General features: G+C 50.9%; 5 protein-coding genes across 15 annotated transcripts; 3 read left to right on the top strand and 2 right to left on the bottom strand.

Annotated features, from left to right (window-relative positions):
* The first annotated feature begins 3,671 nt into the window (after nt 1–3,671).
* On the top strand, nt 3,672–30,216 carry ANKRD35 (ankyrin repeat domain 35). 5 transcript variants are annotated; one of them, XM_024106981.3, is made up of 14 exons: nt 3,672–3,959; nt 8,506–8,636; nt 10,076–10,164; nt 11,728–11,792; nt 13,902–13,959; nt 15,111–15,181; nt 15,390–15,496; nt 16,178–16,362; nt 17,765–17,802; nt 18,562–20,940; nt 23,269–23,358; nt 23,846–23,911; nt 24,918–25,026; nt 28,502–30,216. In XM_024106981.3, exons 1-13 carry the CDS (start codon nt 3,921–3,923, stop codon nt 24,978–24,980), a joined length of 3,381 nt encoding a protein of 1,126 aa, XP_023962749.2. In that variant the 5' UTR covers nt 3,672–3,920; the 3' UTR covers nt 24,981–25,026; nt 28,502–30,216. The 5 variants fall into 5 exon arrangements, with proteins under 5 accessions (XP_023962749.2, XP_042699232.2, XP_065429701.1 ...); XM_042843298.2 differs by having other exon boundaries at nt 3,701–3,959; nt 28,541–30,216; XM_065573629.1 differs by having other exon boundaries at nt 3,701–3,959; nt 8,506–8,640; nt 28,541–30,216.
* A 4,670-nt stretch (nt 30,217–34,886) lies between these two features.
* Nucleotides 34,887–73,989, top strand: PIAS3 (protein inhibitor of activated STAT 3). Of its 6 annotated transcripts, XM_008170305.4 has the most exons (16): nt 38,624–38,707; nt 40,930–40,985; nt 43,498–43,587; nt 46,840–47,308; nt 54,238–54,322; nt 55,409–55,459; nt 58,163–58,253; nt 59,909–60,043; nt 62,598–62,703; nt 63,339–63,412; nt 63,910–64,070; nt 64,428–64,564; nt 65,008–65,179; nt 67,286–67,419; nt 69,412–69,449; nt 70,420–73,989. In XM_008170305.4, the coding sequence occupies exons 4-16, from the start codon at nt 46,843–46,845 to the stop codon at nt 70,681–70,683; spliced, it is 1,914 nt and encodes a 637-aa protein (XP_008168527.1). In that variant the 5' UTR covers nt 38,624–38,707; nt 40,930–40,985; nt 43,498–43,587; nt 46,840–46,842; the 3' UTR covers nt 70,684–73,989. The 6 variants fall into 6 exon arrangements, with proteins under 6 accessions (XP_008168528.1, XP_008168523.1, XP_023962751.2 ...); XM_008170302.3 differs by lacking the exon at nt 43,498–43,587 and having other exon boundaries at nt 38,589–38,707; XM_008170306.4 differs by lacking the exons at nt 38,624–38,707; nt 40,930–40,985; nt 43,498–43,587 and adding an exon at nt 34,887–35,020.
* NUDT17 (nudix hydrolase 17) lies at nt 73,863–82,775 on the bottom strand. Of its 2 annotated transcripts, none has more exons than XR_010593996.1 (8): nt 81,209–82,775; nt 79,548–79,670; nt 78,621–78,804; nt 77,765–77,825; nt 77,168–77,260; nt 76,209–76,420; nt 75,580–75,716; nt 73,863–74,794 (listed from the first exon to the last, which is right to left on the bottom strand). XR_010593996.1 is itself a non-coding variant. In XM_005293623.5 (8 exons), exons 1-8 carry the CDS (start codon nt 81,281–81,283, stop codon nt 74,632–74,634), a joined length of 900 nt encoding a protein of 299 aa, XP_005293680.2. In that variant the 5' UTR covers nt 81,284–81,368; the 3' UTR covers nt 73,863–74,631. The 2 variants fall into 2 exon arrangements, 1 of the variants encoding a protein (XP_005293680.2); XM_005293623.5 differs by having other exon boundaries at nt 76,209–76,307; nt 77,800–77,825; nt 81,209–81,368.
* Nucleotides 82,714–95,916, bottom strand: POLR3C (RNA polymerase III subunit C). The gene is made up of 15 exons (XM_005293627.5): nt 95,777–95,916; nt 94,430–94,596; nt 93,153–93,408; nt 90,801–90,986; nt 90,541–90,629; nt 89,998–90,102; nt 89,340–89,432; nt 87,935–88,015; nt 87,401–87,452; nt 87,228–87,288; nt 86,280–86,430; nt 85,359–85,460; nt 84,262–84,311; nt 83,247–83,396; nt 82,714–82,935 (listed from the first exon to the last, which is right to left on the bottom strand). Exons 2-15 carry the CDS (start codon nt 94,574–94,576, stop codon nt 82,854–82,856), a joined length of 1,605 nt encoding a protein of 534 aa, XP_005293684.2. The 5' UTR covers nt 94,577–94,596; nt 95,777–95,916; the 3' UTR covers nt 82,714–82,853.
* Nucleotides 95,917–96,178: 262 nt separating this feature from the next.
* RNF115 (ring finger protein 115) lies at nt 96,179–138,546 on the top strand. Its single transcript, XM_005293625.5, has 9 exons — nt 96,179–96,454; nt 114,411–114,469; nt 117,896–117,953; nt 124,318–124,529; nt 126,067–126,138; nt 126,427–126,499; nt 129,937–130,030; nt 132,664–132,779; nt 137,106–138,546. The coding sequence occupies exons 1-9, from the start codon at nt 96,368–96,370 to the stop codon at nt 137,235–137,237; spliced, it is 903 nt and encodes a 300-aa protein (XP_005293682.1). The 5' UTR covers nt 96,179–96,367; the 3' UTR covers nt 137,238–138,546.
* The last annotated feature ends 224 nt before the right edge of the window (nt 138,547–138,770 follow it).

Below are 138,770 nucleotides of genomic sequence, written 5' to 3'. Positions count from 1 at the left end.
ATTCTCCATTGGCCCTGCCGTGGCTAGCACCCCCTTTGTGCTGGTCTAAGTCACTGCACCAGGTGACTAATCTAGTTACCCTGGAGGTAGGGAGATCAGAATCAGGCCCAGCGTGTGTGTGTGGGGGTGGGGAGGGGGTATTTTAAAGGGCCAGTGTCAGGACAGCTGGCGTTTGGGTCCCACAGGTTTTTTGTCGAAACAAAATTCTAATGTCAGTACCAATGTTGCCCTGAATTTAAATTCCAATGGAAACAAATCAAACTTCCCTCAGCCTGGGGGGGTTGCAACGTAACCATTGCGCGGCTGTTGTGTTAGGGCAGGAGACTGAACGATGACCTGGGCACTTTGCAAGCAGCGCTCCTTCCCTGCAGCCAGGGAACGGGCACAGAGAAGGGTCTTGACTTGCTCAAGGTCACCCAGCAAGCCGGTGCCTGGTGAGTCGGCGTGCCCTGCTCCATCCACTAGACACTGCTGCCTCGCTGGGCGGTTGTGGCCCACTCCTGGCTCTGACCCTAGAAGGCCTGGGGTGGGGAGGGGCCTCTTTCTGTGCCTCAGTTTCCCCATCTGTCAAATGCTTTATAATCTCTGGTTTAAAAAAGTGCTAGAAGTGGAGAGGAGAAACTGACTGTATGGAAACTGACCAGTGCAGTGTCTCTGCCCCCCGAGACACACCATGCTTGTCAACGGCAAACTCCTGCTGATTTCTGCCAGGTTAGGACCCCCAGGTCTGACCCGTGATTTCTAATCAGGCACTGTCCCTTTAAGTGTATCTCCAACGTCCAGGTGATTGTGCTCCGGGCAGCTGATCAAAGCCTGGGAGTGCCCTAGCTCGCTTTTTTCCCTGGGAAATCCTGGATTTAAGGGTGCTGAGGGGCGAGCGCCCCTTGCAGCCCCTATCTTCCGCCAACGGGCCGTGCCTAGAGCCCGGCAACCCAACAGGACTACGAGTGCCGGCTGGGAAAAGAACCAGATCCCCTCCCGCTCTGCAGCCCCCACAGCATAGCAGAGGCAGTGGCCGGCAGGGGCATGCAGTGACCCCAGGGGCAGGAGGAAGTTGCGCTGCTCAGGGGGTAGGGCTGGGTTTGGGTGGGGCCTAAAAACTAGGCCGGGGAGGCCTTTCCTGGGGGGACCCCCTGGCCTAGCTATTTTGGGTATTGGGATGGCTCCCATTACGGCACCAGCTGAACGCCTCACTGTCTTTGACGTATCACAGCCCCCCGGGAGGCAGGGCAGTGCTGCTCTCTCCATTATCCAGATGGGAAACTGAGGCACCACGCCACCTAGCGACTCTCCCACAGGGAGTCTGTGGCAGAACTGGGCCTTGGACCCGAGTTGCAGGCTAGTGTCCTAACCCCTGGCCCATCCTCCCTCCAGCCAGTCCTTGATCTCTGCCGAGGCTGTAAACAAGGGAGCCAGTTTTGTGCTGGTGACAGCTGAGGCCTGGCCTTTCGTCTCGCCACCGGGTGCCATCTTGAGAGTTTTGGGATCCCAACCTCCTGAGAGCCTGGCGCCGAGAGTGTCCCCGGACAGCTGAGCCCTCCTGTCCCCCGCACCTGTCTCTCCGCCGGACACCTTAACAGGACGATAGCAACCAGCTTCAGGGCAGTTTCTTCTGCCCTTGCCAGTGATTTAACATGCGGTGATTGCCTGGTTTGTTTGAGTTGGCAGCAATAAAGTACCTGGCAATCCCGGGTGACGAAGGAGGCCTGCAATCCGTTTGAGCACACAAAGCCCCAGGTTTATGAGGGCTAAGGCCGAGCAGAGCACCTCAGACCCGATCCCAAGCGTCTCAGCTCCCTGCAAACCCTGGACGTGACAGAGCACCTAGAGCCCAGAGGTTTGCAGTGGCGTAGGAGTCATGTTGGTTGCAGGATACGAGAGACATACTGAGGGTGACGTGACACCTTTTATTGGACCAACTTCTGGTGGGGGAAGGGACCAGCTTCCGAGCATCACGGAGCTCTTTCTCAGGGCTGGAGCAAGTAACGTGGGGCTCCACGCTAAGTTCAAGGAGGGAGCAATTGTTGGGTGACAGGTGTTGTAGGAGACCACTTAAAAGCGAGCAATTAACACCTCTGCAGTCCTAGGACAATGGAAGGTTAGTAGCAGAACTTAATTTGTGCCGGCTTTGCCGGGCTCACCGGTGCAGCTCCGGCACCAGCGGTGTTGTCCTAAATCCGAAAGTACCGGAGGCCACGCCATGCGGAGGACACCAGCTTGTCCTCCGCACAGCATCGCCGTACGTGAGCCCCGGCCCCTCGTTCTTTACAAGTGGTTAGCAGGCTGTAGGGCGTGCTATAAATGGTTGTAATGGGCCACAGTGTCTCAGATCAGTCCCTGGTTTTGAGCCTCCGGCAGAATTGACATTCTCAGGCTCGTGGGTGGAAGGGGCTGTGCGGGTTTCCTTTGTCATGGGCATGCCCATGCTGAGACCCACCAACCGGCATGGCCCCGTGGCTAGGGGCTAGAATGGGAGTTAGGACTCTAGCCTCTCAGTGACTTGGATGCGTCGCTTCTCTCCACTCCCCCTGGGTAACGAGTGAATGACGATGCTTGCGCTCCTTTCCCACGTGCTAGCTGGCTGGACGGTGCCAATGAGAGCTTGATGCTGTTACTAAACCCTATTATCTTATTGCAGTCTGGTTCCCCAGATCTATCCTGCAGAGGGAGGGGTGCATCTCACCTCAGCTGCCCTGGGGTCATGCTGCCCTCTGGGACTGGTTGGGATTCATCAGGAAAATGGCCCTCACTGCATGCATGTCCGTCTCTCCCCATCCCGTGGAGCACAGGAAGGATGGCGCATTGGTGAGGGGGCCAGGAGCGCTGGATTCCCGGCGCAGCTCTGCCACAGACTCGCTGTGAGAGCTTGGGGACGTCACTTAGCTGCTGCGGCTCGATGTTAAAAACAGGAGCAACGGTCCCTATTTCACAGGGGTGCGAGGAGGTTAAAAGTTGGGGAGGTGCCCAGATACTACGGGGATGGGCACCAAATAAATATGGAAATTGGGTTCCCAATCTGCCCGTCTTCCTCTTGCGTGGGGGTGCTGCCCTCTGCTGGTGGATTATTTCATGAGCGAGGCTCCTGGCCCAGCCCGGAAATTGACCCTGTTTCCCGAACAGTTTCAGTTTAGAGATGAATCGGCTTGTTCACAAAAAACTCCCAGCCAGCGCTAGTCCGAGTATATGTGTGTGTCAAGGGGGAATGCGTGTGTGCCTGTGTGTGCGAGTGTATCTCGGGGTACAGGTTGTACGGAGCCCATATGTTTTGGGTGTCTAACAAAGCCATGTCTGTTCTCTACAGAGCCCACCAGGCCTCCTCTGTGATGTCCAAGCAGGTCAAATAGGGGCAGGGGACTGGATTGTCTTGGAAGTTTGATCTGTCCCCCCTCGTGTGTTGTTCCCCTGCTCATCGTCCGTGCGGGCTCTGCTTAACGAAGAATGCAAACTCCGGCGCGTGGTCCCGGTGCCTCCGTCGGACCCTGGCACTAACCGGCGTCTCTAATGGAGCCGAGGCTGCAGTTGCTTCTGGTGGCATGGCAGGAAACGTCTCTCCTTTTAAACCCCGGAACGAACGCTCTCGGAGATCAGATCTTGGGCAAGCCCAGGCTGGGCCTGAGCCATCAGCAGGTGCGCGGGAGGCGGCGAGGGGAGGGGACGAGGCTGGCCCTCGAGGCAGAAGGATTAGCTTCAAACGCTCCCCAGACGCAGCACGTCTCTTCCCTTTGACAGCCGGTGCTGAGTCCCTCTGGGGCGCTGGTCCATGGCCGTCCTCAACGCCGGGGACCCCGGCCTGCTCTCTCGGGCCCCCATCCTGAGAAGCGAGGGGTGCGGCTTGGGGATGGTGTGAGCCCGGCGCTCGCCCTGGTGCAGGTGGGTTTCTCGACGGCGGGGAGGCACCCTGGAGCGGGACGGTGGGCACCATGAAGAAGATGTTCTCCTGTTCCACCTCGCAGGTCGCGGTGAGTCAGCTCCGCCGAGATCTTCCCCTTGCCCTGAGCTGGCCGGCGTGGCGGGGGCTGAGCCCAGGGGAGGTTTATTGCCCTAAGAAAGGAACATTCCTGTGTGCTACAGAAGAGCCCTGTGCCGCAGTAGCCTATGGGAGGCGTGCCTACAGTACCCCCGTGGGAATAGCCCCGTACCTACACTGCCCTCCTTGGCAATCGCCCCATACAATGCATATGCTATGGTACTGGTTCTCCCAGTGACCACCGCACCCGCCAGGTGTTAAGGGGTCTGCCCCCCGTGCTATGCTAAGCAGGCAGGGGGGTTCAGCTCGCTGGGAGGAGGGGGCTCTCGGGGTGGCCAAAGACCGAGAGCCCCTGCGCTAGTCTCTGACCGTAGCCCCCTGCTGCCGTATGGTGTGGGAACCGCGCTGTGCTCTCGCCCATAGGACTAGCCCACACCAGCAGTATCTTACGGAGCTAGCCCTCGGGGACGGCATTTCCCAGCCCGACCCTTCTGCCCCTGGACTGCAGGGTAAGGGTCCTACAGGCTGGGGCTGACTCTGCGGCCCGCGTTTGGGGGCGGGGGTGATGGGAGAGGAAGGACCGTCCAATGGTCAGAGCCCTAGCTCGGTCCCACGTCAATTCGCAGCTCTGCTCCGGATCCCTGGGGTGACCTTGGCCAGCATCTGAGGGTTCAGAGCAGCCAGTGGGGCTGGCGCCCCCGAAATCAAGGGCTCAGAGCCGCTAGTGAGGCCCTCGGAGTCTGTCCCCCTTTGCTTAGGGGGCCCCTGGGAAGCAAATCAAACCAGAAATTTCTCTGCACGGAGTCTCTCCCCCTTTGTTCGCTGTCGCCCCCGAGCCTCGGCTCTTCCTGCCCATGGGGTGAATGCCATGCAGTTCCCAGCCTGTCTTCGCTCTGCATCGCATGCAGCGATCTGGGTTTGGCAATGGGAGCCAGCGTCCGGGCCTGACAAACCGGAATGGCGGAGTGGGTTCATTACTCAGTCAGCCAGGGGCTGTTGCATCTCCAGGGTGTTCCCGGGCTTGGTACAGAAGCCAGGGGCCAGTCCCCAGGGGAGTGGGGAGGTGAAGCTGTAAAGATCCCGTTGGGGACTCGGTGTTCTCTGCCCCCCACCCTCGACAGAAGTTACCCCAACACCTTTGCCTTGTGGCTCCTGTACCCAGCAGTGCAATGAGGCATTGCAGGGTCCACCGGGGATCTCCAATCACTTGCCTGTTAGTAGGTATTGGGTGCTGCACATCTGTATCAGGGACAGATGTGTTGGTCCTCTGGTCCCACATCTTTAATACACTCCATAATAGCGAATAACCAATTAATAATCATTTCCTTTTATAGCATCCTGAAGGATCCCAAACTTCTTTACAGATAGGTATAGTGTAATGACCCCTCCTATGCACGTGCCTGCCCTCTGCTGGTTGGAATTGGAACTGTGTGTCATGGACCCTATACTGCCAAAAAGTTAAAGGATATTCTCCTTCATCTAAAGTGGTAAGGGGATGGTCCTGGGAGCAGGAGGATCTAGTTCTAGTCCTGTTGTTGCTGTGACGATCCCAAGTGGCAAAGGATTGTTTACAGTTAATTAGTGTAGGCCCAATTTACCAAACGCTACGTTAATAGAAGGTTGGTGATAATAATTTGCATGTCTATGGCATCGTTAATCGGAGCACCTCAGAGTTCTCTACACGATGCATTAGGGTGTGACTGTAGGGGGTAGGGAAGCATTATTGTCTTCATTTTCCAGGGAGGGCAACTGAGGAACAAAGAAGTGAAGTGATGAGTAAGTGGATGTGGTAGGCATGGTCCTGATGTCCAATGTTATGTGCTAAACGCGTCCCAACCAGAGAGTCCTGCTCTAACCATTAGGAAACACTTCTTTCAAGACCTGGGAATGGAACCCAGGAGTTCTGTTCCCACTCTAACCATTGGATCACACTCCCTCCAAGGTATGGAACCACTAGACCGCACTCATATGCCAGCGAAACAAGCAAACAATTGCTTGGCTTCTCTTTACTGTCGAGAGACAAGGTGGGGAAGGTAATATTTTTTACCTTGCCTCATTGATATCCTGGGACCCACAGGGCTACAATTACAGTGCGTGCAAGAAACAAAGCGAGCAGGCAACTAGACCCCGTTCCCCGCTTGAACACTCTGACCGGGCATCCCACCCTGTGGTTATTTTCCCACTGCAGCCCTCATCTGAGATACAGGGTAATTAGGATTTGAGCAATCATGGGGTGTGTTGTCCTTGTGTAATAATACACACACACACACACATGCTCAGGGTGTGTAGGCGGGTGTGGAATGTTAATCACCAACTACCCAACGCTCAGGCTCTGCGGGTCCATTAATACTCCATGCTTGTGCAATGATTAGGGCACTAACGACCCAGGGTTCAGTCCCGGCTCTGCCACAGACGCCCTATGTGACTTGGGCAAGTCAGTCAGTCTCCTTGTGCCTCAGTTTCCCCTCTGTACAATGGGGAGGATAGCCTCCCTGCCTCATACAGGGTGGGTATGAGGATAAATGCATTAAATACTGCGAGGTGCTCAGATACTGTGGTGGTGTGAGCCGGATGAGTACGTCAGACAGATAGATTCTGATAGTTAAAAAAAAAAAAACAGACTTAGAGCCAAATTGAAGCCCTAGTGTAAACAGATGCGACTCCAATGGATTTGCTCCCATCTGCTCTCCCATGGCTTAATTTATCCCTGTGTTTTCACCCCCCAGGCCAAAGTTGTCTGTGAGGGAGTTAAGTAGATGGGGAAACTGAGTCACAAAGCGAGGCAAGGACTTGCCCGAGACCACAGATGATGATAAAAAAAAAGTCTAGCTCTTCCATAGCAGCTTTTCATCCATTGATCTTAAAGCCCTTTACAAAGGAAGGCGAGTATCGCTGTCACATTTCACCCAGTGGGGAAACTGAGGCACAGAGCTTCTGGTTCTTGCTGCTGACCTCAGCCCATTAGACCGCACTTGTGTCTCTATCTTATGTCTTGAATGATCTACACTTCTGGACTGAGTAAGACTCACTGCGTTTGGTCTTTTGATCTGATCCTTCTTTCTCTTATTTTTTCCTGTATTAATGAATACACCAGAACGTCTTCTGTCATGTCTCTTTACCAGCTGGTTAAACACCCACTTAACCACTCAGCGCTCGCTAAACCTGGGTGTAATGCTGCCATTGCCTTCCCCTGTCATTAGGATGTCCTGCAGCTTTCCTGATTAAGCATGTCTCAAATAAGAAACGTGGCATTTAACCATAGGGGCCAAATATTTCCTCTAGGGCCCTACCACATTCATGGTCCGTTCTGGTCAATTTCACAGTCATAGGAACTTAAAAATCATAAATGTCATGATTTCAGATGTTGAAATCTGAAATTTCAGGGTGTTGCCATTGTAGGGGTCCTGTCCCAAAAGGATGTGTGTGTGTGTGTGTGTGTGTGTGTGTGTAGGGGGGGGGGTTTACAAGGTTATTGTAGGGGCGTCATGGTATTGCCACCCTCACTTCTGCACTGCTGCTGGCGGATCGCTGCCTTCAGAGCCGAGCACCTGGCCAGCAGCTGCCACTCTCCGACCACCCAATTCTGAAGGCAGCGCAGAAGTAAGGGTGGCAATACCATGGCCCCCCTACAGTAACCTTGCAACTCTCCCATGACCCCTTTTTGCGTCGGGACCCCCAGTTTGAGACACACTTGTTTCCCCCCATGAAATCTGTATCATGTAAGGTAAAAGTACCCAAAAGACCAGATTTCACGGGGGAGTCCAGATTTCAAGGTCCGTGATGCGTTTTCCAAGGCCGCGAATTTGGTAGGGCCCTAATTATCGTTAATAAACCCCTAGGGAATGGCACTCCTGATGACAAGCCTGCAGCTATAAATAGACAATTGGCAATCCTTAGCTGAAAGGTGGTGTGTATGGTAAAGGCACCATGTTTTCTTTGTGCATCACACGCACCGGAATAATAGCTAGTGTCTTAAGAGCTAATGAACTGTCACTCCCCTTTGTGTTATCCTCTCCCTTTGGGAGAGCAGGAAACTGAGGCACAAAGGAAGAGGTGGGTTGTCCCAGGTTACACAGGGCTCGGCTTTTGTAGAAACTGGCCTGGACACTCCTCGCATATTTGTGGTTTGCTGTAGATTAATCCCTAAGGAAAGCCACGGAGGGTTGGGGGAGTGTCCGGACGAGCCTTCACAAGCTTGGCGACGCCCTCGAGTTAATTTGCAATCAAGTCACTGGAGGGAAAACCTCCAGTGTAGACGTACTCAGTGAGTAGGTGATAACAGTGGGTTTAGAACGCAGGCCACCTTGCTCCAGTCCCCTGTTTAGTCCATACTGCTCAGCCATTCTGCACACAGAGGTGGTGTGGGCTGCCCTAGCTTGTAGGGTGAGTCACTGGCAGCCATGGGATTAGAACTCAGGACTCTTGGCTCCCACGCCTGTGCTTAGCCCGTGGGAGCCCTGGCTCTGTTTGGCCATGCTGCCCTGTCTCCTCCAGCCCGGCCCGCTCTCACTTGCTCCGTGACGCTCTCTTCGAATCAGGTCGAGAGCTGGAACAAACACGACCAGAAGCTTTTCGAAGCCGTCGAGAAGGGGGACGTGGGCCGAGTTGCCGTCCTGGCTTCCAGAAAGACCGCGAGACCCACCAAGCTCAACGCCCTTGGCCAATCTGCGTACGTAAGTTTTCTTGTCCTCTTCCCTCCCGCTAACCCAGCTGTTTCTAACCATACCCCAAAAGCCGGCGCTCAGGCGATTAATTCCCACCAAGCCAGGACAAAGCCCAGCTCCCTTCCAATCACATCTCCCTACCTAGTGAGTGTCACTTTAAGATAGGGACGTAGGATTTGCTTCATGCACCAGATCATAACACTGGCACATCGGGCCAAACATCCCTCCCAACCCCATCTTCCTATTCCAGTCCAGCCCATTGGCCAATCCAGTCCAGCATCCCCACCTTCTGCCATAGCACACCTGCCCATTGACAAGTGGGGTGGTCTTGTGGCCAAGGCATTGGGCCGGAACTCAGGAGACATGGCTCTGCCATTGACCTTGGGCAAGTCATGGCTGCTCTCCGTGCCTCAGTTTCCCCACCTGTAAAATGGGAAGAACAATCCTTTCTCCCACTCTTTGTCTGGTCTATTTAGAGTCTAAGGCCTTCAGGGCAGGGACTCTCACTCTGTGTCTATACAGCAACTAGCACATTGGGGCCCTGATCTCAGCTGGGGTCCTCAAGTTGCTTCTGGATTTTAAAAAGAGGAAGAATAACTAGAGCATGAGGTCTAGTTTCCCTCCCTCCTACTGTACCAGAGCAAAGCTTTGATCTCATCTAGCCAGCTGTCTCCAGCCTGCCCCTAACAGAGATCACACTGAAGGCCATGGGTAGGGGGGTGGGGTGGGGAATGAAATCCCCATAATGCATCTGGATAATTGTGCAATGCAGCACATGGTAGCTGATAGTTCCTTCCTGAGCCGCTGGTGCCCTGAACCACAGGACTTGACTGTCCCTATCTTACACCACATGCCCACAGACGTTATCTTCCCATTAACATGAGCAACGTGCTGCAGTACCGGATGGCACTGCCGGTTGTGCAGCTGGTGCTGGTTGGCAGCGCATCAAATGATGAGTAGCCCCTTCACCCAGCAAAGGCTGCATAGACATGGCTGCCACTGGTGCCATAGGTACTAACTAGATCTAGGAATAGAACCCAGGAGTCCTGGCGCCCTGTTCCCTGCTCTGACCACTTGCTTATGCTCCGCTTCGACCTAAGAATAGAACCCCAGAGGCCTGGCTCCTTATTCCTGCTCTAATCAAAATAGCTCACGCTCCCCTGCCAGGAATAGAACCCAGGAGTCCTGTTCCCTGCTCTGACCAACTAGATCCCACCCCCTTCCCAGAGGTTGGAATAGAACCCAGGAGTCCTGGCTTCCTTACCCTTGCTCTAAGCATTAGACACATCAGGGGTTCTCCCACAGTCCTCTCCAGGAAGCAAGCGGGAGTTTCTCTCTGACGATGACTTTAGGGTGGAACGTTCGCTGCTCCCCAAGAATATGGCTCGCTCGGTGAGTTTCTCGCCGGGCCCGCAGTGAGTCCTGGCTCTCCGCCTCTTTGCAGGTTCCATCTGGCAGCTTCCAAAGGGCTCACCGAATGCCTGACCATCCTGCTGTCTCATGGGGCCGAAGTCAATGAGAAGAATGACGACGGTACGTGTAGGGATTTCCCCAGCTCGGCGGAGGAGCAGAGAGTGCAGGACTGGCCTGGACTGATGCTCCATCTAGGCCAGTGTTTCCCAAACTTGGGACACCGCTTGTGTAGGGAAAGCCCCTGGTGGGCCGGGCCGGTTTGTTTACCTGCCCCGTCTACAGATTCGGCCGATTGTGGCTCCCACCGGCTGTGGTTCGCTGCTCCAGGCCAATGGGAGTTGCTGGAAGTGGTGGCCAGCACATCCCTCGGCCCGCGTCGCTTCCCGCAGCCCCCATTGGCCTGGAGCAGCGAACGGCGGCCAGTGGGAGCCGCGATCGGCCGAACCGGCCCGCCCCGCCAGGTGCTTTCCCTACACAAGCGGCGTCCCAAGTTTGGGAAACACTGATCTAGGCTAATTGGCTCTGGCAGGCCAACTCAGATCACTGTTTCCTCCAATCCAGCATCACGCCTCCTGCCCGGCCCCTACAGATAAATGGTCCAGGTAGTCTGGAGTCCCAGCTCCTGCCCAGTGGTCCATGGGGTATTTGATCCAGAGCTCACTGAAATCAGCGACTTCAGTGGGCCTTGGACCCGGCCCCTTGGCTGGTATCCGACCTTCTGCCTCACTGGAACACATCAATGGGCTATCTAGTGCTGGGGTCCTGGTTCGGGACCAAGTGCGACTACAATGCAGATAATAACAAGAGGATATTCACTCTCACCAGCAGTTGGTCTTATCCCATTTCCTGCCTCCTGTCAGATAAGATTAGCTAAATTGTCTCCCTCTATCAGTACCCCACCATCCCCCACCAGGCCCAATGGGCCACTCAGGCTGATATCCTGGCTCTGATGGTGGCCAGGACCATGTTTCAGTGGACGGCCCCCAGATCCCACCTGTGCACCTTGTTGTTCCCTGGCCAGGATGGCAGGGGAGCAGCTTGCATCTTGAAGGATGAAAATTAGTAGCCGGAGGGCCCGAGGCCCCCGCAGTGGCACGGAACTGACGAAGTGAGGTACACCCAGGTAATCAGAGGGGAGGGATAGCTCAGTGGTTTGAGCATTGGCCTGTTAAACCCAGGGTTGTGAGTTCAATCCTTGAGGGGGCCATTTAGGGATCTGGGGCAAAAACTGGGAATTGGTCCTGCTTTGAGCAGGGGGTTGGACTAGATGACCTCCTGAGGTCCCTTCCAACCCTGATATTCTATGAATCCTGGCACCCACACGCTGCAGAGGAGGCAAACCCATGATCCCTGCTGATCTGACCTGGGCAATAATTCCTTCCCCAGCCCACCTATGATCATCAGTGAGGCCCTGAGCCGGACCTAGCCAGCCTGGTGCCACTGTAGACCCTGGCACTGCCCCTGGGCATGTCCTGAACCTGCCCCCCCACAAGCAGGATCTGTTACTGGGCCCTAGGCATGTTGAGCCCTGAGATGAGTCCAGGGGTTGATCGGCCTCCCCTCCCTGGGAGAGATGAAGCTGTTTTCACCCCGGCTCCGTGCACCCACAGACTCCCCAGCTCCGGGCAGGGTTTAGCTTTCTGTTCCCGAGACGTGATGCTCTCCCTTTGCTCTGCTCCCCAGGCAGCACGGCGTTGCACCTGGCCACCATCGCCTGCCAGCCCCAGTGCGTGAAGGTTCTGCTGCAGGTAAAGATGGAAATTGCCCTCCCTGCCCCCATGCTCCGGGCTGGGCACCGGGATGTTCCCCGCTGGGGTCTCAAGCCATCAGCTGGGCAGCCACAGGGTCCATCTGATTTCCTTACAGACTCGCTTCACGTTCACTGACAGGGTCTGTAGGAGGCTGCAGCGGGGTTTGCTGGTTGGATCAGGAGCCAGGACCTCTTGGGTTCTCCTCTGAGAAAAGATGGGCTATCTGGTCTATGGGTCTAGTGGTTAGAGGGGGGGGGGAGGGTCTGGGAATCAGGATGCCTGGGTTCTATTCCTGGCTTTGGGAAGGGAGTGGCTGTCTAGTGGTTAGAGCTGGGAGGGGGAATGGGAGTCAAGGGCCTGGGTTCTATTTTTACTCTGGGTGACTTGTGGAGAGTCCCTTCCACCGCTCCGTGCCTCAGTTTCCCCAGCTGTGAAATGAGAATGATAGAGCCTCTCCTTCCATTCGACGAATGAAGATCATGAGAGGGCTGCGCCTGTGATTCGCAAGCGGCGCATTGGGAGCGTGGTAATCCAAACTGGGTGGAATTCAAGCTAAACTGGGCCGGGATCAGCTGCGAATGCAGAGCCCTGAGCCACTTTGTGCATTTCAGGGACGAAATGAGCCCTGAAGCTGGACATAGGGGTGGGGGGCTCCCTGTAGAGCAGGGGTTCTCAAACTGGGGGTTGGGACCCCTCAGGGGGTCGCGAGGTTATTACATGGTGGGGTCGCGAGATGTCAGCCTCCATCCCGAACCCCGCTTTGCTTCCAGCATTTATAATGGTGTTCAATATATAAAAAAGTGTTTTTAATGTATAAGGGGGGGTCGCCCTCAGAGGCTTGCTGTGTGCAAGGGGTCACCGGTACAAAAGTCTGAGAACCCCTGCTGTAGAGTAACTGGGTCCCTCACTTGGATTTCTGGGAGCACCGGTGGAGCTGCAAAACATGGAAGCTCCCCCAGATCTAATCACATTTTCTAGCGGGGGTGGAAAATGGAGGGTCCCCTTCAGAGCCCGGCGTGCACAGGTGCAATTTCTCCTCTCCGTTCCCCCACTATTGATCTGGAGTAACCCCAGATGTAGAGGGAGCTGTTCTGCATTTTCCCCCGCAAAACCAGAGATCAGAAACTGGGCCCCAGATCCTCCTGGTTCTGTGGGTGGCATCCCACGAGGCTACCATGCCCTAGCCCAGCCCAGCAGTGGCTGTGCCCCATCTCCTGGCATTTGAGCTGCTCGGGGGCTAATCATTTCCCTCTGGCGTGGCAAGGTGTGGCCGGGGAGTTTCAATCTAGAGGCGACCGGGTAGCAATGGGCGAGACAGAAATGTAACAGGCGTGTCTCTTAGCTCAGGGCAGTGAGCAAATTCCTGCTTGACGACTTACTGTGTTGGCTGTTTGGCCTCTAAGCAGCCAGCAAAACCCCTCCAGATGAACGGATGCCTTGGGATCCTCTGAGAGAAGGCGCCGGGGAGACGCGGGCAGTTGTTCCTGAATTAAGCCCTTGGCTGCCTGGATAATTAGCCCTACTTTACCGCTGGGGAAGTGGAGGCTCGGACAGGTGGGGGTTGGCTCGTCCGAGGTTCTGCAGTGAATGAGTGCTGGAGATGGGAAAACAAGATCTCCTGTCTTCCCAGATCTGTGCTGGGTAGCACTGTGGGGCCTCCATTGTGCTCGGGGCTGTACAAACAGCCAGAGACTGTCCCGACCCCAACAAACTGAGACAAACAAAGCCAGAGGAATGGTCATTATCCCCATTTTACAGATGGGGAAACTGAGGCCCAGATTTTTTTTTTTTTAAGTGACTTGCCTCAAGGTCATGCAGGGAGTCCGTGGCGGCCTTGGGGCTAGAGTCTAGGCATCTGGAGTCCCATGCCAGTGCCGTAGCCACTTAATTGAGGGGCATCATCTGTCCTGGATACCTGGAAGTCCTGCTTGGCTCACCCGAGGGTGAGGGTTCCTGCTGTCCCACGTCGGCTGGGCCATGTCTCCCTCTTGGGCAGGAGATGGGTCTGCAGCTCTGTGCTCCAGCCACCCCCTGGCCCATTGGCATGGGGAGGGGGAGGTGGCCATTCTCACGCACTGCCCTCACGGCCACGTTTGTTCCTCACAGCACGGCGCCAACGAGGACTGCGTGGATGGGGAGAACCGCACCCCCCTACACTGGGCCGGTGAGTCAGTCCCGGGTGGCGCAGGCTGTCGGGCCGGGCGAGGGGAAAAGCTGAGCCCTGAATGGAGCCCTGTCTGACGCGCGCATCACGGCAGATCTTCTAATGGGGCTGAGGCGTGAGGGGCTCGGAGCTCGGAGCCAGGCTGATCAGCAGGGGGAGAGACAGCCAGAGGGGGCTGAGAGCTGGCTGGGGCCCCATCTCCCAGCAGGGAGATCTGACGAGTTCCCGCCCATCACGGTCATCTTCTTGTTGCCGTGCTAGAGAGACAGACATGAGGCCGGTCTCCCATGGGAGTCCCTAGAGTCTTCTCTCTCTAGACCTCACCATCCCCATACGTGTCTGTCTGTCTATCGCCGTGCAAACCTGCCTGTCTGTCCTAGCTACCTACTTGCCTTTCTATCCCCCGACGTACCTCTGTCCACCTCTCGCTCCATCCCCAGACATGTGTCTGTCTGTCTGTCCAGCCGTAGGGATGGGATGCTGACAATGCGCAGTGCCTGCGCATGTCCACTGGGTGTCGCCGTTGATTAGGTGAAGCCAGCCAGGGGCCATATGAACCTCGAAGAGCCTGATTTGAGTGTGGGCAAAATATACCAGTCCCTACAAGCTGCCTGAGTCCCCGGGATATTGCCCTGCAGGGATAGCGGGTGGGGAGCCAGACTGCAGGAGCTGCATCAGGGCAGTGGATTGTGTTCCAGCCATTCCCCCCCACACCCACCTTCAAGGAGAGGACCCGAGCGACCAGAGATGGAACAAATCTAGAGTGCCCGGTCCCATCTAGTCTCTAGTCCACCTTTTTGGCCAATGCTGCCTGGCTTGCCCAGTCTAGCTGTAAATATGCCCTGGGACAGGGCTTCCCATGGGAGATGCCCTAACAGATCTTCCTCCCTCCCTCCCCCTCCTGGGGGTTTAAACCCACGTGGGGAAACGACCCTGCTCGGGTCTCGCCTCGTCTGAAGAACCGTCCTGTGCAGAGAACAAGGCCCCAGCTTCAGGAGGTCTCGAGTGATGACGGTCAGACTGAAGACTCCTTCCCTCATTGGCCCTTGGGAGAGGGCGTACCTGGTGCTCTGGGCAGCCGGGGCCTAGGCGTGGCAGCAGCCAGGCGTGTCCCTCGAGCACTGACCGCTCCTTTTCCTCCTGCCCCGCAGCCTCGTCAGGGTGTGCATCCAGCGTCTTGCTCCTGTGCGACCAGGAGGCCTTCCTGGATGTCACCGATAACGTGAGTGTAAAACCCGCTTCGGGACAGGGCCTGGTGGAAGGACCCTCACGAGGGGTGAAACTCGCTCCCCGTGTGGAGGGCACAGGCCAGGGGCCTCATAACCTTTGCAAGGGTTCGGGGAGCCGGCTCCCAGCCGCGGGGTGCTGGGAAGCCGCGCCGGCTTTGGGTGGGGCTCCGCCACGCAAACCGCCTCTGCCGTTCCTTCCAGAACGGACGCACGCCCCTGATGATAGCGGCCATGGGGAACCACCCCACCATCTGCTGCCAGCTGCTCCAGAGAGGGGCCAGCGGCGACCTCACCGACAAGGACCAGAAGTGAGTTTTGCCTGGGCTCTGAGAATCAAAACAGCACTGGCACCGGGGGCATTGTGGGGGGCTTCCCCCAGGAAATGGCGGGGAGGGAGCAGTTCCCCAGGGGCATTATGGGCATTCTCACCAGGGAATGGGGGGGGGGGTAGTTGCCCAGGGGCATTATGGGCATTCTCACCAGGGAATGGGGGGGGAGGCAGTTGCCCAGGGGCATTATGGGCATTCTCGTCTCAATATGGGACCTCATCTCACCCACTGTCCCCAGGTTTCATGAGGTGGCCCCCAAGGCCTTCCAGAACTTCTGGGAGCTGCTGTGGGTCCTGTGGGACAGCTGGCTGTTATTACAGGAGTCCCCTAAAATTTCTCAGCCTGGTCTGGGGGCCGGGACCACCCGAGAGACGGGGGTCATGACTGGGAGTCAGGCGCTTGCAGCCAGCCTGTCCTTCCTGTATTACTACCTGGGGAGGGGTCGGGGCTAGCCAACAATGGGCAGCCCCAGGTTGGGGGGCCCCATACAGGAAAGGTTCAGAACTGCTGCCCTAAATGGGAGCTGCTCCAGTGGGCCAGAGTAGGGAGGGCCAGTTGAGGGGGATCCACACGCAGGGATTATCCAGGTGGCCTGTCTGCAAGGGGTGCCCTTGGGGCTCCCCAGAACTGTCCCTGACGCCCCCTCACGTCCTCCTCCAGGACTGCTCTGATCCTGGCCTGTGAGAGCTCCAGTGTGGAGTCCGCTGAGCTGCTGGTAAGCAGCGGGGTGGACCTCAGCGTGGTGGACAGGATGGGCCACGACGCCCTGCACTACGCCCTGCAGTCCCAGAGCCGCCCGCTGCGGAGGCTGCTGCGAAGTGCCCTGAAAAAGAGGAAGAGAAGAGGTGAGGGGAAGGGGCTGCTGGTTTGGGGGTCAGGAAGGGATTGGGGTGGGGGGGTTCACCTTCCTGTGCAGCATGGGGCACGGGTCCCTTGCTGGTTCCAACTAGAGTAACTGGCAGATCCTCTGTCACTCGAAGTCTTTCCATCAAGATCGGACCACGTCAGTAACGCAGCCAGAGGTCCGGGGCCTGTTACAGGCGCGGGTGGGCCAGGGTCGGTGGCCTGCTATGGGCAGGAGGATGTACAGGGTCACGACGGTCCCGTCCAGCTGAACGTCTAGCAGGGGCTGAGTTATCCAAAATGCAAGGCTGGCACACCAATCAGAGATTAATGCAAGAAGCTTGCTTAGCGCGGGACACATTTCCCGCTCTGGCGGAGGCTTCTAAAGGACTTGGGGGACCCTCTGCTGAGAGCCATTGGTAACATGGCAACTATTCGTTAGTAGGTAGCGTTTTACTTCATTCCGAGATGCAGAAATGCCTCAGAAAGCAGCAAAAACTGTTTCCCCCCCCCCGCCCCCGCCCCCAGCGTCCACCTCCAACTTTCCCTTTGTGCCTCTAATCGGCTCCTTTGGTTGGATTACACCCACCCTCGCTCGGGCAGGATATTGGGTTTTTTTTTTTTTTTTAATGCGTGTTTGTTTAGTTCATTTGCAAGGAGGTCTCCAGCCTCCGGCAGCTTCTCCAGATGGTTTTGATTTCTAAAAGCAATAATCAGGCTTGGCGGGACTTGGCGAAATGTAATATCCAGGGGACCCTTGTCTTCGGCGTTCCGCTTGCTAGGCTTTGGTTTCCATGGCGACTGCCGTATGGATGAGGGGCAGGGCCAGAGCCAAAAAATAAACCGCCGGAACGTTTCCAAAAGAATCTCAGCAAGTTTTGTGGAGGATAATAAGACAGCTTTGCGCGTAGGGAGGAAATTCAGCCTCGTGGCTAACGCACAGGACTGGGAATCGGGAGATCTGGCTCTGCTACTGGGTGACGCTGGGCGAGTCACTTCCCCGCTCGGTGCCTCGGTTTACCCAATGGTGGTGTCCAGTGTTTTAAAGCAGGGGTCTGGAAGTTGGAACCCCCAGGTTCTAGTTCCACCTCCGGGGAGGAGTATTGCCTGGTAGTTAGGGCAGAGGACTGGTGTTTTGTAGCTAGCTCTAGGATGGGAGTGTGCTCCCATGGTTGGAGTTGGGTTCTATTTCTGGCTCGGCTACAAATTCGCTGTGAGACCTTGGCCAAGTCACAGCTGTTGTCATTGGGGATGATCCGTTACCCACCTTACTAGCTGAATTCCTGCTTGTGCAGAGCTGGGAGATCCAGAAGGCAGGGGCTGCCGGGGGGCAAGGCAGCTTGCCACTCTGCACTACGGAGAGTTTTAAAATTTCATCCAGTGTTTTTATTTTTCCCCTGGCAGAGCACGGGCCCAGCCGTCAAACAGGAGTCACTGCACAGGTGAGGAGAACCAGCCAGAGAAAGACTGGAGGTGTGTCAGAGCTTCTTGGCTGTGTTACGCAGCGATAAACTCTGCGGTCCCTGGTTACACACGGAGGATTGGGGGGGAGTTAGAATGGATCAGGGCGGCCGAGAAGCAGCATCAGCCCTGATTGTGCTGCTGTTACCAGGCCTGAACCCGAGGGCTTGATTCCCCAGCGCCGTCCCCTGGCGGCATCTGTGCAAAATGGGTGCACAAAATGGCTCTTCTCGTCTGCTGGCGTTTTCTGCTCTGGTGTAAATGATGGCGCAAGGGGCAGAACTGGGCCTTTTCCCCACCAATTTGGTTCACGTAGAATGCCAGCGAGAGCAGTGATTTTCAGTCCCGGCCAGCCGAGGGGCAGATTAGAACTGGCCTCCTAAGGTCTATTGGGAAGGGAAAAGGCTCCACCTCCTAGTACCCATCCCCTTGGGGAGTGTCTGGCTGACTTTTGTCCTTGTTATTTATAGGAGAGTAGCACCTAAATGTCCTCAATGTGCTAGGTGCTGCACATACCTAGAGGGCAGGGGGTTCCCAAATTGTGCTGGCACAACTCCATTTTAATAAAGTCTTTCCTGCCGGGACCCTGGACAATCTGGAGGATGCCATTTTGAAGAGCAAAATGGCGTCTTCCGCACAGTGCGACCTTGCACCCACCGTACGTGTGAGGTCACGGTGCGCGGAGGACGCCATTTTGTAGCGCCTCTCCAATAAACTCATCTGTTCTGTTGTGGTTCCAGGTGACCGCCGAACCACTGGAGCGCAGCAGCAGCAGCACAACCTTGCAGAGTGAGGTAGGCGGAGACGCCGACGGGGATGAAGAGGATCTCGACGCCGAGGAGTGGAGGTGTCGGTACGAAGACGAGCAGATGAAGGTCCTGCAGCTGGAGGAGCAGCTAGTGAGGAAGGCGAAGGAGTGTGATGCCCTGGTGGAAGGGTGCAAGGTGATGAAGGAGAGGATCTGGGACCAGGTGCAGGAGATAAGCCAGCTGTTGCCGGAGAGGGCAGATGAGGGCCGGCGGGTGCTGAGCCGCCGGTACAGCCGGGACACCACAGAAGAGGACTATTACCTGAACCTTTTGGCTGAACAAGTGCAAGAGCTGAAGAAGAGACAGCAAGAGGCAGGGAGAGGAGGAAGCCAGAACGTAGCAGTGAAGGAAGAGAGGATACAGTGGCCGGGGGAGGAGGAAGAGGAGGAGAAGAGACACCATCAGGAGGAACTGCAGCAGCTCCAGGCCGAAGTGGCCACGGCCCTGGAGGGGAAGGAGAGCGCGATGAAGAGGGTGGTGGAGATCGAAGGCCATCTGGAGAACATGAGGGCGGTGATCGCCGTCTACGAGGCCAAGAAGCGGGCCCATTGTGAGGTGCTGGAGCAGCTGCAGGCTCGTGTCGCTGAGCTCGATGGCGACAACCAACGGCTACGCGGGCTGCTGGGAAAGCAGCAAGGAGAAAGCCAGAAGGCGGGAAGGCAGGAGGTGGATCAGAGAGGGCCCAGAGCCGCTCTCCATGCTGAGCTAGGCCAGATCCTGTCATGGATGAGGGAGACAGCTGACAGAGCACAGGAGGAGAAGGCCGCGGTCCTCGCTGAAAACGAGGCTCTGAAGAGGGAAGCAGAGGAGGCCCTCGGGGGCAAATTTCACCTCGAGGCGGTGCCATCAGAAGCCATCAGGAAGAGCGTGGCCTCTTGGGAGAAGATGGTGATGGGCTTAGAACGTGCTCTGGCCAAGATGGATGAGGCCAACTCCAGCCTCCTGGAGAAAGCCAGGCCTCTTCAGGAAGCCATCTCAGCCCCTCAGAGCAAGCAGGAATCAGGGGTCTTGGTAAACGGCATGGTGGCTTCCCAGCTCCAGGAGCTGAGAAATGGCCTGGAGCAGCATGAGGAGGAGAGCAATGTCTTTAGAGATGAGGCTGAGTCTCCACTGAGGCAACCTCAATCCCCGGAGGAGCTGGAGAAGGGCAGGATGGAAAAGAACCCGCTCCAAGATGGCCTCCATGGGCAACTCAGACCTAGGCTGAGGAATGATTCTGTGGAAACCAAGGGCCAGGCCAGGAGGAGAAGCTCTGACCTAGAGAAAGAGGTGTCGGACCTTAGACAGAACAACGGCAGCCTCATGAACGAGCTGGCCCAGTTGGGCCAGGAGAGGGAGAAGCTACAAGATGAGCTCCAGCGCCTCTGGCAGCACCAGAAGGACGGGTCCCCCCAAGGAGAGGCGCAGAACCTGGTGGAGGAGCTGAGGCAGAGAGTGGCCGCCTTGTCCCGGGAGCTGTCAGCCGAGAAGGAAGAGACCAAAAAGCTGAGGCTAAGGCTAGAGACCCAGAAGAGGGAGATGGTGGTGCTGAGGGACAGTTTCCTCAAGCAGATGATGGGAGAGGCCAACAGCGTGGGAAGCCAGAGCCTCAGCACCTGCATCTTGGAGGAGCTGCACTGGAAACTGGACAACCTGGTGAAGAAGCATAACGAGGCCCTGCAGCTGGTGTCGGAGATAGAAGAGGAGAGCCAGGTGCTTGTGGGCGACCAGGCTCCTGCCGTGCAGTGCGAGGCTATCGACGCCTCCGTTGGGGGCGAGAAAAGCCCTCAAAACCACAGTGTCCAGGCCCTCGGTCAGGAAGCGCCCGAGACCTTAGAGATCGTTGGCGGAGAGCTGGTGCTTGAACCCTGGCGTTGGGTGAACGAGCTGGAGAGAGATCTGTGGGAGCTGAAGGAGGAGCTAGAGGCAGCTCAGGCCACCCTGGGCGGCGAAAGCCACGACGTGACCAAGCTGAAGCAGATGCTCGACCGACTGCCCGTGAAGGTGGCAGAGTTGTGCTCGGAGGAGGAGGAGACCCTGCGGATGCACGAGAAGGCCTGGAGCTCCCTGGCGCTCCAGACTCAGGCTCTGGAAGAGGAGCTGCGAGCCCTTCAGGAGAAGCATGAGGAGGTGAGGGGGAAGTCCGCCCAGCGGGAAGAGGCCCTGGCCGCAGAGAAACATAAGAACAAGGACCTGCTGGCCAAGATGGCGGAGCAGGAGAAGGAAGCAGGAGAGCTGAGGGGGAAGTCGGAGCAGCTGGAGAGAACCATCCAGAAGCTGAACAAGAAGGTGGAGGAGCTCTCCAGGACCTGCCAGGACAAAGAAGGGAAGGTAAGACCGAAGAGACCTCTGGAGCTGGCCAGAGGCCTATTAGTGCAGAAGAGCCTGACACAGCACCCATTGAACCAACAGAAAGACTCCCATTGACTTTGATGGTGGCTGAGATCTTCAGCTGGTATAAATCAGGGTAGTTTCATTGTCTTCAATGGAGCTACGCCGACTTACAGCAGCCAGCGATTTGGCCTATAGATTTAAGAGGAAAGGACTGAGGGTGGGAGGGAGGGGTCTCCACGTACGCCAAAGCTGCCTTCTCAGCCGGATCGCCTGCTTCCCTGGCACGACATCCCACAGCAAGTCCCTGGACTTGCATGTCCAGTTTCCATGGGGTTTGCAGGTGTTGCTCCCAGGGCTCAAATCAGCCTTGCGATGCTATTGGTTGAGATTTTCGAAGGGGAGGTTAGACACCCAACGTGCCTGAATCCCATAGCCGGCTTGGAGGGTCTCACGCGCGGGTCCTTTAAATGTTCTCCTGCTCTGGACGCGATGCTCAGGATTTGACTGTTAACTCACACTGGAACATTGTTCTGTGACAGGGGGTTTCACCCTTATTGAAAATACCAAGGGCCTGATTTTCAGTTGCCCTGCAGCGTAAAAGAGAGTACAACTGAGAATCGGACCCTGCTGGGTTCCGCAGTATTGGTCCAAGGCACTAGAAGTGGAGAAGGGGGCGGTCACGAGCTGGTATGTAGAGATGCCCAGAACAACCCATTTGCAGTGCGCACCCAAGTTTTCATTGATCCTACCAGCCCCAGGAACAATCCTGCATTTTCTTGAGTGCCACACACTGGCACCATAGCTAATAAATATTTATCAGCATAGAGCCCTCTGATCAAGATAAAGGTCTTGAGAACATGACCTATGAAGGAAGGCTGAAAGAATTGGGTTTGTTTAGTTTGGAAAAGAGGAGACTGAGAGGGGACATGATAGCAGTTTTCAGGTATCTAAAAGGGTGTCATAAGGAGGAGGGAGAAAACTTGTTCACCTTAGGATAGAACAAGAAGCAATGGGCTTAAACTGCAGCAAGGGAGGCCTAGGTTGGACATTAGGAAAAAGTTCCTAACTGTCAGGGTGGCTAAACACTGGAATAAATTGCCTAGAGAGGTTGTGGAATCTCCATCTCTGGAGATATTTAAGAGTAGGTTAGATAAATGTCTATCAGGGATGGTCTAGACAGTATTTGGTCCTGCCATGCGGGCAGGGGACTGGACTCGATGACCTCTCGAGGTCCCTTCCAGTCCTAGAATCTATGAATCTATGAATCACAAGCCTTAGCAATTTGGATCATCACTGTATATGTTCCGGGGTGTTCAGCAGAAACTGGCCTGAGACTCACCAAGTCCATTTCACACAGGAGCTCCTGACTCGCCCACCCCATGGGAACAGCTGTCAGTCGTTCCCGAACCAGGCTGGATTCAGAGCCCATGACTAGTGTCCCTCGCCTCTGTTTGTCAGAGGGCTGAGATGGACGGCAGGAGAGAGATCACTTGATCATTACCTGTTAGGTTCACTCCCTCTGGGGCACCTGGCATTGGCCACTGTCGGTAGACAGGATACTGGGCTGCATGGACCTTTGGTCTGACCCAGGACGGCCGTTCTTATGTTATGTTATCCCAGCTCTAGTTCCCTGAATCACCCATTTAAAAAGCAAAGAGGGCCAGGAGCAAGGGGTCAGGAGCTATAGGCGAAAAGGGTTGGGGGTCAGAAACTGGCATCTCCCGTGGAATGGAAAATTCTGTAAAACGTTCCATTTGGAAGCATTGGGTTGTTTTGTTTCAATAACGTCCAAATGTTTCATTTCAGTCCGATAAAGATCTTTCATTTTGGCTCTCAGTTTGATTCACGTTGGTTTGACTTTCCTATTAGATGAAAATATGATTGGATCAGATCAAATACGTATCGTACCTAAATATAGGATATTCATTTTCAGAGTTTCATCAAAGAGAAAAGTCTACATGAAATGAATGACACACATGTCGAAATGAAATGTCTTTACCGAAAGTACACGTTTGTTTTGTTGTGCTAACGTCAAAAGTCGAAACGATTCGGATCGACTTTTCCCCCCCATAGAAAAACGTCAGCGAAATTGACGCGTTCCTGCAAACGTTTTCCAACAGCAAGACGTTTCGCTGGAATATTTTTGACCAGCTCTAGTTGGGGGAGGGGTTAGTGGCAACATCCTAGGGGCCAAGTCCCCAGTGGGTGTAAATTGGCCTAGCACCTTTGAAGCAGAGGGAAGAAAACTGATTTACGCCAGCGGAGGAGCTGGCGGTATGGAACCCAATCTGTGACATGACGTTCTTCTCTGTCGTTGAACTGTAGATTAAAAAGCTGCTGAAGGAGACGGAGAAGCTTTCGGCAGAGATCCTGGCCCTGCGCAGCGAGAGTGCTCGTCTCCAGCTGCAGCTAGAGGTGAGTCGCGTGCTGCCCTGCCTCTCTAGGAATGCTCTGAGCGCACCGTGTCTGCTTGCCAGGCCAGGTGATTGTGGGAGTTTTTACAGTGGGAGGTGCCGGTTCACCTGGGCAGTACACTCAGCACAATAGAGATTCAGATTGCAAGGCTTGTCCATCTGCATTACAGTCAGGGTGCTATTTATAGGTCGGAGAGGCAGCGTGATCTAGTGGGTAGATGCTCTGGACTGGGACTCAGGTGACCTGGCTCTGCCACTGACCTCCTATGTGACCCGGAGCAAGCCCCTCTCTATGCCTCAGTTTCCCCTCTCACCCTTTGTCTATTTCATTTGTAAGCTGTTGGAGGTAGGGGCTTTTTCTTACCCTGTGCACATGCAGCTTCTGGCAAATGGGTCCCTGATCTCTTCTGGGGTGCTACCCTAATAGAAATACAAACACCCGCTGGCAGATTGAAACTCACCAGCACTGTCTATTTTTGTTTTCCCAGGTTAAGGAAAAAAATCACCAGGAGATTGTTACTATCTACAGAACCCATCTGCTCAATGCAGCCCAGGTACAAACCTCAGACGGTCTGGGTTGGTGCTAAGGCTAGTGTGGCTTCAGGTAGATTTCAATACATTTCTGCTCCTGCTGGTTCCCATAACCATTAGGTGATTCTCCGCAGGTTCTCACTGAACTCTGCTGCAACTGGCTTGAGACTCCTAGCACTGAGGTACTGTAGGCTAGACTGGGGGGACTGGGAGTCAGGATACCTGAGATTTAATCTCCGCTCTCGGAGGCGAGTGGTGTCTGGTGGTTAGAGTAGGGGGAGCTGGAAGACAGAGTGTTACAGTCCCCGGATGTAACGACTAGAACGTACTCCCTCCCTGAATTGGCAATAGAGCCCAGGAGTCCCAGTTCTCAGTCTTCACTGCCCTAACCCACTCCTGAGTTCTCATCTCGGCTCTGGGAGGCCGTGTGGTCTAGTGGGGTGAGTACAGTCCTGGGAGCCGGTGTGGTTAGTGGTTAGAGCACGGGATTGGGAGTCCTGAGTCCTGTTTCTGGCTCTGGACACGCCTCCAGCCATTTGGAGCGACCCAACAGGGCTGATTAGGAGGTGCCTCGCACAGTCAAGGGGCTAGATTTCCCCAAGCTTACGCCCGGGTGCAGGGTCCCCAGCACTGCACAGCCATGAGTGGGGAAGTTGTAGCCCTGCAAGCCACAGATGTTTCTCTGCTGGGGGACCAAGGTTGGCCTGAAAGCAGGCAGCACTGGGCGTGGATGGGGCAGAGCCAGGGGACAGTTAGATCTGACAGGTCCTGGCAGCAGAGGGTCTGCCTGACAGGCCCTTACGGACCGACGCTGGAGCAGAAAGGAAAATTGCTTTCCCCCGGCAGAGCTTGTGAGACGGTGGCTGAAGCACGCACTGGCCCGCCACAAGGGGGTGCTGTGGTGCAGAATGGCAAGCCCAGAGCTGGTGGTGGGGTGGGGAGGGCTGCTGGAACGTGTCTCAAGCCAGACCATGGACACCAGTGTGTTACACAACACACTGATCGGGGATGGGGTTTCTTCCGGCTCAGGGGTTCATGGATGAAGAAGTTCACTCGATGCTGCTCCGAATCCTGAGGGCGAAGGAGGAATGAGCTTTGCCCTCCTCTTCCCGGGAACTAGGATCTTTCTTCTGTGCAAGTGAGTGTGTCTGTCCATCTGTCTGTCTCTCTTCTTTCCCCCCTTTGCTTCAGAGAAGGCGTAGCTCTGCCTGCTCTCATCGAATGTCCCCGTAAGGTCCCCAACGCCGTAGCGTCTGAGCTTTCGGGTGCTGCTTTCATACAAACCGTCCAGCTGAAAGACTTTAAGTCACAGCTGGGATGCTCAATGATCACTTAGCAGGTCGGGTGCTGGCAAGAGAGCGTCTGGCTGGGTAGCTCAGCCCTTAAAGGCACCCACCCACTCACCCCCCTACCTGCCCCAGCCTTGGAGCTGGCAACATTCGTGCAGCTCCAGGCCCTCTCCCCGTCGCTGCCTGGGGGAGAGGGTGGTGATCGAAGTTTATGGCAAGATACAAATCGTTTGCAAATGAGCTCATTCAATCATCTGCGTTATAGGGTCACACATGGAGCTGTGCCAAGCTTGGCAGTTCAGTGTCTGTGAATCCCTGTTGGGGTGGTACCTTAAGGCCACCCCTCTCCCCAGCATGACCCTGCCCTGGGGATGAATCGTAGCCCTGGTCTCACTGAGGCAGTGTTTGTGGGGGTCAAACCCAAGTTGTGCCATAGATGTAGTGCTGCGAAAGGGCCACTAGATGGCGGGGTGGGGCTGTGCCGCTCAGCGGGGCATCATGGTCTTTGAAGCCCCCCAGTATTTCTCAGGGTCAGGGCCCTAGGGCCCCTTTCACAGCTGGAGACCCTGCTTCCAATCGCAGGTGAGGTTGGCTAATCATGAGCAAACAGAGCCAGAATGCCATAGACGACCAGGCCTGTAGAAAGGAAACCGGTGGAGTGAAGCACGAACTAGCTGCTGGCACTGAACTGACCCCTTTGTAGGTGACATGTATATAGACATATGCTACTTCTGCCCCCTTCTGGATGGGCTCAGAATGCTCCCCTGTGTGTCATATAGCCTCTACTGCTAATCGCTTGTGGAGATTCTCCTTTAGTTCAAGAGACAGGGGCTTTTGGAGCAGGAAGTTTCCAGGGATCTGAGACAGACAGGGACGGACGCACGCCGCGTGATCTCTTCTAGAGCAGGTGCAGTCAGACAGGAAAGGGCCTGCAAGGTGCCTGAAGTATGAAGTGACGCCTCCATTCAGTACAAACCATCCCGTAAGACGAGGCTGGATCAAAGCCTCGTGGTCTGTTTCTCTCTACTTACCTGGGCTCATCACTGAGGTATCTCAGGCCCGGCCTCATCCCATGCCAGTGCTGAGCCCGGCACAGGGAGTGCGGGGGGAAGCACTGTGCTTCCCTTATCCTGGAGCTACTTCAGGCATCCCTGAGATCTGCCCTAACTTGCGCTCAGCTGCAATAGCGTTGCACCAACCGAGGGGAGTGGCCAAGCCACGCCTCCTCCTAGCCCCACTGCACCCGAGCTCCTACAGGACTGGTGAACTCAGCCCTCTAAGCTGGGAGGTATTAGCCCAGAGGCTTTACGGCCGCTTTGCACTGGTGTAGCCAGCACAGAGGGGCCCCGGCATACAGGTGGCTCCTGCCCCCGGTGGGTCCCACAGCATGTAGCTACCCCACTTGGGTCTGAGGGAGGAGGCTGGGGAAGAGGTTTTTCTCCCATTCCATCTGTGGCCTCTGGCTCCTCGCAGGGCCCTGATCAAGGGGCAGCTCTCGCCAGGGCAGCTGAGTTCACAGCCGTGACGCAGGGCGTGGGTTGAATCTGAGTACGTGGTGAGCCCGGGGTGGTGGGGGCAGGTCCGCGGGAACAACTTGGTAGAAAGCTAGAAAGGCACAAGCCGAAGGCAGAGGTCTGGTTCCCAGTCACTCTTTTGCTGTGACTGGGGCTGGGACGGAGGGGACGAAGGTGGCTTTAAGTCCTCTTTCCACTGCCCATATTGTGGGGCTGTGCAAGGCCCTGACTGTCCCTCAGGGTACATTAGAGCAGCCTCAGGGTTGCTCTAACTTACAGGCTGTTTTCCATGGTCCCTGGGAATGCTTTCCAGCCACACCCCTGATCTGCCATTGATCTCCCATAGCTGCCATCTATGCCCAAGATCCACCATAGATCTACATAGCTACATAGAGCCCTTATGCCACCTCCATAATGGCCAAGGAGGCCCCGCACAGGGTGGATTCTCGGGGTTGTTTTTGCCCTTTCTAAGACCCCTTTGAGCTGTCCAGAGCAGCACGACGTCTACAAGAGACGCCGCTCCTTCCTAGCTCTTGCTCCGTGGAAGGGTGGCGACTGCAGGGTAGTTTGTTTGGCATGAAATTGATGCTCAGGGTCTCCCCCCCTTTAAGCCCCCCAATAAAATCCCCACCGTGAACGTGATGCGGGTTGGACTTTCTGCAGCCGGAACAGACGCTGCGGCTGGCGGGACGGCCAGGCCGTTGGCGTGCCGTTTGGCACATCTGATCTGGGGTTGAACTTTAAGCGTTTCCATATGAGAAATGTGATTTCCCCAGGGGAAGGGAGGGGCTGAGGCTATCGCTCATCCTCCATGCAGTGGGAGAGGAGCAGTGGGGGTTGCAGCTCAGCGGGCTGCAGATGGGGTTGATTTTTTTTTTTTTAAAGTGACAGGACGGCTTGTACGCAGGTGTCGTCTTCTGTGGTTCTATTGGCTCTGTTTAACCCCGTCAGCACGCTCAAGCTCAGAAAGGGCCGGCCTTTGCTTCCCCAGGAAATCCCAGGGTGTCCCAGTTTGGGTGGCTCAGTAGGGGACGCTTTCCCTCCCAGGCCGTCCTGGCCCTAGTGTAGCGCAAGGGGATGACTCGTCAAACCAAGGTAAACGCCTAAGGTAGATGCGGTTAAACTGGTTTAAGTGGGTGCACAGGAGGGGTGTGCACTGATTCAATGACATATTTAAATCAGTCAGGCTCATAGATTTAAAGCAAAAGGGATGGTATGATGGGATAGCCTCATTTTGGCAATGAATTGATCTTTGACTATTAGCGGTAAATACACCCAATGGCCTGTGATGGGACACTAGATGGGTGGGATCTGAGTTACTACAGAGAATTCTTTCCTGGGGGCTGGCTGGTGAGTCTTGCCCATATGCTCAGGGTTTCGCTGATCGCCATATTTGGGGTCGGGAAGGAATTTTCCTCCAGGGCAGATTGGCAGAGGCCCTGGGTTTTTTTTGCCTTCCTCTGCAGCGTGGGGCATGGGTCTCTTGCTGGAGGATTCTCTGCATCTTGAAGTCTTTAAACCACAAGTTGAGGACTTCAATAGCTCAGACATAGGTTGGGGGTTTGTTCCAGGAGTGGGTGGGTGAGATGTGCAGGAGGTCAGACCAGAAGATCATAATGGTCCCTTCTGACCTTAAAGACTATGAGTCTATAATCTAGCGCACCCTTTCCCATATAGACAGGTCCTTAGTCTCTACCAGCACGCAGGCAGTTTTTGCTACAATTGGTTTGGCTGCAATTGATCTGCGTCCATGCAGAATGACCTGCCTGCAGAGGTGTGTTATTAAACTGAAACGTCCATTTATTCCAAGGGCTGCAACATTTTCCAATGCCGGCTTCACTCCATTTAGGAACATTCCAGGCAACACCAGGAGGAGACTGGAGGGCCGAGCCCGCACCTTCCCAGCAGCGAGGATAGCGCTCGAGGAACCAGCTGGGACCACGTCTGCCACCCCACCTACCAGAGACCCATCCTCCAAGGATGTCAACACAAGATGATCACCTCTGCAATAGCTTTGGTTGTTTTTCCCCCTCCCAACCTGCCTCTTCCTGGTCTCCACGTGCTGCTGGCTGAACACCGGGGCTTTATTTCAAATAGCCCCAGAGATCTGAAATCATTTACCTTTGAAAGATGGGCCGCAGGGCAAGCGTAGCGTGTTATAACAAACCCAGGCGCTGCAGCTGCTAGACGCAGTGACTCGATCAGCCTCTCGCACGCCTGGATACAGGACTAGAACCCAGGCCGTTTTGCGCCACAGTCCCCGCCCTCTACCACTTGCGCTAAAGGACAGCTCCCTTCCCTGCTTGTAGAGGTCATTTCCTTATCTTCTCTGAGGGCACAGCTAGCTGAGAGCAACAGGAAAGCATGCACCGAGTAAACTCTACTTCAGCCTCCCTTTCGCTGCAACTGAAGCCAATTATTATTAAGTGTTTGGACTTTGGTAGCACCTAGGAGCCCCCGGCATGGAACAGGATCCCGGGGTGCTAGGGGCTGTACAACCACAAAAACAAAATGACAGTCAACCAGGGTCCCTTTTACTGCCTCACCTTTCCACCACGGAGCAGTTTCTGTTCACCGGGTGAGCAAGGTAGTGGGGTTTGCCCTTCAGACCATGTGGCTGCAGGAGCAAATTAGGCGGAGTTGGCCATCGGATACGTTGCAGCAGCGCTGAACTCTCCAATTCAGAAGTGGGGGCAACTGAGACTTCCGTCCTAGTTCTTTGCTTCCTGCTGGATCGGGACACAGTCTGATCCTGCTCCCGTTGGAGTGAGTGAGTGGCCAAAGTCCAATTGATTTCCAAGGCACGGGACTAGGTCTCTCAAAAGCAGATAGATCCTTGGTGCGCCTCTCTTACATCACAGGCTCTGGCTGGCTGGCTGGCTTTCCCCTTGCCTCGGTCCTGAGACTGTTTGGCTGTGGAAAGAAAATGACCCGCATCCAGATGTTTATTCTGGAAACAGGCTTTGGTGCAAGACCAGGTCCTTGTGGCTATCTGAGCAGTGCTGGGGCGGAGCATCAGGGGGAATGAAAGCGCTGAGATCAGCAAACAGAAGGAAGGGGTTTCCGCTGAGATACTCTTGTGGGCCTAGAATTTTGTCACATGGTCTCAGCCGTGCGACCCCAAAAAGACACTAGCATAGGCAGTGTTGTCTAGTGGGTAGGGGACGTGACAGAAGACCTGGGTTCTAGTCTTGACCCTACTGCGTAGCCTTGGGCAAATCATGCTGCTGCTCTGTGCCTCAGTTTCCCCTCCCAGCCTTTGTCTATTTAGAGTGTAAGTTCTTTGGGCGGGGATTGTTTCTTAAGGTGTGTTTGTAGAGTGCCCGCCCTCCTCTGGGCTGGGGCCCCTAGGTGCTGCTGTCATAGACGTAACGAATGATCTATCCAATAAATAATAGAGCAAGACCCTCAGCTGGCGTCAATCCGAGTGGCAGCATTGAAGTGAATAAAGCTAGGCGGGCTGAGATGTGGCCCAGTGGCTTTGTCTTTGTCACTCAGAAACCTATTAAATTGGAATTTTGGAAATTCTTATTTTCTTCTCTTCTTCTGATGCTGTTTGTTTGTTTTGTTTATTTCCCCTGCACGGCTGGGCTTCCATTCCACTTATCGTCAATTTCTCTGTCAGGATTTGAGGAGAAGAGAAAGGATCTGGGGGGGCTGACCAGTGCTGAGAGCGGAGGGCAGCTCCCACTCCCCTGCCTGGCTTGGAGAAGCCCCACACTCACCCAAACTCCCCACAACTCCCCTCTCTGGCTTCCAGGAGCTGCATCCCTCCCCCAGATCGCCCTCCCCTCCTTGGCTTGGGAGGGCAGCACCGTCCCCTCACCCCCCTGCCTTTTCTCCAGTTTTGGCAACAGCTCCTCCTCCTCTTTATTGCACTGCTGTGACCGGGTCGATTTCAATTACAGCAGGGCCAGGTGGCTAGCGTAGACCAGGCTGCGCGGTATTGCCATTGGAATTGCCACTAGAAGGCACCCAGGACCGTTCATGGTCACCCCACCCCTTGTGCGATCATTTCCATCGCGACGCTAGGCCGGAAAGGGGAACGCGGGCAGCCAGCGAGAACCCTCCCACTCTGGCTGAGGTGGTGAGGGCTTGGCAAGATAGGTCTTTGCCAGCTCCCATGCTATTGACCGCCTGACTTTTGCATTGCAAGGGGGTCCCAGAGACGCATCCCTTCCCAGACGTGCTCTCACCCCCTTAAACCACACATGGCCGGAGGGGTGCGTGTGAAGGGGGAGGGATGTTGTGCAATAGCTTTGAAGTGTTAGGCACGCCCACAATCATGCCACGGCCTGCCCGCGGCTGCTCATCTTCCTTCAGCTTTAATGCTTCACGCTGGATCTACTTCCGTACCAGAAGAAATGCAAGAAGCTGCTATTCTGCCTACCCAGGTGCCCTCCTTAATCTGATCGCCTCATGATCGCTGATAGCTTTTTATCCTCACGCCACCCCCTGTGACATAAGGGGAGGTTTATCCCCATTTTAGTACAGGAAAGGGCACTGAACAGATTAAGCAACTTGCCCAGGGTCACACCAGGAGTCGGTGGCAGAGCCACAAACTCAACCCAGGTCTCCTGAATCCACAATCTGTGCTGTATCCACTAGACCGTCCTTCCTACCAAACACAATCAATTGCATATATGCATAGGCTCCTTCCACAGCGGTCATAGAATCATAGAACTGGAAGGGATCTCGAGAGGTCATCTAGTCCAGTCCCCTGCACTCACGGCAGGACTTATCTAGACCATCCCTGACCAGTGTTTGTTTAACCTGCTCTTAAAAATCTCCAGTGACAGAAATTCCCCAACTTCCCTAGGATAAGGATAGCTCAGTGGTTTGAGCATTGGCCTACTAAACCCAGGGTTGTGAGTTTAATCCTTGAGGGGAGACATTTAGGGATCTGGGGCAAAATCAATACTTGGTCCTGCTAGTGAAAGCAGGGGGCTGGACTCAATGACCCTTCAAGATCAGTTCTAGGAGATAAGATATCTTAATTTATTTATTCCAGTGCTTAACCATCCTGATAGGAAGTTTTTCCTAATGTCCAGCCTAAACCTCCCTTGCTGCAATTTAAGCCCATTGCTTCTTGTCCTGTCCTCAGAGGTTAAGGAGAACAATTCTTCTCCCTCCTCCTTGTAACAACCTTTTATGTACTTCCAAACTGTTCTCATGTCCCCTCAGTCTTCTCTTCTCCACACTAAACAAACCCATTTTTTTCAATCTTCCCTCACAGGTCATGTTTTCTACCCTTTAATCATTTTTGTTGCTCTTCTCTGGACTTTCTCCAATTTGTCCACATCTTTCCTGAAATGTGGTGCCTGGAACTGGACACAATACTCCAGTTGAGGCCTAACCAGCGCGGAGTAGAGCGGAAGAATTACTTCTTGTGTCTTGCTTACAACACTCCTGCTAATACATCCCAGAATTCAGTGTTGCCAACACCAAGCAAAAATTATGATCACACCCCCCAAAATCACGAGATTGGCTTCAAAACCATGAGATTTAAAAAATAATTTTGGGATGCTTTGTAGTCACCTTCTGGATTTTGTGCCTCTGGGGGTTACGCTTTCAAGATCTTCTCTGCAGCCATGAGGGCTCAGAGCTTGCTTTAAGAAAAAGATTGTCTCCTAATCACTTCCCTCCAAGAGCTGGGGCTTTAAGTAAAACACCAAATATCGCGAGACTTTGTGATAATATCACAAGAGCTGGCGGCCCTGCAACTACCCAACTCACTGCTGATCAGAAAATAGCCCTGGTGTTCGAGCCAACTCGCATGACCAACGGTCATGGGCATTTTCTGACCAGGAAGGAAGTTGGTTTGCTTTGCACAACGTTCCTGAGCATGAGTTTCTTTAACAATATGAGAGAGAGATAGAGTGTGTGCGTGTGCGCGCGCGCGTGCAGGGAGTGTAGTAGTTTATTATTCTGTTCACCTGCTCGCTTCTTTTAGCAGAAACAGCTCAAATTCAAGATGAGAAGCAGTATGTTCTGCTGGAACTGGCACTGGGCTAGGAATCAGGAGACCTCGGATATAGTCTTGGCTCTGCCACTGCTTTGCTAAGTGACCTAGGGCAAGTCACTTCCCCTCTCTGTTTCCACCCTGGCTATTTAAACAAGGGCATGGACTGTCTCTTACTCCATGTATTGAAAACTCTCCTATGCCAGGATGCAGACAAAAAACTTGGCGACAGTTAGGCAGCTGACATGCAGAGACCGTTGTTGACCATGCTGTCCCATACTGTCTCATTGTTTCCTTCTCTGTCTGTCTCTACCTGTTGTCTTGTGTCTTATACTTAGATTCAAAGGTCTTTGGGACAGGGGCCATCTTTCTGTTCTGTGTCTGTACATCACCGAGTGGCTTAGGGCTCCTGGAGCATCACTGGAGTTCCAAAGCTCTGTGGCAATAGAAAGGATAAATAATCATGTATGTACAGCGCAGAGCACCGTGGGGGGTGTCCGATTTTGTGGGAGATCTGTAATGTGGCGTCGTGGGGAAGACAGAGCTGCCAGGACACACGAGAGCCCGGCAACCTGACCCAAACGCGACTACAGGCATCGGGGTCGGATCAGGTCAGGGAATCGAGGTGATTCTCTCGGGCTCGGCTCTCCTCCTCCCGCCCAGTGGGTCGGCCCCACCCTGCTGCTGTGAGTCACTCACGCTGCAGCACGCACAGCGCAGCCAGGGGCGGTGGATGGCAGGACTGGGGCACACTATTGAATGCAAACGCCGCGGTGCCAACCCCATGGACAGGAGGAGAGACGGGCCAATGTAAGCCCGAAGGAGGTGGCGGCGCTGACTCAGGTTCAGGGGGATGAGTCAGGTAAGAAAACAACTTGACCCGCTTGGGTTAGATGGGCTTGGGTCCAATTCGGGTCTGGTTCGGGCTTAAAAATTAGGCCCTACAGACTCTTAGAATGCTCAGTGAGCGTCTGGACCTGTGATACGTACAGACGTTTGGCCTGCAGAATAACCACAAACGTCACATGCCCGATGTTATATAATACAATTGGCTGGTATAATAATATTAACGATAGCACTTTGCACTTCCATGAAGTGAAGCCTCTTAGCCCTCAGAGAGATAGACAATAGCCTCGTTTCATGGATGGGTAAACTGAGGCACAAGACCGAGTCGGTGGCAGATCTGGGCATAGAAGCCAGGCATTCTGAGCCCAGTCCCCCTGATTGATTGATTGGTCGCTCCCATTCTCTGCCTGTGGTGTACAGTTTAGTTTCCTCGGGCCTGAAACGCTTTGGTATAACTAGAGTCTTTGGGATTAATATAGGGGTATCTGGGTGAAATGGAACGGCCTGTAAATGGGCCCTTCTGGCCTTAAAGATCTGGTGATTCCATCTGGCTTTCGAATCTGTGACTCCAGGAAAGACAAACCCATCCTGACAGGTTGGAGCTGGGAAGCGTGGAAATGTCTGTTCAAAGTGGGGGTGAGGGCAGGAGGGGGAGAAAGAAGGTTGGGGTGGAGGGACAGTTCATGGTGGGGTATAGGTGCTGGAAGTAGGGGTGCTGCCGCACACACCCCCCCCGTCTTGAAGTGGTTTCCATCATATACAGGGTTTACAGTTTGGTTAAATACCTCTCAGCACCCCACTATCCAAATTGTTCCAGCAGGCCTGGGGTGGGGCTGGGACGGGAGGGATTGTGGGGAACTGAAGGACCGAATTAGCCCAGGCGAACCCCACATGCCAGGCATCCTGGGGGTCACCCAGCACTGACACGAAGCATTGGGGTGAAAGGACCCAATTCTCCACTGCCCTACACCTTGCCGTAGGCATCTGAGGCAGCACTGAGCGGGCGTGAAATGCCACCGGCTCCCAATGGGGAGCAGATCACACGGCACATGGACCATGGCAAGGTGGGACCAGGTCAACAGAGCCGCTTGGCTGGATTGGGGGGGACCAGCAGCAGGGATCCCACGCTGGGACGGCGGGCTTGGATCTCTGCCCTGTTTTTGCGGTTGCTTTGCAGGAGCTGAGCTCCAGGGGGCAGCAAGGGAGGGTTGGTTATTTATTTAATCATCTGTATTATCCTGAGTTCCTGGAGTTTGCAGCTAAAGGAAGAGTCAGGCAGGCCGGGGTTTGGGAGGAAAGGGTTAGTTGTAGGTTTTCCCTGGCTGGATCCCTTTTCTGCTTGCAGACCCCCGCCTCCCCCCCCAAAACACCCTGAAATCAAACACCCTGCCCCCCCAAAGACAAACCAAACCAAACAATAGTAACTGCAAAGCATGGGGCCTGCGGAATTTGCTGCCAGCTGCACCCGGGTTAACCACTCCTGACCTGACCCAGAGGAAGGCCTCGGCCCAAGTGAACTTGGTGAGTAAGGAGACCCTGGCGGGGAAGAGGGGGGGGGGCTGCTGGGCCTCCAATTATCCTCCTCCTCCTGCCACTTTGCCAATAGGAGGGGGGAATCCAGCTGGCCCCAAAGTGGGTTTCCTGCTGCAAGAGAAACTTTGCTGCTTCCAGCGTCTAGATCCCACTTCACTCCCCACAAGCCTTCCCTGCTGCCCCCCAAACCGCCCCGGGGCCCCGGCCCTCCCAAATTAACTCCCCACTGGCCCCAAACCACCCCTTCCTCCACGATTAACACCTTGCTCCCAAAACACCCCCTCCCCTGATTAACCCTCCTGCCCCCATCACCCCTTCATTCAGATTAACCCCCTGCCCCCAAACCACCACCCCGATTAACCCCCCTGTCTTCAAACCACCCCCCAGATTAACCCCGCCCTCCAAAACACCGGCCTCTTTTCAAATTAAACCCTTTTGCCCCCCCAAGTACCCTTTCCCTCCACCCGCACACCCTTCTTGATTGGAATGGGGAGGGGCTGCTTTGACCCACCCCGTGGCAAGGGCACCCTGGGGCCGAGGGACTGACTGAGCTAGGCTGAGTCAGGAATGGTGTTCTGCAATGGGAGCATGCCTCCATGCAGACAGTACGTGCTATTCCTGGGAGGGTAGGGTGGGCTAGTGGATAAAGCAATGAACTGGGAGTCTTGGGGTCTATTCTGGGCTCTGGACCTGACCTGCTATGTGCCCTTGGATAAGTCATGTCCCTGCTCTGTGCCTCAGTTTCCCCTCAGACCCTTTATGTATTATTTATATTGTGAGCTTTTGGGGGGGCAGGGGCTGTATGTTCAGTGCCCAGCCCAACGGGGCCTGGATTTTTGTGGGGCACCTAGGTTACACTGTCATGCTACTTATGCTCATAATACAGCTACCACTATTATTACTATGAAGAGTAAGTAATATTACGACAATGAAAATGACTTTTAATTAATACTAGTGAGGAATAATATTGCTGTTAGATAATATCTAATAACAGACATTACCACAGCTAATATTAAGATGAGTTATCGCTAATAATGAATACTAAACGATTCTACAAAAGAGTAATACCAAGAAGACTAAATGACTAATAATGAATATCGCTACCCGGGGTGTAATGAAAACGGTGTTAAATTGTAGGCTGTCACTAATTTCAGGGGGTTTTCCTGGTCCTGCTTGCAGGCTAGAGGGCTCTGTAGGGGAGCATACGATCTGGGTCTAGCCGTAGAAGTCAGCAGCTTCTAGTCCACATCCCTGAGCAACATAGTTAAGCCAACCTAAGTCCCTGTATAGACTGCACTAGATCAGTGGAAGAATTCTGTTGACCAAGCTACCACCTCGTGGGTAGGTGGATTAACTACAGCATTGGGGGAACCCCTTCTATCGCTGTAGTAAGTGTCTACACTGAAGTGCTACAGCGGCGTGCTTAGAGGACATTCTGCCTCCCTTACATTCCACCTGCGCTTTCCCTGGGCTACAGCGGCCTACGTTTTCACCAAGCCCTAGTGATTTTAGGGGATACCTTGAAGGAGTCGGATTTTCAGAAAGGGCCAAGCGCCCACCCTCAGAAAACAAGACCCCTTTGAGATGGCTTGAGGTGAGCAGCCCCCCAAAAAAGAAGCCTCCCAAATCTCGTCTCACTTTTGAAAATACAAGCCATGGGTATTTCACTTCCTGTCCTCAAAACATGTGGTTATGGGCTGTGAAACTGCTCTCATGTAGACATGAGATAGGGTGAGTTGTGCCTTGCTCTTTTTAGGGAGCAGCCTGTTTTGTCTCTTTCTGGTTTTAGGTTCATGTGTGTTACCATTCTGAATTCTAAGCAATAAAGTGGTGGTATGCTTCAGCCTTCCAGCAAGAGTAATGATGTTTTTATCTAATCGCTCTGTGTGCATGCTGTGAACATAACACTACCACCAATGCTTAGTGATGCTACTAGTAAAAAACAACAACCCCCCCTAATTAATGGCCCGATCCTTGCTGACTTGTATACTTAACTTTAAGAGCATGAAAAGTCCCACTGAAGCAAAGGGACTGCTCATGCGCTACAAGCTAAGCATGTGCAGGAGTGGGACCTCAAATTCTGAATGAACAGTAAAACCAGCTGATATTTGTATGAGTAATAACGCATCAAGGGTTGCATGCTTTGTTGCTTCCACAGGCTGAGCTCATTGCACACAGCAGGGATTCCTTGCATCCTCATTCCCCTCTATTTCAACAAGCCCCCCAGCTTCCCTACCATGCCAGGGACTCTGTGTACCCCCCCACTCCTCTCCCAATGCTAGGGGTTCTGTGTGCTCTCTTCCCCCCCATGCCAGGATCTCCGATTGCCTCCCACCAGGAGCTCAGCATCACCCCTCCATTCTCCTCCTCCTCCTGTCAGGAGTTGTGTGTGACCTCCCCCTGCATGCCAGCTGTGCCAGGGTTAGAGTGACCAGACAGCAAGTGTGAAAAATTGGGATGGGGGTAATAGGAGCCTATATAAGAAAAAGACCCAAAAATTGGGACTGTCCCTATAGTCGGGACATCTGGTCACCCTAGCCAGGGTCCCCCGTTCTCCCCTGCATGCCAGGGACTCCGTGTGTGCCCCCTTCCCCTCATTCTCCCCAGCCTCCCATACCAGGGTCTCCCATATTCCCCCATGGCAGGGATTCTGTGTACCCCCCATTCCTTCCTTCCCCTGCATGCCAGGGTCTCCCATACCCCCCTCCCCGAGCCAGGGCTCTGTGATGAAAAAAATATGAATAGTAATTCCCATACTAATGAGCAATTGTAGTAACTGATATTGCTATTAATATTCAGAGCGACAGGTAGTCCTATAAATATTGAGTGGTAATGTTGGTAAATAATTATCTAGTAAGATTCGGGGCTAATGCTGATAGTAACGAATACCCTTGTTAATACTCAGGCCTAGTGCCTTTAGCAGCCAATGATAGTATCTAATCCTCAGGGCCGATACCTAATACTGCCATTAATACTCAGGGCCAGTGCTGTTAGCAACTATTATTCAGGGCTGAAAGTAACTGTTACTTCTGTCAGTTCTCAGGACTAGTGCCAATAGCAATCAATACTCAGGGCTGCTGCTATTAGCTACTAATACTTATGGCTGATAACAACTAATTATCCTATTAATACTCAGGACTAGTGGTAATAGCAACCAATACTTGGGACTGCTGCTATTAGCAATTAATTCTCCTATTAATACTCCGGACTGGTGGTAATAGCAACCAATACTCATGGCTGATAGCAACTTCCTGGGGTTAATGCTCAGGGCTACTGGGAACAGCAACCACTACTGAGTGCAGTTAGTAACCACGAGTGTGTTTTGCACAACCCCAGCGGTGGGATTAATGCTACTCGGTGCTGCAGTCCTACTCCTCCTGGTGGCCAGCACTGATGGCGGGTGGCATGAACGCTGCTGTACGGTGATCAGCCTGGAAGCAGGAGCCAGGCAGCCTGGCTGGCTCGTGTTTTGTGGGGCCCGGCTGTGAGGTCCCGAGGGTGTGTGTGTGTGTGTGTCTGCGGCTGAGAGCCGGGTGCGGAGTTTCGCCCCGCTCCCTCCCGCGCGGGGTCTCTGCGGCTCCGGGCCGGGGGCGGAGTTGTCGCCGCTCCCTTGGCCGCGCTCCCCGCTCGGCTCGGCTACGATGTCTCAAGATGGCGGAGGCGGCGGAGCTGAAGGTAACGAGCCCCCGGCCGGAGCCGGGCGGGGACCGGGGGCAGCCGCTGAAGGGAGCGGGGGGGAGCAGGCAGGGGGGGCACCGAGGGACGGGGAGGGGGGGCCGGTGGCACTGGGGGCTGCAGGGGGCTCTGGGGGGGTGATCAGGGGGTGGGGGGATACTGGGGGGGGAGGCTGGGAGGGGCTCGTGGCACTGGGGGCTGCAGGGGGCTCTGGGGGGTGATCAGGGGGTGGGGGGATACTGGGGGGGGAGGCTGGGAGGGGCTCGTGGCACTGGGGGCTGCAGGGGGGGTGGGGGGCACCGAGGGACGGGGGAGGAGTGGAGGAGTAGGGGGAGGGATCGGGGGGGTGACACCGAGGGACGGGGAGGGGTGGGGGATACTGGGGGGGGCAGGGGGAGGCTGGGAGGGGCTCGTGGCACTGGGGGCTGCAGGGGGGCTCTGGGGGGTGATCAGGGGGTGGGGGATACTGGGGGGGCAGGGGGAGGCTGGGAGGGGCCCGTGGCACTGGGGGCTGCAGGGGGGCTCTGAGGTGTGGGGGGCACCGAGGGACGGGGGAGGGGTGGAGGAGTAGGGGGAGGGATCTGGGGGATGGGGAGGGGTGGGGGAGGCTGGGAGGGGCTGGTGGCACAGGGGGTTGCACGGGGGTGCTGTGGGGGAGCAGGGGAGGGGCCTGGGGTTGTGGGGGGCTGAAATGGGGGAGGCTGGGAGGGGCCCATGGCATTGGGGGCTGTAGGGTGGTGCTGTGGGGGTGGGGGGCACCGATTGTCAGGGGAGGGGTAGAGGAGTAGGGGGAGGGGTCTGGGAGCACTGAGAGGTGGGGAGCAGGGGGGTGGGGGGCACCAAGGGGCGGGAGTGTAGGGGGAGGGATCTGGGGCTGCAGGGGGGCCGAGGTGGAGGAGCAGAGGGAGGATGAGAGGAGGCTGGGGTTGCTGGGGGATACTGTGGGGGGGGGGGTCTGGGAGGGGCCGGTGGCACAGGGGGATACTGTGAGGGGGGGAGCAGGGGAGGGGCCCGGTGTTGTGGGGGGCTGAAATGGGGGACGCTGGGAGGGGCTCATGGCACTGGGGGCTGCAGGGGGGCACTGAGGCAGGAGAGCCGGGGGCTCTGCAGTGTTGGGGGAGCAGGGTGAGGGGGCTGGCAGCGCTGGGGGATGGGGGAGGGGTTTGAGGCCAGGGGGAGCAGAGGGATCTGGGATGGAGGATGGGAGGGGACTGGGACTGTGTGGGGGCAAGGTGGTGGAGTAGAGGGAGGATGAGAGGAGTCTGGGGGCTGTTGCGAGGGATCTGTGGCACTGGGGGCTGTAGGGGGCACTGAGGTGCGAGAGCTGGGGACTCTGTGGGTTTGGGGGAGCAGGGGGTGGGCAAGAGGGCTGGGGGTGCAGGAAATCCCTGTGTGGGTTCGTAATGGGGGAGCTATGGTGGGAAGAGGGGCTGATGGGGGTAGGAGGGAAATGGGGGGCAGAGGTGTGGGAGCAGGGAAGCCCTGGAAGGTGGGATAGGTTCAGGGGAGCCCTGATGGGGGCAGGACAAGGGGTTCTTAGGAGGAGCCATAGGATTCTGGGGGAGGCCGTCATGTGGGAATTCACGGAGGGGAGTTTTCAAGGGAGTACCAAGTGGGCGACCCGAGTGGGACAGGCAGGGAGCAGGCAGAGGGTCTGGGGGGGTCATGGAGGAAGGCACGCGATCAAGATGGAGATACAGAAGCTTGGAGGAAGGGGCACAGGGTTTGGGGGTTTGTGTGTGGGAGCAGGAATGTGGCTATTGAAGAAAGCAAAGGAGTTTTAGGTATTGGGGGGGGCAGAGGACCCTGGGGGTTGAATTGTGGAGTGGGGCGCTGAAGGAGGGGGAATAACAGGAGGCCTGGGGGGAAGTGCAAGAAGGAAACAGAGAGCTAAGAAGCAGGGGGATTCAGCCCTGAAGGGGTACAGAGAAGAGTGTGGCGTCAGAGAGCCAAGGGAATACTAGGGAACAAAGAGGGGAGCTGCTGGGTCAGAAGGGGATATAGAGCAATGCGGAGTGGAGCGGCAGGAGAGGGCAGAGTTGCCATGGGGGGGAAAGGGGCATGGCTCCAGGAAGTCCCTTGCCCAGAGCCATGGAGGCGTGGGAAGAGGGGGGCACAGAGTTGGAGGCGGCTGTGTTTGTAGCCCAGTAGTTCTGCACCAGCACTCACAGCTGGAGGGGGTTTTGTCTCCCTCCACTTTCTTTTCTCTTTCTTGTTTTTAGGAGTCAGAGTGTAACCACCTTTGCCCACCAGACTGTGGAATATGAAATTGCCCCTGGTAACTAATTCCAAAGCTGATTTCTGTCCTCATTGGCGTGTAATATGTTTTCCCCACAGGCTAGAGTGCAGCCCTTAGTTGGCTAAAGTGGCCTCCGAGTCCTTCCCCCACCCCGTGCTGGGAATAGCAAGAGTTTAGGAACTGGCACCTTTTTGGCAGCCACAGCGGGGATATAATTCTCTGGAGGTCGTGTTCCTCTGTAATCTTTCCAGTAGTGACCCATCCTGTTCTGATATTCATGTAGGGCCGGGAGCAAAACTCCCTATGACTTTAATATGAGCAGGACTGGGTTCCTATCTTAATAAGCACCAAAGTGTTAAAATGTTCATGGAAACACTGGACCCAAGAATTGTAATCAGAAAGAGTTGCAATTCTGCAGAATTCCTATTGCGAAGAAACAGTGACTTCTTTTTGTAAAGTTTACCAAAGTTCCAGGAGCGATGACCGTGATAAGCTAGACAAAAGTCCCACATCTGCGGACTTGGAGAAATGGCATGTCTTAACATAGGTCTCGATCCTGCATCGATTTATGCACATGCCTAACTTTATGCATATGAGCAGTGTCACTGGGACTCAGTGGGCCTCCTCGTGTGTGAAGTTAAGCACATGCATAAGTCTGCAGGATCGGGGTCATAGTTAGCAAACTGTTAAAGAGCATATACAGAGGGTGAGGTCGGATAGATACAGCAGAGGGTGGAATTTCTCTGCCATCTTCCACTATACTCTCTCTCTGCAAATAAATTGCTGCAGAGAAATCATATTATAAGAGTAGATGTAGCTGAGCACATGGGTTTACGTTCTCTGAGGCTTGGCCCACCTCTGAGATTCTCTTATGGTCTCCCAGGCTTCAGACTTTCCTGTGCAGCCTGGCATTATTCATGGCTCTCTGCAGTTTATTTTTAAATCTGTGCTCTCTTCCGGCAACTGAATTCCTTTGTCCATCTCCCTTACCCCCCTTTCTGGCTTCCTAGCTAGGGGTTAGTCTAAGATTTTTACCATCTGTGTTTCATTGTAAAGAAAGAGGAGCCATCTGAAAGCGAAATGATTGCTCCCGATGTCTGGAGAGGGCTTGGACACCTTCCGTTATTTAAATGACCAGTGATGACTCCTCTGGAAAGAGAAATGTTGTACAGTGTTCAACAATTGTTCGTTCAGGCTATTCAGCGTGGACTCAAGTGTGATGTGGCTCATTCACTCAGTAAGCCTTTGGGTGCCCTCTGGGAGCTCTTGATTGTGATCACTTGTGGCAATGAGAGAGTCTTTCCGCTGCCGTGCTACATTGTGTGAGCAGTAATTGGAGACGCTTCAGGTGTCGATCAGAGTCCACAGTAGTGGCGACACAGCCATCTACGAGTACAGATGTATTTTAAAAATAAATGTGGTGCTGGTGAACCAAGCTCCACTAATCTCCCAGGAAATTCATGGGCTCAGTTCTCAGGACTTGGAGGGGAGCCACTTCTAGGGGTGATGGGTGCTGTTCGGTCTCCATGAACTAATCAACCTTTGCGGGTCTCTGAGATTGTCACGAAGGATGGCTGTCTTTGCAAGATGGGTTTATAACGCACCTATATCCATAACACAATCTTTTTTTGTGTTAAAAGTTATTTAAAAGGGACACTGTCAAAGTTTACAGCCTTCAAATTAAAATCTTCATGATAAATATATATAGTACAGCTTTCCTATTTCGGAAAAGTGTTCTCAGTTCTCAAAAAAACCCAACCGTCACAGTAATATTAAAAATTATTCTTCTCTCGAATAACCAGCCAAGAAAGGTGATAGTACATTGCATGAAATTTATCTATGTGTGGTTTTTTTTCACTTGAGACCCTAACTAGTGGTCCTGTCTGTTCTGCATCAGAGATCACATGGCACTTTTCATAGTGGTAGAGAGTTTGCCCTGTCTGTCTTAGCCAAAATTTCTCCTCCCTCCTCCTGCCCTGGGAAGTGAAACAGCTGGCATGCTGCTCTCTAGAGATGGTTGCATTTTTGGTAGTGGATAGTGGTCCTCGTATATATGGCTTGTAAACGGCTTCGGGATCTTTTGGCATGTAATATGCAAACTGAACTCTGCATGCTTGCTCTTTCTTGTCAGTCTGTGAGATATTGAAATAGACAAGAAGCCTGGTCTGTGAATCCCCAGGAAAAAGAAATATGGGATGGGTCCAATTTTTACCTCTTAAAATAGGGGTATGGAGAGCAGGAGAAATGTTGCCACATAAGAGAGCATTTTATTACCTCTAATTTTCTTGATGCGTGAAGTATCGGGAACAAGAAAATTTAGAAAATGTTGGCCCTTAGAAAAAAAGTGTTCTGGCTGCAGCACTGGGTTTTTTCAAATGAATACATTGGATTGGGCTCCATTTGGCTTGCAAGTCAACCCAAATACACAATATTCTTGGTCAAAAGAGAGAGCGAGAGATACCCGGGTACGCTTGTTTTTTATTGGGAGGAATGCGCGCTTTCTTGCTTTTGTAGAGTAACAGAATCCTAACCTTTTCCTTCTGCCCCCTAGTGTCCCATGGCAGTCAGATGATAAAGCGCAGAGGAAAAGGCGTGTCTGTGAAATTGAAAGTCTATGCAGCCATAAACCCTTCAATAAAATGTAACTAATTTGAGAACAATTCTACTATTGTTGAATCTGTTTCCTTTGGTTGCCTGAAGGGAACTGGATACTTGGTGGTGGTGAAACTCTGTATTCTCTTTCTTATTTAAAATGGAGAGTGTTTAAGGTGATTAGGTTTCAGGTTCAACCCTGTGGAACAGATAAATGTCCAGTATCCAAACATTCTGGAAGCTGTCAACATCTTAAAGGTAAACATACCTTTTAGTTTAATCATTGGCACGTCTTCTGAGACTGCTAACAAAGTAGCAGCATTCTTTTTATAATGTAGACATGCGTCAGCTACGACTGGGCCAGAGATCCACTAACTTATTTTTATCGGCCAGCCGTCAGATGGCAAGCTTTGGTGATTTACTGATTTGGAGATGAAAGGCTGTTTGTTCTTCGTCCCTTATTACAACAGTATGTGTGTTTAATAAACAAAGCATTATAAATATAAATGGGTTTGATTCTTGACTGATTCTGGTTTCTAATTTTTTACTTGTGTGACTGGAAGGATTTTTTTACATAACCACCAGCCTCCCACAGCATCCGGTGCCATCCCATGAGTGTTTTTCTTTATGCTCTTGTGAGTAGCAAAGTAATCCTGAAAGTCCTGTTTTGCATCAGAGAGGAACAATGGTCTTGTGGCTAAACTAGTGGACTGAGACTGAAGATTTGGGTTCAGTTCTGGCTCCACCCCTGTCTTTCTTTTTGACCTTGGGGAGGTCATTTTGCCTCCATTCCCTGTCTGCAAAATGGGAATAATACTTTCTCCTCTTCTGTGTGTCATGTCTATTTAGACTGTAAGTCTGTATGGCACAGACCGTCTCTTACTATGTATCTGTGCAGTGTCCAGCACAAAGGGGCCTGATCTGGGATGGGTCATTTAGGTGCTACTGCAGTATACATAAATGATACACATTTCCCAGGTACATTTATAGTTGGTGCACACACAAACTTTGAGCCTGGCTGCGTAGTGGGTGCAGCAAGGAGTAGCCGTGCATAAGAGAGTTCAGAAAATGGAAGGTTTTAATGTGTTTTTTTTGTAAAGTGCAAAAATAATTAGTATCAGAGGGGTAACCGTGTTAGTCTGAATCTGTAAAAAGCAACAGAGGGTCCTGTGGCACCTTTGAGACTAACAGAAGTACTGGGAGCATAAGCTTTCGTGGGTAAGAACCTCGCTTCTTGCATCTGAAGAAGTGAGGTTCTTACCCACGAAAGCTTATGCTCCCAGTACTTCTGTTAGTCTCAAAGGTGCCACAGGACCCAAAATAATTAGTGTAGGTCAACCAAATAATCTTTAGCACTAGTGCCCATCATAGATTTCCGACTGCTTTACACAGGTGAGCAAAGAAAACTCTGTTTGACAGGTGGAGAAGCTGAGAGTATAGCTACGCTGCAAGTGAAAGTGTGGTGGTGGCCCGGGTAGGCGTACCTGCCCTAACTAGCATGGTAAGTCATAGCGTAGATGTGGCGGCAGGGGCTATCACCCGAGCACAAACCCGCTGGAGAGCCTGATAACACATTCTGGTTGCTAGCCCATACCGCCACCAGTAGAGTAGATCTACGTTCGAGCTGCAGCTGTAATTTCCAGCTTGGAGATGTACACGTGCTAGGTTTGATTGAGCTTGTGCGCTAAAAACAGCCATGTAGGCATGGGCTAGCCCCCGGAGTACATACCTACAGTCTCAGACTGGTCTCAGAAGCTACCCTGCGGGTTTTAGCACCCTAGCTCGTGTGTGTACATCTAACCGAGCTGGAAACTATGTCTCCAGCTGCCGTGCAGACGTACCTGTAGTACAATCACACCTTCACTTGCAGTGCCGACGTACCCTGCGGCACAGAATAGCCCAAGGCCACAGCAAGTTAATAGTGGAGCTGGGGCTAGATCCCACCTGCCTTAGGCTGGTACTCTGTCCTGAGGACAGACTCTCCCATGGAAACAACATGACCAATAACTTCCTGTGGTGAAACACCTTGGCGCAGCTGAACAAAGGTAGACAGGAGGAAGGTATCTCCAGACTAATAAACAGGTGCTGGTATTAAGGTCACACATGGGGCCTTAAAGCCCATAGTGAACTGGGAGCCATTCTGAATGATCGATTTGGGAAAAAATAGGGGCAGTTGTCTCGTATGGGGTTCTACTTTTGTGCAACCACTTTTTTCCATGGGAAATGACACGTATTTTTTGTTAAATCTCTTGAGCTTGAAGATCTAGTAGCTCCCACTCATTTGGGTGGAATAGCAAGCATGACTTCTTAAAAAAGAGACCGAGGACAAGGCAATCAAACAGTATATTTGTGCATTCATTTGACGCGCAGTTTCATTTATGGCAATATCTCAAACGTATGAATGTGGTGCCGTATGTCTTGTTAGTGTTAAGTGCCTTTAATGATGATGCCACCCTGCTGCTCTGTGGAGCTCTTGCTGAGATGTGGGCTGAATCTACTGACTCCATTTGTGAGATTTATTGGTGACATATGATGCAGTGAAGAAAGAATTAGCAAGCTTCTTTAATAAGACAATTAGTTAATTCCAGCCTTGGTGTGGTGTTGCTACTCGATGCATGCTTTTTCTTAGACTATTTCTTTTAGTTATGTTAACTCCAAACGTCTCTGACTAATCAGTCATCTGTTAAATCTGTTCCAGATTTGGTACCCCATATGCCAGCCTAAAGGCATACTGGGCAGTATAATGCGGGCCCATAGTTTATATATTGGAAGCAAAGCGGGGAGTTCCAGAATTTAAAAACTGTTAATAACCCAGCCATTTAGTTTATGGGCCAGAGTCTCATTTACAAGAAGGATCTTTTATATCACGCTGGTGATGGAAAAGAGCCTTCAGGTGAGAATAATTTCACCTGCTTTAAGACTCCTTTTCGCCACCAGAGTGGTGTAAAAGGGCCTTTATGTAAATGAGAATCTGTCCCGAAGTGCTCGAGTAGCCATCCCTTGGCATGACAGAACCGCCTCCCCCCTAAAACAACAACATTGCGCTAGTGCAAAAGTGAAATTGCCTAGAAACTGGAACTGACCATTTAGTTCCAATGTCCAAGTTGAGGAAAAATGCAAAGAGGTAAAAGTAAATTAGATGTTTACGGCTCGTTCACCTGTACGCGCAGGTAATGGCATTTGTAATTTGACAGTGTCTCTTTTAAGGTCTCTGCCACTTTCATCTAGTGCATTTGTAGCTTGTGTTTGGACTGTGTATTTGGAATTAGCAGTGTTAACGTTGTTTTCTGTTTTCTTGCAGCACATGGTTATGAGCTTTAGGGTATCAGAACTGCAGGTTCTCTTGGGTTTTGCTGGCAGGAACAAGAGTGGAAGGAAACACGAGTTGCTCACAAAGGCATTACAGCTGCTCAAATCTGGCTGCAGCCCGGCTGTTCAGATGAAAATTAAGGAGCTGTACCGGCGAAGGTTCCCGAGGAAGATCTTAACCCCTTCAGACTTATCCATGCTCCATATTCAGACAGGGCAACTGCCCTCCGCCACTGCACTGACGCAGGGCAGCACAGTGTGTCATTTGCCCTATGATAACAGTTCGGCAGCTTCTACAGTGCCAACGGCTATGTTGCCTCCGGTGCCTATGCTGGGACCCAAACATGAGACGGATGTTCAGCACTTATCCCCGCCCATTCATCCGGTCCATCCAGATGTCAAAATGAAGAGGCTGCCCTTCTACGACGTTTATGATGAGCTGATTAAACCCACCACATTAGGTATGTGAATAAATTAGCTTTTCTGCAGGACACTATTACTCAAAGGTTACTGGCTTGACAGCCCTTGAAACTGGAAGCTTCTGGTTATTCACAGACTGGGCATAGCATGCCATGAGGGCTAGTTTCCCAGACTGCTTTGCAAGTGCACATCAGCCTTGATTTTGAAGGACTACATCTGTGGGTGAGGGCGGGAGTCCGGTCTCCATGGCCCAGTCAGTCCTGGGCGTCTCTGCTGAGATTGGCTATGGTGTTTTTTGTGGTAGAGACATCTGTGAACAAATGAAATTAGATAGTTCTTGTCCAACCAAAAAAATCATCATCTTGGCATTTCTGTACGATGCATAGTCCAGTGGGGCCTTGATCCCTGTCTCAGTCCTTAGGTAGTACTGCAATTGAAATAACCACTGGACCGAGATCTCGTTTTTAATTGGCTACTGAAGAGGTTTAATTGCTCTCGTGGTTTTCTGGATTCAGACTAAGGATTTAGTGAAAAGCCTGATATCTTCTTACTAATCCCTTCAGCCAACCAGTCTCCTGCATCTCTTAAGTGGATAATGACCAGTATAAGCTTTTTTAAAATTTAATTTAATTTTTTTTTATTTTGGCCATCTGTATCCGATAGAGCCAGTTTGTGAACTTTGCTGGGAACAGACTGAGTTCTTCATTATAGTCTAAAAGTCACCCTCTTTTAGAATGGCTGTACTGCCTGTGAGTGATCTGTGATATTTCAGCATTCAGACTACGAAGCCGAGAGAAGGAATACTGGCTTAGTATGGGATGGATTCTCAGAACAATATCTTGAGTGCCAGGTGTGTTAACATCAATACCTTGCAAAAATGACAAAGTAAAATAAAAATCTAACAGTCTCTTGGGTAGCGCCTTTAGAATTCCATGGCACCTTCAGGCCTAATTCTGCGTCACTAGACTTCAAACTTGTTGGCTGGTTCTTGATTTTTTTTCTCCCTTGTTAGGATGATGGTTAACTCAATGAAAGTTAAGAGAAATTAATTGAAAATCATCAATAAAACCCCAATAAATGAAAAAATGTTATTTTTATTATGATAGTGCTTAGAAGTCCCAACTGGGATCAGGGCTCCATTGCATTCCAACAGTAGACAAACATGAAGTAAGAGGCAGGCTCTTCCAGGCAGGAACTTACTGTCTAAACAGACAAAGGACAGGAGGGAAAGTGAAGTTGTGGAGATTCTGAAGGTGAATAGAAATGGAGGACTAGGGGAAGAGATTCCTTTACGCCACGTGGAACTCAGGGGCCCATTCCATTTATGCTTGGCTGGCACGTTAGCAGCACCCCTTTGATAGGTGCCGCATATCTGACATGGTACCACTTGATTAGTCATGTGATTTGGTGCCTCACAGTGGCCTGCTTGAGTTGGGGGGGGAAGTAAGAGTTCAACCCGTACAAATGAGCTGGAATGGTCTCTTTCTCTTTGCCAGTGGTGGGGTGACCGCAGTCAGGGTAATTCTGTGGCAGTCTAACTTCAAGACCTTGCAAGCCCTCCTTATACGTGTAAGGGTGCCAGTAAAAACAATGGTTGGGGGATGGCGCCCAGCTTTTCCCTACAAACCCCTTTGACCCTGGGATGTCTGTTCCTGGCCCCGCCTCCGATTAGCTGGGAGACATTAGATAAGTTGCATATTTGTTTCCCGAAGTGCTAGCCATTTTCCATGCATAACAAAGATACATTATCTGTTGGAAAGAACTCGCGCTTTCCCCATCTGTAAACTGGGGGGAGGGATGGCTGTGTGTCTTCGCTGATGTCTGTGAAGTGCTTTAGGATGCTCGAGCTAATGCGCACTGAAATCTATGGAAAGATCCCCATTGACTTCATGGGGTGCGGCTCAGGCCCAGGAAGAGTCTAATTGCCCCTTTTGAAGCTGTACGTTGTGCGACCTGTCCTGTTAACTAAGGTCACGTGTTGACGGCACAGCCTGGCCTGACCCAGCTTACACCGTTGGAGTGATTGTAGTTTGGATTCGGGTCTGGGTGTTTTCCCCACATAAATGTGGTAGTGTTTGCTGCAGGAGAGAGAGGTATGTCTGGCTTCATTATTCCTGCTCTTGGCACAGCCAGATCTCATCAACTTGACGCTTGTTTTTTTTTAAAGTATATTTTCTTGACTTTGGCTCCATTATCCCTCCCAGGCAACCTGTGGTTTCCTTAAATGGGATGCTCACTCATCATTGCTCTGGGCCAAAATAATCCGCCCCCGCCCCCTCCCCCCGGATAAGCCTTCTTACTCAAATATTGATACTTGAATTAAAAATAAACTTTCTGTATGACTGAGGGGCGGGGGGCGTCTCACACTCTTTGCACACACCAGGGGCTTCTTTTTCCTTCCGTTCCCTCCCATGGGCTCCCTGTGTGAACCCTCCCATCCCCCTCCATGTCAGGGATTCGCTGCAACCCCCGCCCTCATGCCAGGAGCTCTGTGCGAGTCCCGTTCCCCCCTCTGCCACATGTCGGGGTTCACAATTTGTCCCTCCAGGTCAGGGGTTCTGTGTGGCCCCCCCCCCCAAGCCAGGGTCTTCCATTCTCCTCCAGGTCTCCCTCCCCCATACCTTTTTCTCCCATTCTCCCCACCCTGCATGCTGGGGCTCTGTGCTCCCTCATTCCTTCCTTCGCCTCCATGGCAGGGGCTCTGTGTGTCTCTCCCATTCCCCCTCTGCCACATGCTGGGGGAGGTCTGTATGTCCCCTTGTGACGGAGCAGGGAGCAGGGCAGATTTGACCTGGGAATGTTGCAGGGGGATTGCAGTGAGGAGGGGGGACTTCCCTTGAAGGAAGCTACCTGAGCTGTAACCTGAGCCAGGAACGGGGGTGGGGAGAATTAACACCTTCTGCCCGGGAGACTGAACAAAGGAGAGGAGCAGCGGGAGGAGTTGGGAGTTTAGTTTCGGTTTGGGCTGGGTGGTGCAACGCAGGGAACCCCAAGCTGGGGTCTAAGCTCCCTGAACCTCCCAGAGGGACCTAATTGAGGGGGTCTGGTCGTACCTACACGCTCTGCTTGAGACTGTGTTCCTGTCCTTAAATAAACCTTCTGCTTTACTGGCTGGTTGAGAGTCGCAGTGAATCTCGGGAAGAGGGGTGCAGGGCCCTGACTCCCCCACACTCCGCAACACCCCTCCCCATGTTACTGTCCCACATTCCCCTCCCCCCGCATACCAGGAGCTCTGTGTACCCTCCCCATTCCCTCCTCTGCCAAATGTCCCCTTGCCCCTCTCCTCCCATACCAGGGTCCCACGTTCTTCACCTCCACTAGGGCTTGTGCCCCCTTTCCCCTATGCCGGGTGCTCTTTGTGGTTCCCCTTTCCCTTCCACCAATCTAATTTCATTCTTTTTCTGTCTGGGAGGTAAGTTATTCAGGGTGTCAGCGTTTTACAAATGTTTTGGGACCCTGGGCTGAGCTGAGATGTGGGTCGGCAGGATCAAGCTAGAAGGTGTTAATGGCTTCCATCAACCTGTTTTTTTGATCTGTAGACAATTAGGGAGGCCGCTGAAGTGTCTGAGTGGGATAGCCAGATGCAAGGGGCTCAGTGTCCTCCCCCCCACTTCCCTCTTTCTGATTTCTATTCTCCCCAAAATCAAGAGAGTTCTGCCCTGTGATACCTAGAACATTTCAATCAATTCCAAAATTCTGGGAATATGGCATTGAAAAGTTATTGCGTTACCGGCAGAGAATTGCCATTAAGTTGAATGTAAGACCTCGATTTGCTTGGCCAGTTCCGAAATGTGTGTAGTGCCATACAGGCATGTTCTCTGCTCCAGTGAGTTGATGTGACTTATTTCTAGAGTATCCTGAAACTTCTTGATGCTTTAAACAAATAAACCCTGCGCCAAGGAGCTTACAGTAAAAAACAAATCAGTTTTCTGAATTCTGGTATCTAGCAAATATGACTGCCACCCCGAAAATTAGCTGCTGCTTTCTTCTAAACTAAAAATGTTTGCAAAGTTTTGTGTATTTTTATGTAGGGGACTTACTTCCTGCTTTAAGTGGAAACCTCAGTGCAACTTCAGCTGGGTAGCTTGTCAGGCACTTTCATAATAAGGTCAGGAAGGGAAGAGTTGTGATAAGAAGAGGGGAGTGACTGAAGAAGTAGGCTTTCGGGAGAGAGTTGAAAGAGGGAAGATGGTGGATGAAGTCCCTGAGAGCATCTTGGATGTAGGGGACAGCGTGATAGAAGGCACAAAACAGGAGGAATAAGGCAAGAGGATTGAAAGAATGTAGGAAGGGACAGATTTGTGATTATGGCATAGGACTAAAGAATCTGGAGAGTTGTGTTCTGCTCCAGGACGAGTTACTTTGCCTCTCTTTGCATGCTGGAGATAATATTGACCAGGGCTTAAATTCAACCGGAGCTGTCCGGAGCAGAGCTTGAGTAAACATTTTCAGCCCCCCCGGTAGTTTTTAAAGCATGTTGGGGGCTCCGGGAAATACTCTAAGTAATTAAGCCCTGATATTGACCTACCCTCCAGGGATATTGTGAAGATGAATTCATTCTTGTTTGTTCTCAGATACTAAGGTGATGAATGCTCTAGTAACACCTATAAATAATGAAGAGATGAGACCAGAGAGATAGATGGGGAGAAACTAGTAAGAAAGGCAGTGAGAAGGGTTTTAGCAATGGGGCCATGAGGAAGAGGTGGATTTTGGTGATATTGACAGAGGAGGAAGAAGAGAGGAAATTCAGTGAGGGACTGGAGAAAGGCCTTAAAGATGACGCCGGGATTGTCAGAGAGGCTAGCGAGGTTCTGAGCTGGGACAGAAGACGAGTCAGAATGCAGCTCTGGCCAGGACAATGGTTGCTCAGGCAGTCAACATTTCTGCCCTGAAGACCTGAGTCTGTGTTGCGTGGCATGGCAGTGAAAAGGCATGGAGATTTTTGTTGATGAGATGGGAATAGAAGCCACAGAGTCAAGTCAGAAGGGCTCCTAGTTCATTCATTCCTCTTTCCGTGTGTGGAGGTTGCCACTGAGGGTGCCGATTGTGACTCTTTTGTGATAACAAATGTCTGCAAATTGTGTGGCCCAGTGGGCCTGGAAAGCTGCTTTGCGTAACAAAGTTTGAGCACCTCTGTGTTATAGGATGGCTCTGAACTGAGCAATTGTATTGGATAGAAAAGGAGTGATAGGGAGACAGACAGTGGTGAAATTCGTGGACCTTGGCCTAGGTCCTGCTATCACCAAGTTTAGTGGTTTTGCCAGACTTGAGCAGGAGCAGGGCCTTGATCTTGCTCCAGGACTGAGGAATGGAAGGCTAGGATAGAAAGCGTTAAGACAAGGTCAAAAACCTCTCCAAAGAGCTCGAGTTTGTGCTGCCAAGGCAGTTAGCCTGTTTTTGGCAGCTGGCACAAGTTCTGGCAGGTCATCTGCAGAGGAAAGTTTCTGTATTTCAGACCTCACATTCTTCACATTCTTGAACTTCAGGAAATTGGAGAAGCAAGCTCCTAGCCCTACTGTGGAATCCTCTCTTGCAGAATATAGAGTGGGATTAACTGTGTTCTTGGGGAGCCAGGGATGAGGGTGGTGGTGTGCCTAGGAACGTGGTCACAGTCCTTTTTTGGTGCATGTTGCAGTAAGTACTAACATCTGCCACTATTCAGTACGGCAGATTTGACATAACTATCTTGAATTTATGTAATGCCTCTCCTCCTAAATGTGATACCAGCGCTCTTTACAAATCTGTCTGATACCGTGCCAGTGAAACCACCTCTTGGTTGGAATAAACAAACGGTCCAGCTTCCCCACACAAGCAAAAGCAGTGCATGGTAGATGTACGTGGCGTTGATTTGTCCTGATCCAGAGGGATGCTGTACATCTGGGATGACTCCATTGTGGGATGAACCTAGAGCGAGTGCAGCAGAGTGCTTTGTGTTTGAAATGCCTACGAGATCTGCTGTCTTGTAGGTTACCTGAGCTTATGTTCTGCTCCTGGTTTATTTTAGAAGCACAAAGTTTGCATTACTGGTGGTCTGCTACATTGAAGGCAACTTGTTTTTTAAAGGCAAATTCCTCACTAGGATAGATTAAATGAAAATACCTGCGTAGATTAGAAGTGATGTTTCCCCTTGAAGTCAGTAGAGTTTAATTCTCAGGAGGACCATGCTTATCCGTGAAATTTGCCTCCATGTTGATAACTGCTGCTTAAAGTACTTGATTCACCCCTTACGTATGTTTCTCCTTGTGTTTTGTATTTTAGGTAAATGCACAGCTGTTTTTGTATGTTAAATTTAGGACCTTGTCTGTGCCTTTGTCTGGGGAAGATAAGGAAAAGGTCTATAGCTCCTACTATAATTACAATAATGACTATAATTTCCAGAGTAGTTAATGACCTCTGGGATTGCCTAGCTGTGTCTTGGCCCACAGACTCCTCCAACCTGATCACTAACTCCCAGGAAGTGCCATGGACCTTGGTCATTACTGCTTAGTCAGGAAGTTATGTGGTGAAAATATTAGATCAGGGAATTGGGAGGCGAGGGCTCCCGGATTCTGCCATCGACTGACTGACTCTGGGTAAGCTGCTTTGCCTCTCTGTGCCTCAGTTTCCTCATCTGTAAAATGCTGGTGACAGTACTGTGCTACCTTGCACAGGCGATGTTGCTTGGTGTTTGTGATGTTCTTGGAGAGCCCCTGACTGGAAGGCATGTTAGAAGTGCACAGAATTAAGAATAATTGGGGAGGTGTGGACTACAATCCTCGTTTGTGCACAACTACCATTGAAGTCCATGGGAGTTATGACTAAGGACTGCTCTGTATTTATACGGCATGCGATGTGTTCTTACGTAATCGTAGATCAGTTGGTTTTTCTTAAGAACACCTTGCTGACGACCAACCATCCTTCCAGGAGCAGAGAGAGCTCAGCCTGGCGTTCAAGATAATGTTTACCTCCTCCTTCTTTTGTTCTCCTGCAGCATCTACCAACAGCCAGCGGTTTGAAGAGGCGCACTTCACCTTTGCGCTAACACCTCAGCAAGTCCAACAGATTCTCACCTCTAGGTAAGCAAATGGCTGGCTGTTCAGGGCCTGTCTGCCCTATGTGCGCTGCATATGGCTTTTATGCAGGCTTTTCACTTGGCCTCTAATAGTACTGCCAGGTCAGACGAGGGGAGAGGGAAGGAAAAATTTGGCAAGAGGTTTGGTGGCTGAGACTAACAAAGGCCTAGTCTTCACTTACCGGCTGGTCCGGCGGCACGCCATCGATGTTCTGTGATCGATTTATCGCGTCTGGTTAAGACGCGATAAATCGATCCCGGATCGATCCCGGAAGTGCTCACAGTCGGCGCCGGTACTCCAGCTCGCCGAGAGGAGTACGCGGCGTCGACGGGGGGAGACTTCCTGCCGCGTCTGGACCGCGGTAAGTCCGGACTAAGGTACTTCGAATTCAGCTACATTATTAACGTAGCTGAATTTGCGTACCTTAGTCCGAAGTCCGGACTAAGTGGGGACCAGGCCTCCGACAAGGAGGTCAGGTGACGTGGGAAAGGGAGCTTGTGCCCCTGAGCGCTTTCACTGCAATAACTGGGAATAAAATACCTGGGCCAGATCCTCGGCTGGTGTAAATGGCGTCGCTGCCTTGAGCTCAGTGGTGCTATCCTGAAGAGCGGACTCCAAGTCTGTAGAATGGGATTGACTTTGTGTACATATCAGAGTCAATGTAGCAACCGGATAAAAACATATAAAACTGGCCTCCGGATCATGTTTGCATTGCCGGTACTCTAGCTGGCTTGCTTGGTCCCTTTTAGCACATGAAACAGCTATGCACTAGCAGGGGAGTGGATTGGATGATCGAATAAGTCTTTCTTTTCTGATTTATTTACTTCCTCTTCTTTCTCCACCGTGTGTCTGTTCCCTCTCTTCCATTCAGCAATATTTTGCTGTATGCCCCTGTTTGGGGATTTTGGCTGCTAGCGAGAACAGAGTGACCAAAAGCAGAAAGTAGCTTTTACAACTCATGGGTGCTTGTTTTATTAGTACTAAAAGATATATTATTATATCATGGTTAATGAGATGTTTATAATGATGTAACTATCATTGTGCCTAGTAAGCAATGCCAGCCATTTAAGAGATCTTTTTCTGTTGCAGAGATATCTTACCAGGTGCCAAATGTGACTACACTGTACAGGTACAATTAAGGTAAGAGGTAGAACATTTGTATGTCCTCTTGATCTGAAAAGTGAATGACCAAAACCCTTTTCTTTGAGCTACTGTTTTGGCTGTAACATCATACTTTTGGGGAATCAGGCCTTAGCATTCAGTGATTTGGTTTTGCATATCTAAAAGCTCGTCGAATTCTGAAACTTTAGGTGCTGTGTTGAGATGAAGATCTTTAGATCAGCATGGCTTGTTCTGAGAAGAGGCAGCCAGGGTCAGACACTAAACCAGGCAGAGTCATCGTGAGAATCCAGGAGACTGAGTGCATGCTCTCTCTGCTTTTCCTCCTTAATGTTCCACGCTGCAGCCGTCTGGCAAAATCGTCATGGACTGCCATGGGAGTTCTGCCTGATGACGATCCAATCCTGCTCTTTTTAACCAGCTTTTATGTTTCTATAGACCTGATCTGCTCCTTTTTCATCTTTCCTTTTTTAAACACTTTTTAAAAGGTTTTTTTCTTTTTAAAGGGTCGCTATTAAAAGTGCAGCAGGAAAGCAAAACACGTAGCTTACCTTAAAACGTGCAATATTCTGTTCACAACTCCTCCATGCTGTTTCTAAACTATCTTGCATTTTTGTAAAGTGCCTATTATTTTAAATATCCCAAAGTGCTTCACGAGCTATACTTTGGAAATTGTGGCAGCCAGCTGTGGGGTGTTGACCCTGCATTAACAAGCTAGTGAGCGACGTCCCTCCGATTAGAGGCTCTATAACCTCCTTTTTCCTGCTCTGTTTGCTCCGTTCTTGTACATAAACAGTACAGTGAAACATACTGGCCTCTTGCTGTCTGAAATGAGTTAGGGAGAAAGACTCTTGTAAATTTCACCTGTGTGACTGAGACAAGCATTGTATGTTGGTGGGTAGAAACCTCACCTGTATTTAACTCACCGGAGCAGGATTATTTATTTATTTTGGCCTACCAGTCTCAACCAGCACCCCCTTCATATTTTTTAGGGGTACAATATCTTCCATTAGTGTCGAAAGAAGCCTTTGTACAACCTCTGTGGTGTTTGAATGCTTCTCTTTTGCTATAGAGAGAACTGTTGCCTTTAGTTGGCAAACTTTAATGTTGGAGTTAGGAATGAGAATTGTATCATAGGAGCCCCATCTGGGCCCAACTTTCTCAGACGTGCCTCACCTTGAAAACTTCCCATGCTTCAGTACAAGAGAGAGAAGTCTAACCCCTATTTTATCCTTCTCTTTGTCTGGACTGCAGTGGGATAGGTTAGAAAACAACCGGCACAGATTCTGACATGCTAGTGCCAAGGATCTGTATCAGTGTGACGCCAGGGCTTGTCCTAACAAAAAGCAGACCAGTGTCATATTTGACTCAAGACTGTGTGGCAAGTCTCTGGTTTCAATGTGGGGTGTGGTCTCTCTTTGGCAATGCAGCTTAATTTGAAACCAAATAAAATGCACGATCATCTGATTAAATGGGATTAGAATTTGAATGCGATCCCCTTCTGGGTTTCTCTTGCTGACATCTTTATGCCTGTTGAAGGCAATTGTAAGATATTAAGTGGTGGTAGATGAGCATTGAAAAAATATAAGGGCTGGCCTACACTGGGAATTTACATCAGCATAGCTATGTCTCTTGGGGGTTTGAAAAATACACACCCCTGAGAGCAGAGGGTTGGACTAGATGACCTCCTGAGGTCCCTTCCAACCCTGATATTCTATGATTATGCCGACGTAACCTCCATGTAGACATTGCTAGGTCGATGGAAGAATTCTTCGTCAGCCTAGCTACCTCCTCTCCGGAAGGTGGATTACCCACATAGATAGGAGAACCCCTCCCATTGGCATAGGTAGTGTCTACACTGCAGCACTACAGTGACGCAATTGCAGTGGTTTAAGTGTAGACACACCCTATGTAATAATTAATCTCTCCTCCTGCTGCAAGATTTACATTCAGATAGATGTAATTCCATTTTAGTTCCTCAGAGGGTTGTAAATTATTTTTAAATGACTTTAAATTCTGTTTCAGAGTAGCAGCTGTGTTAGTCGCCATCAGCAAAGCTTATGCTCTAATAAATTTGTTAGTCTCTAAGGTGCCACAGGTACTCCTGTTCTTTTTTAAAAATTCTGTAGCTCCTTTCCCCTGGAAGCGCCGGGTAATTTATAGATGCTGCATCATTGAAGAGCGCTCCTCTCTGGGATGGAGGGCAGCAACCATATGGCACCAAGCATGCTTCTTAACAGCTGGTTGTGTGGGAATTTTAACTGTGAGAACAAGGCAAATTCAACTTTCTCTTACTAAAGTCGCAGACAGGGCATCTTTCAAAATATCCCCCCCACATGGGAAACTGAATGGAGCTCAGTTTATCTGCCATGGAAGGCTGACAGGCTTAAGACACCATGCCTTGACTTTAAACTTTAGGTTCTGGGGAGTTTCGTTTTTTCAGACCAGATCACTGATCGCCCCCACCTAGGACATGCATGATGCACACTAGTAATTGGTTTTAGTTGCTGTCATCTATGGAACTTGCATTTGGAACCAATAGATTTTCTGTGTGGAGTGTGTAGAATATATTTGTTGTATGTGTGACATTTTTGTGTACTCACATGTATTCCAGACATTGATATGTTTGGCTTGAAAAATGTTCTCTCTCTAAAGAAAAGTTTTAGCTGCCATTTTGTGTGAGTATCACCACTCATTTGCCAGTTTCTCCCTCCTGCTTCTTAGGTTTTGCTTGTGTGAAACCAGCTGCCCCCAAGAAGATTATTTCCCTCCTAATTTATTTGTCAAGGTCAATGGAAAACTCTGCCCTCTGCCTGTGAGTAAATCTCATTCCTTGCTTATGGGGGGGCAAATTCTGCCCTCATGTATGCAATCGCAACTCCCGCAAAGCTTTGTGGGAGCTATGCATATATATCAGAGATTCAAAGTTGGCTCTAAGAACTGAATGGTGCCATTAGGATGTCATACTGATCTTGTTACATGCTGGTGAACTGGTTTAGAAGGAATAACTTACCCAAACTTGCCTGTTCCTCTAATTGAACACTAAGGCCTGGTCCCCACTAAGCCCCCACTTCGGACTAAGGTACGCAAATTCAGCTACGTTAATAACGTAGCTGAATTCGAAGTACCTTAGTCCGAACTTACCGCGGGTCCAGACACAGCGGGGAGGCTCCCCCGTCGATGCCGCGTACTCCTCTCGCCGAGCTGGAGTACCGGCGTCGACGGCGAGCACTTCCGGGATCGATTTGATCGCGTCTTAACCAGACGCGATCAATCGATCCCAGAACATCGATTGCCTGCCGCCGGACCCTCCGGTAAGTGAAGACGTACCCTAAGCTACTTGGTTATAACTTGTACTGTGAAGGCAGAAGTGCGAGAATAGCGTAAGCGAAGCTGATCCTGCAGTAATTCAACTGGACCCAAAATGAGAATTAACAGAATTCTCACTTGAGAACCTGAACTGCTTATGAGATTTCTGGCCCAGTTCAGTAGGTCCAAGTGGGGATGATAAGCACTGGGGCCAGGATTTTCAGAGGGGGAGGGTGGTTTGTTGTTTAAGCTCCCATCTTTAGATGCCTTAAATGGGTCTGATTTTCAGAAAGCCCAGAACCACTCGCTTTCTGAAAATCAGGCTCCGTTAAGGAGTTTCAGGTTTGTCCCATGAAAACTTTGGCTGTTCCTCTGAACCGAGCCTTTCTGAGGTTAGTCTGTCACCACCTTAATATCCCAGTTTGTTGACCTCCATTAATATTATGGCTTGGAAGTGGCCTCTTCGTAATTAAGGTTGAGTCCTTATAAAGTTTTATTTTAGTACCCTTATTATTCTGGGCTTGGAAAACTCCTTTGGCCTGGAAGTTGCCAGATTCCCCCCGCTGCAGTGCTGAAGGTCCAGGGTTCAAAGCCCTCTTGATGGCATAGAATAGGGGAATTTGGTTTTATTTTTCCTCTTAAAAAAAACAAAACAAAAGAACCAAAAGCTAGGAAATTACAGACAAAAAGCTCTGTTAAAAGATTATTTCGGTTTCAAAACCAAGCATTTGAAAGGAATGAAATGCTGCCTTTACAGTCACCTGTGCAACCTTCATCTTCCTCTGCCGAGACAAGAAACACCTCTTTTGTGTCCAAACTAAATAACCTTGCAGAAAGCCTGCAAGAAAGCTGCAGCCAGAACTGTTTGCTTAAAAGAAAACACTTTGTGCCCGTCAGTATTGGAGGAGGGCTTGGAGTCCGTTGTGAAATTAAAACGGATCGTAGACTATGAAACTGGCTCCAATTTCATGTTGTATTGGCTGTGGTTAAAATTCCATTAGTTTGCCTCCAGGGTTCTGATTGTTCAGGTGTTGCACAGGTGGGGAGGGGGACCTCAGGATAAAATCAGCTATAAAAGAGTAGGGTTTGCAATGTGTCCTACAGGGCATTGATCCTATAAGGAAACTTGGTTGATCTCAAATAGCTTCCTTGCCTTTGCAGGGCTATCTGCCGCCCACTAAAAACGGTGTGGAGCCAAAACGACCGAGCCGTCCCATCAATATCACTCCTTTGGTGCGGCTTTCGGCAACTGTTCCCAATACGATCGTCGTGAATTGGTCCTCCGAGTTCGGCAGGGTAAGTGACGTGAAGCACGGCAGGCGCTGAGCCTTTTTAAGGCAAAGGATTTCTCCCGGGCAGGTAGAACTTGTGGCCTCCTAAGTCTTCATAATTGGCCTTGTGCTGCACACCGTAGCAACTCAGTACTGCATGGTGACTGCAGGGAGAGAGCGCTGGGCCTCCTGCTCTGAAAGCATGGACTCCTACTACTTGAGCTAAGAGAGACTCTCCATTAGCTATTAGCAGCAGAAGGCTTATGACACACAGATCAGCCATTCTGATTACATCCAATAGAGGGTAGTAGTGTGGCACTATGATAAATGTGGGAATTTTGGTAGTATATGTATTATCCCTGTGCATGCCTCAGTTTCCCTCTGGTCTTTGCATTGCTATACACTGAGTGTAAAGGGAGGGGATGAGGTGTTTGACTCGCGCAGCAGCCTGGCTGGAGACCAGTGTCCTTGACCAACTGAATAAAGTCTACACATGTGAACAAAGGATCCTTAGAGACATTGCAAACCCCAATGGCCAGGACAGTCACACCTTGTAAACAACAGCTGAGAAGAAGGAGATTTCCCTCTACCTCTCCGCAGGGAAGCAGAGCAAAGATCCCAGGCTGGGGAACAAAGTGGAAAGGTGTCAGGTGGCTGGGGTAAGAGCAGAGTTAGGGTTCTGACCTGGGACTTCACTAAAAGGTTCAGCGAGGTTGATCTAATTTTTAAGTGTCGACCAGGTCTGAGAGAGAGAGTCAGGATGGATTCTACAGGAGCTTGGCTGGGTGAAGTCTTGGCATTGGCCAGTCTGAACTTTTGCTTCCCTGCTAACCTCTGGACTTTCCGATTCTGTAGGCCAGGTGATTAATAAACTGTTACCTTGTTTTGAAAAGGCTCCCTGGTGTCACTGCAATAACTTCCTGAGAGCATGGCACCCTGAAGGGGTTGTGCAAGTCTCCCACAGGAGTCTGGCTTGGCTGGACTGGCTGCAGGGAGCCCCAGAGAGACATAGGGAGTGCTGGCACCCAAAGGCCCAGTTTTGGAGTCATGGAAGCCACAGGCCTGCCCCTGTAGAATTATGGATCCTTGGGGTCCGGCACACTAAAGGGGTCACACACAAGAGACTGGTTACAGGCTGGGGCGTAGGCCAGACACTCGATCCATGACAGCTGGTGGGAGAAGGGCAGATTCTGAATGCCAACAGGAGTATTTTGCAATAAGTGACGTGCAGCAGTAAAAACAAGGTTAGTCAAAGAAAACAGCAGAAAATAGCGTATAACCACCTCCCTAAGAAGAACATCACAGAGCTGTGCAGGGAGAGAGAGGTAAGCACTGGGAAGTTAAACCAGGCACAGCTGATCGCGGGGCTGGGCAAGGTGAGGAGGCCAGGAGCAGAGCTCCAGACCTAGGTGGGAGTCTGAGGATGGCAGAGGCGGTAGTCACAGCTTCTCCAGCAGCAGCTGGACATCTGCAGGGCTCAGTTCCCCCGCTCTGGAGTTGGAGTGGCAGAAGCTAGGGCTGGACGCAGAAAGGCTCCGGATGGAGGAACTGAGGCTGGAGATCGAGGTCCAGTTACTAGAGGATTGTGAAACAGGATGTGGAAAAGCAGTTGAATGAAAGACAAAAAGGAACAGTAAGTGGGGAGAGACTGTAGGATGCCCGCCCTGCAGGGGGCATAGGTGCTAAATTATTGGTCCCATTCCAGGAAGTGGTGGGGGGAAGAGATGTCTACCTCCCCACCTTTGAGAAAGTTTGTGAGTTGAACCAAATTCCCCCTGCACACTGGCTGCATAGTGTCACTCCCTTACTGGGTCCCCAAACCACTGAGGCATATAGCCAAGTGGACTGGGCTGACGCTGGGAACTATGAACCGTTCAAGAGAGCCTTATTGCATGTGTTTGACTTAACACCTGAGGCCTACGAGAAAAGGTTTCGGGGTGTGTAAAAGAACAAGGGGGTGATGTACATGGAGGTTGGCACCTTGATAGCCAATTGTTCCCACAGTGGGGTAAAGGGGCCAGAGTCCCCACTCTGGAATCTTTGTATGAGGAGTTTAGAGCAATTGTGTGAAATGTGTCCCCTGGAGCTTGTGTGTGGTTAGCGGATTGGACACCTAGAATTCACGTAGTGTGGGCCAGTTGGCAGATCAATTTGTAGATAGTAGGCCCAGCGACCAAAGGGGAGTGGCCTAAAGCATGGGTCCCCTTGTGGGAGCTCCCCAAAAGTTGGATTTCAATAACTCCAAAGCGGGTCGGGGAGGGACAGCTGGTCCCAGTAGACCCCTGCCAAGGGACCACAGAGACCTGAGGTGCAACACCTGAAAAGGAGCCAGGCCTCCCCCTGCAGGGCTAGCGTGGTAGCGCACAAGAATTTTTTGTGGAAAGAGCCTATATTTGCGTGGGCCTGTACAGACATTAAGGAAGGTGTTATACAGGTACAAAGTGTCACTAGTAGTTGTTAAAAATCCCTTTTTACAGCACTGTACAGTTACTCCAGGCTTTGCAAACAGAGACAAGCCCTCTTCCCCAGCAGTTTGCTTTGCAGGCTAGAAGGCCTAATGTCAGTCTTTCTGTCAATAGAACTACTCTCTGTCAGTTTACCTGGTGAAACAGCTGACTTCAGTCACACTGCTACAGAAGCTAAGAGCCAAGGGCATTCGGAACCCAGACCACTCCCGGGCCCTGAGTGAGTAGCTGCTCCTTTACGTTTTTTAACCGTTTGTTACACGATCTCTAGCTGAATAGGTCTGAATCCTACTACAGCAAACTAGGCAAGCCCCAATTCCCATACACCCTCTTGCAAACACACATACGCATAAGGTTACACATTTTTATGAAAAGCATGAACTGCCGTCGAAAACAAAGATACTGGAGTTGAGTGGAGGGAAGGGGGTTATACTGCGTGGCTGCTGGTAACATCACGGGACGAGCTCCACGTAAAAATTCACAAGGCTGCCCTCCTCCTTTCAAGCTCTCCTTAAAACCCCTCTGTGCTGTAATGTCTGTCCAACACTTAACAATGATTAGGCAGCTGGTGGTTGTGCTTGGTGCTTAGTGCACTAATCGTAGGCTGGCTCACCGGTAGCGTGTTCCCTTTGTCTGTCGTTTCTGCCGGTTGTTTCTTCTTCAAGGTAGGTTGTAAGATCTTTTGTTATATGCCCAAGGGAGCCCTGATTGGGGCCTCTAGGGTCTAATACAATAGAAATGATGTGTTTGCGACCATAAACATTTCCTAGATAGCTAACTTCATACTATAAGATATATAATCTTAAAAATATCACTAGCACTTTTAATAAACCTGAGAAACTTTTTTCCTTTCAGTCAAAGAAAAATTAACAGCTGATCCCGACAGCGAGATAGCGACAACGAGCTTACGGGTTTCTCTCATGTGTCCGGTGGGTTCTATACGAGTTCTCTGTGCTTCAACATCCACTTGGTGTTTGCTTAAAAATGTCATGCGGGAACAGCAAAACTAGTGCTGCTGTTCCGGTTTTATAAAAGGTTCTCCTCCTTGGGAGTCTTTTTATTAAACCAACCCCTTTTCCCCATGCGTAAAAATTGGCTGGAAATGCTGATCCAAACTTTTCAGCGTATACACCCATATGTATATAGTATTTTCTGGGCGTAGCCTAAACTGGGTGATACTGACTAAGGCTGTGTAAAGTTTTCCACTTTCACCAGTTAGGATGTATGTGTGGGGTGGGAGATCCAAGGAGGTTCAGCTTTCCCATCCATGGTGAAGCCTTAGTTGATGCTACGTCACATACCCCTCCTGGGCACGTTCAGTGAAAGGACCAGAATAGGAAAAAATGGGACTTGTTGGTTTCTCCTGGTGCCCCGTGGAAGCACTTTGTATCAAACCGTGTTAATTTCTCCTTTCTCTGTCTTCCAGCTGGGTAAGATGAGGCTAATAGTGCCCTGCCGAGCCATTACCTGCACCCACCTCCAGTGCTTTGACGCGGCGCTCTACCTTCAGATGAACGAGAAGAAACCTACATGGACCTGCCCTGTGTGTGATAAGAAAGCCCCCTATGACAGCCTGATCATTGATGGGTAAGCCGAGTAGGTTTCTGGGTCCAAGACCAGCCTGGAAACTCTTTTTAGGCTAATCCCTTAATGTTGGTATGTACAGACAGTCCCTGCCTTGAACAACTTTAGTCTAACGCTCCCACTCATTCCACATAGACCAGCCTGACTCCTGGTCAGTACTGACCTGAGCTGGACTTGGAAATGTAATTCTCTATATTTCATTTACCAGTCCCCTGAGCCCATCAAGTCTGTACCATGAGCCCCCCTCATGTCTGTACCATCAACACCCAAGCGTTCAGGGCCAGGCAGGCTCCCTCAGAGGTGCGGATCTTTTCATGGACGGCTTTTTTCAGCTTATGCTCTTGCTCAATTGTGTGACAGGTTGTTCATGGAAATCCTCAACTCGTGCACGGACTGTGATGAGATCCAGTTCATGGAAGATGGCTCCTGGTGTCCCATGAAGCCCAAGAAAGAAAACCAGGAGGTGTGCCCGACATCTACGTACAATGGGATTGAGGGTACGGGAGCTACGGGCACCATCTCTTTAAAAATGTCTTGCTTTTCCATAGCACCTTTCTCTGGAAGGGTCCAAAGCATTTCAGGTACTTGAAATACGATCTGTATATGCGGGTCGCTGCACCACTGAAGTGCAGCCAAGAAACACAGCAGGTGTTTAACAAGGCACAGCAGTGCTACATAACCACTTACGATGGGAAAGGAAGAAGAATCCCATGTCCAGTTGAAACTGCAGAGGGTAATTCTAGCTAGGCTGAAAGCAAGTACTAGAGCTGAAATTTAGCAAGGATGCCAGTGTTAATACTCTGTTATAAAAAGGGATGACACTTTTACTATGAGGCTTAATGTTATTTGAGATCCTCGGGTGGAAGCTGCTTTGTGGGGCAATGATTTGCCTTCAGCTACCTTGGCCAACTGTAGCTTCTTGCTTCCCCTCTCTCTGCAGCCAGCTCCCTTTACACCGTGGGCTCCGACGGAAAGCACTCCTTGGAGAGCAAAAAGCAAGTGGAGGTCATCGACCTCACGCTGGACAGCTCATCAGATGAAGAGGAGCCTCCTATCAAGAAACAGTGCCCCGTCTCCACTGTGGCTATCCCGTCAGCAGTAGGGCCCAAGGGGTAGGACACCTCTTATAAACCCTTTCTGGGTTTTCCTCTTTACTCTCTTTCCTGCATGCTGCAGATGTCACAGTAACAAGGAGAGGCAGCTTGTCCCAGTCATAGAAAATGTATTGGACCAGGCCAGTGGTCTCGGTAGTCCTGTGTCTGGAAGTCTATACAGGACGCTTGGGGAAAGCAAACTCTCCACCCTCGCAGTAATACACATTGCCAGTTGTATTGATACCATAGTATAAGGGGATGGGAGGCACATCTCCGCTTGACCCTGGGCCATGATGAGAGCGTTCCCTGAAGCATGGGGATCGATAACGTGTGTCACTTTCTTAGATACTGTTTTCATTTATGTGACTCCTTTTTTTAATTCACAAAGTGTGACGTCTCACTAACTCGGTGTAGCCCTCATTGTATTTGAGTTTCACGATCGCTTCATGTTGAACTGGTGCCCACTCAGGTATAGCAGAGTGTTTGGGGAATTGTACTGATTTTCAGAGGCCTGGAATATGTAGCATGGGCATGACGACTTTGGTGGTTTATTTGCTGGCTTGACTAATGGACAAACACGCAGGAGTTTTGTATCAACTTTTGTGCATACAATTTCTGTGTAGAGCAGGACAGACCGTGCTTTTCCCTTGTCTGGTTTCCAAATGTCAGAAACCATTTAAGAGAGAAATTGATTTGGGCACTGTCCTGTCTCCGTGGCACGGGTGTTGTGCCCCTCCTTGGTCAGTCCTGTGTGCCCCTGGGAGGGGTGCATGCCTCACACTTTGAGAAACACTGTCTGATGGGATTGTGGCTTATATTGCTTCTTCAATAGCAGCAGGATCAGCCCCTGTATGATGAAGGGGCCCTTGTGCCTGTCACTTAAAGCATGTCTACACTGGTATAAAAAAAAAATAATAATTTCCCACAGCAGTGAGTCTCCGAGCTCGGATCAACTGACTGTGGATGGTGCTGTGGGGCTACAAGTAGGAGTGTAGCCGATCCCACTTGGGCTGGAGCCCGGGCTCTGAAACCTACCCTCCCTCTTGCTGGGTGACAGAGCCTGGGCCCCACCTGAGCAGGAACATCTACACTGCCGTATTTGATCTGATAGCACGAACCCCGCAAGTCTGAGTCAGTTGACTTGCAGCTGTGGTGGTGGTGATGATTTTTGCAGTGGAGACGTACCCGTAGTCTATCTGGCCCAGATCCACAAAGGTATTGAAATCAGTGGAAGATCCTTTGCAGATCTGGGCCTCAGTTTCTCCAGCATTAAAACAGGAAGAATGATACTGACCTTCTATGAGATCTACTGATAACAAGCGATGGATAAGAGCAGGGTGGTGGGATCCTCCTCTGTACAATGGGGATAAATAACATTTCCCTATCTCACAGGGGAGTTGGAAGGATAAACACTAAAGGTTGTGAGGCACTCAGGTACTGCCGTAATGGAGGCTATAGAAGTACCTTAGATCCAAGTCAGATTTTTTTGTAAGTGATTTTTATTTTAGCTGTGTATCTTTAAACAGGTGACCTCGTGTTCTTTTTTTTGCTAGTAATATTTGGCTTTTATATAGCGCTTTCCATCCGTAGACTTCAGAATATGCTTTCCACTAGAGATCAGTGGCATTATCCCCATTTTACAGATTGGGAAACAGAGGCACAGATTGGGGAAGTGATTTGCCCAAGGTCACCCAGCAGGCCAGTGACAGAGCCGGGTATAGAACCCTGGTCTCCTGAGTCCCAGTCCAGTGCTCTGCCCACTGCATGACACTGGCTCCCCTCTATGCACAAGCTGAGGGCATGGGTAGGACAGCTGATAATGGTTCTGGGAACATGCCGTGACCAGGATGGAGGCACCCCACAAGAGTGCAGCTAGTCACTGATAAGCTCTGACACCTGAAGCTGAGGCCTAACGGGGCTGGGCGTTCAGGACAGTTGGTGACGCTGCATCAGTCTCATTTCCCATGGTGGGGTGGGGCCTGCTGCTTGGTGTCCAGTATTGTCTCTTGGGGTTTCTTCCTGGTGCTTCACTGGCCCTGACTTAAAGGGCAGGCTGCTGGTGTGTTTCACACCCGGAGTTGTGGTCGCTTTGCTCTGCCTTATTGGGTTTCTGTTCCATTTCAGGGTGTTAAATGTTGATCACCAGCCATCCTCGGTGCTTCGAAGTCCTCCCATGGCAGCTATCGGCAGCGACTATCTCTCCAGCCTCCCAATCCCTGAATACCATCCTTCCTACCAGGTGCCATCAGAGATTCAAGGTAAGGAGAGCAGCGCTTTCCAAATCACCTATTCGGGCAACTGTACCAGTTTACCAGACCGAGACCTCAGCTGTAGCGACCAGCGCCCGTGGCTCCCAATCAGTTACGTATGATCTAACCCACAAAGGCACTTGGGCCGCTCTTTCGCCCAGCCTTGTAAGGCTTGGAGCAGCCTCATGACCGTTGCCGATCAGAGCACAGGTAGTTGAACGGCGGATTTCGCTTAGCCAGGGAGCAGGAGCCTGAAGTACCAGCCCTGGTGCGCGATTTCTGCAGACCTGCAGGTGAGCTCCTTAGTGAGGCAGAATAAATTGAAAGCTGATTGTTAGTAACAGAGGATGGAGAAGACCTACCCCTTAGCTGGCCTAGTGGCTAATGCTTTTCATGACCAGAGACTTCCATTCCTGGTCTTGCTCCCGTGGCTGCCATAAAGGGAAATGGAGGCAGCCAGCTCCACCCTGGAAGAGTGGAGAGATTTGTGTCATTCAGTTGCAACCTCCTCAGGCCTGATCTAAGATTGCAAAGTGATAGTTCACTGCTCTAGAAAACCGCTTCCTGTCATCTGAATCTCTCCAAGTGCTTCACAAAAATCACTCGCCGTGCCCCACTGAAGGAGACCTTAACATTCCAACTTTACAGATGGGGACAGAGAGAGGGAGAAAGTGACTTGCCCTGAGGTCACACAGCAAGTCAGTGGCAGAGACAGGACGAGCAGTGTTCTAATTTCCAGTCCCCCACACAGCCCACTGGGCACACTCCCTCCTCCTTGGCTGGTGGAACCCTTGCACGGTAACAGGCCGATGGCCTGTTAGGAAGCTTTGATAAACTAGCTGATTCCTAGCTGTCTGGCATCAGCACGTGGGTGTCCATTTCGGGTTGTACAAAAAATGTCATTTCATTCTGCTGGAATCACAGGAGGGATCTGAACCCACGTCTCCTCCCTCCTGGGTGAGGCCTTACTCGCCGGCCTAGAGAGTCGCTCTCTCTTTGGCCCAATGAATATTTAACAGTTTATGCAAAGTGGAACAGTTGCAACAGAAAGGACTGAGGGCAGCCCACCCCAGAGTAGTCTGTGCACCACAGTGGGTGGGGTGTTCACCAGGGAGGGGGTCAATCTGAGCTCAGATCTCTGCTCCAGAGTCATGATTCCGTCTCCCCCATCCCAGGCAACAGTTTCGGGTTGACCGAAACTACATTTTTTTGGCAACAAAAAAAAAAACCCTCTTCACCCAGCTCTAGCCCTGAGCTTTGTGACACTAAGGACCTAGGGTGCATTTTGCAAGAAAAATGTTGTCAACACCAGCATCTGGGCCATTCCGCTTTGGGACATTGCTTCCCTAAATTCCACTTGTGGCTTCCTTTCGTAAACACGCTTTGCACTCCCCCATCCTCAGCCGCTCGGTAGCGTTGCTGAGCGCTGTTAAACAGCTGCTGCGTTCCACCCCCGAGATGGCTGCGCTTCAGCAGTGCATGATGTTGAGGATTCTTATTTAAAGTGAATCCTATAGATAGTTGGCAAATGTGCTAGTAAATTTTGCCCAGTGATGATGGGACACGCACCCACTTTAAGGTGCCCTAACGCTGCCAGATGTGTACACGTGAGAATCTGGCCCCCGATGTATTTCAACACCAAGGCTACATGATCAGTTACAGAGGGCTTTGTAGCCCACCGGGAGTGTGTGCACCACAGCTCCCCCTTCTGCCAGTCTAGAGAGGCTCCTAGTTGTGACAACTGCAGCTACAGAGACTTGGCTTGTTAGCTTATGCCTTTAGCTCTGAAAGTTCCCACGTCTCTCCCCGGGGTTGGCCAAAAAGGAGCCATCATGGTCCGTTACTGACCTACAGCATTGAGGTGGATCGGATGTAACACAGTCTCTAAAGAAGCAATTGGATCCCATCCCATTAGTTGACCCTTGAAATCTAGCACAAATTGGCTCCCTCCCCCATACATTTATTTATTATTAAGTTATTTTTCCCCTTTTATTTTTCTAGGTCTGGATTTGTTTACCTTCCTTCAAAGTGAAAATCAGGTAAGGTTGGGGGGCGCTGTCTCTCTCTCTCTCTTTTCTTTCTTTCTCTCTTTTTTTTTTTTTTTTCCTTTTCCTCTCTGGCAAATCTGTAGACCAGTAACCCTGTCCTTTTCCTCTCAGCCAATCCTCCGCCTCCTCCACTGTAGCAATCTGGGCCTGATGTGGCCAACGTTCACATGGCCAAGCATGGCCACGTGCCTTTAGGTTCCATTGCTGTTGCCTGGAATGGTCCATGTGCTGTCTGTGGCTTGGAATGCTGGATTCTTGCTTTCGATACATGACTCTTCTTTCCCTTATTTGCACCTGTATTCTTCACCCTGCCTCACTGCTCCAGGTTCTGGAAGGGGGTAGGGCGCTGAGTTGAAAATGTATCGCATACCTGCTAGTGAATCTGGACAAACGTGCAGTGCAGTTTACAAAGTGGGCGTATATATATATTTTTTTTTGTTAACCCGGGACTGCTCTCTGCCTGCCTGGCATTTGATCCTTTCACAGGTGACTCAGGGCAGAGCTGGTGATTGAGCTAGCTAGACATACCTTCTTCTGACTTAGGGGAGCTTGGAGCGCGATTTCCTTTCAGAGCTGGTACAATAGGCTCCTTTCACGTTCCTGGGCCGTGTCTCGCCACCCCTGCGTGTCTCCTGTTCAGATGCGCCATTCTAACCTGCCATGGCGGGCCGGCGACAGCAAAGCCCAAGCTTTCTGGCGGGTTATACCACATGGGAAGCAGCTGGCTCGGGTGAAGTCTTGGTAAACTGGTACAGTTCTCCCAAATTTCAGGAGCATCACTTGTGACTCAACTCTTCCCTTCCCCCCCTCTCTTGGTAAATCTGTTGCTTTGCAGTGATATCTGTTCCCCTTGCTGACTGGGCACCGCCAGCGCTCTAAGCACCCAAGGGGGTTTGGGAGGGGGGAGGTGTTTGAATGGGTGCCCAGCCTGACGATTGATGCCCTATTCCTTGCCTGGCAGCACTACAGCCCTTCCGTGATCACCTCCCTGGATGAACAGGACGCCCTGAGCCATTTCTTCCAGTACCGAGGCACATCTACCCATTTCATGAACCCCCTGGCTCCGGTCATGGCAGGATCCCACAACAGCATCAGCCCTGGCAGCGGGCGCATCAGCAGTATTGTCTCCACCAACACGCTGCGGGAGAGCCATGGGCACAGCGGGACAATGAGTAACAGCACGGCTCTCCCGGGCTGCAGGCCGGACATCATTTCCTTAGACTAGCCCCAGACCCAGGCCACGCTGGCATCTCGTTTCCCCCCAAGGATGGGGGAGAGAAGCAGACTTTCAGCAGCTGCTGTTGAGTTGGGTTTTTGTCTGGGATGGAAAGGACCCAGCCAATAACAGGTCTCCTAAGTGTGTGTCTCGGTCAGGGCAACTCCCCCGTTACGTCCAGTCTTGGAGCCTCACAGGCGGGGCTTTCAGTTCTGCACGCGCTCGCCTGAGCATACTGGTCCCGCTTGCTGGGGGGTGCCGGTGGGCAGGGGGTAAATGCTAACCTCTGTTTTACAAGACCATTTTAAAACTGTTTTTAACTTTATTTTTTGGTAGGATTCCGCACAAAGATCCTACAGTGATAATCCCCACCTTGGTGCTGTCCTGTTAGAACAGCACCATCTAGTGGCCAAAGCAGGACTTAGCAGCCATTCCCCCTGGGATGTCACCTTCTGCATCCCTTTGCACCACACCACTGCTGACTCCCCGGAGTGGGGTGAAGAGAGAAACTTGTCTGAGTCCAGCAACCCTCTAGGCATGGATGGAAGGTGGGTGGGTGTCTTTCAGGGAGCTGCCCGCTGCTTTTATGCACCGACACAAGCACTTTGGCAGTAGGGATTGATCTGGGCTCCTCGGGCATTCTTGACTCCTTGATCCTCTTCTTTGCTCCCCTCCTTCCCTGGGGAGTCTGCCCTCCCAACCCTGGGTTAGAGCAAAGACTGGTGACTCAGAAAGAGGCTAGCAAACTTCTGCTTCCAGCTACCCGGCTGGGCCGAGACCCTCTGCTGTCCCAGGCTTTAAATAACCAAATGGGCAGGAAAATAGATTCTAGGACTGGAAGGGACCTCGAGAGGTCATCGAGTCCAGTCCCCTGCCCGCATGGCAGGACCAAATACTGTCTAGACCATCCCTGATAGACATTTATCTAACCTACTCTTAAATATCTCCAGAGATGTTATAACTGAGCCCTGATTCCAAACCCCATCCAGCAAATATGGACATTCCCCAGCAGAGCCCTAGCCACGGCGCGGAGGGCGAATCTGCAGCCTACGTGCACTTAAGTGTTCCCATTAAGCAGGTGAGCAGTTGGGGCTCCCTCCCACCTTGCCCTCGATTGTATGCTCCAAAGCAACATACAAACTCAGCTCTACTGAGCGAATCCGTTCTCCAAACCCCGGTGCAAACCTCTCGTGTGTGTAACCGAATGTGCTAGTGGGTGAGAACCAGAAAGAGAAACTGATCGATCCGTTTTCAAGGAGAAAAGAGATTTTTTTTTTTAAATGTTTTTTTTTTTTAAATTGAACAACCTGTGGCATTACGAGTAGCGCAGGAAAGGAAACGTTAACTTCTTAATTATGAATGTTCACCACCCACAGTCCCTTTAAAGTCAGCCATTTCCTGGCTGCTGGTTTAGTTCTGTGTCCTCATTACGACTTCCTTTTGTTTTTGTTTTTTTGTAGTAAGAATCAAGGCAAAAAGTGGCCATTTGAATGGATGTCCCATCAGTGGCATTTACACATGGGTTGATGCAGTTCTTCATTGGGATGCTAGAGGAGGCAAGTGGGGGAGGGGATTCTTGCTTGCAAACCCTCCTGCAGGTAGGACAGTATCGAGCGGAGGCGTAGCAGGGGGACTGCCAGGGCATTTGTCACCCATCCCCTCGCGGAGGCACTGGGCAGCTCGGCCCAGTCTGTCTCGGTTGTAATTCCGATGTATTTTTTTTAAATGTAGATTTGTTTTCCTCCTCCTAAGTATTTCCAATACAGATCTGTACAGAGAACAAAACTATATCTATATTTTCAGTTGCCGCTTTTGTACATCCAAAACTCCAAAGACCTCCCTGTGTCTATCTCCTGAGGACTAAATGAAGGTTGTGTTGTCCCCGCCGCAGCGCCTTGGCGGGGACAGCGCATTGCCTGTTGCACAATTTATTTATGTATTTAAATGTATACCTTAGTTTGTAGCCTTTGCAGCATCACAGCTGCTGCTTCGAGTGTCCTGCGTAACCAAGGTCTCGCTAAACTACCCCAAGTACCTACTGCCGAGTTCGTATTTTTATTACTGTAGCAAGATTGGCACATGAGTTCGATGCATCAAGACTGTCAAAACGGCATTCAGAATGGTATAATATGTAGCAATTTTTTGCACCTTTTTTTCCCCCCCAAGTGTCCCCATCAAGAACTTTAAAACCAACCAATTTCCCTGTGGTCTGGGGTAGCTGTGCCCAGAATCCTGCTGTGACTTCAGTGGTTCTTGTATCATAGTTGTAGTGAATTTCTGAATGCAATAAAAGTTGTAAATCCTGAGGAATAGTTAAGGTGCAGTTTTACCTTGCATTCTTCGCCCAGGCTTAGTTGTGCTAATCATTTCCCCTCTGTTTTGGAGAGGGACAAGTCCACTGACGCTCTTCATTTAAAGAGCGGTCGGCTGGAAAATGATGAACCAACTACTAGTCTCCTTCAAAATACCAGCCCTCAGAACTAGCTTGCTTGGTACTTTTCACCTGAAAATCTCCCAAGTGACAGACGTAGCTCTCTGTAAAACAAGAATTCTCCTTCCCCACTTGTGTGAACTGCTTTGAAATCCTTGGTGGAGAAGTGCTAGGTAGAGGATTCGCTTTTTGGAAAAATGGTGCTTTGAGAGATTACTGGACTTTTGCAAACCCCTTTCTCTCTGCTCATCTTCCCAGCACCAAGCTGAAAAGGGACTTAGGACCAGAACAAATGTACTGTGTACATTTCAGTGGGAACATAATTGTTTGTGGGTTTTTAAAGTTCTGCTGTTGGGGGGAGGGGGGATGGACAGACCAGCTCCCAGTAAAGGCAGATTTCTATACACATTTTTAACCCTACCCATCTGTCTTTTGTACTGTCTCCTCCAGGGCCAGTCACAGGCCGATCAACTCACGTGACAATACAGTGGCTGCACTGTACCCTTTGAGAGGCAGGTACTTTCAGTGTTACGTACAGGGGGTGGTTGAGGTAGCTAGACGCCGAGGAGACAGACATTAAGGTATTACGCCTTTACGGGGAGCGCTGGCTGTTTTCAAGTTTTGTACATACAAGTTGTTTGTGTAGAGGATGTGTGGGGGGGTTGGGGGGTAAAGGAGCATCTTGGGGTTTTGATACTGTCTGAAATCCCTTAGTGTTTTATAAGCTTTCTCACACGGTAAACATTATCTAGACACCTTTAAAAAGCAGCTAGCCACTTTCTCTGGTTTATTTATTCTGTCCGTTTGATATCCAGCTGTTTATTATTTGCGACACTTTGTATTATATGCAAACTACCTTTTAGATAATAAAGTTCAAAACAGCCCCCCACTGTGCCGGTGTCAGTTACTGGTGGAGCAGAAGCCTCTGTTCAAGCTGGATTTGAGCAGCTGGGACCTGGAGAGAAGGGTGCGTTAGTCCCATTTTCCACAAGGGGAAACTGAGGCAGAACCATGAAGTAGTCCGTGGAAGGTGGAATTGGAACAGAAGTTCCTAGCTTGCAGTCCTGAGCTCAAACCACTGACACACGCTGTCTCTTCAGTGCACCCTTTGGCTAAGCAAGACGCTTGGATGGCTAGGGCAGGGGCGGTTATTCTAATGTTACTTGACGTGTCTCTCCACACTCTGGCTTCCAAGACCGTGAACGCCTCCCCCCTGTCCTAGACAGCCGGGGTTTGGGCTTAATGCTGGCACTCCCACCTAGTCCATTCAGGACTTGCCTTCCCTTCCTGTCCGTCGCTTCCTTCATAGGAGGGAGGGCCAGAGAGCGACCCCACTCCCCGTCTTCCCTTCCTGCTAGGGCTTGGAGCGGTGAGAAGGAACTTGGTTCTTGGCAGGCCTCGGCAGCCGTGCTTGGTAAAACCAGGTCCGAGGGCAGGAGGTGATGACAGAGCCGACCTCCTTCGCCGTCCGCTCCACTCCCCAGCTGTCTGCCCTGCTGGGAGGCCGGGGCCTGGGATTTCGTTGCTCACTTGTCTCGCACGGCTAAGGTGTCTAGCCAGAGCCGAAGGGCAAACCTGGTCCCGGTGCTGACCCGTTCCACATCTTCCCCCGCTGCAGGTGCTGTGTTCAGGAAGGTCACAGCAGGAAGTTCCGTGGGCCGGGCCGAGCCCCCACTCAGCTCCGTGGCTCTGGGTAGATGGGAATGGACGTTACTCAGAGGGGTGGCAGCTCAGTCACGCCGAGGGGGGAGGGAGAACACTGAGCAGGCCTGAGGCACGGAATGCCCCGGAATGGCCAGCGAGGGTTCGGCACTGTATGGGCACCTGATCCACCCCGAGCAATGCTCCCCCTAGAGCAGTGGGGAAGGCAGGCTGCAGCTTCCTCCACCCCCCTTCCCCCCAGGCTTTAATTGAAGGCAAGGCTCTAGTGTGAGTTACATACAGGGCAGCTCCCACACCCCCCTCCATGATTGCACTGGAGCCAGGGCCCCTGCCCCTGCTGGGGGCGGTACCTGGGACCCATAAAGCCCACCCCCTGCTTGTCCCCACCCAGCAGGGCAGGTGCTGACGGCAGTAGGAGCTGTGGCTCCCTGGCCTGGGGGACCATCTGGCCCTGGGTGAACAGATGAGAGAAGCCAAGGGGAAGTTTTGGGGCGTGGGACACGCCTCCCTCGGCAGCGGTCCAGCACAGTGGCAGAAGAGCTGCTGGTGTTCAGAGACACCCAATAAAGAGCATTTCCACCTAGGCGTGTTAACCCCGTGTCCAGCGGCCAAATCCCAACCTAGCCACTTCCATTCTGCCCTCCAGAGAGTCATTTCCACTTCCCATTGGGAAGCTGCAATGCTCCTCCCCAGACCTGGCTGCATTTCAGAGGCAGGGGAGCAGAGTCCTGCCTCTCTAAGGGAAGATCATCATTCCCCCCCTTCGTAGAGGGAAAACAGGCCAGGCTGGGTTGGCAAATCACTCTCCTTACTTGATGGTTGGGGGGAGGTTGTTGGGCACGTGCCCCGTGTTCTCTGCTCCGTCCTCGACCGCTGCGATACACTCCAGAACGTGGAGTTCCAGCCAGGCGTAGGCACTCACCTCGCTCTCGTCCGCCTTGATCCTCGTCTGAAATCCAACACGTGGCTCTGAGTGCCGGGAGCAGGGGCTCAGAGCTCTCTGGGGCTTGGAGTCGCCACAGCTGACCACCAATCGGGCAAAGGGCTGGGAGATAGGCCTCTAAGCCAACTTGGAATCACTGTCCAACCTAAGGGGCGGGCGCTGGTCATCTCAGTCCCGTGCCAGCAGAGAAGCCAAGGTCTGAACAGGTGGTGGAGGCTGAATTCCTGGAAGGGTCCCTCACGCCCAGGGCTGAGGCCCAGTGCTTGTGGCGCTGTATGTAGGAAATCTGCCACCGCTAAGGCTGGGGTCTGGGGACAGCAAGCCCAGGCAACGGACGTACATCAGGGCACGTAAGAACAATTCTCTGCCTAATCTCTCCTGCCCATCTTCTCCCGGGCCGAGCAGTCCCTTCCCTCAGGGGTCGCTAGTCACCCCCAGCAATGCTCCCCTGCAGCTGCCTTAGACCGTCCCCCCCCAACGCTCTCGGGGGCCGCTCACCTGCAGCTGCTGGTGGCTCTCGGTGGAAAGAAGCAACAGGTACGCGACAACATGGTGCCGCCTTGGCAGCCCTCTGCTCAGCATGGGCGGGTACACGGACTGTGCAGACGGAGAACAAGGAGCTAGGAATCGGCAGCCCCGAATGCCCGCCCCAGGGGCAGAAACCGAGGGCTGGATCCTGAATTCCTCAGCCCGAAGGCCTCTAGCACACGCTGGGAAGCAATGGAAACAGCTGCTCACGCCATCAGGGAAATGCAGCTGCCTCTGGGGTAGGGTGCTTCAGCTGTTTAAACAGCAACACTACATGACCAGTTGGGCAAGAGAGCAGGGCTGACATCCTGACTTTTGGGGGGGTGGGAACAAGTGTCTTAAATGGCTAAGAACCTTTGAGCCCTCAGCTTCCTTCTCCAGCAATACCCATCAGACCGGCCATGCTGGGTCAGGTCAATGGTCCATCTAGCCCAGTGGTCAGGGCCAGGTGCTTCATGGGGAATGAACTGAACTGGGCCATTAGTGAGTGATCCAGTCCCGGCTTGTGGCAGTCAGAGGTTTAGGGACACCTAGAGGATGGGGCTGTGTCCCTGGCCACACTGGCTAGTAATAGCCATCGATGGGGGACTTATCTCACTCTCTTGAACCCAGCAATCCCTCCTCCCAACCCCTGGGACGGGGTGGCTCAGTGGAAGTCACTGCAGGGAGTGCTGGTGATTCAGTAGGGGGCGCTCATCCCCAATCCCTTTCGTTGCAGCAGGCACTAGGGGAGGGTGGGAAGCTATCGCCCCCTAGTGGCTGGTCCGCAGGAGAGGCTTGAGTCTCTGCTGCTAGTTGCCGGACATGCCTTAATCCCCCCAGGAGAGGCTCGTGCTTTGAGCAGGGACGATCCCAGATTGGCGCCTCTCCGGAACCTGGCGCGGGCCGAGCGGTTCCCCGTGACCCAGGGCAGGAGAGTGGGAAGTTACCTCCCACAGGCCCAGCATCCTCCAGGAGAACCCGCCCGGCTCCAGCCGCAAGCCTGTCTCCTCCTGCAGCTCCCGCAGGCCCGCCTCCAGCAACTACGGTCAAGGGACAGTGAAGTGAGAGCCGGCCCGGCACAGCCTGCCTGCGTCCCACGTTCTGCACAGCCTGGGGCTCTGGAATCCAGCCTGCTTCCAGGCTGTGCTGCAACAGCGCCCCCTAGCCACAGAACTCAAGAGCTTCACCAGCCTCTGCATGCTAAGCTGGCAACCCCACTTTACAGATAGGGAAACTGAGGCACTGAGAGGGGAAGTGACTCGTCCAAGCCCATGCAGCAGCTACGTGGCAGAGTCACACCGAGAACCCAAAAGCTCTGATGCCGTCCCTGGCTCTAAGCAGCCCCTACCCCTGTTCCCCTGTGAAAATCCCAGGGAAAATTACACTACGCTCAGCTTTATCCCCCACTTCCCTTCCCCAAACAGGCACAGAGACCCCTCTGCAATTGCTGCTTCCCTCATTCACCTCCCATCCCTCTCGCCCCCGGGCTCAACCTCCATCCCGCTCCCCACCTGCCCCAGTACCACTCGCCCATTCAAATCAACCCCGATGGAATCTGCAGGGCGGGTCGAGGAGGTACCTGTTCGTCCGGCTCCATGTGCCCACCTGCAAGGGGAGAGAATCGGGAGGGGTCAGTGGCACAGTGAGCAGGTCCAGTGCCCCCTGGAAGCAATGGAGATGCTCCCAGCGGCTGTTGCTTCTGGACCACAGTGGTCTCACAGCCCATGGTGGATTGGAGGGGGAGGGCAGGGACTGTCTTTGTTCCGGGGTCTGTACAGCACCTTGCACCATGGGAACCTGGTCCATGACTGGCCTCCTGGCCGGCACGGATAACACACAACCATAGCAGAAGAAACACTCCAGCCACGGCAGAGGTCCCCAGCAGCGGCCAATCTCCCGGCGGCAGCGTTTTCTCCCCGTACCAGGCTGGTTTAACAAAGCATTGGGCAGTTTCATTTTCTTCCAGCTCCCTGTTGGTTAATTCTCTGCACAGCCCTAGCGCCTGTCACCGCAGGATCTCGACGAGGCTAGTGAGTTACACCCCGGTGCAGTAGGTAAGGACCGCGGGAAGGGGAGGGAGGCCAAGAGAGGGAAATTGACTTGGCAAAGGTCACATGACAAAGTCAGAGAATGGAACCCGGGAGTCCTGCCTCCCAATCACCCTCTTTAACCACTAGCCCACGCTCCTTTCCTCGACCTGGGAATACGACTTCAGAGGCTCAGTTCCCAGTCTCCGACTCTTCCCTCTAAACAACCCTCTTCCCCTTCCAATGACCACAGAAGCTCCCCCCCTCCCCAATTGAGCCAGGCAGACAATGGACCGGAAACCCCAGCGAGATGCATCACCAGGTCCCCACTGCAGTGCCCATTTCTAAGCCAGCCTCGTCCGCGTCCGCTCACCGGGGGGCACCCAGATGTTGGGGAAGATGCTGAGATTCTTGGCCCTTCGCGTGAGCAAGACTCTCCTGTCGATGGACTGCAGGATGACGGCCACCCCCACGTCCACCCCGCGGCCTCGGAGCGCCTCTGGCAGCGCGGCAGCCTGCCTCTCCTCCAGGTGCTTGATGGGACAAAAGGACGGTCTCTGTGGAAGGAAAAGGAGAGAGTGTTTGGTAACAGTCACACCAGGCCTCAGCCGGAGTCACGGCAAGAGACCACAGCTTCCCGGCTCAGGCCCGTCGGACCTTTCATCCCAAAACGCTTCACCAAGTTTCTACGCGCAGCAGCTGTGACATGCAGCCACCTCTGGGGCTTAACACAGCAGAGGGGTCATTTGGGGCCCACTCTTCTCACTATGCAAAGAGCGTGAGGAGCAGACCGGATCCGCGGCTGACGCAGGCAGTCGCTAGACACGCCGCAGCCAATATCGCCTACCCAGTCGTGTTCCACATGGAGCCGCGGAGCTCAGAACCAGCTTGACTTCCCTTGGCCAGGACCCTGGGCTAAGCCCCTTCCTCCTCCCAGACAACGCCATGGGCTCTTGTCCGTTAGTAAGTTACACGGCACTGACCAGCCGGGGAGCGCGGAGGATTTTACAGATATTACCCGACTGTTCTCAGCTTGCAGGTGGGGAAACCGAGGCACAAATGCTTGCCCAAGGCCATGCAGCAAGTCAGTGACAGAGCCGGAAATAGAACCCAGGAGTCCTGACGGCCGGCGTTCAGCTCTAACTCCTAGAACACACTACCTCCCCGAGAGGAGTGGGGGACCCAGGCGTCCTGACGCCCAATCCCCTGCTCTAGCCACTCAAGCTCACTCCCCTCAAGCCCGTTGGTTTAGATACAAGTGCCTCCCCCCCGCTGCAGACGTCCCCCGCAACGTCCTGACCTTTAGAAGGATCCGAGTGGAGCCAGGGAACTCGCTGTCGGAAATGACAAACTGGTTTTGGTCCAAGCCGCAGCTGACCATCGCCTCGTCCTCGTGGGACGCACAGAAGTGCCCGGTGATGCTCTGCGAGAGAGAGAGAGAGCGGGGAAATCACAGGCCCCGTCTTCTCGCCACGCTCCGTGGGGGGCTCCCAGCCCTTTATACACATTCCCCGTGGGCAACAGAGCCTAGCAGCTCGGGCAGGATCCTCCCCGCTCCGGAGGGGAGACGGGACTCAGCCATCTCAGGGGCCAGGTGGAGACTAGAGGCCAGGAGTCGGAGAGACCGATCCCCTGCTCTAGCCACTAGATCGCGTCCTCACCCAGAGCTGAGGCTAGAGCCCAGGAGTACTGACGGCCCATCCACTAGACTCGGCCCAGGAAACAGACCGGGCCGTCCCCCTCGGAGCACAGCGCCCACGGCCCGAACACCTGCTCGGCGCCTCCCTCGGCTTCGGCCTGCCCCTGCAGGGACGAGAGGTTAACGGGGCTCGGGAGCGAGAGGCGGCTGCCGGAGAAGGCCACAGGCCTCCATCCTCATGGAGGATGGAGCGCAAAGGGGTCGCTGGATCCAGATTAGTGGGTAGAGCAGGGGCCTGGGAGCCAGGACTCCTGGGTTCTATTTCTGGCTCTGTCACTAACCCAAACCACCCCCTTGCACACCCAGCCCTCCCACTGAGGCCCCCCCACCTCCTGCACACCCAGCCCATCCCCTTGCACACCCACTCCTGCACACCCATCCCATCCCATCCCCACGCACCCCTGCACACCAAGCCCTGCCCCCAGCCCCCTCTGCACACTCAGCCCATCCCCCTGCACCCTCAGCCCCCCCACACCACCTCCTGCACACCCAGCCCAGCCCCTTGCACACCCACCCCTCCCCTAACCTCCCTGCACACCCATCCCATCCCCAATCCCCCTGCATACCACATCCCCCACACACCCAGCCCATCCCCCTGCACACTCAGCCCCCCCACACCACCTCCTGCACACCCAGCCCAGCCCCTTGCACACCCACCCCTCCCCCTAAGCCCCATGCACACCAACCCCATCCCTACACGCACCTAGCCCTCCCCCTAACCTCTCTGCACACCCATCCCATCCCCATGCACCCCTGCACACCAAGCCCTCCCCCCAACCCCCCCTGCACACTCAGCCCATCCCCCTGCACCCTCAGCCCCCCACACCACCTCCTGCACATCCAGCCCACCCCCCTAAGCCCCATGCACACTGACCCCATCCCTACACGCACCCAGCCCTCCCCTTAACCTCCCTGCACACCCATCCCATCCCCCACCCCCTTGCACACCCACCCCTCCCCTCTAACCCGCCTGCATATCGCATCCCCCACTCACCCATCCCATCCCCCTGCACACTCAGCCCCCCCGCACCCCCAGCCTCCACCCCACCTCTTGCACACCCAGCCCTGTGCCCCCCACCCAGCCCTCCCCCCAACACCCCCTTCATACCGAGTCCCCCCCACACCCATCCCCCTGCACACTCAGCCCCCCCCCACACCCAGCCTCCACCCCACCCCCTTGCACACCCAGCCCCTGCCCTACCCCCAGCCCCCACAACCCCTCGCTGCACGTCCCCCCCCCCCACAAGCGCCCCGCTCCGCACCTGCAGGAACCCGGCGCGCTCGGGCCGGGCGCTGCCCTTGGCCAGCCGCACCAGCCCCCGCGCCAGGCTCTCCATGGGCCCGGCTCGGGGCTTGCGGCGAGCGCAGGAAACCCGGCAGCCGAGGCGGCTGCAGGCCGCGGAGAGGAGCGCCCCTGCTGGCCGCTCGCCGGGCCACCGGCTCAGCCGCTGCAGGACAAGCGGGGATCCCCCCACCCCTGTTCCCGGCAGCACGGCCCCTGGCTGGGGCGGAACCCCGCGTCCCAAGGAGCTGGGGGTGTTGCCATGTGGACGCGGTCGAGACCCTCCGCCCGGGGGAGCCCTGTCCTGGACCAGGACCCCATGGCGCCAGGCGCTGTACAGACACAGAACAAACAGCCAGGCCCTGCCCCAACGAGCGAGCCCCCATCTAAGTCTAAGCTGCTCCCATCACACCTTCCTACCTAGGGCCTCGACGCTGACGGCGATCCCGGAAACCTGCCCGCGAGAGGGGCTTTAAATCAGGGCTGCTGGTCCAGCGAGCTTGGAAGGTTTAGCAAGAGAAAAGTGTCTCCTAGTTTCTTGGTTCATAAAAGTCTCCGGCCTGGAGATTCTGACTCCTGCTAGCAGTGATGGGTGAAACCTCAGGGCTTCTTTGCCTTAGCTGCAACCACTGGAGGGCAGACGTGATCTCACCCAAGGGCAGATCTCCTGTTCCTTCCACTAGGGCAGTGGTGCTCAACCTGTGGTCCACAGACTATGTCTAAGGGGTCCGTGAAAGGTTGTTACCATAGAACAGTGGTTTTCAACCTGGGGGTCCGCCGATGATGGCTAAGATTTCCCAAGGGTCCACCCCTCCACTTGAAATGGTTATAGGGGTCCACCAATGAAAAAAGGTCAAGAACCACTGCACGAGAGGACAGTGAAATAGATGCACTAGAGCGAGATGAACCTAGCGGGTAATAAAAACATGCCGGGCCAGCGCGCTGTCTGATGTGTTCAGCTGGCACCGCGTCATGACTAGATTTCCGCTATACTCTGACTTTTCCTCAGCCTCCTGCTATCTTCCACCACCGCGTCAAACCTCTCAGCCATGCTGTCGCTCTGTCTGCACTGCAAGCAACAGATGCGTTTACACGGAGACGGCGATCGCGCTGTGAAATCCTGGTGCAGACCAGGCCCAGGTTGTGGGCCCCAGGCTGGGCTCTTCACGGTCAATTCCGGACATAGGAGACTCAGCGGAGAGGTTTTGCAAGGACCCTGCCCTTCAGACTCAGCGGAGCCTCCTGGCAGCTGGCCACGGGGTGACACTCTCAGCAGAGGTGTCACGGACTGAATGGGTTATGGAGACCAAACGCGGGCATGGCAGGGTGTATGGGGAGTTGGCATTGCCCATGCCCAGACTGTAATCTCCTAAATTGTCCAACTGGCATCTTTCCCCAGCCCCAGAGCTTACAGGGTGAGGTTCTCAGGCCCGAGCGATCACAGCTTTTGTACCACCCACCTCCAACAACCCCCTACGAAGCTAATCAGCGCAGTCAGCATTTTATTTCCCCTCCAATCAATGTTAAACAAACAGTAAAAAATAAATAAAAAATCAGAACAGCTGTCTGAAAACCATCGTGACTGGCGTGGTGAAAGGGATGCAGGCTGCCAGCAGGGGGCGCCCTCACGGCTTCTTCACGGTGCTCTCGATGTACGACTCCAGCACAAAGATGGTTTCGTCGACTTGATTCTCGCTAGCGTCGATCCTGTGATTTTAAGGACAAGGGAAGGGAGAGCGTCACAGGTCGAGCAGCGCGTCAGTGCCGCCTTGTGCTTAGCGGGAGTCTCCCAGGTGAGCAGTGCAAAGCTATTTACTAACAGTCATGCCGGCGGAGGGGAAGTAGCGTTGTCCCTGTTAATATGGAACTTGCCCAAGAACAGAACCAGGAGTCCTGATTCCCAGCCCCCACCCTGCTGTGATTAGACCCACACTCCCAAAGCCAGGTCTAGCCCCCAGGAATCCCGATTCCCCATCCCCTAGACCAGCCGGCCCAACCCTTGCCACGGCTCCGCTCACTTGTTGACATTGCGTTTGAGGTTCTCCAGCTGCTGGCGCTCCGGGGCTGTGATCATCTCCTCGATCTCCTGCAGCTGCACCTCCTCGGCGCCAGTGGCCTGCATGGACGCTAGGATGGCCTCCACCCGCTGAGACTTCTCCAGCAAGCGCCTGGGGGCGAGGCAGACAGCGTGCACTTGAGTGCCAGTGAGACGCTGAAGCCCGTTGCCATCACTCAGGTTTGGGCTGACCGCGTTACTCACAAGGGGCCAGATCCAATCTCGGATCCAGGCAGGTTCCCTCCTGCCTTCAAATCCATGTGTCTGCCTCCCCACACACTGTCCTCATCAATAATGTCTCCTCCTTGGCCCTCCCCTTGCCCATTACCCCGGGGCTTGCCTTTATTCCTCTTCCCCCTCCTACCCTGCGAACTCTGGGGGTAGAGGCTGCATTTGCAAAGCGTCATGTGCACCAGCAATGCCCGTGGCTGTGCCAGACGCGCCAGGGCCTGTCTTGGCAGGAGCCGTTTGTACTGATGCAGCTCCCCAGAGGGGCGAACCCTCCCCCCCTGCAGATCCTTGCACGCAGGACAATTCCCACTATGACAAAGCGGGAGTGAACCACATTGGCTCAAGCACTGGCTGATGCAGAGAAGTGTGTGTGTGTGTGTGTGTGTGTGTGTGTGTGTACACACACACTCTCCAGGATGACCATCCCGGCATGGATGATATTTCTCCTTAACCGCCCTCCCTGCAAAACACTCTTCATTGCCATCCGTCTGTCTATCTTTGACACTTATTGGGCACCAAGACCCAGTTGCTCCAAGTTATTTAGGTTTCTAACTCCCAATGGTAGCTAGGCGCCCAACTCCCTTTGGGGATCTGGGCCCAAGTGCCCTAGCACCCGGGTACCAGCTTGTTAACATTTCTCATTGGTAAGCCCCTCTAGTTACGAAGCCCACGCCAGAGGCCTAAGCTACCTGACCCCAGCGGGATGACTTGGCCCAGGTGCTTTCGGCCTGCTTAGCGCGACTCACTTGTTCTCCTTGGTTTCGTACTGTCGCCTTTCAATCAGGTTGGCCACACTCTAGGGAAAAGGGAGAGAGAAACAAGAAGCAGGGTTTGGGGGAGGGATACAAAAGAAATGGCGCCATCTGATTGTGTGCTCAGCCAAAGGGAGGTGGGGGAGGGGGGGGGGGGGGGAGTGTGGGCGGGAATACTGGGCCCCAAAACCGGCTCCCCCCCAAGCCTGCAGAGAGGTCCTCTGCCCCATGAGCCGTGAAGACGGGCAGAATCGGGGTGAGGGATGGGTTTTAGGCATCTGCTCCGGCTTTGGTCTCTCTGCAGATAATTCTTGTGCCATTTACAGGGCCTAGTGTGGAAATCCGTGTTACCTTCACGCACAGTTGCTGAGGATGGCGTTAAAGATCACAGATGCGTCTGAGAGGGTTCATCACCCACCCCGAGCATGAGCTGTGTGCTCTGAGCCCCTCTCATAAGCTAAGCAGGGTCAGGCTAGGTCTGTGCTTGGATGACAGCCCTTCAAGGCAAACCTAGACAGAGCAGGGAGTGGTGCCAGCATGCCTCCCTCTGAACTGGCCCTGGACGCGATGCCCAAGCACAGCAGCAGGGGGCACTGTGCTGCGAGCGGTTGCCTCCGTCAGCAGAGATGTAACACTGATCCGCTCTCTGTGGTCAGCAAAGAGCCCATCCTGCTTTTTCCAGTCGCCAGGGCACTACCATCACCAGCCTCCTGGCCAGGTGTGAATGTGCCGGGTGACATTCTGCCTCCCTACAGTTCTCTCTGCCGGTTCAATGGAAGGCTGGACTTTCCATTTCCTGTCCTCAGCGCCTGTGCAAGGCAGCTGCGCACCGTCAACCCAATCAAGGGGGCTGCATTTCAGTGGCCGAGTGAGCCCCATGTCACTTTTCCCCTCCGTCGGTAAATCGCTATGGGATGAAAGGGGCTCAGTGACTCTCTGCACCTGGGAATGTTTTTGTCCATGTTGCCGAGTCCCCGACAACCCAACCGCTGTTGTGGTGACGCGGAATCAGAGAGAGGGAATAAACCAAAGGAGTACAAGGGGTGCGAAGGACACAGTGTCAGGTGGATGGCCAGGGAATCATCGGGTACCTTATAACAGCGGTGTAGCAGCATCCGCGCAGAGGACAGAGTGTTTACTGTGTACAGATAGAACGTCCTGGAGGGGGCGTGGTCGGGAGTCTTTGGAATCTCCTGTTTGCGGGCAGGAAGGAAGGAAGATTGTAACGTGTGCGTCACAGCCCTCCGGGGAGAAGGTATCTATTTGTTCTCTCTGCGTGCTCCTTTCTAGCTTCCCCCAGGGACCCAGCGATCGTCATTCTTTGCAAAGAGAGAGAGGGCGTGTGGGCTAGTGGTGTGACCCTGACCGCTTACATCCCTACCACGGCTCCACCAATAATTCGCCGTGTGATCCTGGGAAAGTCATTGCACCTTTCCCGGCCTCGGCTCCCTCAGCTGCAAATTGCAGGGAAGGGCACTTGCTGGTGGCAGCCTGAGGACCAGTGCTCGGAAACTGTCCAGTGACACATATTTCCAGTTACTATTATTCGTTAGCAAACCAGGGGCTAGCTGGGGGACCCGACAGCTAGGGGAGAGCTACTGAGATCACAAAACGCTTGACAGATATTAATGAAATCAGTTTTCCACTTCCCTGGGAGACAGGATAACACTGGATCCATTGTCCAGGTCTATGAAAACGGAGGCAGAGAGAGATGAATGACCTAGGAGTTCTGATTCCTTTGTTCTGATGCTAAGCAACACTCCCTCCCAGAATTGGGAATGGAAAGGAAGATCCCATCCCACTGCTCTAACCACAAGACCACGCTCCCACCCCAGAACGGAAGCCAAGAGTTCTGACTCCCAGCCCCCTGCTCTGATGGGGATGCAACCCAGGTTTCCCAGTCCCCTGCTCTAACCACCTTCCTTCATCTGCATTCATCTCTATGTCCCGTATGCCCTGTTTGTGACACACTCTGCTCACCTCTGGGTGACAGCGTGAATAGGAACTCTCACCTGTAAGGACACAAAGTTCTCGGACAGCATTTTATACAGCATGTCCTTTGCCTCCTTGGCAGGAATCATGGCAAAATCTTCCACTTGTTTCTGTTCCAAATGCTTCTTCCGCAGAAGCAGACGGAATATCCTTGCACAACGGGAACCAAATCTAGATGGGGGAGGAACAAGCCAACTAACACACAACTCTGGGGAAGACACACAACATCAAAACCTAGACCCGCTGCACAGGGGCATCAGAGAATTGAGACGGTCCTACATTAACGCTGCAAAGGAGAAAAAGCACCTTGTGTGTGTGTTGGAGATGGAATGAAATCCTGACTTCAGAGCTACAGGCCCAAACCAGATCAGACCACTGGGTGCTTTGAGTCTGGTACCCGGTCTCTGGACCAGTAACTGATGCTTTAGAAATGCATGAAATGGTATGCGTCTGAGAGTTAATCATGCAGATGTCACTAAATCTTCACTCAGCAATGTTCATTTCCCTCGTTCATGACATCCAGGCTAGCTAAAGAGGGAACAGGCTGCCCAGCAGAGACTGGAGAATCTCATCACAACTAATGTCACCTTCCTATTTGGTACCACCCAGGAAGCCTTGAAACCATGAATACTTTCAACATACAGCTGGCTAATGTGGGGCCTGATCCTGAGATATGTCAGTCACTAAAACTGATGGGAGTTGGGAGGGAGCTTAGCACCTCTCAGGAGTGGCTCCTTCCTTCCTCCCTCTTCAATGAAAGGATGGAGATTGTGGGTGATAAACAACAGCTCTGTTGTTGGAGGACTGTTGAAGCTGTGTGGGATATGGACAGATCAGGTGGGTGACATAATCTCTTTTATTGGACCAACAAATATTGGTATTGCCTCACCCACTTTGTCTCTTTCATATCTATGCCTTGGGCAGAGAAACAAGGGGGCTAACAAGCCGCATTCGAGCAGTTGCTTTACCTCTCCTGTACAATGGATTCCAGAGTTGCTGTTGCCAAAGTCGCAAGGGCCTTGTGGAGATCTGAGCCGTGCGTGTCAAGGTACCACACATGAATGACCAGGGATCACACCATGCTCGTAAGCCCCGTGACCAGCAGTAAACTGCCCATAGTAGATTTCTCAGTAAAGGATACTGATGACATACATGCCGCCCCCACTGTCCCCGGATTTACCAACAAACTCCAGCTACAAGGAAATAAAAGGGTGAAATGTAAACAAAGACTATTATAATTCTGATACAAATTGAATACCATTTGGAACAGAATGTAAGTTTCTTAAAATTCCCCAACCTTAATGGTTAGAGGATGTTTCCAAAGCCTAATGTTAATAATAACATTCTCGTGATGTTTAAATGTTAATGGGAAACTGTTTTTCTTTTGCATTTAAACCTTTCTCCTCCCAGCTGCAGTCATTCTGACCTAGGGCAGGAGAACTCCAAGATGAAACGGACTAGAAACAAAAGGTAAAACTGACTAGTGCCTGTTTTCACAGTCCATGCTGAGTGAGGTGAAGAAACCAAAGCCCTGATCCTACCAACACATAAGCAGGTGAACAGCTTTGCTTATGCGGATACCACTCACTTTAATGGGGTCCACTCACGTGGAGAGGACTGCATGAAATGGACTAAACCCTGTTCAAAACCAAATTATACATAATGCATCTCTTACCGGGTCATCAGCTAGCAGAGTGAGATACTGATCCAGAATTTGTTTCACAATGTTGTATCCTGCTGGAAGAGATCTGAATATCTGTGGAATAAAAGAACACTCAGAATATTCGCATTTAAGATGATAAAAATAAACAGTACTTAATTTATTTGGATATCAGAGTGCTTTACTACCGTGTGCTCACTGATCCTCGGAGCCCTGCTCAAAGGTAAGCATTTTAATCTCCATTTTACAGAAGGAGAAGCTGCAGCACAGAGAGGTGAAGAAACTTGCCTGAGGTCACACAGTGAGTCATAGCAGAGCCAATCATAAATTCATAGATTCCAAGGCCAAAAGAAGTCACTGTGATCCTCTAGTCTGACCTCCGTATAACACGGCACAGAAATTCCTGAAATAATGCCTCTTTGAACTACAGCAGATCATTTAGAAAAACACCCAGTCTTGATTTAAAAACTGCCAGTGATGGAGAATCTGCCACGACCCCTGGTGAGCTGTTCCAATGATGAATTACCCTCACGGTTAACATTTTACACCTGATTTCCAGACTGAAGTTGTCTAGCTTCAACTTCCAGCCATTGGATTTTGTTAGATCTTTGTCTGCTAGATTGAAGAGACCATTATCAAATGTCTGTTCCCCATGTAGGTGCTTATAGAGTGACCATGATCAAGTTACCCCTTCATCTTCTCTTTGTTAGACTCACGCTCAATGTGTTTAGTTTATCACTATACAGCATCTTTCCCACCCTTTAGACATTATTGTGGCAATTCTCTGAACTCTCGCCAATTTCGCAACATCCTCCCTGAAATAGGAACACCAGAACTGGACACAGTATTCCAATAGAGATCACATTAGTGCCAAATACAGAGGTAAACAACCTCTCTACTCCTACTTGAGACTCCCCTGTGTAGGTAGCCAAAGATCGCGTTAGACCTTTTGGCCACAGCGTCGCATTCGGAGTTCACGGTCATTTATCCACCCTGACCTCCAAATCTTTTTCAGAGTCTCGGCTTCTCAGGGGAGAGTCCCCCCTCCTGGAAGTATGGCCTACTTTCTTCTTCCTAGATGTATAACTTTACAGTTAAAACCCAAGAGTCCTCCTCTCACCACTAGACAACCCTTCCGCAGTGTGGATTTGAGGCTGTATGCAAACAACAGGAGAGAGTGGGTGACGCTCATGACCGAACCTTGAAGTCTAAAACGAGTGTTCAGCTGGGTTCCTGTGCCATTCAATAATACAATGGCTGGAGCTTGTTCTGTGTCTGTACCGCACCTAGCACCAAGGGTCCTGGTCGAGGACAGGGGCTGCTAGCTGCTGCCACAACGCATATACATAATAATAACCAAAGAAATCCAGTTATCCATGTCCGATTTCTATGGAGTGCCCCAAATACTGCAGAAACTCACCTCGTTGGAAGACAGTGGCTGTGTATAAGGCGCATTGGAAGATGTAGTAATTTCACTCATCCTCAGCATAGTACGCACTATTTCACTGCTGGTCTATTTAAAAAGGAAGGAAACAGCCTTTAGGCCTTGACAGAATCTCTGTTCACATGACGGAAGAAGAAGAATTCCCTTCCCCCCTCAAGAACCGGGGTGCTCCAAATTCAGAAATCAGCCTCCAGTAAGATCTAGGTTGCATTAGCCTCCTTCCACTCATCTTAGGCTGGTCACATGCCCCACTGAACTGCCAGCAAGACCATTCCAGTGCAGGGGAAGTGAAAGATGCTCTGGGAGAGCAACACATGTGCTTAGCAGCATGGAGAACAGGCGTGTAGGATTTGATATACTGGAGCAGACAGCTGGTGCATTTAGGGCAAAACTCCCATTGATTAAGATGGGAAGAAGCCCTCGGTCCAATTCCTGTCTACAGCAGCAACCAAGGCCTGATATTTCAGAAGAAGGTGAAATATTCCTTCCTGACCCTTGCAGCCATCAGCTAGTACCTTGAAGCATGAGACTTGAAGCTTTTAGCATGTAACTGCCAAGGTTGCAATCACCAAATTCCCCACTCCTGCTACCTGGAGTAACCCTGCTGAGGAAGTTCCCGATTACATCTGTGTACCTGGTCCATCCTGTTGGCCACGGCGCTGACTATGGCTTGGTCGCGGAAGTGCTGGTGGAACCGATCGATGTTGGCTTGCCAATAAATGCCGTCATCGGGCGGGGGCTGAGGAGAAACGGGGAAGAGGGAGAAGGAAACGCTGAGGCTGGTTTATTGGTTACAGAGCCAGATGCTCGTCTGAGGAATGGGCACCGTCAGCAGGGCGAATTCTGAGGGGTGCTGAGCACCTGCCCTGTACTCTGGAGCTTGTTGGGAGCTGCAGGTGTCTAGAATCTCACAAGAGTTGGATCAACGTGAATCGAACCAAGGGGAGGTTACATAGTGCATGACAGGCAGACTGTCCACACCAAACAAACTCTTGAACAAAGGTTGTACAGCAGCCTCATTCCCCCTAGGGTAGGCACTGTGGTCCCTGCTGGTCTTCACTGCTGACCTTCACCAAAAGGTCAGATACTGGAATAAAGGACTGCTAAGCCCTCCAGTCCCGCAGAGCTCATCGCTGGCCTGAATGCAAACCAAGCAGCAGCAGCGGGTTAGCAATACCTCTTTGCCGTCTGCATCTTGTTTCTGCCTTTTTGCCTCGTGTTCACCGTTATCTTCATCGTCAAATGATCTTCTCCTTTTCCCTTTCCCTGCGGGCCAAAGACAGGGTTCTCCTCTGAATACCAGCACGGCAGTCTTGCGCTCAGGTCAGAAAGCTCCCAAAGCCCTTTGGTGATTACACAGAGATCACCCCAAGCATTTGGTGCCACCCACCCACATTCTAAATGCAATCAAGCCCAGGAGATTCTGACAGCTCTCACCTATAAGATTCAGGTTGGGGACCACGTACATGTCCTTCTCATTAACTGCCAAAGTGGGCGCAGGGGGTGGTGGCGCAGCCGAAGTCTCGGTAGTTTCAGGGGCCATTGGGCATCTCTGAATGAAGTGCGTGTCCGCTAGGCGCACAAACGTGTTGGAGACTTCGCCATAGTCCATGGTTTTCCCATCTGGGCAAACGGATACCAAGGAGAACATAATCTATCATGATCCCAAACTCCAGCTGCTCCTGCACTCGCGCGGGATCAGGCTGCGTCGTTGTCTTTAAGAGACGGACAAGCAGGGCTGCGCGAGAGAAGGCTCGGTATTTGATGTGCATTTATCACCTTCCACCCACTCACTCCAGCTGACTTCAGACCTTGGGCCAAATCTGCAAAGGTGATGAGTGATTTCGGGTGCCTCAGTTTCTAGGTGGCAACCAGAGACCTCTTAAAGGGGCCTGAGATGGGCCAGGCAGGTCTTTTTAATGTGTCACAATGTTGGCACCCAAAATCACTAGGTACCTTGAAAAATCTTAACCTGTCTTTCTCCTTTCTCCCCACTATGCTAGTAGCATGGGTCTGCTCTCTGTCCCTTTGCAGATCTCACAACTGCTGGTGCAAGAACCTTCTCCTACACCTGAAACGTTTCCTGTATATTTTTGCTCCACTCCCCACCTCTAGCAGGGGCCTCTCTCAGCCCCTCTCTTTGCCACCGTCCACAGGAGAGTCTTTCTGACAGCTCTTAGCAAATTCCTGAATCTCCATCTCATTTCAAATCTCACCGGATAATGCAGTTTGTCTCTGATGCCTCTTAACTTCTCTCATTATCGTCATTTATATTCCAGCAGCACCTGAGATCAGGGCCCCGTTGCACTAGGCACTGTATGTAGTGAGAAACTCTGCCCCGAGGAGCTTACAATCTAAATAGACAAGACAGATAAAAGGCAGGAAAGGAAACTGAGGCACGGAGTGGGGCACTGATTTGCCCAAGGTCACCCAGCAGGTCAATGGCAGAATCAGGAATAAAACCTGACTCTCTGTGGAGTGCTGTAGTCACTGGACCATACTGTCTCACGCTGCTCTCCCCGTTTAACTCAACGTTTGTTGAGGACACAGCTTGTACCCCAGAGGATTATATAGCATTGGTGTCTTTTAATCAAGTGGAGCCGCTAATATGTGAACAACTATGACTCTTGCTGGCCAGTTGAGGTTTTTCCCTTTCATAGAATATCAGGGTTGAAAGGGACCTCAGGAGGTCATCTAGTCCAACCCCATCTAGACCAATCCACAGACAGATTTTTGCCCCAGATCCCTAAATGGCCACCTCAAGGATTGAACTCACAACCCTGGGTTTAGCAGGCCAATGCTCAAACCACTGAACTATCCCCCCCTTGAGGGAATCTGGGAATATCTTTCTTCCCAGATATTTAAGGCCTCCCACATTTCTCTTAAGAGAAAGGTGCAGTGGAAACATGAAGATTTCCACCTCTTTGTAGGCTACGAATCAATGGGAATAGTTAAATGAGCAGAGCAAACTTAGGTCTGTTGGAGGGACAAACACAGAGGTAAGGGAAAAACAGATTCAATGACTAATCCATGTGTTTTCCATTTTAGTCCATGTGTGTAAAATTGAGCCTTGAGATGAGAAATATGCAGGAAACCAGAACTAACACTCTTTGGAATCTACATAGCATTTGTCATTTGGGTAAGTGTTGTTACTCCCATTTTACAGATGGGGAAACTGAGGCACAATGAGGGGCAGTGACTCCCTCCGGGTCATACAGTGAGCCAGTGGTAGAGCAGAGAATGGATTTCCAGGTTTCCTACCATGCTGACTCTACACTTGTCTACTGATAGAAAGATAGGGTCAAAGAGACATCGAAATAAATCATAGTCAAACGGTCCAAGCACAGGGGCCAGTTCTGTTCCCAGCTCTGATAGTGACTCACTGTTTGATCTTGGGCGGTCCCCTCCTCTCCCTGGGCCTCAGTTTCCCCATCCATACAATGTGGATGAGGATACTGACCTCTCTCCTGGAGGTGCTTGGGAGTGTCAGTGCTCTGTGCAGCCCCTAGAGGAGCTCCATATGGACCTGACCTAAAGCCCACTGAAGTCAATGGAACGATTCCCATTTACTTCAATGGACTTTGGATCAGGCTCTGTGCCCAGAGCCCTCTTCTTCTGCACAGTTCCTGGGAGCCATCCAATCCCCTTTCACTGCGTACAGAACCCAGCCACTCCGGTAGCATGAAATCTCGGCCCAGCCGCCCCAAACCTTGCCAGGCAGATGAGAAGATGCTGCAGCCAAAGGTTTCTGCTCTATTTCTCAGCCGTCTCCACACTGCTTTGCCTCACCCTCCATCGTTTCCGTCAGCCTGTTCGCAACCTTCCGCACCACAGCACTCATGGTCATTTTGCCATTCAGCAGCAGCTCCTCCACGATCAGCTCGCCCATGTCGCTGTAGAGGGTCTTGGCAGTGTAGATGTAACGTGGATACCGGAGGATTCTCAGCACCCGACTGCACGGAGCTTCGTACTCCACAAAGCCTCGCTTCTGCAGCTGGTAGGTCACCAGGTTGTGTTGAATGAGGACACAGAGAGCTTTCTTCACCTGCACATGCCAGAGAAAGGAATGAGCCACGTACTTGGAAACTTAGCATAGTTTATATGAGGGGAAACAACCATCATGCTTCAGGGCTGATGAACTCAGGGATCAGGAAGGGAATGCCCCTCCGCTTAGGTGCTTTATCTCCATCCATAGCCTCAGGAATGGTTCCTCAATTAGCACTGATCATTAACAACCTAAGATAAAGCTACTGAGCCATTCATCAGATCATCTTTATTGTGGGAGAGGGAAGGGTGATGTTTGAAATTCCCCAGGGGCCTCAGGCTACCATAGAAGTAAGAGATGGAAAAACCTACAAGATCTCCTCCTACTCGAGGCAGGGCCTGAGAATCTCGACTGTAGTCCTGACTCACTGTGTGACTTTGGGCTGGTCTACACTGGGGGGAATCGATCTAAGATACACAACTTCAGCTACGTGAATAGCGTAGCTGAAGTCGACGTATCTTAGATCGATTTACCTCCTGTCCTCACGGCACGGGATCGATGGCTGCGGCTCCCCTGTCGACTCCGCTTCTGTCTCTCACTCTGGTGGAGGTCCGGAGTCAACGGGGAGCGCGTTCGGGGATCGATTTATCGCGTGTAGACGAGACGCGATAAATCGATCCCTGATAGATCGATTGCTACCCGCCGATCCGGTGGTACCCTTTGGGCCAGTAAGTCTCACCTCCTTATTCTCCAGATGCTGCACTAACTTCAGAGAACCCCATCTCTTGTCCTCTCCACCCTCCTTCCCTTTGCCCTTCTGTGGAGAGGTAAGAGCTCAGAACCTTTTCTGTTAAAGGCAGTGGCAAAACTCCCATGGATTGCAATCTGTACTATTAAAAAAACTGATTTGGTTTTAAGGAGACATGTTCAAATTCTGATTTATCTTTTGCAAACACATTTAGAATAACAGAATCCTTCAAAAGCACCAGAAATGGTGACTGACAAGTTGTAATGAGCGAATAATAGTTCAGTCAGCTCTGTGATCCAAAGGAGACTAACTCTTCAAGTATTCCAGACATACCTGATCTAGCGACATCCCTGTGTCATTGGCAATCACTCTCAGCGGCTGGCTGCCTGTCTTCATAAGATGAGTCCCTATCTTTTCCACGATCTCGCCAAAATGTTCTTGCAGCAGGAGGGAACAGAGTTTAATTTCTGCCTGAGTCATCTTGCCGGCAACTTAAAATACTAGAAGGATATGGGAAAAAGCATTTATGTTATTAAAGTTCTTATCAGGTGAGACAGGCAAACGCAGGAGATTTGCTGATTGGATGCAACGATTTTCACCTCTTGAGTCACTTGTTTGAATTGGCCTAGATCAGTGGAGACTAAAAGCTGTTACCAATTCATGCCTGAAATGAATCTGGTGGGTTTGAGGCTAAGCCTATATCAAAACTGCCATCACAGCCAGCCCCCTTGTTGGCAATCTGGGCAGGCAGGCACGCCCGCCAAGGACTGAATGAGCCATGGAGACTAAATACATAGTATCCCCTGCGATGATCCCTCCAGGGCAGTGTGGGCTGTGGGGAAAGTTATCTTGTCCTTTCCTACCACTGTATCTGCTCTGCAGATCCACCTCGAGGGCTGCCAGTCGGGCACTACATTCCTTTCAAAATTAAGAGCCATAACAATGTCTGTCATGTGGGCAGCACTGTAGAAGCTAAAGAATCCTTACTAGATGCTTCAGGAGAGATGCATAATGGGGGGGGCCTAATGGAACAGAAATGTTGATAAGAAATTTTCTACGGAAACAAAGGACTGAAAGGCAGGAGGCGATAGTTCAGCAAATAGTCTTTTTCAGCTCGGGGGAGGCCTCCTCCAAACGACCTTCACATACGTGCTGGGTCTACATTATCTAATTGACTGTGACAGGAGTGATACACCCTGAGCCAACGGCGACATCCAGGTGACTGATCAGCCAACGGAACCCAGAGTGAGAGAGGTTTGGTGTCAGAAGGAAATGTTATATGAGGGAGGGTTGTGTGGCCAAATGGTTAGAGCAGAGTGCAGCCTCGGAGTCAGGATGCCTGAGTTCTACTTCTAGCTCTTGGACAGTGGCGTGGATGAGTAATCATAGCACTGAACTGGGAGCCAGGACTTCGGTTCCCAGCTATGGGAACTATAATGATCTTAGCATGGGAAGGTAGTGTGGATAGGTAATCAATAGGGTGGTACTGGGAGCAGGACTCCTGGGTTCTGTTCCCAGCTCTGGGACGGGAGAGTGGCCGAGGGGTCACAGCACGGGACTGGGGGCCAGGACTCCTGGGTTCTATTCCCGTCCAGCTGGGACGGCCTCCACAGTTCGATGCCCCCTGGCCAGGGAGACACTCCCCCCACCCAGCTGGCTGCCTTGGGGGCCCTCACTCACCTGGGGCCTCAGCCGGGCTTGTCAGGGGGGAGGGGGGGGTCTCTTAGGCCCATGCAGCAACCATAGCAACCCCGTCCCCTTCAACTTCCGGCTCGCCGCTGATTACTTCCGGTCACTTCCGATGGCTCCGATTCCCCCCCCGGCGGCTGTAGCCGGGGCAATGGGGCGACCCGCTAGTCAGGGCTATAGAGACTCTATCCTTTGTCCGCTAGAGCGCACGGCGATAACGGGGCCGCTCTACCCGCACCCCTGCTAGTCTCGGTGGTAAGACTGGCGCGCTAAAGCGCAGGCCCTCGGTGGCATTGACGAGGCGACGCTCTATCCTCACCCTCGTCCGAGACTCTCTGGCCAAGGGGAGGACTTGGGACACGGAAGAAACGAGGGGGCCGCTCTACCTTGCAGTCCTCTCGTCTCGCTAGCCTTGGTGGAGGACTGAGTCGCCCGGCCCCCTCCCGGCGGAGCACAAGAGAGTAGGCGGAAGTGGGCGGCTAGAGGGGCCTGCTTGCCGCTCTATCCGCGCGGGGCCCTAGTCTCGGCGTTCCCCCGCGGAGGACTGACGGCAGGGGGAACCGCGGGAGGGGGAAAGAGAAGATGGCGGAGGCCTCGGCAGCGGCCGCAGTGTCCCAGCATCGGTTCTTCTGCCACAGCTGCAAGGGGGAGGTCAGCCCCAAGCTGCCGGTAAGGGGCGGGGCCAGGCCCCCGGGCGGGGGGCGTGACCCCCCCAGATCCCCCGAGGGAGGGGCCCGGGCGGGGGGGACCCAGCAGCCCCCCCCATGAACGGGGGGGGGGGGGGTTAAACCCCGGCCCCCTCCCCCGTGGGGGGCTGGCGGGAAGGGGGGTTAAACCCCAATTCTCCTCCCCCCGAGATGGGGGGGGGTGTCTAACCCCCTCTCGCTGGGGAAGCTGCTGGAGTTTAACATTCAATCCTTGTCCTCGGGGATAGAGGGGGGCCCAGGCAGGAGGGGTTGAAACCCCAGCCCCCCCATGTGAGAAAGGGGGGGTTAAACCCCAACATTTCACCCAGGGAGAAAGGGGGCCCGGGGGTGAGGTTTAAACCCCCCAAATCTGCCTTTTCCCGAGGAGGAGGGCGGCAAGTATGGGCTAAACCTCAATGGTCCTTGGGGGTTAAACCCCAACATCCCCCTTCTCTAAGGGAAGGGGGGTTAAACCCCAACATATTCCCTGAAAGGGGGGGCAGGCCTGAGCCCAGCTTAAGGAATAGGCTCCTTCTTCCCTCTCCCGCCTGATGTGGTGGGGGATGGGGGCAAGAGGAAGGTGGGGTTAACCTCCAGCACATCTCTTGGGGGTCGGGGGGGGAGGTTGAGGGTCCCTCCAGTTGCATAGAACTGGAAAGGGAGGTGTTCAGCCCCAGATTGTCCTTCAAAGAGATGAAGGCACAAGGGGCTAAACCTCCTTCTCCCCCCCCCCCCCCCTTTAGTGTTGGAGAGGCTGAGAGGTTAAACCTCAAGCTTCCCTGATGGGAGGAGCCACTAAGGTAGGGGTGTGTGTGGTGGGCGGGGGCTAATCCCAACCATCCCCATGGAGAGAGGGGGGTTCCCTTTAGGAACACAAGGAAGGTTAAGCCCCACTGAGAGTGGAGGTAAACCCCAGTTCACCCTTCACCGTGGCCCCAGGTCTTCTAGAAAGCAAGGGCACCCACTCTCCCTGCTCTTGAGAGAGAACCACTGGGGGAGAGAGGCAGGTACCCAGTGGCATAGAATCGTAGGACTGGAAGGGACGTCGAGAGGTCATCTAGTCCAGTCCCCTGCGTGGAGGGAGGACTTCTAATTCTCCCAGTGAGAAGGGCAAATTTCAATTCAGAGGATCAGTAGGGCCCCAGGCAAGGGAGCTTCTCCCTGGTGCCCTAGGAAAATGGTTCTCCTTTTGAGTACCCTCTCTAGCTGTGTGTATCTCAGTAAAATAGTCCCGCATCTCTTTGAGGTTGAAGATGTATGCGATGTAGTAGGGGGGCCGTGTCACAGCTAACACCAGCGGTTCTGCAATAGGGTGGAGGGGTCTGGACAAGTCCAGTCTGTGGTCTCTCCATTTAGATGGAAAATGGTTAGAGTCAAAGGGTGTCCTTGTGCTGCTGATGTTCTAGTGATGTCACAGATCGTATCTCGGTGACCTCCTGTCTTGGGAGGTGGTGTTGGGGAGCATATTTGAGCAGAGGAACAGACAATGTAGCTTGACCAGATCAGACCAGGCATGTAATACCTTTTTTGCCTGATATATTGGAATGTCTGGAGATTCTTTGCTAAAGGGGTGCGCCCCACCCTCCCCCCGCCTCCTCCGTACCTAAGTTTCCCCACCTGTAAAATTAGGATAATACCTACCTACCTTCCGAGAGTGCAGGTATAGGAAGATTGTGAGGTTCTTAAAGTTTGTGATGCGCCTTAAGATTCTCAGAAGAAAGAAGCTAACGAAGAGCAGGGTGCTGCAGCAAAATCTCAATGATCCGGACCCTGAAACAGGGGGATGTCCTCCAATTCCTGGGAATTTCGTAGATGGGGGGCACCCTTCAGTTATCCAGACTGATTCAGCATCCCTCTGACATTTAAGTAAACCAGGTAATGCTGCGCTATTATTCTTCCCCTCTGCACCGTGAAGGGAGGTGAGGGGGATCTCAAGGATTTTTTTTTTCTTTAAAAATCATTCATACATGACGTGAATGATGATCCCGAAGATTTCTCTAGCTTGCGTCACCGGTAGCTCACGCCTCTGCAACTGCATATAGTCCTGTTGAGACTTAGGCTTGTCCATCAGAAATGCAAATCGATCATGTAGCTCTCTGCTTCCAAACCCATCCAATGTCCCCTCAAGTGTAGCTAGTAGCCCTGCATTCCGGTGTTTTCTCTTCTCTCTCCCCCTCCCAAATCATGTTCGACTCCCTCTTTATACTACTTGCCTCTGTTGCTGACTTGTGCAGTTTTCCCTCCCATGTTTCAACTGTCCTTTGTTGTAAAGAAACACTGCTCTAAATTGCTCGCGACCAATTCTCTTCCGTAACTGGGATTCAGGATTTCCTGATGCCATTAGTGCATTTTTTTGGTATTGGAACTAGAACTCCAGGCCTAGTATGTCCATACATTTACGTGTCACGTTGTTGTTCGATTGTTCACTGTGTAAACATCTTCGCATTGGCTTCTTTTTTTTCCTTTTGCCTTGATGTATATGTCCTACCCAGGCCCCTTTATTTCTAAATCAGTCTTCAGTTTTGCTCTGCCTGGGCATTAGAGCTTCTGGATTCTTTGTAAGGCTAATGGCTTGACCTGGCTTTTATTATTATAATTAGTAGCACCCAGAATCCTAATTGGGATCAGGGTTGCATTGTGCTGGGAACCTGTCCTCTCCCTCTCTGTTTGTGGGCACTGTGTTGTGCTCTTGAACATTTTCTGTCTTCCACCCCACAGGTGGCTGCATTTCAGGTATTCTTGAGGATGATACAGACTCTAGAAATGTGAGATATTATTACCCAGACTTTATAAAATGTTCAGGACTTGTACCTGCCAAACCAATGAATCGTTTCACCTTTTCAACCTCTCCACTACGGGATGACAACCTCTTTATCTCTCCCTGTTCCGGTCACACACCTAGCCGATGGGAACCTGCTTGAGTTAGGGGCCACCCCGCTCTTTCAGTCACCTCCTCAAGTTCTCAAGCAAGGGATCTCCCGTCAGAGTCCCAGGCAGCCACTAAGGCCCTGACGTGCCTTGTCATGTCATGTTTCTGGAGGAAGACTCTTGCGCTCTTCCGAAGGCCAGTCATCATGAATCAGCCTGTGTTTTGCAATCTCTGGTTGAGGCGAACTTTCCTTAAGGAGCATGAAACTGGGAGGAGAACTCCTTAGTTCTAATGACTCTCTGACACTGATTCCCTTTGTGGCCTTGGGCAAGTCACTGCCTTTCTTCATGCCTCAGTTTCTCCATCTGTAAAATGTGGCAAACCTTGGTCTCGTAGGGTGATGGTTTACTGTTTGTAAAGGGCTACATTAGGACTTGCTTGCAGATCTCTGAGTTATCCAGAAGAAGTCCATGGACCTGTTTATCTCCAGATAGGGTGAGATAGCTCAAACCAGTGACTTGGGCCTGGTCTACACCCAATACTGAGGTCGACCTAGCTGCTTCGCTCAGGGCTGTAAAGGGTATCATGCCCTGAGCACCGTGGTTAGGTTGACCTAAGCCCCGGTGTAGATGAGGCTGGGTCGATGGAAGGATTTTCCCGTTGCCGTAGCTATGTCTTATAGAGGTAGATTACCTGCTTTGATGGAAACCCCCCTTCCGTTGCTGTAGTCTAAGCTACCCTGCTACAGTGATCCAGCTGCAGCGTCCTGTAGCGCAGACATGGCCTAAGGCTCAGAACTAAAGACTGAAAGTCAAGATTTCTGTTCCCAGCTCTGCCAATAACTTTCTCAGGCAAGTAACTTCCCCTCTCTCTGCCAGTTTCCCTTCGTAAAATGGGAAGTTTTTGTGCTGCTTTGGTGTGATTCTTAGATTAGGATAACATCAGCTTAAAATAAAAATGATCTCTTTGGGGAGAGATTCTGAGATTGCTCACCTAGTGGGGCGAGGAGGTAATCCTTTATACCAGGAGTAACACGCTGCTGAAAAGTGTGAGGCCATCTCCTCCTTTTGAAGCAAGTGTGCAACTTCCATTGGTGCTTATTGCATGGACAGGCCATAGGTAAATCTCCCAGAACGTCAATGGGACAACAGATCTCGATGTTGTGCTGATCTTCAATGTAGCTATGAATTGTCCTCTATTCGACAGCAGCGTTGTTGTGATCGACTGTATATAAAAAATACACCGCTACCTCGATATAAGGCGACCCGATATAACACGAATTCAGCTATAACGCGGTAAAGCAGTGCTCCGGGGGGGGCGGGGCTGCGCACTCCGGTGGATCAAAGCAAGTTCAATACAACGCGGTTTCACTTATAACGCGGTAAGATTTTTTGGCTCCCGAGGACAGCGTTATATTGAGGTAGAGGTGTATTTAAAATCCACTATTTCCATCTCTGCCTCCTTCACCAAAGAAGAGCGAGAGAAAGGCAAGCAATCCTTGAAACAAACCACCTTTATACATGGCTGGAGCTGTTCTCCTCCCAGGCTGTCACGTGAAGGCTGGCTGTTCACTGACAGGCACAGAAAGCGTTAACAGGGGTGTTGGATCTCAGTAGTAATGTTTCCATAGCTTCTGTAGCATAACTGCTGTGCAAGCCACCATTGGCTGAATGTGGCCTGGTTTCATTTGGAGGGGGGGGGCGGAAATAAACCATGTTCCTTGACTGCCATTTCAAATCACGCTCTCTGCTGTATGTTGCGGCTGCAAGTCATGTTGCAGCTGCAGCCCAGCGGATATGTTTTTATTTTAAGGTAACGGGATAACTCATCTTGATTAAACCCAGCACGAGAGAGAAATCGGGAAGGCTTTTCAGAATTCCAAGTTAAATAGCTGCGGTGAAGCGAACTGCCGCCGTATGCTTTTTGAAAACCTTCTTCCCCCAATGGCCCACGTTACAATGAATCTGCAACTTGCCCCTCTCTTGGGTCTTCTGTGATCCTGATCAGTTCATGTCATCAAAAATCTCACGGTCCTTTTTGGCAGGGATAGGTGGCTGACCATGGCATCTTGCTCATCCCCCAGTTGTGGTCTCAAGATATCAAATCCCTGCAGTTTCATTTATGGTGGGGAGGGGAGGTGTAGAGCTTTCCTTCACTTAACATTTCTCCACTCTTGTAAAGCACTTTGAACTCCTCCAAAGTACGCTAAAGGTTACTGCTAACTTCCCATCCCAAACTGTTGTTTAGGGTTGCAGCGCACTGTTAAACGGCTACCACAGGTCACCACAGGGTTGACTGCATTTTAGTGATGGATTAAATGATCCTGGTGTATTAGTTCTTTTAGTGCTGCGAATGTGATCAGCACTGCGCAATTCAAATACACAGAGCAGTCGGTATAAAATGTTGACCTCGTCGATACTACCTCTGTAACCAAGTCAAGGGTACAATATGATTGTCCCTTGCATTGGTGACTAATGTGTAGTGAGGATAGAATCTGCATCCCTCTAAGCCCTTGTATTTGGGTAAAATCCTTGTAAAGACAAGGCTGTCTGTAGTTTTCACTCAAGTTAGCAGGTGAAGTTAAAGACTTACGGAGGGGCCTGGGGTTTACCTTGACTTGCTAACTCATGTGAAAACTGCAAACTGTCTTGTCTTCATTAGGATTGTGCCTCATATTAGCTAACTTGAGTTATGATCACACCCATTTTCCTAGTGAAGACTTACCTCAGCTGGGCTTAAACTCTGGAGCGTCCAAGGGTTTAGCTTTGTTCCAGGAAAGGAGTCAGATCTTGTGTCCCCTGATTCAGCTATGTTGGAGGGGCTGTACTCTCTTTTGGGGAGTGAAAGGTGCTGAAGGAATGTAAGCTCGTTACCCCTCATCACATCAGAATTGTAAAGTAGGAAAATGCGCTTTTTCAGACTTCCCCAAAACTGGCTTCCAATGTCATCGTCAAAGTAGATTTTAATCCCGCAGCCTGGAATCCCAGTGTAAGGTTAAAAGAAACTTTTGAAATGTTTTCCATTAAATCTGGCTTCTTATCATATGAAAGAATGAAACTTTTTTACTATATGCAGTACATCAAAGTTATGAAGTAAATGCACTAAGCAAGAGAGGGGAAAGTCCTATCTAATCTCATCCGTGTCGGATATAGGAATAAACTGGTTGATTCTCTTTAAAAATCCTGTGACCCATATGCCTTAAACGAATACAGTCTGTCCTGCGTTGGTTGGCGATAGCTTTGTGTAGGGAAACCTTTTCTAATGGATACCTGAGAGCAGTAAACTTATTAGAGGAAAAAGACTCACAAGCTGTGCAACTTAGTCCATCGTGAACTGGCATCTTCCTTTCAAGCTGGGTTCTCAACAGGTTTTTCTTTCTGGTTCTAATGTTTTGTTTTTTCTTCCAGAAGAATGCCTGTAGTAAAGGCTACGCTGAACGGGAGGCACCTGTGGCACGTCTGCTGTGCTCCGTTTAGGTTTGAATAAGGAATGCCTGCAATATTAATTAAAAAGGTTCAACTCCTCTCAGACCGTTGAGGTTCAGCCTTTCTGAGAGTGCATTGCAGGCTAAAATTTCTGCAAGATTGTACAGCGCTGAAATATTGATTGGAGTCAGGACACCCTTTTAATAGAAATGATCCCAGGGCACTTTACAAATGTAGGCCCTGATCCTGCCCATGCTTAAAGTGAATTCCCATTGACGTGAACACATGAGTAGGGCTATGAAAATGAATCGGCCTGCTTGTGCTTAAAGTTAACCACGTGTGTGTGTTTGCAGGCCCGGAGCCTTGGAGATGGGTCCTGTTGCAAAGTTGTCACTGATCACAGGATCAGTCCCCTTAATCATGCAAGATGCAAGTTATATGAGATGCAAGCTGTATATGGGGCTTATTTAACCCTTGTCTCTCCCCCGCCCCCCCATCATGCAGCCTCCTCTTGGGTGAACATGGCCTCAGTTTTAGCAGCATGAAGTGACGCTGCACAGCAGTTTAAAACAGGAAGTGAATAATACCATAACCAACTAAAACTAGAGGAGAACCTTAAGTAGGCAAAAAATACTCACCTGTGTTGCAGGCTGTCCAGGACACTGGGTTAGAACACCCATTACTCTTCTACCTCTAAGATAGTTGGCTCACAATTAAAGGACAAAGCATACTTCTGTGATGTCTCTCTCCATATGAATGAATTTTGCCAGACAGAGCACACCAAGGTATATAAGGGGTAGGAAAACCATTACAGCATTGAACATACATGTAAAACGTGAAATAAACAGGCTAGACTATAAAGCAGTAGCAGTTTAGCTAATGCCGTGGCTCTAGGGAAAGGTGGTAGAACCCATCCCGCCCATGAATTGCATACGTCTGCATATTGCTACAAATCCGCAAAGCACGAAAAAGACCGAGATATCGAATAACCATTGTGACAAAGTTCAGGTAAACGCAATTGCCCCTTCCTTGCAGTGTAGCTGAAGAGTCCATACAGTTTTATATAGTCAGTGAAGCTATCCCCAAATCCTCTCCAAAATACAGTTACCGAGCTAAATAATAGCAGAAAAAGAAAGGAAAGGGCATAGGAACAGCGCAAAAGAACCATGTTTGGGATACATGCAAGGAGCACAGTTCAGATAGTCGAGCTACCGAAGGGAAAGATACTAGGGTTTGGTTTGGGTTTTTCTTCTCCCCAACATGAGGAAATTGTTTTGGTTAAGGCCAGAAGGGGACGACATCATCATCATCTAGTCTGACTACCTGCATAGCACAGAAATTATATAATGTTGTGTATATAATAATTTTTTAATCGATCTTTAAATTGTTCCATTCTAAGTTTTCTGATAAGTTCTTGGCATAGTGTGAGCAAACAGCTCAAACCGTAAATAGCTGGTATGTCTTCCTTAGCTGCTGGCTGAAAATGTTCTTGTGCCATGCCTGTGACACTGGTACGTGGGTGCCATGTTACTTCTGAAGTGAACTAACCTGGCTATTGAGTGGCCCCCCCCAAAAATGATTTTGATGACTCAACTGAATTCCCAGTGGAAAGGTGCCTACGTCACTAGAACTACTGCAGTTGAGGACAGTCCCAAGAGACTGGCCAAAGACTTAATAGACCACAGATACTTGGCTGCCCTGTAGGGGACTGACTGAGGATTGAGACACGTTGATCATGTGGAAGAAATTAGGGTGCCTGGATCCTTTTGTGTGTGAATAAAGAGTTCAAATATTCATCCAGAATATACCAAAGGAAAATTTAGCTTGAGATTCCCACATAGGACTGTAGCTTGCTGCTTGCCCTGGAAGATAAGGAGAGGAAGAGAAAATAGACTGTCAGTGACCTCAGTAGAGTGGTATGGAGGTTGTATATCTGAGCCTCTTACCCTCTGGTTGATGATAACATGGCTAAGAAGCCTGCATGCGTCGTTCCATTCCCGTTTCTCTTGATTTGCCTGTTTCAGGTTGAGAATCAAGGCAAAAGGATGAAATACGTATTTGCCCTCCAGTTCTGACTGCTTAAAAATAATTGGGCTTGGACACTTCTGCGCAGTTAATGACCAGCTGGAGGGACAGAGGGCTTTTAGCACGACTGGCCACATTGGAAAATGCATGAATCAGAGCTCATTGGTGTTGACAGAAGATTGGCTGGGTGCTTTGAGCAGTGTGCTTGAAACCTCTAGACTTCTTGGCAAAGCTTGCTCTCCCTATCCCTTCCTCATTGTGGCTCAGTCCTACCTTGGAGATGTTAGGTATCTTCAATCACTGTCGGAGGTAACAGCGGGGGGTTCAGTTTCCAGGGCCCGTGGCTTTCCAACCCAAGACTACCACGAAAGGGGCCAATTGTGATCATGGTTCTTATGATGCAGGGACGGGACTGAGACCCACCATGATTAGTCCATGTGAGCTGTTGAGCAGTTATAAGCGGGCAACCTTCATTCACGCCATACCTAGACACTGAGCAGTAACTTAATGACGAAAGGTTCTGTATCCCTGAGCAATCCAGCGCCTCTTTATTCTTCCAGCTTTCTAGGAGTGTTTTTCAAACAATGAATAGTATTAAAAACAAAACCGTTTATTTAGAGTAAGAAATAATGCTGAAATACCATACACCGCTCCACTCATCTGTTTTGTTCCCATTGCTGATTTCCCCTCCATCTTAGTTATTCAGTCCAAATGCTGTATTTATCTCTGTTTGTATTCTGCAAGTAATAGTTGTGACGAAGTGGGACTGTTCTTAATGGTTCCTCTGAATACTGTGTGGGTGCCTCAGTTTCCCCTATGCATTTCTTAAGTCTCCAGTGTGCATAAATGGCCGACACTGTGTATCCTGGCAACAAATGGCTGGGGCCCTTCCCCCCTGCAAGGAAATAGTTAAAGGTGAACAAAGAAATCAGGTAACCTCCTGGCCCGGGAAAGAGACAAAGGCCAGAAAGGAGGGGCTGCAGGGGGTTTCAGTTGGGAACTGGCTGGGGACGGAAAGTGAGGGCAGACGGGGTGGTCTGGCTCACTTGGCCCCAGAATGAACCCGGCTGAGTAATCCCGTTCTCTGTACCTACAAGCTGTTTTAGACCGTGTTCCTGTCATCTAATAAACCTCTGTTTTACTGGCTGGCTAAAAGTCACGTCTGACTGCGAAGTGGGGGTGTGGGACCCTCTGGCTTCCCCGTGACCCTGCCTGGGCGGACTCGCTGTGGGAAGCACACAGAGGGGCATATGCTGAATGCTCCAAGGTCAGACCCAGGAAGGTGAAGCCGTGTGAGCTTCTTGCCCTAAAGACAGTCTGCTCCAAGGGAGAGGAGGCTCCCCAAAGTCCTGACTGGCTTTGTGGGGAGCCGTTCCAGAGCATCGCCCGGAGTCTCCGTAACAATAGTATATTAGCTTTTGGGCAAAATGCCTGTATTCAAGTCTCTCCAACTGATTGGATGTAGGAGAGGGCTTCCAAAAATGAATAGGGCCACAGGCCTTAAATCTGTAAGTCCTAGTCTTTCCGCACAATCATGATATCCCCTGAATCGCTGCGTCATGGACTCTGCTTTTACTACAAGAAGAAATAATCAGCCTAGTTTTAAAGATGTTCATCCTAGCATCTTCTCTGAGAGGAGCTCATGTCAGCATCAGAGTCCTAAGCAGAACTTTATCTTGAGGTCTGTCCTCTGGAAAAGAACCTCTCTGCATGCATGTCCTTCACTTGGACTGCAGTGAACTGCACAGCCAACTGAAACGCATCAGTTCTGCAGGCCTTGGGAAACAGCAGCGTCGGTGATGACACGGAATGGTGCTGGTTTAGCAACTCTTTGTAACATGGTGGCTTTAACAGAGAAAATCAAGCAAAGGATTTTAAGCAAAGCCGAATGCTGTGCTGTTTGCGTGACGCTGGAATTTGGCATTTGTTTAACATGTAGCCGCCTTTCCAAAACTGGCTCTTGTGTTTGGGTCCCCCCGTTGTTGGGTGCCCAGCATAGACACAGTGGGCCTGCTTTTTTGAGAGTTGCTGGGCATCCGCAGCTCCTAGGTGCAGCCCAGCCCCTCTTGAAAATCAGACCCCAGGCATCTCAAGTGGGGATGCCTGAAATCTGGGTGCTCTTAGGAAATGTCCCTCTCATTCTAGTCACATTTTTCGGAAATCAGGGCCGTGAACTCCTCCGTTCAGCTGCACAAAAACCACCCCTCTTATCTCACTGCCAACTTAAAGTAAAGTTGGCTTGTTCCTGAAAGATAACAGAGCTGTGGCTCTGTCAGACCAAGAAAAGGGCTGAGTTCCAAACTCGAAGAACCCCTCCCCAGGAACACCCTGCTAGCAGCAACTTCCTTTGGGAAAGGGAGGAGGAGTGTCTCTTCAGACTCTCAGCACCAACTTCAGGAGCAGACCCATTAAAGTCAATGGGATCACTTGAATGCTTAAAGTTAAGCATGTGTTTAAGTACTTCATAAATGGGGGCTTCATGTAACTTAAAAGGGGATATCATGGAATCTTGGGGCTTGAGTCTCTTCCCATTAGATCTTCTAGGCCCCTTGTCTGTTCCCTATGTCACTTGTTCTTAGTTCAATCAAATAATACTCTGGTTTACGCTCATAGAACATCATATTCTTCAGAGCATCCTTGTAACACTCCTGAGTCAACCCCTCTGGTTCTAAATGCCAGGAAATTGAGTTAAAATACACACCCCACAACCGTGACTCTGCCCTCTTGGAGCGACATCCTAGCTGTTGGCTGAAGCCCTTTGTAGATCCATCTTCCACCCTGAATAACTTCTAAAATATTGTTTCTGCCAAGGAGCAGTGGGTGGCAGACATTAGCTGAGGTCAATCCTGATCTCAGTTTGGGGAGAATCGGAGCCCTAGTTTGAAGCTGGGGTCTGTGCAAGAAAAGTTATAAGCACCATAACATGTTGATACATTAGTTTTCAGGGGGGCTACATCTTAGGAATCCCTTGCTCAAACAACTTCAAATTTGGACCATAACCCTGCAGCAGGGCCCTAGGAGGGACAGCGATTTTCCACCCTAAATAATTCTCTCCCTACTAGTTATTGATGCCTTCAAATACTTACAGATGGTTACGTGGTCTTACTTGCTTCCTCCCTCAGTGGTTGCTTAGTCTAGCTGTACATATTGGTATTTAACTCAAATACCTGCCGCTACGCAGAACTGAGCAACGCAAGTCTTCTTTCAAGTGTGTGTGTCTGTTCTCTTTAGCGTCCCCATATTATTATTATTTTTTAAACTGACCTCAGACATTCACTGGTGCTGAGCTCCAGTAATTCTGGGCTCCTTTGAAAATCCTGCCGCTTATTTAGCTACCTAACTGAGACCTGAGCTCTCCGTTGACGCTTGTCCCCTTATGTCCAAGCAGGAAGGACAAGTTGTAAATGTTCATAACTGATGCGTCGGTGTAGAAAATAACAAAACAAGATTAATCTGTGGAGGGTAGAAGGGCTTGGGGTCCTTAATAAGAGCTCCGAGGTGCTACGGTAATACTCATTATAAATAAATGTATGTGGGAAATCATTTAGAAAGATTTGATCAGAAGGAAGAATGTGGAAAGCAGTTATGCTGACCCAGACACACACAGGACTGTAAACTGGAGTTTGCAATATGACAGCAAAAAGACCAGTGCAAATTTTGAGGCTGCACCCATGAAGACATCACATGACAGGGCAGGGAGGTATTTGTCATCCTCTCTATAGCTCTGATAACATCACTCCTGGAATTTGAGCAGGTATTGGACACCAAAAGGTATCAGGAATTCAGAAGAGAGCTGAGTGATGCGTTGTAGGGAGTAATCCTTTCTTGGATGGACTGGACGAAGTGAGAGGTCTCTTCCATCTCTGACGCTTATGTATCTTGTCTTTTGTTTGTGCTCCCTGTAATGCCCTGTCTGATTAGTAGAACGCTGGATACCTAAAATACTCTCCTGGTTTGCATTTTGTAAAGATTCCTGCTGGGTTGTTGGCGGTCTTCCTGGGAGGTGGATGTAACCTATAGCATTTGTGCTCATAACTTCTCTGATCACTGCAGACCTACCAAGCAGTGTTCTGGCCCGAAGCCTGAATGTGCAAACGTCCTAAACGTTTAATTTTCTCCAGGATGCGCTCTACTGATAAACCGTGTTCAATTTATTTTTAGAAGCATCTGGAATAAGGGGGGAAATATTAGCGATTCTTGGATTAGATTTCAGCTGTTGCTTATGACTTAACTAGTTCCATGAAACCACTAGTGAGATGTAAAGTAACTTGATCGTTTCCTCTTCCCCCCCCCCCCCTTGACCTGTTTCGTATCTACCTGGATACACATGGGGCTCAAGAATATGGATGACTATATGCTGCCAAATTCAAGCTTGAAATTCTATTCCTGAGTCCTGGAAATGTTCCTGATTTAAATCACTCTTCAGCATGGTGGGGGCAGAGGAAAAATAATCATCAGAGACTGCGTGTTTTTTTGGTGATGTCTGCCATAAATTGAAGCAGATTTATGATGCTGGAGCAGAACTAGGCCACTTTCTAAATAAGCTTTTTAAGACCAGGAATTGGTAGGGGGAATCTCTTAAATGCTCTCCGTTCTCTCATCAGTATTCTGATGGGGATTGGAGAAAGGAATTCCCCACAACCTAGTGTAAGAGCAGATCCCAGAATGTTTAAGCTGGCAGCCAAATTTTTACCCCGTTATTTAAGGGATAAACAGTAGCTTAGGCTGTTTTATGAGGTCATTGCCTGTTTTTCCTCAGGGTAAACAGCTGATTAGCTTGCCCTCATGGGAGCCAGGTTTTGCCACAGCGTTGAAATGCTCTCTGTTATTTAAAGTGAGTTTTAAAATGTAGAAAACATTCCAAGGTTGTTCCTTAGCTCATCTGGGGTAAACTTGGAAACTAGAATCCTGGACTATGACCACCAAATGTCTAAAGGACAAAAAACGCTGGCACAAACTGGCACCCAAGGCTGGGATATTTAAAGGGGTCTAATGACTTAGATGCTTAGCTTTCCTTGACCATCAACAGACGCTGGGCGCCTGACTCCCTTAAGCCTTGAAAATCCCATCCCTAATTGGCAGTTTTGGAGGAGAGGCTAAGAACTGGAAACCTGATCCTGTCTCCAGAGGAGGCTCCTACCATGTCAAATGTGAGACTTGGGTCAGCGTGGAGGAAGCCGCTGTCGGCGCTGGATCTCTCTGTCCGTCTCTGGGGCTGTCGATGCAGCAGCCATCGCAAGTGCTCGATTCACGTTACAGAACTGTACTTAAATACGTGTTTTTAAAAAAAGTCTGTTCTAATGTCTTTGAAATAGAAAGGATTGATTTGTAAAGAGACCCCGATGGAGCTCGCTGTTCTTCATAGAGTGGAGTCTTGCCCCCGCGAGAGAGCCCCATTAACGCCAGTGCCCTTCCGCAAGGGCAAAAGAATACACCTGCATGGGACAGCTTTCAGGATCAGGGCCAAAACGCCAGTCCTGGTTCATGTACAATGGCATGCCTCAGCCAAGAGGCTAGATTGTGATATTGTGACAAGCCCTCATCCATCAAATCCGACGGATGTTAGAGTCGCAAATTGCAGAGTGAGCTGCGTTTAGACTGGCTGAGAGCTCTCTTGGAGTATAATTTATCATATTAAACTGTTTCAGAACTTCCCCTCCCTTGTCCTGACACAGCAGTTTTCCCCCGCCCTCACTATCTGACATCGCAAACAGAGTCTGGGTACGTGTCCAAGGGGGTTTCAGATTGAAGGTGAATACCAAAGTACAACCGCTTGCACAAGGTTTTCAGACCATGCATACAAGGGGCCTTAATGTGTGCTGATATTTGGGGAAGTCAGCGTTTGGTGGAGGCTGTGTGTGTTAGGGGGCATTGCTGTATGTAGGGTCAGTGAAATATTTGAAAGATCACATTGTATTCGCATTGACAGATTGCTGACCTCTGCATTTTTTTTTTTTTTTTTTTAAAGTGTTGGGCTTAAGGGACCACTAGATCCTCAGCTGTTGTAAATCAGTGCGGCTCCATAGCAGTGTCGAGTTACACCAGGTGGCATCTTCCGGGCTAGATCCTCATTGTGTTTACTTTCTATTCACAAATGCATGGATTGCCGTGTGTGTTGGTATAGAGTGTGATCTTCTGGCCAGTCACCGAGGCTAGCCGGTGTCTTCACTTTCTCAGGGCAGATGCCATCACTGGAAGTGAGGTTGTTTATAGAGGAGGCAGGTTCTTTGAATCACTTTCCTTTCCATCACCAGAGTCTTGCCTGGGTTCCCCCCTGAAAGTTCCTCGTTGCTGATCTTTCCATTGGGTATTGCGAAAGCCGCGGAAATGCTCTGTCTGCTGGGCGTAAAGGGTGTTTACGTGCTGCCGCAGCCTGTGCCGTCTACAAGCTTTGCATGCCCGCTGGATAAGATGCGGGAGAGTACAGAACTCCACAGATCATGACTGGAAGTGGAGAAACACTTTCCCATAATGAGCCGGTGGGGGTTCGATCTGAGAACCCCCATTTTGGGACGTCTCTATTCATCCCTGCAGGCAGGATGGGAGTAGTTGGTGTTCAGCAGTGTCAGATGCTTCAGGAAAGGCCAGCAGGGTGAGCATGGGTCTATACAGACTAGGGACCGATTTTTTCGGTGTTTGTTCCGATAATTTGTCCCCAGAGATCGGTCGGGACGCAATTTGTCGCGATAATTTGCTACGCCGGCAGTTTGTTTGTTTGTTTGTTTTCTCCGCCGGAGGCAGGGTCGGCTTTTTTTTGCTCTGCTGGCGGCGCCCCCCTCCCCCCCGGGTCCCGATATTTTCTTCCTCTCATCTGGTCACCCTAATACAGACAGCAGGAGGGTATCCACCAAGGCAACATGTGTTGTGTCACTGCCATACCCTTGCCTGAAGCCTGGTGATGAGGGGTCCCGATACAGGCAATAGGCATTGGAGCGTATTTGTTTTTGCTAGCCTCTCGCTCCGGAAATGCAGGGTGGACACCAAGCAGCGCTTAGGCTTGGTCCACACTAAACCCCCAAATCGAACTAAGGTACGCAACTTCAGCTACGTGAATAACGTAGCTGAAGTCGACGTACCTTAGTTCGAACTTACCGCCGTCCAGACCCGGCAGGCAGGCTCCCCCGTCGACTCCGCGTACTCCTCGCGGCGAGCAGGATTACCGGAGTCGACAGGGAGCACTTCTGAGTTCGATTTATCGCGTCCAGACTAGACGCGATAAATCGAACCCAGAAGTTCGATTGCCTGCCGCCGAACCAGCGCGGTAAGTATAGACAAGCCCTTAGTGAGATCTCTCGCGTCCGTTGAAGGGAAGGTTTGCAGGACTGGGTCCATGATCAAGCATAGCTTGAGGCAGGAAGTCATGGAAAACCATGGTAGCTGAGGGATTTTTCATCAATTAGGGTGAGTATTTTCAAAGGGGCCTAAGGTTGAAAGTCAGTGGGAATTAGATCCCTGATTCCTTTTGCCCCCTTAATTTTTTAGGTCAGCCTTACCTTTCTGAAGCACCTTCCATGCTAGGATCTCAAAGAGCTTTATAAATAAAATAAATAAAAATAATGGAGATATCCCATCTCCTAGGACTGGAAGGGACCTTGAAAGGTCATCGAGTCCAGCCCCCTGCCTTCACTAGCAGGACCAAGTACTGATTTTGCCCCAGATCCTTAAGTGGCCCCCTCAAGGATTGAACTCACAACCCTGGGTTTAGTAGGCCAATGCTCAAACCCCTGAGCTATCCCTCCCCCCATCACAAACATTAATGAATTAAACCTCATAACCTCCTCACCCCAGAGAAATAGGGGGCAATATTGTCTCCATTTTACAGATAGGGACACTGATGCCCAGGGAATGGAAATGTTTTGCTCCGAGTCTCTCAAGCCCATGCCACAGCTGGGAACCTAGATTTGCCTCTCCTTTGCATGCGGTAATCACAGGAGCATCCTTCCTTTTAGATTATGCACTCTCCTCAGGGCTCCCAAAATGGGGAGCACATCTACCCAGTCATTAGAGGAACTCCAGCTACCTGGATAAACGATATAAGTTGAGCTTCCTGTTTCTTCCAGCACATAACCGAAAACCTGCTTTTTAAAATCTCTTTCCTATAACGGATGCATCCATTAACTTTATATTGATATCCCTAGCAGGGCGTTTGCCTAAATTCATATGACTGGGGAACCTCTGGATTCATGTCATGGTTGAGCTTGGTGTAGGAAAGGTGGATGCATGAGTCCCGTGGTTAATATTTTGGGGGTTTAAAGGAGTATAGCTCTGTATAGCCATTCAGGTAAGGGAACAGGGCAACATGCCGCAGGAGACAGACATGAGGCCGTGCATTTAAAAAATTTCCAGTCTGAATAATTCAGGCTTGTAAAGGGACAGCGTAGTCAGTGAGACAACAGAATACCAGGCAGAGCTGGTATCTGGTCTGCGGACTGGGTGAATCCAGCTCATTTCTCTTATCTCCTTCTATGAAAGTGGCTTTAAAAAGAGATGACAAAGCCGTTTATGCTCTGACTTTGATAATTACAGAGTGACGAGCCTGTAAATTCCTGCAGTGCTCACTACAGGAGGGCCAGCGCAGCGTCAGAACTGCGTTTGAAATAGCTGCTTTCTGGCACCTCCTTTAATTGAAGTGGCTTTTCTTCTGTCGCCATCGCCGTCAATTGGCAGTGGAAGCAGTCCTCCTCCGAGGCCTGTTATCAAAGTTCCCAGCGCTTCTCGGTAGGCTTCTAAACGGCACTCTTCTTAAATGGAGTTATCCAGGCTGGTTTGCTGCTGATAGATAAAGACCGTGTTCAGGCGGGTTGTGACAGAGCATCCAGACACCACGGAGATACCAATGCTGAGCTGTGGAATTGCTCTGTCAGGAGCAGAAAATCTGCTTTCCAGTTAAACTAGCCCAGTGTACCTCTCCACCCGATCGTTTATTATAATCTACTTTGCCCTTCCCGAATGTCGATTAATCTGAGACTGTCTAAGCATTTTACACCCAATCCTAGCACCTTTGTGCCTTAGATATTCTAGTCACTTGATGGATGAATAAAATGGATCACATGAGGGACATAACCAAAGGACCTAAACAAGTAGGGACAATCAGTCTAGCTCCTTCCAATTCTTCCTGTTCTAATAGCATACAGTGTGAAGTGAGATGGATGTTGAATCTCTTTAACTATTGAGTTTTTTCCCCCCGATCTCAGCTGGGAGCTGCTTTCACAAATATAAAGGATAGCTTGTAAAGGACTTCAAGAACGTCAAGCCTAAACTGAGAGGAAGGTAGCACAGTCTACTGGTTAGAGCAAGGGGTTGGGAGTCAGGAAACAGAGGGTTTGATTTTTTCAATTTGCCACTGACTTTGTGTGACCTTGGGAAAGGCACCTCTCGGCCCCTCGGTTATAAAACGGGAATAATACCCGCCCTTTTTAAAGTGCTTTGAGATCTTCTGATAAAAGATGTCACGGAGGTGCAAAGTCTGTATTTTTATTGCAGGGGAAACAAAAATTCAGAATCCATGTCAGAATCACACATGCGATGCCTCTGAGCTTCACCTTGGGCACTGTATTTCTTGCCTGCATCTGCAAACTGAGCGTCATGTGGCTAAAGACTTCCCTTTTCTCTCTTTGCAGGAGTACATTTGCCCCAGATGTGAATCTGGCTTTATTGAAGAAGTGACAGATGATTCCAGGTATTGTACATGCTCCTGAATGTGTGAGGTCAATTGGTAATATATATATTTGTAATCAATTTGTAAGTTGTGTATTGCAAGGCATTTAAATGCTGTACCTAAAATAAGGGAAAATGGGTGCAAAATTAAAACAGGACCTATTTATATCAACTGATAGCAGTGACAGTTATAGAACACTTATTAACACACTCATCTCCCCAGAGTAAAACAAACAGTTATTGGGACACTGGAGTGATATTGACAAGGAGAACTTCAAGGAAGCCCCTTAATAAAGAAGTGGAAGTTGTGAGGTTAGTCTCTGCTTGTGTCCGGTAGATCAGTGGTTCTCAACCTTCTTTCATTTGCGGACCGCTACAAAAATTTGAATGGAGGTGCAGACCCCTTTGGAAATCTTAGACATGGTCTGCAGACCCCCAGGGCTCCACAGACAACAGGTTGAGAACCACTGTGATAGATGAGTGCTGTTATGGATTTGGGGATATAATTGTTAATGCCAATTAGGCAAGTTCACCGAGAGGAGATTTAAACCTTTGTGGTTGCAGGTATGAAGGTTAAAAGTACCTTTTCTCTCCATCTAAGGTACTTTAATTACTGTAGTGTCTGAGCACCTCTTATTCTTTAAAGTTATTTATCCTCCCAACCCCCCGTGAAGTGGGGCAGTGCTGTTATTCCCACGCTACAGACAGGGAACTGAGACACAGACACGAAGGGCGTGTCTACGCTAGTGCATCGCAGCTACAGTGCTGCAGCTGTGCTCCTGTATCACTGTTGTGTAGACACTTCCTGCATCAATGGAAGGGGTTTTTCCATCACTGTAGTTAGTCCATCTCTCCGAGAGATGGACTAACTACAGAATTCTTCCATCTACCTAGTAGTGTCTACACCGGGGGTTAGGGCTAGGGGTTAGACCTAAGTGACTTGTCCAGGCCACAAACAGGGAGTCTGTGCCGGAAGAGGGGATTGAACCCTGGTCTCTCAGCTAGCTCCCTAACCGCTAGACCAGGGGTGGGCAAACTTTTTGGCCCGAGGGCCACATCGGGGTTGCAAAACTGTATGGAGAGCCGGGTAGGGAAGGCTGTGCCTCACCAAACAGCCTGGCCGCTGTCCCCTCCCATTTCCTGCCCCCTGACTGCCTCCCTCGGAACCTCCGACCCATCCAACTCCCCTGGTGGTCCCCTGACCACCCCCTCCTGGGACCCCCCACCCCAACCGCTCCCCCCTCCCCCGGGACCCCACGCCCTATCTAACCCCCCCGCTCCCTGTCCCATGACTGCCCCAACCCCTATCCACACACCTGCCCCCTGACAGGCCCTCTGGGACTCCCACGCCTATCCAACCTCCTCCGTCCCCTGACTGCCCGCTCTGCACCATCCAACCGCCCCCTGTCCCCTGAGTGCCCCTGGGACCCCCTGCCCGTTATCCAACCCCCCCCCCCCACTTCCTGCCCCCTTACCATGCCGCTCAGAGCAGCAGGAGCTCGCAGCCTGGCCGGAGCCAGCCACGCCGCCGCACTGCCCAGCAGGAGCTCGCAGCCCCGCTGCCCAGAGCGCTGGCGGCATAGCGAGCTGAGGCTGTGGGGGAGGAGGGACAGCAGGGGAGGGGCCGGGAGCTAGCCAGATGTGGGCCGCGGGCCGTAGTTTGCCCAACTCTGCACTAGACCATCCCTCCTCTCTATTAGCAAAGCTCAGGAGAAGCCATATTGTTGCTATAACTTTCCCCGCACGACTGCGTCTGTCTTATGGGCCACTATAATTAAGCCTAACTGTCTAAGTATGGAACTGGGGATCAGGATTCGAACGCCGGTGCGTTGCTCTGACACCGACTCCCTTTGTGGCCTCAAGAAAGTCTCCTCGTGCCTCTGCTTCAAGTTCTCAAACTTTAAAACGGGGATAATATTTAATGGGATTGTTGGGACTGATTAATGTTTGAACATACAGAGCACTGTAGAGTTGCTGCTAGTTTATTAATGGAAACTAATTTGGTGGTGGGGGGTAGCGTCGCTAGGTACTAATTTAGCACTCTTCTGGCAAAAACGTAGGCGAGACGGAACGTTGATTTGCAACGCAAATCCTGTCCAAGTTTTAGGTGGAGCAAAATCTTGGTCTAATGCCATATAATACGGCTTGATTTAATATTCCACTTAATAGTAACGATGGCGTAACTCATTATATGGTGCCTATTTCAAAGATGTTTTGTATTGGTGAGCTCTTTGGAGACGTGTAGCACCTTATTTTGTGTGTGAGTTGATTAAACACGGCTGATTAATCATGTTTGAACAAGACTCCGCCTTTCCTCTGATTGCATAAAGCAGACTGTGTATCCTGACGCTCTGCTCCTTCTAATGTGCTAGTTGTTGGGATTTAAATGACAATTACCAGTTTTCATCCATTGATCTCCGTGTCTTATGAACGAGGAAATTGAGGGACTGTGCCCAAGGGGTCACAGCGATTTGGTAACACAGCCAGAAATAGAAGCCAGATCTCTTGATTCACAGTCCAGTTCTTTATCCAGTAGAACACGCTGCCTACAAACAACTAGGGACTGAAAAATATGCTAGTCTGGCACTTCCTGAGACACTGCTGAGAAAGTTGTGCTATTTGGAGTGGGAATGGTAACTAAAGTCTGATGTCAGGGCTCCCGAAGCAGGAAAGCCATGTAACATGTTTCACTTGGAAGATGTGAGTCACTGTCCCTTTTGAACACAGATATTCCTAGCAGTTAACAAATGAACATAAAGATGTAATTACATGAAGCCCAATGGTTTTGCTTGGCTCTGTGGTTAGGAATGTTTGCCTTGGAACTGAGTAGCCCTTTCACCCTTGTGAGCACCCTTCCCTGAACAAACTCTGCAAAATGCCATGGTTTGTGGTGCAGAGCTAAGCACAGGACGCTTTCAGTTTCAGTTTAGTAGGTGTGGTGAGGGAGTTTGACGGGAGGGGACAAAGTGCCAAATATCCAAATAAACCAGTGAGCTGCTCTGAACGGCGTGAAGGAAATAAACAGCCACAGTGAAGCACAAATGCGAATCTAGCAGCCCGAGGGAAATGTATTTATACCGCTGTTCAGTGACTCTCTTGTGAACTGGCTTCCTCCAGATTGGAGCCTCTCTAAAACATCTTGCATATTTTTTCCATACAAGGGAAACCTAAATTGGTGCGCTGTAGAGTCACTTTATTCTTTCAGCAGGCGCATAGCTTTACCTGCATGTCCCCTCTGGGCTGACACTGTGTTTTATATATAGATTAATTCCTTCCACAAAGCAACTCGGACCACATTTGATCATCCTTTTTTGCCCACATGGGAGCCTCGTCTTGTTCCTTATAGAGAGTCTGGCTCACACTGGCTTCTGTCTATATTTAACCCCCAGAAGGGGGAGCTTATTTTTGAAAGCAACAACCAGCTCTGACTAGTCTGTTTTCTCCTCAGTTTTCTAGATGGTAGTGGCAGTGGAATAGACGACAGTCCATCCACACAGTTTGCAGAGGTGAGTTTGCTTTTAATGCTGACTTTAAAAAAAAAAAAAAAAAACCCTGAGCTGAGCAAAAAATCTATTTTGGATTTTAGCAATTTTTTTGAAGGAAAATTTACATTCAGGGAATGACACTCTTGAAAGCATGTCTAGGAGCACACTGATAGGAGGAGGAGATTGATGTGTGACTGACTTATTTGCTTTCCAGCAGATAGCAGTCTCAAACCCTGAATGTGTAGTTGTAAGCCATGCTACATGAGAGCTTTTTTTGTTTGTTGAGTAGAGGCACACTCCTTTACAGAACAGATGGAATCTCTGCTCTCATCTCAGACACATACAACAAGAAGGTACAGCGTCACCTTGGGTGAAATTTTGGTCCCAGTACATGAGAGTTGTGCCATTGACTACAGCTGTAGTCTTTAAGGAGATCTCTATAGGAGGCTTCATGAACATGGTGGGTTTTGAGGAGGGCTTTGAAGTTGATGGCTTGGCGCATGTGAACAGAACAGTTCCAAGCACAGAGCATGGCAGGACAAAGGCTCAAAGCAGATAATCATGCAAGGAGACAGGGGCAACAGATGCAGAGGGAGTGAAAGAGGCATGATCTAGGGTGCATCTACTGCAATTCCCTTCTTTCCCCCACATGTAGCAAAGAACAGCGGTGATGGGACTCAAAAGTGGCCTTGTCCAGTCATCTCTCGCTGGCGGGAGTATTGGGAGACAGAAGAAGATAAAAACATAAGAACAGCCACACTGGGTCTATCTAGTCCAGTATCCTGTCTTCTGACAGTGGCCAGTGCCAGGTGCTTTGGAGGGAATGAACAGAACAGGGCAATTAGCAAGTGATCCATCTCCTGTCATCCAATCCCAGCATCTGGCAGTCAGATGTTTAGGGATACCCAAAGCATGGGGTTGCATTCCTGGCTAATAGCCATTGATGGATCTATCCTCCATCAACTTACCTAATTCTTTTTTGAAACCTGTTATAGTTTTGGCCTTCACAACATCCCTTGGCAATGAGTTCCACAGGTTGATTGTGCGTTGGGTGAAGAAGTACTTCCTTTTCTTTGTTTGAAACCTGCTGCCCGTTAATTTATGGGGTGACCCGGGGATCTTGTGTTATGTGAAGGGGTAAATAACACTTCCCTGTTCACTTTCTCCACACCAGTCACGATTTTATAGACCTCTATACTATCCTCCCTACCCCTCCAGTCATCTCTTTTCTAAGCTGAACAGTCCCAGGCTTTTTAATTTCTCCTCATATGGAAACTGTTTCATGCCCTTAATCATCTTACAATCAATTACATTCTGCATATCTGAGGCTATGTCTACACTACCATGTTTGTCAGTGTAACTTATGTCACTCAAGGTGTGAAAGAAGACCCCTCTCAGTGACGTAAGTTACACTGACAGGCGCTGGTGTGGACAGCGCTATGTTGGCGGGAGACGCGCTCCCCTCGACAGAGCTACTGCCACTCGTCGGAGGTAGTTTAACTATGTCGGCGGGAGAGCTCTCGCTTGCTGGCATAAAGCGCCTTCACAAGTGATCTTACAGTGACACCGCTGCATCGGTACAGTTGTGCCGCTGTAAGCTCGCTAGTGTACACATGGGCTCAATTCCCCTCTGAAGTTTCAGCTGGATATAGAAATGAAACCACTGCTGTGTGCTAGTAAACTGCCGTGGTCTACTCCAGAAGTGACGGCGAATAAAGTGATCTTTGCTTGTATTTTGTGTGACAGTTCGCAAAGAGCTTTGGGATGGTGTTCAGGATGAAAGACGCTATGTACGTATTCAGATTAGTATTAATAATGAGCTTTTGCTCTTGGCGGGGTTGCAGGCGAGCGTAGCTGCATTCTGTTCAACAAAAGTTCCAGCTCCGTTCTGATTCTGGGGTGTGTGTTTGGTGAATCACAAAGCAGATCATAATCTGGATTTTTTTTTTTTTTTCTTCTCCTTCCCCTCGTCCTCTGATGCGGAGTTGAACTAGTAGGCATAAAGATCTTGTAAACTGAGCTACTTAGATACACAAAATAAAGCTGCGGTTTTCCAGGCTGATGAGGTGTCAGTAAAATGTGGATAGTAAATATGTTGAGATTATTCTATTTCCGTCTTACGATATGTTCTGTTGTATCTGATTCTTTTGATACATCTCAAAATGCAGCTGTATCTAGTGTCATTTTATAGTGATGTGTCTAGATCACCTGACACTGGTATATCCAGTGTAAATGCCAACTGCTCCCGCTTCACACTGGTAGCTCTCTTATCTGACACTACTTGGTTGCTTGCACACTCTGAAATCTTTCATAAAAATCTTAATAAACCTTCTGCGCCCTCATAGTAACAGAGCATCAGTTGCTACTAACTGAGCTATTTTGAACCGCAGGCTTGTTTAATCACGAAGAGGCTTTCTAAAAATGCAATAAAACAAAACTGGTTTTGCAGCCTAAGATTGCAAGTTAGCACTTTCAGTTCTGAATGATGCCGTCAGAGGTCCAGGAGAGGAGAACGGGGAGATTCCCTTGCTTCGTGACTGTCTCTATACGCCCCACTTCTTTCCTGCAAGCGGGGGAAAAGCCGAGGAAATCGAGCCAATTGCGCTGCATAATTTCATTGACTACCCTGAAAGCTCGTGTCCTATGCAAATAGCACACCTGAGCCGAGCGTCTCGGCTTACCTAAGGGGTTGTCGCGGAACCGACAGCTGTTCAGTTTAGTAAAGGAACAGGTGGGTTTCGACAGCAAAAGCAGCGGCTGTGTGAGCGAATGGAGCATGCACTGGTGGTGGTATAAACAAGTGGGCCCCCCTCCTGGGCACCCCTGCAAGTGGCCCCTTGCCTCAGTTTCCCTCTTGGGTAACTCCGAGGACTCCACTTCAGGCTCTTACTTAAACTGGCCCCCAAGAGGGGTGGTATTTATTACAAAATGCTTCTGCAAATAGTCTGTAACAAAGGTCCCAAAATTTTAGTCTGTCTCACCCCAGTGCATCTAGTCCTTGTTCGTATCATACCCCAGCGTCTTCCGTCACAGCTGTCCTCTTCTTTCCCTCTGTCGGGACAGAAACCCTGCCCATCCTTTTGGGGGGCAACCCTGCTCTTCCCAGCAGCATCTCTCCCAGCCTCTCTGCTGGGAGCATCCCTCGCTCCCCCAGCCCGCTCTGCCTTCCTCAGGCTCCAGCTCTCCAGCAAGGAGATGTCAGCGGATAAGCCGCTCTCCTGCTCCCCCTGCCTTCCGCCCTCTCTGGCTCTTGGCTCTGGCGTAGAGCCAGCAGGCATCTCCCTCTGCTGCTCCCCCTGCCTTCGGCCCTCTGGCTTGGGAACACCAGCCAGCAAACCCCGTGTGCTGCTCCCCTGTCTCCGCTTTCTCCCAGGAACCACCATCTCTCCAGCAGCTCTCCTCCCCTGCCTGATTCCCCTATTCTGACTTCTCAATGACCTTTTGTAGCCTGTCAGGTGCTGCCCCACCCTCTCAGTGGGCCCAACAGGGAGCTCCTGGACCGGATCTGGAGAGCCGAGCCCAGTTTCGCTTAATGAGCCAGCTAACCTGTTGCAGAATGAGCAAGCTACTGTTTGTTGTCGGCCAGAAAGCTGGGCTTAAACGGATCAGTGGGTCCTACAAAATACGTGGCACTGTCTGACCTGGACGATTGGCCGTTATCACCACAGCTGTTGTCTGTGGTCTGAATTCAGCAGCCTGTTTCCAAGCAAAACGTGCTCTTCTGTTTCTATGGAACCTGGCGCTGGAGGATTTCAGATCTAATGCTAGTTAGTCACATGCTGATTCACATCGCCCTCCGCTCCGCGAGGGAGGTTTAATCCCCGTTTTACAGATGGAGAAATAGAGGCCCGGGGAGGCGGTGTGTCTTTCCCAAGGTCACACAATGAGCAGCGGATGTTATGGAGGCTTAGCTCTTCGTCCTCTGCTCTACCCACCAGAAACCCCTCCTCCCCCACATCCCATCAAGACTTCTTTTTTCATCGGTGTTAAAACAAAATGCTTTCGTTTTACACATTCGATCCGTAAACCTAGCGCAGTGAAGGGAGCGGAAGCATTGCAGCTCTCCCCTACCCTTGGCAGAAAACCTAATAAATATTCTGCTGCAAGGTCAGGAAGGGAAAAGAACAGCTACTCTCTCCCTGGACCTTTATCAGCTGATTGGGAAGAACACGTGAGCGCCCATCTCTCTACGAGTCGGTCCAAGGCGATTGTGTTCATTCCATCTCTTTGATACACCGAGGTTCCATCTGGAACTGGCCGAACATGAGACTTTCATGGCCTGGTGTTATCTCCCTACGTGTATCCACCACGGCCCCTCTGCAGCTGCTTTGAAGGTTAGATGCAAGGCTTTTGTACTTCGATTAGTTCTCCCCTAGCCTTTTTCATCTGCTCCTTCCTTTCCTCACCCCCTCTTTGCCGGAGGCACCTATAATGTTATTACCTATTTTCCCCCATAGCTGTTCAAGCACTTTAAAAAGAAGGTAAGTACGGATGGGGAAACTGAGGCACGGGGAGGTTAAAGTGACTTGCCCAAGGTCACGCACTGAGCCAATGGCAGAGCCAGGATTAGAACCCCTGTCTCCAGAGTCCCAGTCCAGTGCTCCATCTGCTAGGCTACGCTGACACCCACTAGGCCTGCGCTTTGAGAACTGCATTTAGCTCCATTCTGGCTAAGTATGATGAACGCTACGTAAGTTACTAAAACAAACATGTAGTCTGCTTTGATAGCTGCGCATAAATCTGCCAGGAAAGAATCAACAAATTAGTCTAATTGGGGGTGATGCACCTGATTAGTTTGGGCTAAATTAAGCTGGTTGCCATGGTTCCCAGAAAATGTCTGGCAAACAATCTAAATTTGCTAAATTGCTTTTCTCAGGATGACTTTGTTTCTTCCCCCTGCTCTGCTTGACGTTTTACAAAGTTTTCCCAAAAGGCAGCTCTTAATTAACTGACTTCGCAGTTCTGTCCGGTTCCCCAGGCCTGGTATAACCCTGCTGCCCCGTTTTGCAGTACGCCGAGGATTTTTCTGTCACAGCGATTGCAGCTTCAAAGGCACGAACCCAGAGGTTATCTGTAGCCTGTAGACTACAGTAGCCTGTGCAGATGGAGGCCTTTCATTTGTCCATGGGGTCAGCCTTTTCAGACTGCTGACATGCAGAATATCCCCTGTTGGGTAGCAATGGCTTCTGGCCACTGCTGACCTCTGCCGCTTGGTACCGTCTGTGTAGTGAGTCCCTGATTACTTATCAGATAGGCAGCATGGCCTAGTGGGTAGAGCACTGGACCGGGACTCAGCAGACCTGCTATATGATCATATATGGAGATATACCTATCTCATAGAACTGGAAGGGACCCTGAAAGGTCATTGAGTCCAGCCCCCTGCCTTCACTAGCAGGACCAAGTACTGATTTTTGCCTCAGATCCTTACGTGGCCCCTTCAAGGATTGAACTCTCAACCCTGGGTTTAGCTGGCCAATGCTCAAACCACTGAGCTATCCCTTCCCCCAATGATCTTGGACAATTCACTTCCCTTCTCTGTGCCTGTTTTGTCTGTCTGCGTAGACAGCATTGCCACAAAGAGATTACAACATGTGGCGCTTACTGTGTGTCTGTACAGCACCGGGCAGCTGATCTTGTATGGGGTCTCTAGGCGCTACGGGGATACAGATAGGGCAGGGAGCGGTGTGTGGGAAAACTTGTTCTGCCCTTGCAGTACCTGCTCTGGGAATAGAGACTGTCGGTCTCCAGGGATGTCAGACTAATACTTGTCACTGGTATACTGTTCATTTCTAAAGGGCCTTTAGAAAACCACAGCTCCTCTGCTGTTTAGCCCTGCATTTACGAGCGGCCGATATTTTCCCCTCTGGGTCCTGTCTCCATTGGAACAGAAGAAACCTCACCTTTCGGTCTAGAAGTAATTTTAAAATCCATCACACTGGAGAAAGAGTCCAGATTTGCAGCCTCGGAGATTGTAGCCCTCTGTCTAACCCTAGAAGAGATAACGGCAGCTATCCTTATGCTGCTCTCACCCTGAGCCTCTGTTCTGCCCTGGGGGGTTTCTGTGGCCTAGTCAGTCTTGGCCTCTGCTGAGGCTAGTAACGAGGGGTGTGGTGGGGGTGTCTGTCTGTCACCCTAGGAGTGGTGTCCTCCCCTCCCTGCTCGTTCCATAGGCTACTGAACGTGAGCCACCATCAAGTGGCAACAGCTTTCAGTCTCTATCGACCTATGTTAGAGTCAAACCAATGATCAAGAGGAGAGAGATCCCATGTCCGCTACTGATCCCTTGACCCATCCAATCCCTCTTGAACTGTATTTAAAGCAGGTCTTCCTTTCCTGCCCTAACAGCCTGTGCACGTGTGTTGCATGTGTTTTGGCTTCTCAACAGCTTTGGGACCACTTGGACCACACAATGTTATTCCCAGACTTCAGACCGTTTCTGAGCAGCAGCTCGCTGGATCAAGACAGCCGAGACAACGAAAGGGGCCATCAAGCACATGCGGATCTCTGGGGACCAAGCAGACCCCCGCGGCTGCCCATGACACGGAGGTACAGATCCCGGGGCAGCTCACGTCCAGACAGGTCTCCTGCTATTGAAGGGTAAGTGACGAGACTTTCAGTGTACTTATTGTAGCTTATCTCGGGCCTCCTTCCTGCTTGAGCCGCCAGGCTTCCCAGAGCCCTACCCCTCAGCAGACTGGAACCCACCCCCCCCGTGGATGACTGGGTCCTTCGTAAAGCCTGTTGGGGCCACTCCAGAATTGGGGTTGCTAAAGAGAGGCATTGGGTCCACTGCCTCTGGGGTGCCCCAGTAATGCTATCAGTCTGGGAACAAGGACAGATACGAGTCGTGACCTCCGAACCCCTGCACGGCAGTGTGGTGCCCTCCCATTAGATTGTGGAGTTGGCCCCGCTGTCGTCTTAATTCTTAACGCCTTGGGCATGGGGCAGGTCCTTAGATTTGGAGGCAGGTGGGAGTATTGGGTCAGAGTGCTTACCTAGACAAAGTCCCAGATTGGCACTCCATTCATCAGTGGGGAATCCACCTTCTTCCTTCCATCCTAACCCGCTCTACCTGCCGCCCATTCCTGGGCACAACCTCAAGCCAGGAGCCATTAAGGGGTCACAGGGCGTTAGGGGAAGCGGCTGCTCCTGGGGTCGCGGGGCATGCTGCGGGAGGTACGAGAGCTCTTGTTTCGGGAGGCAGGCAGGACTGGTGCTATGGAGGAGAGAAGGGATTGGAATAGTCTCTTTGGCTCCTAACCCCCGGATGGGAGCGTGCTCGGCCAAGAGGATGCTGAGAGCTAATACAATAAGAGGTCTTGGTCCTGCATCTGGTGCTGCGGCAGGTGCAGGAAGACTGGCTTTGATCCGTTGAGTATCCCTAGAGACTAGGGCCCAGATTTTGAAAGGTGTTTCCACATCGCTGGGCTCAGCGTTGCAGTGCCTAACTGATTTAAGAGCCTAAATCTCATTTTCAAAAGGGATTTACACGTAGGAACCAAATCATGTTGACAGTTGATGGGATTTTTGCTCCTAAGTGTCTAAATCCCCTTTGAAAATGAGATTTAGGCTCCTAAATCAGTTAGGTATTGCAGTGCCTAAAATCCTTTACACAGGTCCAGGTTTTTAACTCTGAGTGTTCGTTCACTTGCCACACCTGCCATTCCCATAACTCCTTGGATCCAGGGCATGTCATTTAAAAACCCACATTCTCCCCCCAAAATCAGTGAAAACTATTGACTCGGAGTTGAATATTTTTCACTCTCTACTTCCTCCTCCTTTAATCTCCATCCCCACAGCAATGAAAGCTACCGGAGTAAGGAAGAAGAATCAGTGTCCTGGAAATCTCAACCCCTGGCACCATCTCGGAGAAGTTTGCATTGCTTTAAACATGCTTCCTTCCTCCCGTCTGTTGGGCAGTCTTGGCTCACCCTTGGAGGAAAGATGTACAACAAACGCTCCCAAAAAGTGTGGCTTTCTGAGGGAGGGACCCGTAGTTGATTTTGGGAGGAGCTAGTGGTTCACTGTCCTTCTCTCACTAAAATGTTGTTGCTTGCCTGTGTTTTTGTCCTAGCCTGTTTGCTCAATTTGTTTTTTGTTTTTGTTTGTTTTTTTTACCCTTTCTTCTTAACAGAATAATACAGCAGATCTTTGCAGGGTTTTTTGCAAACTCAGCAATCCCAGGCTCACAGCACCCTTTTTCCTGGTGAGTAGCGAGCAGCGTTTAGCACCACCTCCTTGGATCAGATCGTTGCAGTAAACAAGCGTTGTGCTGCAAATCTGTTGTGTCTATGCGATAAATGGCACTCCACAATGGGATGGCTCTTGTGCTGTCAGATCTGTACCCAGCTGAACGGCTTCATCTCTGGGATCCCACAGGATGATGTGCTGTATAAATCCTGCTGGTGTTTGTTTGAATTTCAGTGCAAGAACATTTCTGAGCTGTATTGAGGTTGACAAAATCGCTCCCTTAACTGTTTGCTTCTATCTGCAGGAGTGGAATGCTGCACTCCAATCCAGGCGACTATGCATGGGGACAGAGCGGCCTTGATGCTATTGTGACCCAGGTAAGATTTGCACGTGTGCTGATGTGGGGTGAGACCCAGTTATTCTGCCCAAGCTTTCTGATTTGTGCCTGTAAGATTTTTCTATCTTTCACTTCCCTCTCCTGTCAATCTCACTTCCTTCTAGAGATAATCCCTTTTTCATAGATTTTTAAGGCCAGCAGGGACGATTGGATAACAGAGTGGAGCAGATGACAAATTATAAAATTTGCAGATGACACCACGCCAAGAGGAGTTGCAGCCACTTTTGAGGGCAGGATCGCAGTGCAGGATGACACTGACAAATTGGAGAACTGGTCTGAGTTCTGAGTTCCTGCCATGCGGGCAGGGGACTGGACTCGATGACCTCTCGAGGTCCCTTCCAGTCCTAGAATCTATGAAAGATGAAAATCAATAAAGACAAGTGCAAAGTGCTTCACTTAGGAAGGAAAAATCAAATGCATAACTAAAAAATTGGGGATAACTGGCTAGGTGGTTGTACTGCTGAAAAGACTTGGGGGTTCTAGTGGATCACGCATTGAATATGAGTCAGTAGGGTGATGCCGTTGCAAAAAAAAAGGCTAATATCATTATGGGATGTATTAACAGAAATAGTGTATGTAAGACACAGGAGGTAATTGTTCTGATCTATTTGGCACCGGTGAGGCCTCAGCTGGCGACCTGTGTCCAATTCTGTGTGCCACACTTCAGGAAAGATGTGGCCAAATTGGAGAGGGTGTGGAGGAGCGTGACAAAACCTACAAGGAAAGATTTTAAAAAAAGGGGCATGTTTAGTTTTGAGAAAAGAAGAGTGTGGGGGCACCTGGTAAGTCTTCAAATATGTTACGGGCTGTTTATAAAGAGGACGGTGACCTATTGTTCTCCGTGTTCACTGAAGATAGAAGAAGCAGCAATGAGCTTAATCCGCAGCAAGGGAGATTTAGGTTCGATATTAGGGAAAAACTTTCTAACCCTAAGGGGGGTTAGGCTCTGGAACGGGCTGCCAAGGGAGGTTGCGTAATCCCCGTTGTTGGAGGTTTTTAAGAACAGCTTGGACAAACACCTGTCAGGGATGGCCTAGGTTTACATGGTCCTGCCTCTTCAGACGTTGGACTTGATGACTTCTTGATATTCCTTCCAGCCCTACAGTTATATGGTTCTATGATTAGATCATTTAGTTTGACCTCCAGTATAGCATAGGCTATAACCTTTCATCCAGTTACTGCTGTATGGAGCCCAGTACCTGGTTTGAGTAAAGCATCTCTTCCAGGAAGGCATCCAGTTGTGATTTGAAGACATCAAGAATTCACCACTTCGCTGGGTGGTTTGTTCCAATGGTTAACTACTCTCACGTAAAAAACTAGGCCTTATTTCTAATTTGAATTTGTCTGGCTTTGGTTCTTGTTACGCCTTTCCCTGTTAGAGCCCTTTAGTATCTTTACCCAGGAAGGTACTTAAACTCCATCATCCAGTCCTCTCTGGATCTTCTTTGATAAGCTAAACAGTCTCTTTTAGTCTCTCACTGTAAGGCATTCATTTCAGCCCTTAAATCATTTTTGAGGCTAATGATTTTGAGAGCAGCTGACCCACAGTTCCACAACCATCAGCCCCACCTCAGCTCCTCAGTCCCTGGTCTGAGAACACACCTCGCTAGTGTTGCATGTAGTAAGTCGATGCAGCTCTGTGTTTCATTCTGACTCATCTGAGTTATCACCACAAACGTCTTGGCACAAGGGGATCCTGATTATGGCAGCAATGAGGCTGCTAACGCTTTAAGCTATTTTTAATCGTCTAGAACGCTCACAGGGACCAGGGTAAAGGAGGAGGAATTGGTTCTGATCGTTTTTGCTTCATCTCTGCTTGTAAAGGTGGGCTGGTTCTTAGCAAAAGGGATGGGGAGATGGGTCAGGATACCTGGGTTCCCAGCTCTGCTGCTGACTGGCTGTGAGACTTTGGGTGAATCTCTTCTTTCTATGCCTTGTTTTCCCCTGTATAAAACAGGGATATCTATCTCCTTGTGGGAATGGGGCAGCGTTGAGGCTTAATTACTGTCCTGCTAATGCAGAGGCTCTTTGAGGGCTTCGTATGAAAGCCGACGTTGCAGGGTATAGTATTTCATCTCCTTGCCTTTCGTGAGCGCCAATTCTAGCTGTGCAACTATCTGCTAGGAAGGTTGCAAGTTCCTTGCAACAGTCCTGCAAACCTTAACGATAGCAAAGCTAACTTCTTATCGTTTATTTGTCTGACCGTAGCGCCCAGGTATCGGTTGTGCTAGGTTCTGTACAAACGCCCAACAAAAAGACAGTCCCGGCATTGCGTTGAAGATTTCAGTTCTCTGCATAGATCCCTGTTCAGACAGATGCAGCTTTTATGTCTCGAGAGCTACAGAGCCTTCTGAAGCTATGAGTTACCGATTGCCTTCTGCCCACTAGGGACCGTGCATCTTGGTTGGAGGAGAATAGGGTCAATTCCTTTCCCATCACCACCCCACAAGCTCTTTTTTGGTTAATATGAGAACAGAAGGGGCTGGCTTGGGAGTGGAGCCAAATCTCTGGAGGGCGATGACTCCCCTGTCTTGGAGAGGATGAGCAACTAGAACATTTTGTGGTAGCTAATCCTGCTGTTGTCAAGCACCTCGTGAACATGGCGTGCAGGCCATCTGCCGTCGTTCGCCGCTAGCCACGGCTTTACAAACTGCCTCGCAAATGCATCTTGCTCTCCTTCATCACAGCTTCCTCAAAGGAGCCCACATCCCACGTGTCCAGGGGAGGGGGCTTGGAGAGTCTCATTATGGTCATCAGGTGCCGTTTGCTGACATCACCCCCCCCCCCCCCATTCCACAAGCAGCAGTCTGGTTTCTGTGTGGACGTACAGCTCCTCTCGGCTGTGCCTCCATCCCGTGTCTGGAGGGGGCGAGTGACGGGGGTCAATATCACCTCAGTCATTTTATTGCGGTGTCATTACTGGGCTAGAGTGGGACCACTTGTAATCTCCTCTCTTCGTGGCCTGCCCAAGTCCCAGCGTGTGTAGAACACTGCTGTGTATCTTCTTACGCCCACCAGGCAGCACAATGCCTTTCTCCAACCCTCCAGTCGCGAGACACCTCTGTCAACTCCCTTTCAGTCCAGTATCCTCCTCCATTCCCTCGAGCCTGTCTCTTGGTTTTTTTCTTCTCCTCCCCGCCCTGCTCATACAGCACTGGCTCCCTGCTGTGGTCCGAGAGCCTTTTTCTCTGCAGTTTGTGCCAGATGCAGTTTACCTGCATCCATTTAACTTCAGATGCCGTCTGAAAACCTCCCTATCCTGTAGCTAGCGACTAGCCTATGTTTTATGGTGCAGCTCCCTCCCTGGCCTGGTTAATGTGGTGGAGTAGTGTGGAGGCACAGCTTGAATGGGAGGTATTCCACAAGACAAGGCTGGGTTGCGTTCTAAAACATGGTGTGTTTGTCATCCCCTTGCAGCTTTTAGGACAGTTGGAAAACACAGGACCGCCCCCAGCTGACAAAGAGAAGATCACCTCTCTTCCAACGGTGACCGTAACTCAGGAACAAGTCGGTGGGTTAAGTCCAATATCTGGTCTTTCCTCCCATGTCTAGTAATGCTTGACGTCCTGCTGTGTGTCTTCTACCATTTGGATGCATTGATAGATCTACACTGGTGCTCTCCATGGGTCCCGAAGGCTTTTCTGACTTTTCCCTTAAGCTTCCCTACGTTAATGATTAGACTCTTTGCCTCCACCACTGCCTGCTACCTCCCATTCAGTTGTGTGTTGTGTGCACCCTCGAACATCTGGGCCACCATCTAGCTGAGTCGCTCAGCTCAAGCAATGGAGGGTTGTGATTTTTTGTAGCTCTGGAGGTTCTGCTGACAACTCGGGCTACCCTGACTGTGGAGGTGGGCCTGCTTTGATCCCTGGTCTCAACTGCCCTCCCAAAAGCTAAAATGGTCTGAATTGAATGAGTAGCAGGCATTGGTTGGTAAAGTCAAGGTTTCGGACTGACAGCGGCATGCATAGTGCATGTGGTATGTTGCATTTATCCAGTTATGAGAAACACGCCTTTTGCTTATTTGAGCTGTTGCTGCTGTTTTAAACTTACCTCCTTCTATTTATGTTTGTTGTTACCTCCTTCTGTTTATCAGATCCAAGGGGAGCGTGCATGTCACGTCTCCTTTCTTAGCTGGTAAATACAACTGTGAACAGATTTCTACTGAACTGCTCCTAAATCCTCTTTAAAATGTGGGTGTAAAGATCACCGGTTCCTTTGACATACTTGACAGCAAAGAATTGTGTGTGTTTCATGAGTGCTCACGGTTTCACTGTTGGTTCAGCAAGGTTTTTTTTTTTAGTGTGTTTGCAGACGTGTGTGACTCAAAGTTGCAGTCCGGATTCTTTTCCCCCTATAAGCTAATGTGTTCCCTGAAACTAAAATTGGTTGAAGACGCACTGTTTCATTTACAAAAAAAAAAATCTGTTTCCATGGTATCTGTTTTTGTCTGGATCTTTTTATATGCACGAGTTTTAGTCTGATTTATGGAGACTGAAGAGGAGCGTGTATCTCCATATTATAATATCTCCTGCAAAGCAACAGCAGAGTCTGCCCCGTGTCTGTGAGCTAGCTGAACATCTGTTGTGCTACCTGGCAACTGAGTCGGGAATTAATGTGGCAGGTTCAGTGTCTCTGCTGGCAAAGGACGCAAGCTAGGAAATGTGTTTGGTGCTGGAGCTGCAGTGTCAGTGCAGCGCTAGTGGTGACAGGAGAGCAGCTCTGTGTCCAAACTGGGATTGCTATGTAGCCAACGTGCTCCTTTCCTGGGGAGGAAGAATCACTAATCCTAATTCCATAGCAGGATTGCAAAATTAACATAACAGCCATAACTGGGTCAGATCAATGGTCCATCTAGCCCATATCCTGTCTTCTAACAGTGGTCAATGCCAAGTGCTTCAGGGGGAATGAACAGAACAGGTAATTGTGAGTGATCCATCCCTGTCATCCACTCTCCGCTTTTGGCACGGAGTTGCATCCCTGACCATCTTGGCTAATAGCCATTGATGGACCTATCCTCCATGAACTTACCTCGTTCTTTTTTGAACTCTGTTATAGTTTCGGCCTTCACAACATCCCCTGGCAATGAGTTCCACAGGTTGACTGTGTGTCGGGTGAAGAAGTACTTCCTTATGTTTGTTTTGATTTCATTGGGTGACCCCTAGTTCTTGTGTTGGTGTTGTTGGCACTGTCCTACGCGAGTGAGTTTAATAGACAAGTAAAATGCCCCTAGTTTGATTTTCATTATCGGTCATCTTTTGTGCCAGCCTGGCAAATGTTAGGCTGTATAGTCCCCAAGGCCCTATATTGGAAGGTCTTTAATAGCACTTTGCAGAGCATTAACTATGGAAAAAAGTCCATTGTGGCCCCAACATCAAATATAAAGCCGACTGTAAGCCATTCAAGTAGCTGAATGTTCTCCCTTCCCATGTATGTATTGGAGTCCAGCCATCAGGAAACAGGAACTATAAAAACAAAAAGTTATAATAAAAATAAAATTTGAAAATGGACTCGCCAAGGCCATAAAAGTGTCAATAAAATAATGGCAAAGGCATTTTAGACATGAGAAATTTACTGCCCTTGGGCTCGATCCTACAAACACTGTGTAACTTCACTCCTGCGAGTAATCCCATTGACAGAACTAGAAACCACCATCCAGCTCAGACCCTCCTTCCCTAGTTCTAAACTCCTCCTCCCCGTCTCTAGGACCTTTCCTGTGCTGAATCGCCCCCACCCACATTTATTCTCTGTTTATCAGTGCGGGGTGTCCAGTATCTGTTCTCAATTCCTGTCGGTCGCCCTTCAGCACTGGGTAGGGCACTCTGGATAAAATAGATCTCCTTATTGTGCCATGCACGGGCGACCGAAACAAAAAAACAATCCATACTCCATCATTTCCTCACGTCTGCAAACTCAGCCTTGCTCCTCTTCGACAACTGTTCACTGTTCCCCGGCTCGAGTCCTCCTGTCTGCATCCCTCTGGGAGAAATCAACTGAGATCAGTAAGGGAATGCGGCATTTGATGCCCCATTTTGGTAAGGCTTTGGCTGTTGTCATTGGACCCATTGTGGATTAAGGCTGTGCAAACAGGTCTCTGCTGTGTCCAGCGTGCTAACCCATCCCCTGTATGAATCTGTCCTGCAGATACAGGTTTGGAGTGTCCTGTTTGTAAAGAAGATTATACAGTAGCAGAGCAGGTTCGACAGTTACCGTGCAATCACTTCTTCCACAGCAACTGCATCGTGCCATGGTTAGAACTGGTAAGTGCGTGTGTGTGAGAGAGACTGTGCTAATATTGACCGCTCCTCGCTGTCTCGTACCTCAGTCTTGAGCTACCGGTGCATGTGGTGCATCGACCACACTATCTGCCACTTCAATCCAAAGCTCTTCCGTTTCATGACACCATAGTATTAATCATTCAGCCTTTGAAACGTGTCTCTTCTAAAGCTGTCCTTCAGGCTGAAGTAAAATGGAGGCTTGGAGAAATTGCTAATGGATTTATGACGCTTTTTATCTCGAAGTCACCCGGTCAGATCCTGTTGGTGTTAGCAGTAGCCCAGTTTGTGCCATCTGACAATTGGTTGTTATGTGTGAAACAAGCTGGGGTCTCTGTCCTCGTGGGAAGTGTCGACTTGTAAACTTTCCCCCCCAGCTTATTATCATCCTGATATCACGGAATGAATGTGGCCTGCGATGTGCAGGAGGTCAGACTAGATGACCATGACGGTCCCTTCGGACCTTAAAGTCTATGAGGTATGTTCTCTCCATTTGGCAGGTGGAGAAACTGAGGCAGAAAGGTGCAGGGACTAAGCTCTGCTCACAAAGGAACTGAGGCCTAAGCCATGCTTCCTTCTACGGCTCCTGGCATGCCTGAGGGGGCATCGACAGAGAGGGGGGGGAAGCTTGCAGAGCCGCACAGTGCCTGCCTAATGCACAGACTGTCTCCACCACCTCTAATCCAACCCTAAGAAGATACCATAGAAGGAAGCATGGCTTAGGCCTGAGTTCCTTTGTGAGCAGAGCTTAGTCCCTGCACCTTTCTGCCTCAGTTTCTCCACCTGCCAAATGGAGAGAACCTACCTCATAGACTTTAAGGTCCGAAGGGACCGTCATGGTCAGCTAGTCTGACCTCCTGCACATCACAGAACCTCACCCCCACCCCCTCCTGTAATAGACCCCTAACCTCTGGCTGAGTCACTGAAGCCCTCCCACCATTTACACTAATTTAAACCTGCAAGTGACCTGTGCCCCACGCTGCAGAGGAAGGCGAAAACCCCCCAGGATCTCTGCCAATCTGACCTGGGGGGGAATTTCCTTCTCAACCCCAAATCTGGCAATCAGTTAGAGCCTGAGCATGTGGGCAAGACCCACCAGCCAGACACCTGGGAAAGAATTCTCTGTAGTAACTCAGAGCCCTCCCCATCTAGTGTCCTATCACCAGTTACTGAAGATGGTTGCTGCTAGCAGTCGTAGATTGGCTACATGCCATTGTATGCAGTCTCCTCATACCATCCCCTCCATAAACTTCTCAAGATCAGTCTTGAAGCCAGTTAGGTTTCCCCCCCGCCCCCTGCTCCCCTTGGAAGGCTGTTCCAGAACTTCATTCCTCTGATGGTTAGAAACCTTCGTCCAAGTTCAAGCCTAAATTTGTTGATGGCCACTTTTATATCCATTTGTTCTTGTGTCAACATTGGTGCTTAACTTAAATAACTGCTCTCCCTCCTTGGTATTTATCTCGCTGATGTATTTATGGGGAGCAATCGTATCTCCACTCAGCCTTCTTTTGGTCAGGCTAAACAAGCCAAGATCTTGGAGTCTCCTCTCATAAGCCAGGTTTTCCATTCCTTGGATCATCCTAGTCGCCCTTCTCTGCACCTGCTTCAGTTTGAATTCATCTTTCTTAAACATGGGAGACCAGAACTGTGCACGCTATTCCAGATGAGGTCTCCTCAGGGCCTTGTCTAATGGTACGAACACTTCTCTGTCTCTACTGGAAATACCTCGCCTGATACTTCCTAGGACTGCATTAGCCCTTTTCACAGCCGCATCACATTGCCGGCTCCTAGTCATCCTGTGATCAACCAATACACCCAGGTCTTTCTCCTCCTCTGTTGCTTTCAACTGATAAGTCCATTGCTTATAGCAAAACTTTTTCTTGTTAGTCCCTAAATGCAAAACCTTGCACTTTGCACTGTTAAATTTCATCCCATTTCTATTACTCCAGTTTACAAGGTCATCCAGATCCTCTTGTAGGATATTCCAGCCCTCTTGCATCTTGCCTAGACCTCCCAACTTTGTGTCATCCGCAAATTTTATTTTTGTGCCAAGGTCAGTAATAAAAATGTTAAGTAAGATTGGTCCCCAGACCAATCCCTGAGGAACGCCGCTAGTAACCTTCCTCCAGCTTGACAGTTCACTTTTCAGTATGATCCGTTGTAGTCTCCCCTTTAACCAGTTCCTTATCCAGCTTTCAGATCTTATTTTAATCCCCACACTGCAAGCTCAGAAACCTTTATTACGCTCAGTGGAGCACTTGAAGGTAAGTATTCCCACCATTTGGATTTAAATTGATTTGTGAATTCATCCCTTCTTTGTATCGTCGATGAATCTGTTTTAGTGACTGGGGAGTCCCCTTACCGTAATATCAGAGCTCCTCACAGTCTTTAATATTTAGCCTGACAACTCCCTGAGGCATTTGCCTAAAGTCACACACGGAGGCTGTGGCAGAACAGGGATCTGAAATGGAATCAATCGAAGAGAGCTTCAAATACTGCATTGGTAGAAAAATGGTGGTTCGTTGCTGCCCAGTTTTCCCATGAAATCTTTCCATTGTCGCTGTTGTCCACTCATCTTTCCTATGTAGCCAAGTTGTTAAAGCGCCTGATTACAAGATAGTTACGTATAATCTGCTTTTAAAAAGCACCGAGTAACTTCTATTAAAAAACCTTTCTCTTTAGAAACATATGGCTACTTTTCTACCATGTCATTCTTGTGCTGTGCAAAATAATGTGTCCCCAATTAATTTCGGATCCATTCATCAGTCCCTTCTTATCCATTATCAAAATAGCAAACAAAGATGATGCTAGCTACTGGTTAATAGTTACATTACATTGGCCAAACAACTGGCAGTCCTGCCATCATGGATGTGATCTCAACAGCTCAAGCTCTGAGCTAAGTGGGGGTGTATTGGGTTAGCCCTCGGCTGGGAGACTGCCAGGGCGGAATGAAATGGTGTTGGTTAGAAGGGGAAGGTCTTTCGTCTGAGTCAGTGTTAAAACCTTGCCCCAGCATATTGTTCGGGGCTCTTTGCAGTGTCTTTCAGATAAGGCCCTGATCGCTTCTTTTCACTTAGACTCAACAGCGCTATTCACAAGAGTAGGAGCGTTAACCCGTGTGCTCTCTTCACATTCTGCTGTGGGTCACCACATTCCACCTATGTAATAGTTCAGATCCCTAGCGCTTACATAGCACTTTTCATCCATAGATCTCCAAAAAGTACTTTGCAACGGTGTAAATTCCCCCCACCCCACCTCCTGCCGTTTCAACTGGATGCTGAGGTCTTTTCCCCCCTTTTCTAAACTACTGTATAACTGGGATTGGCAGAATTTGGTTTTTATTTTTTTCTAATTTGACAATGTTTTTTTTTTTTATTATTAGTAGTATTTTTTTCTATTTTTTGATGTTTTTATTTTGATAGTTTGGGGGTTAGGGTTTGGACAGCACTGACGGGGGGGTGGGGAAGATCCTGGGCTGCCAAGGGGCTCGAGAGACCAGGGCACAAGGTGTGGGGGAGGCTGCAGTCTTCCTGGCCTGGCAGAGCAGCGATCCCCACCCAGGACTGTAAGGAGAAAGACGAACCCCCAGCCCTGGGGGAGGCCTGCTGCTCACCAGATCCTGCCCTGAGTCGGCTCCTGGCTGGTGAGTGAGCGAGCAGGGCTGTAACAATGGAGCTGTGGGCTGGTGACGTTGGAGCCCCAAGGTGCAGGGAAAGCTGCAGTCCTGGCAGGGCAGAGTACCGACCCACAGCGCTCCCCGCGGGTGAGAGCGGGGGGCGGATCCTTGACGGCACGGCTTCAGAGGGCTCCCTGCACTGCCACAGGAGCCATTCAGCAGTGGGGTCACCTTTCGCCTGCAGCTGGGCGCTCGTTGTCCTGCTTGCAGTCCTGGCATGTCTGATCGGCTCTACCCTGCCAGTCCTGAGGCGGCTTGGGGAGACCGCTGCAGCTCTGCTGTCACGGACCCACTTGTTCACTCTTGTGACAGCCAGCGACAACGGATCCCTGCAGGCATGCTGACTTATCCATTGATTTTTTTTTTCATCAACTTAAGTGTGTCAGTTGAAATCGACATTTATCAACAGTTATCCATTTAAAATCGAATCCTGCCAAGCATTGCTTGGCACTGCTAAATCAGCTGCCGTGCGCTAACCCAGAGGTGGCTGCATTTTGATGGTAGGTGAAGGGAATTCCTCCAAGTAGTGCACATAAAACGCTTGTGGGGTGGAAAGTTGCCATATAAACGGTTGCTCACTGGTTACCAAGGTGCAGGGGATGGGCTTTCACTCTACGTTCCTGTTTCCATTTCAGCACGATACGTGTCCAGTCTGCAGGAAGAGCTTAAACGGCGAAGATTCCACTCGGCAAACACAGAACTCGGAGGCCTCAGCAAGTAACAGCTTTAGCAGCGAAAGCCAATTACACGATCGATGGACTTTCTGAAGCTTGAGGGCTTCCCGGGGGCTTTGGCCGTAGTATTCTTACTACAGTTGTAAATTGTATTATAATTAAAACCAACAAAAAAAGAGTAGCAGGAAATATAGGGGAGGGAACCCAACCCGTGATATTACTGCAACGAGTACTGTCCCTTTCCAAAACTTAAACTAGCATCTCCGAGCGAATCACATCTCCATCAGAATTGCCTCTTTAGTCCTGAATTGAGTCTTTGAGTGATTGATTTGATTTTTATACTTGTGAAACCTTAATTAACGTGGTTCTTTCAAAGTGTGTGAGGAAGGGAGCATTTCCATCTCTACAGGCTCACTGGCGTCCTGAGCGCTGTCATGCAGTGTTCAACGTTGAGATGGAATCCCCCCCCGCCTCACCCTCAGTGTTCCTAGATAAAATGCCATGGAGAGGTATGGGGCCGGGGGGAATACTCCCTCTTGGTAACATATTTGATCAGATGGGAGCAGCTGCTAAGGGATGCAAACGAGGATTTTGACACATCTCCCTCACCCCATTTTGCTCCCCTAAAACGGAGTGGGTGAAATTGACTCCATTAGTGTTTACCTCTTCTCTTGAATTCAAGTGAAATATACACAGTGTTCTAGGTTACTTATGGGGGTGGGAGTGAGAATTTATAAGATAAAAGGGGATGAAGAATCTCTTTGGATCAAAATGTCTTGCCCAAGGCTTTCTTGTGGGGGGTGATTTTGGGCCGGGAGATGCAGAGACATCCAGAATTCTGGGGAGCAGGCATGCACAGAACATTTTTGTCTCATGACCTGATTTTTCTAGTCTTTATCCATGTGCCGATGTTCCCGGGTTTGTCCAAAGCGGGTTGTTTGGAATTATTTTTTTTTTTTAAACCCATCTGGACAGTAATTCATGTAGGATCCTTAACTGACTTGTATCATATGGACCACTTTAAGGCATCCTTCAGGTAAACAGACTTAACTGTGCATAACTGTTTTAATGGCTGATTCTTCAGTGTTTAACATGAAATCTTAATTCTCCTAGACCGATAACATTAAGAGAATCTCTCTTTTTTTTATTTTTCACTTCTGTAACATTTCATCCATGTTTAGCTCTTGTTTTTATCGTCCAAATCATGTTTGAGCGTAGAATGCCCACTAACCCACCTGTGGCAGTGTTAAATCAGTGGATCAGCCCGGAGGAAGGAGGAAAGGAGAGGGTAGGTCGCGTCTAAAATTGTTGCCACTTCATTGCTGTAACAGTGTACCAGGTACACTTGATTTAAACTAGTGTTTCGTTTGCTATAAAGTCAAATAAAGGCCTTTCTAAAGAAGATCAAATGTTGAGAGGATTGCTGGGGGGCTTCCAGGGGTGGATGAGGGATTTTGAAAAGTACCAAAAGACTAACCGGAGACAAAATTAGGCAGGAGTGTTGCGACTTCTTTATTAAAGAACATAGGGTCTAGCTTAAAGGTGTTCTTTATGTTAAGGGCTTAATCCAGGACCCTTGGGAATCAGGGGAAAGACTCTGGGTTTTGGAAACTGACCTATATTCTG

Source organism: Chrysemys picta, chromosome 20, assembly GCF_011386835.1.
Source record: "Chrysemys picta bellii isolate R12L10 chromosome 20, ASM1138683v2, whole genome shotgun sequence".
Classification (NCBI taxonomy): Eukaryota; Metazoa; Chordata; order Testudines; family Emydidae; genus Chrysemys; species Chrysemys picta.
This window is presented reverse-complemented; position numbering and strand designations above follow the sequence as displayed.

Bases quoted from the DNA above. Each gene is read 5' to 3' on its own strand.
- ANKRD35 (XM_024106981.3), top strand. From the start codon at position 3,921: ATGAAGAAGATGTTCTCCTGTTCCACCTCGCAGGTCGCG. The intron at 8,637-10,075 runs GTACGTAAGTTT...GCCTCTTTGCAG, and splicing joins AACGCCCTTGGCCAATCTGC to GTTCCATCTGGCAGCTTCCA. The intron at 15,497-16,177 runs GTGAGTTTTGCC...GTCCTCCTCCAG, and splicing joins CTCACCGACAAGGACCAGAA to GACTGCTCTGATCCTGGCCT.
- PIAS3 (XM_008170301.3), top strand. From the start codon at position 38,684: ATGGCGGAGGCGGCGGAGCTGAAG. The intron at 38,708-46,839 runs GTAACGAGCCCC...GTTTTCTTGCAG, and splicing joins CGGAGGCGGCGGAGCTGAAG to CACATGGTTATGAGCTTTAG. The intron at 69,450-70,419 runs GTAAGGTTGGGG...CTTGCCTGGCAG, and splicing joins TCCTTCAAAGTGAAAATCAG to CACTACAGCCCTTCCGTGAT.
- NUDT17 (XM_005293623.5), bottom strand. From the start codon at position 81,283: ATGGAGAGCCTGGCGCGGGGGCTGGTGCGGCTGGCCAAGGGCAGCGCC. The intron at 76,308-77,167 runs GTAACTTCCCAC...CCGTCTGCACAG, and splicing joins GGATGCTGGGCCTGTGGGAG to TCCGTGTACCCGCCCATGCT. The intron at 75,717-76,208 runs GTGAGCGGCCCC...GTTGGATTTCAG, and splicing joins AGAGCCACCAGCAGCTGCAG to ACGAGGATCAAGGCGGACGA.
- POLR3C (XM_005293627.5), bottom strand. From the start codon at position 94,576: ATGACTCAGGCAGAAATTAAACTCTGTTCCCTCCTGCTGCAAGAACAT. The intron at 89,433-89,997 runs GTACACAGATGT...CTTTTTAAATAG, and splicing joins TGGCCAACAGGATGGACCAG to ACCAGCAGTGAAATAGTGCG. The intron at 83,397-84,261 runs GTGAGTCGCGCT...CCTCGCCCCCAG, and splicing joins TACGAAACCAAGGAGAACAA to GCGCTTGCTGGAGAAGTCTC.
- RNF115 (XM_005293625.5), top strand. From the start codon at position 96,368: ATGGCGGAGGCCTCGGCAGCGGCCGCAGTGTCCCAGCATCGGTTCTTC. The intron at 117,954-124,317 runs GTGAGTTTGCTT...GCTTCTCAACAG, and splicing joins CATCCACACAGTTTGCAGAG to CTTTGGGACCACTTGGACCA. The intron at 130,031-132,663 runs GTGGGTTAAGTC...TCTGTCCTGCAG, and splicing joins CGTAACTCAGGAACAAGTCG to ATACAGGTTTGGAGTGTCCT.